This window comes from Nelumbo nucifera, chromosome 7 (assembly GCF_055504915.1).
Source record: "Nelumbo nucifera cultivar China Antique chromosome 7, China Antique-T2T, whole genome shotgun sequence".
Classification (NCBI taxonomy): Eukaryota; Viridiplantae; Streptophyta; class Magnoliopsida; order Proteales; family Nelumbonaceae; genus Nelumbo; species Nelumbo nucifera.
Genome location: NC_142655.1, coordinates 35,242,220 through 35,386,398, shown reverse-complemented (window position 1 = coordinate 35,386,398; position 144,179 = coordinate 35,242,220). Strand labels below are relative to the sequence as shown.

General features: G+C 38.8%; 1 protein-coding gene across 2 annotated transcripts; it reads right to left on the bottom strand.

Moving 5' to 3' along the window:
• Positions 1–38,431: 38,431 nt before the first annotated feature.
• Positions 38,432–118,117, bottom strand: LOC104598332 (metal transporter Nramp1-like). 2 transcript variants are annotated; one of them, XM_010260352.3, is made up of 14 exons: positions 117,588–118,117; positions 117,074–117,228; positions 105,552–105,630; positions 105,418–105,458; positions 94,461–94,539; positions 94,243–94,347; positions 58,960–59,069; positions 58,535–58,716; positions 58,379–58,448; positions 57,518–57,691; positions 57,255–57,359; positions 54,957–55,088; positions 48,011–48,106; positions 38,432–39,044 (listed from the first exon to the last, which is right to left on the bottom strand). In XM_010260352.3, exons 2-14 carry the CDS (start codon positions 117,194–117,196, stop codon positions 38,703–38,705), a joined length of 1,638 nt encoding a protein of 545 aa, XP_010258654.1. In that variant the 5' UTR covers positions 117,197–117,228; positions 117,588–118,117; the 3' UTR covers positions 38,432–38,702. The 2 variants fall into 2 exon arrangements, with proteins under 2 accessions (XP_010258654.1, XP_010258655.1); XM_010260353.3 differs by having other exon boundaries at positions 117,558–117,803.
• Between the last annotated feature and the right edge of the window lie 26,062 nt (positions 118,118–144,179).

Here is a 144,179-nt window from a genome sequence, read left to right as displayed (position 1 = left end):
ACCTTGGGACCTAATGGAGAATAAATTTTAAATATCAGGACATATCAGAAACACCCAATTTAGCTAGCTACAACCATACATTGAGAACATCTCTTGTATTTGCATGTTGAGTCTGAATCTGCTACTCACAGAGCATTCCTCACACCAACCTCACAATCCCTCCAAGCCGCACATCGGGAACATCTCCCATACTTTATATTGTTATTCATAGGGAGATATTTCCAATATACGGAGAGATAGGGCTGTGAGGTCAATGAGAAATGTACTCTATGAGGAACAAATCCTGATTCTTAGATGTTATCATTCATGGAGAGATGTTCAAATATATGACTGTAATGTCATGTGGGTAGGTGTGGGAAGCATTCTTGTAAGTAAGAGATATAAATTATATATTAAGTGCCTTAAATTCCTAATTAAATATCTGTAAAGGCATGTTTTTTCCAAATGCCTCTCACATATAGCGTCTGCCGTCTGATTATTATATACGTTCTAATAGTGTGAAGAGAGGCTACCAAAATAATTGGCATGGATATGATGTTTGAAACGGAACAATCGAACATCGGCATTGAATATTCGTAAGCTGGAATGATTAAGACCCTTAAAAACCTATACTATATATGGATAATTGATGGAAATATTGGGGCTGTCACTTGTCAATCTAAGTTAGTCCACAATAATTTAAGACATTTGATTTAGACCCTTAAAACCCATTATTGGTAGGTTTATACTTTATACAAAACCTTGTACATATCCTTCAAATTAAATCAAATATATATTCTATCAAAGTATCAATCACCTTGTTTAAGTAAGTTCCAATCAAAATGTACATCTATCCAAGTTAAAGCAACAAGAAAGACAAAAAATAACAATAGTAAAAGAAGATGATGAAGAATAGCAAAGAGAAAGCAATAAAATAAATACGTTAACCTTGTGTTGGTAGAGCCGAGAGCCAATAAATAGATAGAGTTTGGTTTACATTGGGATTATAAGAGATAAGAGATAAGAGTTTTACATTGTGCAGCTTAGGTCTAGGAGAGAGCTTATCCTAGATGAGGAGAAGGATTGTCCTAGATAAGAACATTATCTAGGAGAGTCCACAAGATTTGGTTTGTTGAGGGAATTGGGCTTAGAGACAGTCTGTTTAGAACTCGTGCATGGGCCATGCATGGGCCCATGAGCACGTACGCTATCATCCCTCTGCAAGTTGAATGGTGTGACATAAAGCTTGGACCTGAGAAGAGAAAATCTTGAAGATGAAAGTGGCTTGGTGAAGACATCAGCTATCTGATCCACAATGGGTATGTACCGAATGTGAAGTTTCTTTTGAGTGGTGCGGGCATGAAAAATAGGATTTGTTGCCCGATGTGTGGCTCCCATATTTTCACACTAGATGACTGGTGGGGGAGTAGAGTAGCTGATATCCTTGAGTAGAAACTGAATCCATAAGAGTTCTGCGACGGCATTTGCAAGAGCTCGAAACTCGGATTCGGTGCACGGAACGGGCTATTGTTTGTTGTTTCTTAGAACTCCAAGCGATGAGATTTGAGTCAAGGAAAATAGCATAGCCACCAGTCGACTGCTGGTCATCCGGACAAATAGCCCAATTAGAATCAGTGTAAGTGACTACTTGGTGAGATGAAGAAGGCTGAAATAGGAGCCCATGAGAGAGAGTTTCTTTGAGATATCTAAGGATCCTCTTCACTTCCGTCCAGTGTCCATCAATTGGAGAGTGGAGGAATTGGAAAACTTTATTAACAACAAAGAAAATGTTTGGTCAAGTGATGGTAACATACTAGAGAGCTTCGACTATACTTCTATACTTGGTTGGATTAGGCAATGGAGTCCCGGAATCCTTAGAAAGTTGGCTAGAAGTAGCCATGGGCGAGGAGGCCGGTTTGGCTCCTCCCAAGTTGGTGCGATGCAATAACTCCAAGATATATCGCTGCTGAGAGAGAAGTAGACCACTAGGAGAGCGGTTTACTTCAATGCCCAGAAAATAGTGTATAGGGCCTAGATCCTTTAGAGGAAACACCGTAGATAAGGATTGGAGAAATCTGGTAATAGCAGCAAAGGAATTCCCAGTAAGGATGATATCATCAACATAAACAAGTAGCATCATCATGGTTTTACCGGAGGTGAAGACAAATAGAGAAGGATCAGCTGTGGTGTTCTAAAAACCCATTTGTTTGAGGGCTGAACTCAAATGAGAGTACCAAGCCTGAGGTGCTTGTTTAAGCCCATAGAGTGCCTTACGCAATTTGCAGAATTGAGTGGGATGGGATGGATCAACAAAGCCTTGGGATTGATGAACATAAATATCCTCATCGAGTAAACCATGTAGAAAGGCATTGTTAATGTCTAACTGGTAAACCAAACAGTTTTGAGAGATTGTAAGAGAGAGAACAATACAAACGGTGACCGGTTTGACAACCGGGCTAAAAGAATCAAAGTAGTCAAGACCCAGAAATTGATGAAAACCTTGGGCAACGAGCCGGGCTTTCTAATAGTCAATGGAACCATCACCTTTCTTTTTGATCTTGTATATCCACTTAGTTCGACAATATTCACGGATGGATCATATGGAACTAATTGCCAAGTGTTATTATTTATTAACGTCGATCTTCTTTTTGCAGTGCCGCACACCATTGTTCAGGTTTAGCTGCTTGGGAAAAAGATTTTGGTTCCCATTCTTCATTAGAGAGAAGAGTGAGAAGAAAAAAGGGTATGGGGTACCATGTGGCTGAATGAGATCGCAGAAGAGTACCGTCCATAGATCTAGTACGCATAGAATGAGTGTACAGGTAGTGACATAGGTTCGATGTGATCCAACAACTCCTAGATGCTTTGATACCATGGTGGTCGATCAGAAGCTGGTGAGGTATCGGGAATAGACCTAGCGGATGAAGATGAGGAGGTCTGTTCTAGAAGAACTAGAGCCGAACTGGAGCTTACTGCAGGAGGATTAGCAGAGTAGTGTTGTTGTGAGGTTGGCGTCGACTCGGGATGCCGTGTGGTTGTTGCAGAGAAGTACACGCTAGAAGAAGCAGTGGTAAGGCTAGAAGTGGGATTGTCAATTCCCAGAAAATTACTCTCATCAAACATGACATGACGAGCAATGAACATGTGCCCTGTGGGAACATGAAGACACTTGTATCCTTTATGATAACTACTATAACCAATAAAGGTGCAACGTAGAGATCAAAACATGAACTTGTTCCTGTTGTACAACCGCAAGAAAGGATAGCAGACGCATCCAAAACAACGAAGCATGGAATAGTTAGGACTAGTATGAAAGAGCTTCTCATATGGAGACATACCATTGAGAATTGTAGTAGGCAATTGATCAGAAAAATCGCAGTTTCAGCTGCATCAACCCAGAAGGAGAAGGGGAGTTATGAGGTGGCCAATAGAGACAAAGCTGATTCAATAATGTGATGGTGCTTCAGTTCAATAGATCCATTCTGTTCATGAGTGTGGGGGTAGGCCAATCGATGAGTGATTCCTTGAGAGTTAGGATGCTTGGACAAGTGACGATATTCGCAACCCCAATCAGATTAGAAGGCTTTGATCTTAGTATCAAAGAGAACTTCAACATGTCTCTTAAACTTAAGAAATAAATCAAATACATCTGATTTTTGAGCCATAGGATATATCCAACAAAATTTTGAAAAATCATCCATAAAAATAACATAATATGAATATCTATCATTTGACTTAACGGGAGCCAGTGCCCATACATTAGAAAAAATTAAGTCTAAAGGATGCTTGGACTTAGAATTAGAAGAATGCAAAGGCAACCTATGACTCTTACCCATTTGACATGACTCACATGACTGACTAATTGTAGACCTATCAAAAGGAAGATCAAGTTTTGAAACAACTTGCCATACAATGCGTAGAGCTACATCACCAAGTCAAAGGTGCCATCCATGGATAGACGTTCGTTCCCCAACGTGAGCTTCCAGTGTAATGGTGACTGAAGAAGGGAAGCTATATAAGCCATCTCTATTGACCCCTCAAAGCAGGATTCTCCCTGTATCCTTCACATAACAGTAATCACAATGAAACTCAAAAAGTAAATCATTGTCCTTTGTAAATCGACTAACAGATAGAGAGAACATGACAAATATCTTTTAAAGAAAATCTTGTTAATTAAACAACATAGAAGATGATCCGGTATGTCAAATGTGCAAACCTTGACCTTTTCCGACCTTGACTTGATCTGACTCTGTATACTCAGTCCGATTTTGCAGATTATCCAAATCCGGGGTCATATGATGTGCAACTCCTGAATCTGGATACCAGTTGGGGTCGAAGCTGTTTTCACTATAAGAGTTTTGATATTGAGGGGTGCTTACACCTCCATGATACGCAGATGGATCATTTTATGTGTTATCATTGGAAAAAAAGCATATTTTGCTCGACGACATTGAAGAGCACTATGTCCAACTTTGTTACAAATTTGACAAATTATATTGCTCTTACCTCCACGACCTCCAGAAGATTGTTGAGACTGATTTGAAAAATATTGATGATTGTACTAGGGAGATCCACGACCTCGTCCTCTGCCTCTATTATTATTGAATGCCAGAGAAAATTTTTGTGGAGGTTTTTGAGGTTTACCTTTGTTCTTGGAAGTAATACCAGCAAGGTTGGCATTCCGAGGATCTGAGACGTGGGACTGCTCTTCAAGCTAGATCTCATGATTAAGAAGAGCTCCCATAATGTCCGCAATGCCGAGATCAGCTGCATCAGTCCTGTTGGTGAGTGCAGTAACTACAGACTCGTACTCACTTCCTAGTTCGGCAAGAATATAGGAGCAATTTTTTATTTGCGAATAGGTTCAGCAACTATGGATAGGCCATCAACTATGGACTTGGCACATTGGATATAAGCAAAAATAGAAAGTGACCCCTTTTTGAGACTTTGCAGTTGTCATCGCAACAATAAAATTCTAGATCGAGAATGAGTAGAGTAACTACAAGCAAGTGAAGTCCATACTTCGGCTTATGTTGATAAGCCTACCACTTGAGCCATAACACCTTCTGTAAGAGAAGAGTTCAGCCAACTCAAGACGAGTTGGTCTATGTCTGTCCACTTTTTGAATTCTGGGTTGATGATTGTTCCCGTACTGTTTGAATTTGGAATAACTTCAGGCGGTGGTTTCTTCTTCCCTTCGACAAAATCCATGAGATGGTGATATCGCAGAATAGGAAGGAATTGGGCGTGCCATAACGGGTAGTTGTCACTACCAAGTTTGATAGGCAAATAGTGAGTGACATTTTGGATTGAAGGGAGTGAACTGGTTGTTGATGAATGACCATTGTTGGAAAGAGCTATACTATTGCTGTGTATTCCGGCTTCGGTCGACATTGGCTTTGATATCAAGTTAAAGCAATAATTTAACTAAGTTTGTCCATAATAATTTAAGAACATTTGATTTAGACCCTCAAAACCCATTATTGGTGGGTTTATACTTTGTACAAAACCTTGTATACATCCTTGAAATTAAATCAAATATATATTCTATCAAAGTATCAATCACCTTGTTTAAGTAAGTTCCAATCAAAACGTACGTCTATCCAAGTTAAAGCAACACGAAAGACAAAAAATAGCAATAGTAAAAGAAGATGATAAAGAATAGCAAAGAGAAAGCAATAAAATAAATCGGCTAACATTGTGTTGGTAGAACCGAGAGACAATCTATTTATAGATAAAGAGTTTGGTTTACATTGGGATTACAAGAGATAAGAGATAAGAGTTTTACATTATCTAGGTTCGATCTAGGAGAGAGCTTATCCTAGATGAGGAGAAGGATTGTCTCAGATAAGAACATTATCTAGGAGAGTCCACAACATTTGGTTTCTTGAGAGAATTGAGCTTGGAGTCAGTCTGTTTAGAACTCGTGCATGGCCATGCATGGTCCCATGAGCACGTATGCTATCAATCCATCTCCAAGTCGATGTTAATAATTCAATATGTCATCATCAGCCTTCTTTAATCTATAGCGTAACAAGAGAAGGAAACTTTCCAAGATATAACGAACAAGAAATTTGTCAACAATTCACAGCGCGTATACTTGTCAAAAGAAAGAGGAGAGGACTAGTCGTTTATAAATAATACAGGTTCCAAGCCACGGACACGGAGGAAAGATGGCGTGGACATGGTTCAGGCTTCTGGAGGCCTGTTCTTGCTGTGCATGATTGTTGCATCCATTGTTTTCAAAACCGGACCGGATGGTTGGATCGGAAAAATCGGGAACCAGTCACTTGACGGATTTCGTTTTCCCTCAAAATCGTTGATTTTGGTCAGTAAACCACTGAACCGGCTGTTAAGCATTCAAACCGTTTGAATGGTTTTGACCATTTTCTAATATTTTTTATTTTTTAAATTTTTTTTATTTTTTATTTTTGTTAGAATAGGCCAGTTGTTCGGGTCAAATGATTGGACCGTTCGAACCGGTAACCGGACCCCTGACCGATTCAGTCACCGGTTCATTTTTAAAAACTATAGTTGCATCCCTCTCAGTGATATGTATGGTGATATTTGCTTGTGGTCGTAACAATGGTGGTGGTTATTATGATGGTGGAGGTGGTGATGGTGGTTGTGGTGGAGGTGGAGGATGTTGATGAGGCTGAGGCTTCATGAACTAGCACAGAAAGAAAGCTGTCTGTGAGTCACATAAATCAATATTATAGGGTAGGGATTGTCTTGAATAAATTAAGTAGCCATGATTCATGTGGTGGTTTTACACTTTATTATTGCATAAGGATTCCCTTCTGTCTGTTGATATATATTTTGTCCAAAAATGATACTTTTGAAAACGGTTGTTTATAGTACTGTTGGGATTTCTTTGCCTATTAAAAGAATATTATATTACCTGGACTATGTGTACTTGAACACTCCTGAAAATTTGAAAGTAAAAGTGTTCTTTTTGTTTTTCGTTTTTCACTAGAGAATGGGCCAATCCATGCAATTTCTGATAAAATTTCAAATAAATCATCTTGGGGTGATTATTTTTTAAATATAAGTTTAGTATATGTCAATAAACCCCTACTTTTAAGCTTTTAAGCTATTGCTAAGCTTACAATGCTTTTATTCTGCATTCAACTTTCAGTTTCATTTTCATTTTCAATACTTATTTTGACAATTAAGCGGTCCCTAATGCAAGATTTCTTGGGTCTAGGCGTAACAGAAAATGTTATTTTGTTACTCAACCGACCCCATTATCTACACTGGGATCTCCTATGTTATTATGCGCATACACTCGCCAAATTGTTGATGAAATCTTATGCCATTACATGGTTTTTAAAATCAAACCAGAGACTAAATCGGTCAGGGGTCCGGTTATCGGGTCGGCCCGTTTTGACAAAAAATTAAAAATAAAATAAAAATGGTCAAAACCGTTCAAACAATTAACCGCCCGGGTCAGAGGTTTGCTGACCAAAATCAACGGTTTTGAAGAAAATCCGGTTTTGAGGAAAACCGAAACCAATCACCTAACCGATTCCAAATTTTTTCGATCCGACCATCCGGTTCACTCCGATTTTGAAAAGCCCGTGTCATTTTATGTGGTTCAGCCTCTATAGAGATTGTTGTGTCTGTGTTAATCTTAATTTGATTATTTCATCCATTGAGATGGGAGGTATCAACTTCTTGACCTCTAAGATGTTTGATTGTGGCTTAATTGACTTGGGGTTCTCGAGTCCTCTCTTTACCTGGTCAAATCATGGTACTGATCGAGGTCTAATGTTAGGTCCCAATCAGATTCAAGGCAAACCAGAAATAAGACTTTCTTTTGGTGAAAGATGGACCAATTGAGAGAGAATAATTCAGTTTGCTCATTCCAGCTAGAGTGATTACATAAATACTAGTTCACATAACAACTTACTCCTAAATGCTAGCTATAGACCTGGACTCTAGGAAACAGACTCAAAGCAAATCCATGTAACAACTTATTCTTAAATACTAGGTAACTGACCTTGACAAAGTCATGGTAATGCTGACAAATTCAAATCATAACAAATAACAGAACTTCAACAAATAGCTAGCCATTTGCTGAACCGATGCTGACCAAGTCAATCAATAACAGAACTTGGGATTCTTCTTAGGAGCACGCAACAACCTTCTGGGTCTATCAATACTTTCCCCGCCCGGAGGAACCTTGTCCTCAAGGTTCAAAGCAGGAAATTGATTCTGGAGAAGCACCACAGTTTCCCAAGTAGCATCTTCAATGGGCAATCGTTTCCATTTAACTAAATATTCTTGTAAGAACTTAGAGCCCTGCTTTATCCAGCGTACATCTAAAATCTTCTCTGGTTCAATCTAGATAAATCCTTCATCAGAAAGTGGTGGTAACTCAACAGTAGCAGGTAAGGGAGTCCCAACAAATTTCTTTAAGAGTGAAACATGAAAAACAAGGTGTATTTTGGCTTCCGAAGGTAAAGACAGTTTATAAGCCACTTTGCCCAGTTTTTGTTCAATATTAAAAGGGCCATAGAACCGACTGGCAAGCTTTTGATGAGCACGCTTAAACACGGTTTGCTGGCGGTCGGGATGTAATTTTAGTAGCACGAAGTCACCCACCTCGAAGTCCACATTAATAGACCCAGAAGGTCGTTGCATGCTCCTAAGAAGAACCCCAAGTTCTTGGATTGACTTGGTCAGCATCGGTTCAGCAAATGGCTAGCTATTTGTTGAAGTTCTGTTATTTCAGTTTCTGTTATTTGTTATGATTTGAATTTGTCAGCATTACCATGACTTTGTCAAGGTCAATTACCTAGTATTTAGGAATAAGTTGTTACATGGATTTTCTTTGAGTCTGTTTCCTAGAGTCCAAGTCAGTAGCTAGCATTTAGGAGTAAGTTGTTATGTGAACTAGTATTTATGTAATCACTCTAGCTGGAATGAAGAAGCTGTATTATTCTCTCTCAATTGGTCCATCTTTCACCAAAAGAAAGTCTTATTTCTTGTTTGCCTTGAATCTGATTGGGACCTAACATTTCCAACCATTGAATTCCTAAAACCATATCCAACCCAGCCAATGGTAGTGAATAAAATGTAAGTGAAACTGGAATTCCTGGTAAGACTATTGGTACCTTATCAAATCGCCCTTGGCAGAGGAGTCGCTCTCCATTAGCTACATGGACTGGGAATGCCTTGGTTGGGACTACTGGCAGCCGTGAAGAATCAACTATCCTGTCACTTACAAAGTTGTGCGTGGAGCCGTTGTCAATTAATACTATTACCTCTTGCGTCCCAATTGTAGCTGTGATCCGCATAGTCCGTGGTGAGGTTTGAAGGGATGAGAGATCCATCATATGGACGCCCAAATCTTGCGGAATAAGGTGGGCGAATTTCAAAACTTTTTCTCTCCCTTCAACTGAAAATCGCATTCCTTATTAGAAAATAATATTTTCAAGGATCAATCTTGAACCATAAACTAAACCAGATCTGAACAAAAGTAGTAGGAGAGAATTATACGTGATACAGATAAGTAATATCTCCCAATGAAGGTGTTCACGCCCAAGGAATGATCCAAAGACTGCTCCAACTGAAGATGACGCAGTGCAGGATGGAGTAGAATCAACAAAGTTCTTCTCCAAGAACCTAGTCCTTCGCAAGAAATAGTAGAATGGCACGTGAGCACAGCTTCCTATCAGTCCTTTCACAAAAAAAATTGATATCAAGATCAAATCTTGACTTCTCCCTCTGAACTGGAGATCGAACTGGCAAGGTAGAAGGCAAGAAGAAGGAGGCGGCAAGAAATACATCTGTAGGGTTGTTTAGTTCTTTCTTCTGTAATTTTTTAGCACTAAAGAGGATGTGAATATGTCTCTACTAAAGGCTGCCGCCCCTTCCTTCTTTTGTAACACTAAAGGATTAGCTCCTAATTCCATTAGGAGTTGCTGATCCAAATCTTATTTGGATAATACATCGCTTTAGGTGATAAGGATAAACCCTTATCTTATCTGCAGATTAGACCAACCTTCTCCTAATCTCATTAGGAGGTTTCTAGATCTAAATCACATTCAGATCTGGACTCTCTGAGTGGATAGGATTAAGACCCTATCCTATCTGCTAATCCATCTTAGAATTCGCCCCATATTTAACTAATTAAATAGCCTAGTTCGAAGTGGGCTTTAGGCCCATCAAGGTCCAGTGCTCACTTAGCCTTCCTATCTGCTGCCCAGTTGGGCTTCCTTGTATGGTGTGGGATCCAAGCATTGATCTACAAATCAGCCACATGGGTTCAGCCCAGCCTTTGTTACAAGGCCTGGCCGAATACACTGTTATGGACAGTGCACCCCCTGAAACCCATCAAATGGGCTCTATGGGCCCAACACTTACCCTAAGTGGTCCCTGGGCCAAGCCACCTTGTAACACCCAGGGACTGTGGGCAGATGCAAGATTAGCCCATCAGGTATTATCCTCAATGGTCTTACACTCAACCTCTCAGCCCATAATGATCAAACACTACCCGACAAGAGAGGACCTCTCCCTCGGCTACAAGGAACAATGTTGCACTCTCTACTTATATGGATCTCGGGAATTAAAACCTTTGCAAACATTTTAGAAACCATAATATATATATACTTTTATATCTCATATAAAATATATTTTGCAAAACAAATCTCAACGATTAAAATCGACTGCCGGCAGTCTAGGTTTCCATTAGTGAGAGTGCATCCCCGATCATTACCTTTGTCCGACAAAGGGGCTGATCCTATCACTATGATCACCCACTCAGATGAATTCTCAGACTGTCCCAACATACCCAGGTTTTGACCCCCACTAAGGATCTCACTGATTGGTACATCAAAGACAGACCAATCCGACACCTAGTACAATATCATAATCGAGTCTACGAGTCAGGTGTAACTTTCCAGTTTTGCCCATTAATCTCCAAGGTCTAGGGCAATACTGGAAATCTGGTCCAGTTCAAAGATTCAATTGATCCTACACTGCATGTGCCTAGGGTCTCACCCTGGCAGCTGAGACAGGCCACCCCAACCGACTTGGTGGCACATCAGTGTTAGCCTTATTAGGATAGGTCTCCTTAGACCGACCCACTGGCTGTGAACATTCTAAACTAACATGAGTCTCAATAAGTGTCCAGTTTAAGGGTATTACACAGAAACACACCAAGGGAACATGAATCAAATATGTACTTTTATTCGTTTACGATAAACTCATAATGTACATCATTCTGATTGAAGCTAAGGGCATACAAAACTGTCTAACAGCTCCCACTTGCACTTAGGTCCAGTCAGGTACAAGCCGGAGTCCCATGCTTTCCACGTATTTCTCAAACACTTTCTGTGATAGTGGCTTCGTCAATGGATCTGCTACATTTTCCACTGATGCTACCTTCTGAATCAGGACGTCTCCTCTACCATCAATCTCCCGCAGTACGTCATACTTTCTCTCGATGTGCTTTGACTTCAAGTGGGCTTGTGGCTCCTTAGCCTGAGCAATGGCTCCATTGTTGTCTCACAACAACGGGATGGGTGATGTGCTGGACAGAACTACTCCCAACTCGTGAATGAACTTCTTCATCCACACGGCTTCTTTGGCAGCCTCGCTTGCGACAACGTACTCGGCCTCGGTCGTTGAGTCTGCAGTGGACCCCTGTTTGCTGCTTTTCTAGCAAACAACACACGATCCTATCGTGAAAACATATCCAGATGTAGACTTTCTATCATCTGTATCCAACTGGAAATCGGCATCAGTATACCCTTGGATCTGTAGTGAGCTACCATCGAATGCCAGACAAAACTCTTTTGTCCTTCGAAGGTACTTAAGTATATTTTTCACAGCAGTCCAGTGCTCCTGCCCTGGGCTGGCCTGGAATCTGCTTACCACACTCACTGCCTGAGCAATGTCAAGACGAGTGCACAACATGGCATACATGATGCTCCCTACGGCAGAGGCATAGGGAACATCTTTCATGCCCTCAATCTCCTCAGAGGTCTTGGGAGACATCTTCTTGGAGAGAGTGACTCCGTGCCTACAAGGAACATTTCCTTTCTTGGAGTTCTCCATGTTGTATCTTTTGACTATTTTGTCAATGTAAGCAGATTGGGATAATCTTATTATCCGCTTCGATCTATCTCTATAGAGTTGAAGACCCAGTATATAGGAGGCTTCTCCAAGATCTTTCCTGGAGAATTGTTGTGAAAGCCATACTTTCACCGTAGTTAACATTCCTACATCATTCCCAATGAGTAGAATGTCATCTACATACAAAACCAAAAAGGTTACCTTGTCTCCATTGTACTTCCTATAAACACAGGGTTCATCCGGATTCTGCTTGAAGTCAAACGATTTGATAGCAGAGTCAAAACGGATGTTCCAACTCCTAGAAGCTTGCTTAAGTCCATTAATGGATCTATTTAGTTTACATACCATGTGTTCCTAACCAGCAGCAATGAAGCCTTGAGGTTGCTGCATGTAGATATCTTCAATAAGATCTCCATTCAGGAATGAAGTTTTGACATCCATCTACCAAATCTCATAATCATGGTATGCTGCTACAGCTAGCAGGATCCTAATGGATTTAAGCATGGCCACAAGCGAAAAGGTTTCCTCATAATCGATGCCCTCTTTCTAAGTGTACCCTTTCGCCACCAGACGAGTTTTGAAGGTCTCAACCCCACCATCAGGGCCCTTCTTCCTCTTGTAAATCCATTTGTAACCGATTGCTTTTACCCTGAAGGGCAGATCTACTAAAGTCCAGACTCCATTGGTCTTCTTTGAGTCCATCTCAGCTCTCATGGCCTCCACCCACTTCTGGAAATCTATGTCCAACATAGCTTTCGCGTAAGTCACGAGATCCTCCTCACTAGTCAAGGTTTCCACCAGGTAACTATCTTAGTCATAACCATAACGGACCGGTGGCCTGGATGCCCGAGTGGATCTTCTAGGTTGGTCACTACCTAGAACTTGTGGGACATCTCCCACTGCTCCTGAGCTCTCCTCATCAAGAACTACTTCCTGACGATGGGTGTGCAGGATGTAATCTGTTTCCAAGAATTGTGCATTTCGGCTGCAGAACACCTTCTGCTCACTTGGGTCATAGAATAGGTAACCCACAGAGCCTTTTGGGAACCTACAAATAGGAAATGGCTGGTCTTGGATTCCAACTTGTCTACACTCATTCTTTTAACGTGTGCTGGACAACCCCAAATCTTCAAGTGTCTGACACTTGGTTTCTTTCCGGTCCAAAGTTCATATGGAGTATTCGGGACCGAATTGGTTGGAACCCGATTCAGCACGTAAATCGCAGTCTCTAATGTGTAACCCCAAAAGGATGTGGGTAACTCTTAGTGTATGAGAAGTGACCGGACCATATCTAATAAGGTCATATTCCTCCTTTCTAAAACGCCGTTAAGTTGTGGTGTAGCAGGAGGAGCCAATTGTAATATAATCCCATTGTCCTTTAAGTAGTCCCTGAATTCGTCAGAGAGATATTCGCCACCTCGATCTGATCAAAGGGCTTTAATTTCTCTCCCTAACTGCTTATCGACCTCTTGTTTGAACTCTTTGAACTTTCAAAGGATTCAAACTTGTGATTCATTAGGTACACATAACCATATCATGAAAAATCATCTGTAAAGGTGATGAAATACACATCTTGATTCCGTGTCCTAACACTCAAGGGACCACATACATCAGTATGTATAAGGTCAAGTGTAACTGTACATCTTTCAGGCTTACCGTTAAATGGTCGTTTCGTCATCTTACCTTGTAGGCAAAGCTCACAAGTGGGAAGATCTTCTACAGTTAGAAAATCCAAAGGACCATCCTTTACCAATCTTGTGATTCGGTCAACACCGATTTGGCCAAGTCGGTAATGCCACAAGCACGTGGGATTAACTGTATCACGGACTCTTTTCTTGGGGATTTCAGCCGACGTAGTTTCGGTTATGTTAGTTTCTAGAGAAGGATGTAGAACATAGAGATCGTTCTCCAGTTCACCGTATGCGATGAATCTGTTATTTCTTTTAATAGTAATCGTATTACTAAAGAAGACAGAATAACCATCTGCAGTACAATCTTTCAGTACAATAACTCCTTCTCTAAAAATTAACTCCATGGTTCCTATGGCCGCGGCTGCAACAGTTGCAGTAGTCCCCAAGTAGAGCGTAACTTCTCCTTCACTCAGCCTTCTGCTTACCTTGAACCCCTACAGTGAGTTACACGCATGAGTTGAAGCCCTAAAGTCAATACACCAGGACGCAGAAGCTACCAATAAATTGGTTTTTATAACACAAGTTTCGAAATTACCTTTCTTGGATTCCAGGTAGGCAGGACAGTTCCTTTTCCAGTGGCCGGTCTTCTTGCAGAAGTGACAGGCATCTGATGCCTTGTCCTTCCTCTGCTTCTTGGGTTTGGCAGCCTTCTTCTAGGGCTTTCTCTTTGCCTTCATTTTCTTGCCCGATTTGCTAGTTTCAACAAGCATGGCAATGGGTTCATCCTTTTTAATCAATTCTTCGGCCCTCTACAACATATCGTTGAGTTCCTGCAAGCTGACGTTCAATTTGTTCATGTTGTAATTCATGATGAATGGATTAAAGGATAGAGGCAAGGAGTTGAGAATAGCATCGATCTGTGTTACCAGATCTAGCCCGGATCCAAGAGCCTCCAGTTCATTGATATATCCCAGCATCCGAAGACAATGGTTGTGAACTTGTTGGCCCTTGGACATCTGCGCGGTCATGAACTGTTTCAAGACCTTCGGCCGAGTAGAACAATTCTGCTCTTCGTACATTGTCTTGAGACTGTCCAATACGTCCTTAGCAAGTTCGATCTAATCGAACTACCTCTGAATTGGGTTGTCCAAGGAGGCAATGATATAGCAACGGGCAAATGAGTTTTTCTCCTCCCATTCTTGGTATTCTCTTATTCGGTTCTCAGAAGCCCTATCTTCCGGATGATCCGGGGCAGGATTCTTGGCTACCTTATCCAATTTTTCAGAGGTTAAGACCAACATAAGGTTCCTGTACCAGTCGGCATAGTTTGGGCCCTTCAGCTTGTTGTCATCAAGCAGCTTTGCAAATTGTTCGTTTGCCATTTTCTGATAAAAGAGCAAACATCAGTCCACAACCTAATTTGATTCATGTTCATTACATAGATATGGATTTTAATCTACATTCCATTCCCATTTATTCATCTCTGAGATTTTCCTCCCTTATCAGTGACGGAGACTGCGAGTTGTCTCTTGAAATGTGGGAAATCACATAGGGTGCATGGAGCCAACTGTTTCAGCAGCATAACCCCACCACCTTTCTGTGAATGATCATATCCACTCATCATATGAGTTTTCCCTTTGGCCTCTGTCAGATAAGGTTCAGAGCCGTTTTCAGGTAAACCTTTCTGTCCAGTGAGTGCTTACCCATCATATTCGTGAACGCCAAGGTACCGTGAGAGAGTTCCCGTTTTCTGGTGAAGCCCCTCCCACATCGGTCTATGACGCCCCTATCATCTTATGAAACACTCAAACAAGCCCAATAGCAAATGGATAGCCCATTTTCTGGTGTGTTTCCTCATTACTGAATGACCCATCCTCATGCTAATGATGGAAGGCCTTTAGAGAGTTCATCATATGAATCTCCCTATCACATGCACTCATATTAGCTGGAGGGAACAGTAAATTACGCCCTAGTTTGATCTAGGTCAAACCCAAGTGGCTCCCACTGACTTTCATAAAGTCAGATTTCGATGGGCCCAAATCAGCTAGGGTCCCGCACGTAACCTCTCCACGAGGTGTGGGGCCCACCATTGAGGGAGGTCATCCAATGACCAAAAGGGACACCATGGCAATGATGTGCGTTCAGCCATGGTGTGTGCAAGAGCCACTGTCGATTGAGCATGGGCCAAACACTTATGGCCCATGCACGTAGCACATCACACATCCATACATCACATGCAAGGATAAATTGATCCAATCAATAAATTATCTATAAAGCCCATTTGAAGCCCATTTTGAATCCATAATATTAACCATTAATATTATCTAGGTATATGGGCTGAATTAGGGTTTATGGGTTCGGCCCATATAGCTTTATTCGCAGAGTGGGCTTTTAGCAGTTTTAACAATTTAAAATTGGGCCTTTACAGGTTGGGCCGAATTAAGTATTTAATTAAGTATCAATCCTCAGGCCCATTAGTGAGAAAAATTAGGACTGGCATTCAGCCATGATCGAACGCTAGATTCGATCCAAACTATTTGAACCAATCTTGGTTCGAATGAGTCTAGGGTTTGATCTTTAATTCAAGAAAATAATCTGAAATTAAATACTGATAAAAGAAAAACAATAATCAGTCAACCAGGGCTGTTCGCACAAACCATCCTGCAAAACAGAGGTTAGATCACAGTTTGCAGTTTCATAAACTGCAAATCGCAGATTGTAATTCTCCCATCTGCGAAATCTCCTTCTCTGTGAAATCTGCTTCTCTGTGCCGCCATCTTCGATCCAAAATAAAATAAATAGAAACCCTAAATTTGATTAATAATTACATCAGATCGAATACCTATACATTTAATCTAAAAATTAAAAAAAAATTATTTTACAAACCAAATGTAATAAAATGATCCATAAACTGCAAAATTGCAGGTTCCCTGCGCAAATCAAGAATTCGATCTCCTCTTGTACGAACAACCCATAAATCAAGAAAATCATAAAGAACAATTCTAAACAATAATCAGATGTATATAAAATTAATTTCAGATTATTCGCCCATAAATTTTGGGACAATTTCCCAAAACCCTTCATCTGAGCAAATCGGGTAGAACACCTTCTGCCCATTTGCGTAGGTTTAGATCTGAAACAAATTGGTTCAAGAATTGAACCATGGCTCTGATACCACTGAAGGGATGAGAGATCCATCATATGGATGCCCAAATCTTGCGGAATAAGGTGGGCGAATTTCAAAAATTTTTCTCTCCCTTCAACTGGGAATCGCATTCCCTATTTAGAAAATCATATTTTCAATGATCAATCTTGAACCATAAACTGAACCAGATCTGAACAAAAGCAGTAGGAGAGAATTATACCTGATACGGATAAGTAATATCTCCCAATGGAGGTGTTCACGCCCAATAAAGGATCCAAAGACTGCTCCCACTAAAGATGGCACAGTGCAGGATGGAGCAGAATCAACAGAGTTCTTCTCCAAGAACCTAGTCCTTCGCAAAAAATAGCAGGATGGCATGTGAACACAGCTTCCTATCAGTCCTTTCACAAAGAACTGATATCAAGATCAAATCTTGACTTCTCCCTCTGAACTGGAGATCGAACTAGCAAGGTAGGCGGCAAGAAAGACTTCTGTAGGGTTGCTTGATTCTTTCTTCTGTAATTTTTCAGCACTAAAGAGGATGTGAATATGTCTCTACTAAAGGCTGCCGCCCCTTCCTTCTTTTGTAACCCTATCAGCTCCTAATCCCATTAGGAGTTGCTGATCCAAATCTTATTTGGATCATACATCTCTTTAGGTGATAAGGATAAACCCTTATCTTATCTATAGATTAGATCAGCCTTCTCCTAATCTCATTAGGAGGTTTCTAGATCTGAATCACATTCAGATCTGGACTCTTTGAATGGATAGGATTAAGACCCTATCCTATCTACTAATCCATCTCAGAATTCGCCCCATATTTAACTATTAAATAGCCCAGTTCGAAGTGGGCTTTAGGCCCATCAAGGTCCAGTGCTCACTTAGCCTTCCTATCTGTTGCCCAGTTGGGCTTCCTTGTATGGTGTGGGATCCAAGCATTGATCTACACATCAGCCACATGGGTTCAGCCCAGCCTTTGTTACAAGGCCTAGCCGAATACACTGTTATGGACAGTGCACCCCTTGAAATCCATCAAATGGGCTCTATGGGCCCAACACTTACCCTAAGTGGTCATTGGGCCAAGCCACCTTGTAACACCCAGGGACTATGGGTAGATGCAAGACTAGCCCATTAGGTATTATCCTCAATGGTCTTACACTCAACCTCTCAGCCCATAATGATCAAACACTGCCCGACAAGAGAGGAGCTCTCCCTCGGCTACAAGGAACAGTGTTGCACTCTCTACTTATATGGATCCCGGGAATTAAAAGCTTTACAAACATTTTAGAAACCATAATATATATATATACTTTTATATCTCATATAAAATATATTTTGCAAAACAAATCTCAACGATTGAAATCGGCTGCCGGCAGTCTAGGTTTCCATCAGTGAGAGTGCATCCTCGATCATTACCTTTGTCCGACAAAGGGACTGATCCTGTCACTATGATCACCCACTCAGATGAATTCTCAGGCTGTCCCAACATAATCAGGTTTTGACCCCCGCTAAGGATCTCACTGATTGGTACATCAAAGACAGCCCAATCCGACACCTAGTGCAGTATCATAATCGAGTCTAGGGGTCGGGTATAACTTTCCAGTTTTGCCCATTAATCTCCAAGGTCCAGGGCAATACTGGAAATCTGGTCCGGTTCAAAGATTCAATTGATCCTACACTACATGTGCCTAGGGTCTCACCCTGGCAGCTGAGACAGGCCAACCCAACCGACTTGGTGGCACGTCAGTGTCAGCCTTATCAGGATAGGTCTCCCTAGACCGACCCACTGGATGTGAACATTCTAAACTAACACGATTCTCAATAAGTGTCCAGTTTAAGGGTATTACACAGAAACACACCAAGGGAACATGAATCAAATATGTAGTTTTATTCATTTACAATAAACTCATAATGTACATCATTCTGATTGAAGCTAAGGGCATACAAAACTGTCTAACAAGGTCCACCCCGTTATTGCATACATTGATATTTTTGGCTCCTCTTCCCCGATTAGTAGCGATCCGTCACCCCCAGAGCTATCACCATGAGATTGATTGTCGGTGTGGCATTCGAGGAGGAGTTGCGGGCCTTGACATTTATGGCCAGGAGTGAACCTCTCATTGCAACCGAAACAGAGACCTTGAGCTCGTCTCTTTTGCATTTCTTCCCAACTCAAGCATTTAGGGGTCACCGGCAAGGTCCGCGGCGCTTGAGGGGCCTTTGCAGGAGATAGGTACTGGGAAATTGGTCGGCCAAACCTCCGCTGTCGTTCGAGTTGTTCGTCCTTCATCCGTGCCAGCCCGATTGCCTCCTTTAAAGTCTTGGGTTTGAACATGCGAATACCATCGACTATTTCTGGTTTCAGGCCTCCCATGAACATGCCAACAAGAGCTTTTTGAGTCCAGCCTTGTACCCGATTTCCCAATTTCTCAAATTCTCGCTGATAGTCCCGAAGTGACCCAGTTTGCCTTACACGAGAGAGAGCCTCATCAAAGTCTTCTCCATCTGTTGGTCCGAATCGAGCCCAAAGCTCTTCAGAAAACATGGACCACGTCACCGTCTGGTTTTCCTCTTTGTATGTCCGGTTCAGCCATTGCCACCACTGGTTCGCTTCACCCTCCAAGTGAAAAGCCGCCAAGCCCACCTTCTGCTCCTCCGGAGTTCTCTGAAATTCAAAGAACTGAGCTACACAATTGAACCATTCTGTTGGATCATCCCCTAAAAACCGTGGGAACTCAATTTTGGCTCGAAGAGGAAGAACGTTCAGTCAGTAGTTGTTTGCTTCATCCTGTTGGTGCTGGTGTGACTGACCCCGCTCTACTAAGTGCGAAGTTGTAGATGCTTTTGAGGAGAGAACCGCGTCAGAAAGAGCCCTCAAAGACTCCTCAATCCGCTGCATTCGATCGCCCATTCCAAGCCCAAGCCGTTGCACTTCATCCTGTAAGCCTCCCAACCCTTGCTCTAATATTTCAATTCGCTCTTTGTTGGTTGCCATTGTGGCTTTGATACCAATGTTAGGTCCCAATCAGATTCAAGGTAAAACAGAAATAAGACTTTCTTTTGGTGAAAGATTGACCAATTGAGAGAGAATAATTCAGCTTACTCATTCCAGCTAGAGTGATTACATAAATACTAGTTCACGTAACAACTTACTCCTAAATGCTAGCTACTGACCTGAACTCTAGGATACAGACTCAAAGCAAACCCATATAACAACTTATTCCTAAATACTAGCTAACTAACCTTGACAAAGTCATGGTAATGCTGACAAATTCAAATCATAACAAATAAAAGAAACTGAAATAACAAATAGCTAGCCGTTTGCTGAACCGATGCTGACCAAGTCAATTAAGGAACTTTGGGATTCTTTTTAGGAGCACGCAACGACCTTCTGGGTCTATCATCTAATCTCAAGGTTGGATCCGTTTTTGGTCAGATTGGATTCGACTGATGAAGCTTTTCCAACCAATCTTACTGCAAGATGCACCCCTTGTTGAATGAAAATTGATCAATTTGAAGAAGTTTGGACAAGAGAACCAGACTTCCGTACCACTTTTAAATCGTGGTCGAATTCAATCCTCACAAGTCATAAATTAAAATCGAGCGAATATATAAAAACATACAAGTAGGGATATATTCCCAATACACTATTTGCAGGTGGCTGTATGGTATTAACATGATTTTGTGAGGAATCGATCTGAGTTCTTTCAAATCCTTTTGGGTCGACTTAGTAGGATCCTTGCCTAGTAAATTACTATCTATTTATGACTACATAATTCGAGTAACCGGTATTCCACTCGTTTCGGTCATACTAAAAGACACATTGTCGAATTGGAAAATAAATTGTTTCATATCCAATTCACCAAGCATTCTATTGTCAGTCCCCAACAAATGGGCGACCGAATCAGCCCCCAACAAGACTGTCCACCGTAATGTCGTCCCACACCACATCTCTCCCGTGTATTGGAAACATCTCCTGATGATGATATCATTATTCCTGGTATTATCATCGGGAGATGTTCCTAATACATGGCGGGAATATACTGTGAGGTGCAGTCTTTCCACTGCCTCTAATAGGCACAGACGAAATGGCATACATTGTTTAAGAAGAGCGTGGACATGATCATTTTACTTCCTCAAACCCAGATTTGTTAGACGAGATCACATCTCCACTCTACAATACATCTCCACCATGTATTGCGAACATCTCCCAATGATAACATCACTGATTTTGATATTATCATCGGGAGATATTCTCAATACACGGCGGAAATGTGCTGTGGGGCAGCCCCTTGTGCGGAGATGTGAACTCTCATTAGACTCCATGATTCCTGACTTCACTTATCCAGTGCCAAATGCTAAGAATTATGGGTTAATGCACATCCAAGAGGAGTCAGAAATTGCCCATGCTCTCTTTAGTATTGATCCTTGGAAATCTCCTTGGAAATTGCCCATAGGAGAGGGTCTTATTATTGAAACTAAAATCCTTGTACTATAGGGTACTAATGCTGAATACTACAAATGTTCTTGCTGAACATGCTCTTAGGCAACAGTTGGAATTTCTTAACAAAGAAAGCATATTGGCCCCAACAGTCCAAATTGAAATGGGTTGGAGATAGAAATACATTATTTAAATATTTTTATGTTATGGCCTGTTCCGGTCCTAAATGGTTAAATTGCTTGGCTTGACATGTTTCATTAGTCTTAAGGTTTTTGGCATATTGATCAAGTACATAACAAACTGGTATCACAGCATGACTCAATCATCGACTAGGCAATGGAGGGGATCGAGCAACACATGAGTGATATGGGAGTCTATTGATAGGAGGCTAGACGAAATCCTTAACCGGGTAGTCCTCTTAACTCCTCCAACGAATAGCAACCAGAACCTCCCGCAGAACCAAACTCAGGGGAACCCTGATGGAGGGATCTTCCCGGAACAACAACAGCTCGTATAGTCTGTGACGCAGACTAAAGGCTGATCTTCCAAGATTCTCGGGCAACAACTTGGATGGCTGGATGGTTATAGGTCTTGAGGAAAAAGGTCTGCAATGGTATTGTTGGTATAAAGCAACGAACCAAATCCTATCTGGAGGCAGTTTGTAACGATTCTGGATCTTCTGTCCACGAGAATTCTGTCTACATCTACTTACGCACTACCCCTATGAATTGGAAACATCTCCCCCTGCATAATACTATGCAGAGGTTGAGATGTTTTCCATGTGTGACTGCGATAAACGTGGCCAGAGTTTGTGTGGATAGGAAATCCGAACTCATTCATAACGGCAATGGACGAAAGATTCAATGGCCCCCAGTGACCCAATTTATTAGGCCAACTGTCAACGCTGCTGCAGACATCCTCTATTCATCTTTATATCGAGGAACTTCAGAAGCTCTCTACTAAAGTGGAGGGCCTACTAGAGGATCACTTGGTCGGCTATTTTGTAACCAGATTGAAATAAGAGCTCCAAGTGGAATTTTAGAAATTTGAACTAATGACTCCCTCTTGGGTGGTCGTGTTGGAAGACAGGGTTTTCAATTGGACTGGATTTGGTCCAATCCGACCCAGTCCAATGTTAGTCCATTATAAATGGACCAGGTCCAATCCAATCCAATGAATATTTTGGACCATTTTGGATTGGTCCAATTCAATGTCTGGACCATCCAATCTGTTCAAATTCGTGTTGATTTAGATTGGTTTCAATCCAAACGTAGTCCATTGACACCTATATTCTTATCTTATATCAATGGGCCAGATATTGGCTTAATCCAACCCAATCCAATATAAATTTATTACGGACAGATCAGGTCCAATCCAATCTAATAAATATTTTAGACTGAATTAGTCTAATCCAATATGTCTTATTGATCCATCCAATCCGTCCAAATTGATTTTGGACTGAACGGATTCCAATCCAAAGCCGGTCCATTGACACCCTTATTGGAAGAGAAAGAATGAATGCTGGCTAGGTGAAGGGCCAACAACACATGAAGGTTCGAGGTTAACCAAATGAAATAAGTACCAAATTCCCTATCACCCCAAAGTTCTTCTCAACAATTGAATCCATCCCTATTCATAACTTCTAGAAGATACTCAAAATCAATAAACAATCGCCAACAAAGGTAAGGGAACACAAAACCAAGGGGCTCTGTTACAACTGTGATGAGCCCTACCATCCTCAACACTGGTGCAAGCAACAAAATTTGTTCTGGATTAGGAGCCCAAGTGATGAAACGGAAGACAAAGAGGAACAGTTGCAGGATCCTAGTGAAATACTAGGAGACTTAGAAGCTATGCCAAAGATATCGCTCCATGCTATCAAAGGTACTATATCTCCACAAACCATGAAAAATTGTTGGTATGCTCTTCCAACAACCCCTTCTTATTCTGGTTTATAGTGGGTTCACCCATAATTTTTTAGACCCCAAGTAAGAGAAGAAGGTGAATCTATCTCCTGTCTCATATCAGACTTAATGTGATGGTTGCCAATAGTGGTAGAGTCCAAGGGACGGGAAAGTGTAGCCAAGTGCCCATCAAGTCCTAGGGAGTGACTCTAACTACCGATTTTTATCTATTACCCTTGCTAGGATATGGTGTTGTGCTCGACATAGAAGGGTGGCAATGTGAATTGAGGAAAATCAGACCTATCAGAGACTAAGTTGGTTAACCTGAGCCTAGCTCTGAAAGCCCTCTTTAAGGCCCATCAAGCCTTTATTACACATGATTACCGATAATGTTGAAATGGTCCAATCTGAAAGTGAGCAACCGGTCTAGGATATCATTTTTGAATTTTTTTGATATGTTTGGGGAGCCAGTGGGTCTTCTACCTTCCTAGGGATGATCACTCTATTAAATTGGAAGAAGGGACCAAGATAATTAGCGCGAGACCCTATAGATACCCACATTTCCAACAAAAAAATTCAAACACAGTCAAGGAGATGCTGTAGGAGGGAATTATTAGATAGAAAGTCATCCCATATTTGGCTTTGGTTCTGTTGGTGCATAAGAAAGATGGGGGATGGATGCTTTGTGTGGGTTATAGAGCTCTAAATAGTGTAATCATCAAGGACTAATTTCCTATCCCAATAATTGATGAATTACTTGACGAATTACATAAGGCCACCTAGGGATGGCAATTTTTCCCATTTCTTGAGCCCCATGGGAACCCACCCCAAATGGGGCAGGGATAGGGATGATTTCCCCCATGGGAACGAGGATGGGGAAATTTTCATCTGCATTAGCAGGGATAGAGGAGGATAGAGAAAGGGCGGAGACCTCGACCCCCATCCCATGAGAATCCCCGCTAATATATATGTATATATGTATGCATGAGTCTATTTATGTATGTATGTATATATGTATATTAGTATTTTTAAAAATATGGTTGAATATATTTGAATCTTTTTTAATAGGACTATAAATTTTAGTTATTTTATTTTTAATTTTTTAATAAAATAAAAATAAAAATAAAATGGTTGAAATTATAAAAAATCATGAGGAGTGGGGATCCCTATGGGAATGGGGATGGGAATAACCTTGTCCCCACTGGTGGGTATGAGAACGAAAATGGAGATGGGGATTTTTGCAGGGATGAGGATGTGAATGGCTGACTGCCCATCCTCACCCCATCCTATTGCCATTCCTAGGGTCACTGTCTTCTCTAAATTGGACCTATGTTCCGAATACCACCAGATTCAAATCATAGAAGAAGACATCCATAAGACTACATTTCATATACATGAGGGTCACTATGAACTTTTAGTGATGCCCTTCAGGCTCACAAATGGACCTTCAACCTTCCAATCCTTGATGAATGACATCTTTAAGGCTTATTGGGGCCTTGTTGTAGGAAAATTTTCTTATTTGGGCACATTATCTTAGTCCAGGGGGTGGAGGTGGATCCGAAAACGATCAAAAGGATGTTGAACTGGTTTCCTTGGCATGACAAGATATTATCATAAGTTTATTAGAAACTATAATGTAATTGTAGGGCCCCTAACCCAATTATTGAAAAAGGGGGAATAGAGGTGGATAGAAGAAGTTGAGTTGGCTTTTGAAAAGTTGAAGGGAGCAATGACTACAACTCTGATGCTTGCCTTGCCAAATTTCTCAAAACAATTTACAGTTGAAAGTGAGGCATGTGCCATGGGAATTGTAGTCCTCTCTCAAAACAACAAACCCATTATGTATTTTAGTAAGGCTTTGAAGGGGAAGAACTTGGGTCTTTTCAGTTATGACAAAAATTTTCTAACAATTAATTATAATAGCTATACAAAAGTGGAGAAATAATCTTCTTGGCAGGCAGTTTCAAATCTTTACAAATCATAGAAGTGTAAAATTCCTAATACAACAAAGAATCCATACTCCTAATAAACAACGGCTTGTATGGAAACCTTTGGTCTATGATTATGAGATTGGGGTCAAACAAGGAAGAGATAACGTGGTGGCTGATGTGCATTTTAGGAAAAGTGAAGGTGAGGTCCTTGTAATTTCATCTCCAATACCGAGCTAGGTGGAAGAAGTGGGAAAAGTAATGGCCAGGGATCCTGAATTACAAGATATTACCATGGGTCTACAAGAAGGAAGGATAATTCGACTGCCCATTCCCAAATGCATTTAGACTGAGATATCCATCCATGCACTCCATAGAAGGTTTTTCCATGGTTTTTTAAACCGATCCAAAGACCGAACCGGTTAGAGGTTTAGTTACCGGGTCAAATGGTCCGATCGTTTAAACCGAATGATTAGCTCATTCTGACAAAAAAAATTAAAAAAATAAAAACCGGTCATAACTGTCCAAATGGTTCGAACAGTTAACCACCCAGGTCAACAGTTTGTTAATCAAAATCAACGGTTTTTTGAGAAAATCTGATTCTGAAAAAAAACGGAACTGATTCCCGGTTTTTCCAATCCACTCTGGTTTTGAAAACCATGGGTTTTTCTACATCAAACCAATTCTTAGTCATTCTTGTTGCGGTGGACCAACACCAACCATCCAAATATCGACATTTCATGCATTTGACTTATCCATATACAACACGAGGCATTTCACAGGCCTTCATGGATAGAGCGTTTAAGCTCCATGGAAATTCCTATCACCATTGTCAGCAACCATGACTCCACTTTCACAAGTCAGTTATAGGATTCCACCCCCAACCTTCCTTATATACCTAGTTCAGCCAAAAGATGCCACATGGGAGAGGTGGGAGCAGCTCAAGCTACAACACCCTGGTGCCCGTCTTGAGAACAAGATCGGAACTGAGAGTGGGGCAATGTTACACATACTAGAAGAACTGATGACCCAATACATTAAATAGATGAACCAGACATCATCTTAGCACATGAATGACTCTGCCAAGCGGGTATTCCAGCTCATGATTATTGTTCATGTCCAATCCAATAATTGATAGTCCCTGCAAAGGATACATGTAAAGACTGTTAGCCCTGCAAACAATACTGCATTCTGATTTGTTGGCTAATACACTTGGCCTGTTCCTGGTACAAGAGTAGAGAACTGTAGATGACCCAACTTGACATAAGTCCAAGTGATAGTATCTTTGTTGGCTCTCGCATATCACCCTATGCCATTCTGAGGAGGGGATTATATATACCCATTTAGGTTTTTAAGTTAGAGAGTTCCCTCAGGTTATGGAAGGTAGTTAGTAAACTTCCCTTGGACATGTTCAGCTCGTTGGATCAATGGACAAATGTCCAACTAGGTAGGATTTTAAGCCAGGATTTCTAAACTACCTGGTCAAACCTTTGACCATGCCAAGAAGGTTCTCTATTGACATGGCTAAGCTTGTTTCCAATCAAGGGCCTCTGGACACTTGCCAACATCTTCCACTTGGCCATTAAGGCTCGAGAAGAAAAATGGAGTTAGTAACCCTTGTATTATATGGATGTGTAAAACACACTCATAATTTTCTTCTTCAACAGGCTAGTTGTTTGATTTGGTTGTAAGCAACCATTCCATTATGACCTTTTGATCCCACTACCAGGTTTTTTACCCATGGTAGTAACCTTCATGTGAAAAAATAAATTCACCCTATAAGATTACTACCAGGTTTTTTACCCTTGGTAGCTCTTGTGTGTAAAATGAAATTCACCCTGCAAGGTTCTTTTCCCTTTGCATGTTCCATTCAAGTTCCTTGTTGAACTCTATCAGGTTATTTTCCCTTGGTAGAGATTCTATTATGTTGTTGCGGTTCATACTACCATTTTCTTTGGTAGTTTCCTAATAGACATTTGCATTAGATGTTTTCCTTCGGCTTTGATGCTCATTCACCATTTCAACCGGTTTTCTCTTGTGTATCCTTATGAACTCAACAATGAAATCCACAAGACATCAGATATTACAAATAATAAGTTGGATTCATATAGTTTATAACTCAACAACTCAAGGAATACATTCTTTGCAAACTAAAATTATCTAGAAACCATCACAATTATAGGTCAATAACATTGTAGCCTTTCAGGAGCTTACTAACCATAGACCAAATCAACCTGGTACATATGTACAAAGAAAAAGGCTTTCAACTTCCTAGACATAAATTTATTTTCCATTCCTTTTATTTTCAACAAGAAAATGACAACTGTATTGGTTAGTTTAATATCCATAGAAATGGGTATATAACAATGCATTTTATGTACAAAATTTCTAGGAGTTATAATTTCAACAAAGGAAAAAAATGACATAACACATCAATTATTTTCCCATAAAATTCTTTTCAGGAGTTTAACCATTATACAATTTTTTTATTAAGTGGAGATCGACAATGTATATTAAACATTTGAACTCCCACTATTCATTAAAATGAGAATTTTTTTTTTTTTAATTTAATGGATTGAGTCTATGTATGGGTTTCAAATTATCCATTCACTATTAATCTTCTTTCAATAGCTTCAATATGTTATTCTTCATCTCCCATTCTAAACAAAAAACAACAATAATAATAAATTCAAGGAATAATAATCCTTACACATGTTTTCTCTTCTTAGAAAAAGATTCTTTCTATTTCATTGCTTAACCAGAATTGTAATTTGCAAAAAAATTTGATATTTGTTATATGGCTCTTTATATTGGTCAATATTTAAAAAAAAGACTTAATTCTATTAGTTCAACTGAGTGCTTTGTTAGGATCTTAGTCACTAACAGCTTTTCTTCTCATAACCCCCTTCTTTTGTTTTGCTAAAAGAAAAGGTTCATTACAACAGGGTAATTATTTAAGCTCACACAATTTTAGTAAATGATCAAGTACAATAGATGTTTCCTATAAGCATCGTTTACTCATTTTTTTTTTTTTTTGAAAACATAGTATAAAAGGGGCATGTTGCAAGGCTATTTTGGACATTTTCATTGTTTTTTTTTTTTTGAGAATTTGGTGAAGTGATTTATATAATTGAAGAAATGCAACTCCAATTAAATTAGAAATGGTAGTCCTTGGATTTTCCTACATAAGCTCAATACTTAAGAAAGAAGGGGCCAAGTTAAATTTAATAAATAAAAGTACCATAAGTTTTAATTCTCCCAAATCATGAAGACTTACAAGAGTTCATTAACATGATTAAATGACATGAAAGAAAACATTTAACATGGAGATAACTCTTGGGTTTGCTTCTGGTATGAAGTACATAATGGTGATTGGCTTTGATGGGTGTTTCCCCATCCTTGTATCAGCTAGTTATGTACAACAAAGCAATACTAAGCATTATTGGTGATGAAGGAGACTGTGTGATCCACCATATTTACTAGCATCTTAATTAATGGAGACATATTTATGAGGTATACTTAAATAAATCCACCACTAGAACAGGTTAGACTCTTTACTTTGGAAGTCCCAATGGTACTTTCTTAGTCAATAGATTTTGGAAACAATTACAGAATTTTCTATGTCAAGTCAGTCTAGACAACTCTCGTTGGGAGAGGAGAGAACAATTCCCTTAGAAGACAGTTATATATCGTCTTTTTCATGTCAAGTGGTGACTTGTCCATTTTATCAAACAAAATGATTCTCTATATTCTCTCCTAGTGAGGAATTGCCTAGTTTTTTACTTCAATGTTATTTTAATATAAAACATGAGCTGATATATTGCATTGTTAATTTAATAGAAACTTAGAGAAATTTTCTTTAAAAAAAAAAGGAAAGAGAGGTGAAGCTTCAATATAAGTCCTTTGCTTATATATCCATCTCAAGGCTACACAGATATAAGTGTATGACATCTCAAAGTTGATTTCAATTTCTCTTCCTTTTCCTTAAGGGCACTAATTTCTCTATGTATGGTTATGAAATTTCCTGACAAACTCAGCTTTGTTGCAAGTAATCAAACAAAAAATGAGGTAGGTATACCATATTCCCCAAGACTTAACTTCCATCCTTTTTATGTACTAAGTGTTCTTTGGGTTATGATTGAAAAAGTATTAAGTTCAAACCACGTCAACTATTAACCAAGATTAAAATTGATTTTTTTAATCTGCAAAAGACCTCTGAACTACTCACCGTTTATCAATTAACAAAATTACATACCCAAACTCATCCATCATTGTAAGAGTTTAATCTTAGGTTACTTACACTCAAGATCCTCATATAATTCTTCTTTCTATTTCTCTCACTCACAAGATACAAAACCAGACACAACCATGCACATTATCCACCATTTTTTAACAAAATTTCTAAACATAGTTGCATTCCTTTTAGCTATCAAGGAAAAGCACCATCATAACTAAAATTTTCTAGCACAAATAGAAGAAAACAATGCTATGGACGTATCTTCCAATAACTTAGCATCAAGTATTGTATGATGAAATTAGGTAACCATGTCATGTTTTGTATTTCTATTTGGAAACAATGTAGAGATTAGTATCCCTAATGGATCACAACTAATTGTCATATTTTTAATACATTTTTCAAACACCATAGAATTTAACAAGCAAACCACATCTATTACAAATCCAATATGTGATACTTCACATGTTTAGCTCCACCCACTTTAAATCTCTATGGCATTACTAGTATAAACACCAAATCTAATATTATCTTTTGCTTTTCATATGTATAATATCATCGTAGTAGTATCACTAAATTTATATTTTTTTAAATAACAAATAATATGGAAATCAAAAGCAAAGTGGGTACTTAGCTCATTTGGGGCATTTTGCCAAGTATGAACTCAGTGTCCAAATGAAGTAGAGAAGTTAGAGGTACTTAGATCTGTTTTTGGGCCAAATATGGGTTGCTAAGGAGAGGAGTTGAATTTTTTAGTGTTGTTAGTTTCACGCCACTAATAAACAAACTAATGATAGTCTCTCTTGCAGTGCAGCGTTAGGTTCTCACCAGTTCTCATTCAAAGAATGCATGTAGGGTTTCTTCAATCAAAACCTTTGGAGTTTGAGCCGTCAATAGAGTGCAAGAACCAGCGATCAGTTAGCAGCCACTGCGGCAAAGAACTCTAGCTTTTAACAACAATCTGATCTAGCTCGAAGACATAACCAACCCTTGATCGACCTGTGTTAGCTTCAATCTTTGAAGTGGGAACCGTGAGAGATGATGACCGATAGGGTATAACTTGTAGTGTTTGAATTAACATATAGTTTGTACGAAGTAGCTATTGATGAGGGGTAATTTGGTCCTCCCAATCGTATAGCGACATGTGGCTTCCGGATGACATCTTAGTGCTGAGTCAGTAGACCAGCTAGGTAAGTTAGCTTGGAGCACCTCGCTCAGGCCGACCTCCACCTCGATAAGGCCGAGCTAGCAGACCCCATAAGATTATGATGACATATTCTAGGAGTTGGCTGAGCTGAGAGGACCTAAGGCGACCTGTGAGGAAGAGCTCGCTAACCGTCCCCAGCAATTTGCTACCAAAGGTGTCGATAACGCAACCGTTAGAACTGCTCACCGACTTTACTTAGACAGATCGTAACCCCCATGAGGACCCTGTAATTGACACATTAACACACCAGAAAAGAAGGAAATGGCTCCTCAAAGAGCTCAAGTCCATTTCTAAGGAGACCCTGAACACTAAGGCCTATAAAAAGCACTAATTTCTTGAGAGAAGGTATGCACGATTACAAGCTCTCAAGCTCTCTCACTTTCTAAAATACTTTTAAAATACTCTCTAACTTAAGAATCCGAGTACCCTCCCCGGGTAAAGACACCCGAGCACTCTAACTCTGTCTCTCTTGCAGAACAAAGCAGCTCGGCCATCTCCAGCTCAGCCCAGCACAGCTCGGCTAATATTGTTTCCCTACAGGTCTCTCAAAAAATTACACAGCTCTCCGCAAAACAGCTCTCTGTTATATTAGCCATCTCTAGCTCGGCTAATATTGTTTCCCTACAGGTATCTCAGAAAATTACACAGCTCTCTGTTATATAGCTCAGACATCTCTAGCTCGGCCCAGACAAAGGAACCATCCAAATCAACTTCTGAGTCATCAGCCAGTAGGGGAGTTGCCAAATCACGCATCATCAATTGGCACCGTCTGTGCGAACTTGTAACAAAAAGATAAATTCTCTCTTACCTTTCTTGAAAACTGAGTAATGGCATCCTCAAGCAATCAACCCACCAACAACAAAAACAACAATGGCCAGATCCCCACTGTTACCATTTGCCAAATCGACGTCCCCTTGCGCCCAACTAGAGTACTGGAGAATGTGAACGCGCCTCCCCCTACGGTTTAGCCCATAGCGGCTCCTGCAACAATTGATGCATGCCAGTTCTATGATCTGGTACGGTGTGTATAAGGGATGAGTGACCAACTTAAGTCCTGGAAAAGAAAGTTTGCCTCTATGGCGAGGGGCAACAATAGCAACAGTAGCAGCAAGTACCTCTCCAATAGGTACCCTTTCAGTAAGTACCTCAACAGAATGACGGTCATAACCAAGTCAGTCAAATTGAACCGATTCCACCCCATGTTAGCAGTCAGATCTAGGTCTCCAATAGAGCGCTTGGGCACAATGACAACCAGCATCGTGTCAATGACGCGGCCCACAACAACCAACTCCCCATTAAAAACCGAGCTACGACTCCCATTCGGAAAAACACAGCCAGATCGTCCGAGGGATTTAAGAAGAGGTGCAAGAGACATGCACACCGCACCGGGAAGAAAAGCTAACTCGCTCCAATAGAGAGCATAATTCAGAAGGAGGACAGTAAGGCAACAAGCAGGGTAGATGCCCTATCTAAACAACCACGCCTAACTCGGGAGTCCCCGCTGGCAATGGAAATTCTCCAAGCTCCAAGGCCAAAGAACTTCAGGGCACTTGCTGAGACAAGGTATCTAGACAAAGAGAAGCTCGCCTTCGCATTGGTGCTAGCAGCCCGAAAACTAAGGCCCTACTTCCAAGCCCGTACCATCATAGTCCTGACCGATCGACCTCTGAGGCATATTCTACAGAAGCCTGAGGTCTCAGGGAGACTGACGAAGTGGGCAATAGAGCCCAGCGAATACGATAACCACTATGAGCCGCGACCAGTGGTAAAAACGCAGGTTCTAGCAAACATTATTGCCAAGTACACCTTCAGCTCGCCAACCCCTGAAGTAGCCGAGCTTGTGACCACATCGGAGACGTCAACCAATGCGGCACTTCAACCATAAGACAAGGTGTATTTCTAAAGGAACGTAATGCAGCTCGGCTTATAGAAAGGCAAGTAGCTCACTACGTGATAGTAGGCGAGCAACTCTACAGAAGATCCTTCACTCTACCATATCTATGATGCCTGCGCCAAACAGAGGCAGATCGGGTGTTACACGAGATCCACGAAGGGCTTTGTGGAGGACACTTGGGAGGCCGGGCCCTAGCTCAGAAAGCCTTACGACAAGGATACTACTGGCCCACCATGAAAGCAAATGCAATCAAGCTGGTCCTGAGATGTAATAAATGCCAACGACATGCCAACATCCTACACCAGCTAGCACGTGCTCCCTTCTTTCCCCATTTTTGAAATTTGAAAATGAAGTTGTGGTTCACTGAGCTTCAGACCAAGTTATAAAGCGAGCCAAGCAACCTATGAACCAGCCGGACCAATTACCCATACTGAGAGCTACTCCCTTCGTCGAGCTAACGCTAGCTCGAGAGTGGGGGACAATTGATGAGGGGTAATTTGGTCCTCCCGATCGTACAATGACACACGGCTTCCAAATTACATCTCGGCACTGAGTCAAAAGACCAGCTCGGTAAGTTAGCTTGGAATGCCTCGCTCAGGCCGATCTCCACCTCGATAAGGCCAAGCTGGAAGACCTTGTAAAATTACGGTGACCTGTTCTAGGAGCCGGCCAAGCTAAGAGGACCTAAGGCGACCTACGAGGAAGTGCTTGCTAATAGTCCCTAGCAATTCGCTACCAAAGGCGCAGATAGCGCGACCGTTAGAACGGCTGACCGTGTTGCGTGCCTCAACTTTACTTAAACAGATTGTAGCCCCCACGAGGATCTCGCAACTGACACATTAACACGTCAGAAAAGAAGAAAACAACTCCTCAAAGAGCTCAGGCCCGTTTCCAAGGAAACCCTGAACACTGAGGCCTATAAAAGGCACTTATTTCCTGAGAGAAGGTATGCGTGATTACAAGCTCTCAAGCTCTCTCACTTTCTAAAAATACTTTCAAAACACTCTCTGACCTAAGCATCGGAGTGCCCTCCCTGGGTAAAGACACCCGAGCACTCTAACTCTGTCTCTCTTACAGAATCAAAACAGCTCGGCCATCTCCAGCTTGGCCCAGCACAACTCGGCTAATATTGTTTCCCTACAGGTCTCTCAGAAAATTACACAGCTCTCCGCAAAACGGCTTAGCCATCTCCAGCTCGGCCCAGCCTAGCACAACTCGCCTAATATTGTTTCCCTACAGGTCTCTCAGAAAATTACGCAGCTTTCCATTATATAGCTCGAACATCTCTAGGTTGGCCCAAACAAGGGAACCATCCAAATAAGCTTTTGAGTCAGCAACCAGTAGGGGAGCTGTCAGATTGCGCATCATCAGCTATTAAAATCCAAATGAAAGAAGATATCTCATAAGACACTACCTGATGTGATCGACTCTATTATAGATTTGCTTAGATTTGGAGTTGCTTCCACTAACCAATCTGAAGATCTGCCTTCGCATCTATTGTAGTTCGAAGAGCAAGGAGGATTTTTCCTCTGCTTTCTCGTATTGCTTCTTAGCACAGAACGAAAATATGGAACAAAGGAGGCTTAAAAATGGGGCATTGTTATGGTGCGACTGGCCTATGGTAATCTAGTGGAACCTACTCTGATACCACTGATAGCCCCTGCAAAGGATACCTGTAAAGACTATTGGCCCTACAAACAATATTGTATTCTGATCTGGTCGCTAATACACTTGGCTTGTTCCTAGTATAAGACTAGAGAACTGTAGATGACCCAACTTGCAATAAGTCCAAGTGAAAGTATCTTTGTCGGCTCTCGCATATAGGGGTGTCAACGATATTCGAAAATCCAAATTTGAATTCGATATCCGATGTAATCAGTTCGAATTCGAATGATGCAAATAGTCGAATTCAAATATATGCTTTGTATCGATTAAATAATCGAATTGAATTCGAGAACATGTCGATTCGATTCAATAATTATTTGAATTCAATTATTATAATAATATAATATAAAAGAAAGATACGTGTCTTAAAAGTTAGAACCTCGGCCAAGTGTCTTTAACTTTTTATATTATATTTTATTATATACTCCTATTTTAATATGAAAAAAAAAGAAACTGATTGCTTCTACCATGATAAGACCACTTGGTTCAAACTTATTTTCATTAGTTGATAGGTGATAAAAGTGCATTAATTACTTCAACCTGCTTCGTCTCATCTCCCCCCATTTCCCTCCCTTGTATCCCTCATTTTTTCATTCCCCTACATTGACTTCCTCCCCAGCGTCTAGTTTTGTTGATTTTCATGGAAGAGATTTAAAAAAAAATGAATAGCGCATATTGAAAGCAAAGATCATGTATCAATGAAGCAAAATAGAGTGTCACAGTAAATGAATAGAACTGTTGTAGCTATCATCCATTTGTTTTATGGTAAATGAAAAAAATGTTGTAGTCTCTCCCTCTTTTCCTCTTTCTCTCCCTCTCTCTCTCCCTCCATTTCTTGCTTTCTCCTTGTTCTTTGTCCATCTTCTTCATTGTTTGTTCCAGATTTTATTAGGTTTTTTGTTTTTCTTTTCTATTTTTCCCTTGTTCGGTCATCTTCTTTGTTTATAGAAACAATGTGTATCCTTTGTTCATTCAAAAAAAACAAGCTAAGACTTTCTCCATAATTCATTTAAAGGGAACAAGAGGGCTCATTCTTGGATTTCAAGAGTTAGGATGTAATCCATCAACTTTGAATTAATTGAATATTCGATTATTTGATTATCTAGTCAAATTCGAATTCGAATAATCAGTTCTATAATCAAAATCGAATTTGAATACGACATGATTTGATTCGAATTTGCTCCATTTACAAGCCTACTCACATATCACCATATGCCATTTTGAGGAGGGGCTTATATATACCCATTTAGGTTTTTAAGTTAGAGAGTTCCCTCTGATTATGGAGAGCAGTTGGTAACTTTCACTTGAACCTATTCAGCCCATTGGATCAATGGACAAGTTCCAATTAGGTAGGATTTTAAGCCAGAATTTCTCAACTACCTAGCCAAACCTTTGGCCATGCCAAGAAGGTTCTCTACTGACATGGCTAAAGCTTGTTTCCAATCAAGGGCCTCTGGCCACTTATTACCAACATTATAGGCCATTACAATGATTTATATATTGTACTGGCTTACCCTTTTGAGACTTGAACAAACTTCTATTTCTTTCCTTTGACTGAACACTCTTCTAGTCACCAGGAAGAGGTCGGTAACAAACTGATATTAGAGCCTTCTACAAAGTCTCAAGTTCGAATCACAAAAAGGGCTACCTGGGAGAAGGGTTACCTAGAGTAGAGTGAAATCTGTCATAGAAAGGGCTACCTAGAATAGAGTTAAAGCCATCATAGAAAGGGATACCTGGAGCAGATAGAAAGATGCCAATGGGAAAGAGATACCTGCCACTAGAGTGTGAGCTATCATGGAAAGGATTACCTACTGCCAAAGTGAGAACTGTCATGTAGAAGGCTACCTACTACTAGAGTGATGCCATTGAGATGTCGGTTACGGAAGCGTGGTAGTATGTTATGGTCTTAAATGGTTAAAATGCTTGGCTTGACACATTCCATCAGTCTTAAGGCTTTTGGCGTATTAGTCAAGTACACAACGTGACCTCTAATAAAAAGAGCAGGAATCTTATACATTGGTCGAAAAGAAGGGATGATAGCTGGACTTTAAGCCTGCAAGAGATTTCTTCAACTTTGACTTCTTATTTTGAAGATATGTTCACTACTACAAATACTTCACTTGAGGGCCGGGGCTTGCCTTCTATCATTACATATGCAAAAAATGATTCTCTATGTCTCCTACTACTACTAGACTATGATGAGATTCGAATGCTACAATTAATATTGGCGTGCATAAGGCATTAGGCCCAGATAGGGTTCAAAGTTCAAACATTTCTTTACCAACATTCTGATCTGGTAGATTTTATCCAATATTATTTGCCAATCCATCTTCATTTGTTGACATAAATAATACATATCTCTGCTTAATTCCAAGGCGAAAGTAGTGCAGGAACCTAAAGACTTTCGTCTGCATCAAATCATTTGTCCTTACCCAAGAAGTGGTCCACATTATGAAGAAACAAATAAGTATGGTGTCATAATTCCTTTCGAATCTTGATTTGGCTAAAACCTATGACAGGGTTGAATGGACATTTGTATACAAATTTTATGTTTTGGAGACCATTTCTGCTCTCTTATCTACCATTGCATATCTTCTACTACTGTGGTTGTTTTGGTTAATGGTACCCCTGGCAATACTTGCCGCCCAACTCATGGGCTTCACCAAGGTTGTCCACTGTCTCCATATCTTTACATCTTATATATGGAAGTTATCTCTTTCTTTCTGTATACCAATATTGATAATGGTACCTTGGAAAAATTCAGTTTGGCAGGACTGGTTTGAAGGTAAACCGCTTATTCCTTTCAGACGATATGCTCTTGTTTGGGAACTGCAACTCTCAGGAGATTGCGTGTCTTTGGGATGTATTCTCCCAATTCAATGGTTGGTCTAGACAGGTTATCAATTTTGAGAAATCAACCATTTGTTTTAGTAACAATACTCATTGACAAGTTATGAATGTGATTTCCACCTCTCTTATTTGTTTAATGCAGCTTAATGAAAAATCCCTTGGAGGTCCACTGTTTTTTGGGTGTTCCAAATGCACCAGTTGGGCTGAATTGATTGAATGAGTGAAAGATATATTGGATGGATGGAAGATGAGTTTACTGTCTCAGGTTGGGAGACACACCCTCTTTATTCATTTCTTGAATCAATGCCCACGTGTCATATGCAATTTTTATGTATTTCCTAAAACTATATGTCACCAATTAGATACCATATGTGGGGATTTATGGTGGGGAAATGAGGGTTCTAGGAAAAACTCCATTTCTTATCTTGGAACCATATGGTGAAATTGAAAGGTGAAAGGTGCCTAGGTTTCTGCAATGTTGAAACAAGGAACCTTTCTCTCAGCCTCTCATTTCAAATCTTTTATGGCATTTTCTTACTCAGAAAAATGCCTTATGGGTTCAAATTCTTGAAGTTGAAAGGTACTAAACTACTAATGTCTGGCAATATAAAAGCAAACCTGGGACTTGAAGTTGTGCTGGCATGATAAAGTGTTGAGAGGTGCTCAAAAAGGGTGTCTTTTGTTACTGGGTAATGGCTGGAGCATCAACTTTAAACATGATCCACGGCGTTGGAGATATTTTCTTAGATCAACTTCTTGATTTGCAAAACCATTTTGGTAAGATTACTCATTTTATCGACCACGCCACTATGACATGGCAGTTTTATAAGTTGGACTCCAACATTATGCACTTAATCCAGCAAGTTGCTTTACCATAGCCTCATTCCTTTTGGAAGATAGATTGGTATAATAGTATTATACACGTGGCCAATTTTCTACTTCTTCAGCCCATAAATTCTTAATGGACGGTCTTCCTAGTGGCTCTACTAGAGTCTTATTACACGAGAATGTGCAGTGGTGACATCTATGGTGCTTGGCATTTCTAACACCCCCTTTAAAGCTATTTATCTGGAAGTGCACTTACAATATTGTTCCTACAAAAGTCCGACTTGAACATCATTTACAATTGGACACTTCACGCCCATTGTTTGAAGTGGCAGATGAGTTACTACTTCATATTATATTTCTCTACCTTGTTATTCAAATCTGGTTTGGCTCTGATTTGCATTTTCACCCTAATGCTCTACCTAACTTTGATGTCAGAGACCATATTTTGCTTTGGTGGCACAATGACATATTGACATGTATGGAGGTAGAGGTGCGGATGGGTTTTCTTTTACATGGTACTGTTATTATGAGACTGATCTGGCAGGCCAGAAATGCACATATTTTGAAGATACTTCTTTTGAACCTAGGTATGGGTGGTCTGGCAGGCAAGCAGCTGTTCTCAATCCCAAGAAAGACCATTTCTTTTATCGTATAGAACTTAATGACTTATTAACTCTTGTGTAAACATTACATTGCTATTGTCTCGTTCCTAGATGTGGGCGTTTACCTTTGTACTTATTGCAAATTTGCAATCAAGGAACAGTGAAAATTGTACAAAATGCTGGTCTATGAGAAGTAGACGGATATCTGCCATCCATAAAAGAGATTAGAAGTGGTCCGTAGGCCTCTTGGAGTTGAAGCATCAAAGTTCAACAAGTCATGCCTATGTTCAGAGACCAAGAGCATCAGTTAGTTGACACCAGCCGGTATCCTTCTTTGGGGCAATTGCATGCTTACTATATCTTCTCTGGGGAGGCTATATAAGATTTCATTGTCACAATTGCTATTTCTCGGCAGGTTTACTGACTCCTCCAATGGCAGCAAGTGTGTTACTTCTTTATTCTTCCGGATGACCAAGTACAAAATTCCGGCCAAATACACCAACATACCTGAGAACCCAAACAAACCAGCAAACACAATTGCCACGACTTCTAGCCCAGAATTCAGAAGCAGCTTTACAAAACCTGTTGCAAGATAGTATATGTTGATTGCCATGATAAGAGATCCTATGATCCAGGTAATTACTGAAATCTGCAACAAGAGCAAAACAATAAGATACTGTCAAATAAATGAATATAGAGGGTAGGATGATCTTATCTACATGGTCACTAATGCAACAAATTGAGATGATTGGATAACAGGCACACGAGATTGATGGTCAAGGTCATCTGACCGGTCAAATTTTCCTTTAGGATAGCTTGTAAGTGGGGAAGTCAATGTGTGTTTTGACCATCCTATAAATGTTCCAAAACGAATCTGCATTTCTAACATGGAGGTAGGGGGAGCAATCGTGACATATTGACCCAACAAATGTGCATAGGGGGTATAACTTGGGTGGATTGGGTTTAAGTTGAGAGTCAACCCAAGCCCAATTCTAGGGCTTAGACCTTAGGCTCAGGCTTACCACAACCGATGTCAAGCCTGACTTTACCAACCCAAGCTCATTCTCAGCTTAACCCAACACAACTTGGGCCAAGCTTGGGCTTCTTGGTCAGGCTCGAGCAGGCTTGGTCAGATCTGTGCGGGAGGATTTTTGAATATGTTTTGCACATCCACCTTTTATTGGGATTTATAGCCCAAATAATAGATAAAAATGTGCATATATGCTATTAATAAATGTCTATATACAAACATATTTTATACATATATTCATGCATGTATATTAATTAGAAATTGATGATTTTGTATAAATAACAAGCATAACAGTATTTGTGCACATTTGTTCGTGGGTGTTAGTTTAGGTTAATCATGTACATATTGTAAATAATTAAATATACCCTAGGGTGTATATGATAGTACAAATATCGAATAAATCATAAATGTACAATGGATATATCTACATAGGTGAGTATATTATATGATGTTGGGTAGGCTCAGGTTAGGTCAGTCTAGGCTTAGGCTACCTGAGGTTTCAACCCAAACCCAACTAGAGTTTAGGCCAGGCTCAAGTTTTCTAGTGCAGGTCCAGCCTGAAGCCCAAAAACTTTGCATGGGTTATATGAGCAGGCTTGGGTTATGCCTGCCAAGTTGCAGCCCTAGGTGAGGATTTGATTTTAAAACCTAAGAACAACTACTTTGAACAAGAAAATACTTAAGGCTAGGTCCATATCGTCCAATGTTGAGCAGAAACCACTCTAATATTATATGAAAGTATTTACACATATTCTAACATGTTATTTTCTTCCTCTTTGTAACCCCATTTTGTTATGGGGTTCTAGGATAAAATCTATAATGAATAGTACCCTAAGCAACTAGGAATCTATTTAGGTCTCCTTTGAAGTACTCCTTAGCATTGTCGGATTGTAAAGTCTGTATCTCAACAAGGAACCATGTGAAAATCATATGCTGAAAATTCTGAGCATTCTGGCAAATCTCCTCTTAAGACTGTAACAAAATGAAAATATATTGTGCATAATCATCAATGAAATTGATAAAATATCTACATCCTCCTTCAACAGCAATAGAAGTAGGGCACCACACATCAGATTGCACAATATGAAATGGATAGGTTGATCTTTTATCAGTTAAGGGAAAGAGGTTCAAAAATCTTTTCCCAGCTGACAAGATTGACATTCAAGAGAGAAAAATGGAACACATCTAAACAATTTAGGAAGTAAAACCTTAATGAAGAAAAAGATAAATGGCCTAATCAATGATTCCATAGGTAGATTTGATTCATATCGCAAGCATCCCCAAACTGACTCACATAACTAGTGGACTAAACTATCTTTTGAAATGTCACATGCTTCAATGTGTCCTCCTTGGAGAAAATCCTAAAAACATGAGATTCAAGTAGAACATTACACTACAATCCTTAGATTTAGGGATACTACTAACAGAAAAATGGTTAATGGGCAATTTAGGGACATGGAGAACAAGAGACAAGTTAAGCTATTTGAAAGACACACAATTCCTTGAGCAACAATGGAGGAAGAGGAACCATTTGCAAGTCTGACTTTGTGATGTAGCAAGGTCAAAACCCAAAGTATGCAATTTGAAAATGATCGGATATGGTGTAGATTGCTGATATCATGCTGGGAGCATCCTTTTAGTGTATATCATATGTATACTATCATGTTCTTTTTTCTTTTTATCTTCTTGTACTTGAGAAGGAATATCTGTCTTTTCTGTGTTTTGTGACTCAGCAATATATATTACTGTTGATGCTTAGAATGGGCTGAGGAAACTCTGTAGCTTCGCTTCCCGGATGAGCTAGAAGATGGAAGAGTCCAAGGGGGGCTGAGGTCGTGTCCGGTGGAGTCCGAGGAGGGCCGAGGCCGAGGCCAAGGATCAAATGGGTCCGAGGAGTGCCAAGGCCAAGGACCAATGGGGTCCAAGGAGTACCGAGGCCGAGGACCTATGGAGCCTGAGGAGGGCCAAGGCTGAGGACTTGCGAAGAAGAAGATGTCAAAGGCCCCGGGCGCTAGCCCGAGGCGGGGACTTCGACGGTCAAGTTAGTAGGAGTGTGGCAAAGAGGGTGAATGGGGCCCTGAGCTGAGGAGCTCAGACGAGATCACCAAGAAGTTGGAGAGCTTGGAGTAGCGGGTTTCCAACCCAGGTTTTAGATGATTACATTGAGGGGGATAGTGCCTATTTATACTTGAGACCGCCTGGAGGTAGACGGATGCAAACGGTGGAAATATTGTATAAATTACAATATTGTAAAAATATAGGACATATGTCGGAAATGTCAGAAGTGTCGAGGGGAAATATTGTAAAAATTAGAGACATTGTGGAAATATTATGAAATATGTGGAAATATGCAAAGATATTTTGTAAAATGATAAAAGAAGCATTAATACATATTTCTAGACTATTATCTTATTCCCAACCATTATATAAAGCTAAGAAACTAAGATCAATAACAAATTAGTAAATGACGATTTACTGATTTATTATGCATTTTGATGCTTTTACAAGGTTATCTGATATTTTCTTTTCTTATTTTTAGTTCTGATTTATTATAAACTCTAATATATTTATTTCACACTAGTAAATAGAAATACATTTATTCTGATTTTTAAATATTAAAGTTATAATACATTATGTTTTATTATAAATTTAATAAACTGATTCTCCTTTTTGTAGTAAGATTATGATAAATTCTGATTTCTGAATCTATTATGATTTTTAATACTAAATTTATAATAAATTATGATTTACTATAAAATTTATTAAATTTATTCTGACTTTTTATATTAAATGTAGAATATGGTTTTTTATAAAATTTAATAAACATTTTCTGATTTTAATAAATATTTTAAAAAATACTAACTAGTTAATATTTTATTACTTGAAAAATATCTTATGTTTTATATTAAAAAGTAATTAATATATTCTTTTTTTTATATTTTGTTAATTCTTTTTATAAATATTTTATTTGAAATATTAAATAGAAATATTAATGGAATAATCTATATTAATATAATATACTAATATATTATATTTTTAATGTACATTAGTCGACATCCTGTCGACATAATAGGAAAAACTGTATTTTTTTTAGTTATTTGGATCGATTTGGTCGACATTTCCGAAATATAGGAAATGTCAACTGACATAATGTAATTTTTATATTACCATCCATTTTCATGTCGGTGAGCCTCAACATCGACATATGTCGGGCGACATTAGCGACATTTGGCGACATTTGAAACCATGGTTAGGATGTGATCCGGCCCTAGGGGCACAACCATCCGAGGTCGTTGCGTGTGGCCGCATCATTGGCCCCGCGTTGCGCACCATCCTCAGCCACGTGTCAGCGTGCTACTAGCCTGCCTAAGGCGCCTACATAATTTAACCCCCACTCTCGAGGTCGCAGTGGAGGTCTTGGCTGAGGACCTCGATTTCGGCCGAAGAGAGTGTGTCATCCTAGCTGGGAGGTGCCAATTGGTTTTCTATGGCGAGGGCCTCGGCTATGGCCGAGCTGGTGAGAGCGGTCTTCTGGCGTAGAGGTGCTAGCCTCGATTTCAAAGGGCTGCTGAGGACAATGACCTGTGGAGTCCGAGGACTGTTGAGGCCGAGGACCTGTGAAGCCAAGAGCTATTGAGGCTGAGGACCTATGAAGCCTAAGTGCTATTGAGGCTGAGGACCTATGGAGTCCAAGGACTGTTGAGGCCGAGGACCTGTGGAGTCCGAGGATTGCTGAGATCGAGGACATGTGGAGTCCAAGGACTGCTGAGGCCGAGGACTTGTGGAGCCTTAGGGCTGCTGAGGCTGAGGACCTGTAAAGCCTGAGGGCTGTTGAGGCTGAGGACTTGTGAAACCTAAGGGCTATTAAGGCCGAGGACCTGTGAAGCCTGAGGGTTGTTGAGGCCGAGGACCTGCGAAGCCTAAGGACTTTTGAGGTCGAGGACCTATGAAGCCTGAGGGCTGTTGAGGCTGAGGACCTGTGGAGTCCGAGGATTGTTGAGGCCAAGGACCTGTAGAGTCCGAGGACCTGTGGAGACTGAGGGCTGTTGAGGCCGAGGACCTATGAAGCTGAGGACTGTTGAGGTTGAGGACCTGTGAAGCCTGAGGGCTATTGAGGCCAATGACATGTGGAGCCCGAGGCCAATGCCTTGGGCGTGTAGAACAAGTTTAAAAGGACTATGTTAAAGGCAAACCCTTCAAATTTGTCTTGGTTATCATGGTATCAGAGAAAATATTCTATATCAGCTTTTGATTCAAGTTTAAAAGGACTATGTTAAAGCATTCTAGCTCTGTTATTGAAAACCAATTTAAAGATTGTTTAGAGGTTGATTTAATCGACACAAGCTCAGTCCTGTTCTTCTGGAATCTCACCATTCAGTTGAATTTTTCTATTGTTCTCTATACTGCTTGATCTAATCACTGTGTACTATTTTTTCGATCGCCCTAGGCTCTTGCATCTATCTATTCCTTTGGAGAGAAGTTCGGACTGGTTTTGAAGGGTTTCAATCGCTTTCTTCTCTTTGGTAGGCCTGCAACATGCCTTTTCTGGACTGGTACATATTACAAGTGATATTTTGAAGGTCTTGATCCTTTATTGCCCTAGTCTATATTTTCTTCCTATATCATTGGTTTGGGGATTGAATCAGTTTTTGGAGGATATTGATTCGATCTTTCTGGCTTTTGATTCTGTTAATTTTATTTTTTTTTGGACTGCTTCTTGACTCCTTGACACTCTAGGCATCTTTTTTCCTTGGTGAAGATTATTGTCTTTGCTGCTGGACCCTCCTGCTACCTGTTATTCATTTTATAGGAACTGTTTCTGATTGGTTTACAAAAAGTTTTATTCTTGTTACCTTATATAGTACTTACTTTGATGCTTTGGAAGAAAGGTTCAAAGTATCAATATGAGATGCCCAATCGCATTGGTAGGGTTCCAATACACCTGTTTAAAGGTGTTTTCAAGAACCTATTTATTATACTTATTAAATAATATAATAATATTTATAAAAAACAAATTTTGAAAAGAAAACCAAAAAAATAAAAAGTACATTGTTTAAAGCACTGATACACCCTTGACGATGCACAAAGGTGTATCAATACTTTGAACCATGTTTGGAAATAGTCTTCTTGGTGTTTTCTTTGCTGAAATGGCCTCAGACAGGAAAGACATTCTTGCAGAAAGGTTTGATGGGTGTAATTATTCAATTGTGGAAATTCCACTTCCAATTTTATGTTGAAGGGTAGGGTCTTTGGGTTCATATTGACGATTCATCACCAGACCATAGTTCAAAGTATCAATACACTACCATTTTGTCATTCCACCCATATTTCTAAGCCTCCTGACCATTACGGTTTTTATTCACCCCATAGCTCCTCTTCCATTTTGTCATCTACAAATATTGCTAACACTCACTAGCAAGCTATGGCTGTTCTGCATTGGAAAGAAGCTATGGATGTTTAGATCCAGGCTCTCCTTGAGAATGATACATGGGATTTGGTTCCTACTCCTCCAAATGCTTCTATTGTTGGTAGTAGATGGGTTTCTCAATGGAGTTGACCAGATAGGAGTCTTGACAGATATAAATCTCGTCTAGTTGCTCATGGGTATAAGCAGGAATATGGAGTTGACTATAAGGAGACTTTTGCCCCTATTAAAAAGATGTCTACTATTCATCTTGTGCTTTCAACCTCAGTTGTTAAACAATGGGAAATTCATCATATGGATGTCAAGAATACCTTTCTATGGATCCACTTGAAGGAGACAATGTTTATTAAATCTGATCTGGTTACTATGATCATATAACTATAGTCTATCATCTGAAGAGATCTCATTAGGTACATCAGGGGTACTTTGTCTCATGGCTTGTTCTTCTCATCATCCTCATCTCTTGATTTAGTTGCTTATGCTGATGCTAATTGGGTAGGATGCCTAGACACAAGGTGGTCCACAACTAGGTGATGTGTTTTCTTGGGAGATTCTCTTGTTTCATGGAATTGTGAGAAGCATCAAGCAATCACAAAATCTTCCACTAAACTAGAGTATCAAGTCATGTCTTTTCTGTACAGAGATTATATGGCTAAGAGACCTTCTTCATGGCTTACATATTCTTCAAATCCTATCTTTCATGAGATTGATTGCCACTTTATCCAAGACCAATTTTTGGCCGGCAACATCTCCCTTCCACACATTTCCTCTAGCATTCAACTAGCCAACATCTTCACCAAGGCTATGACTCGCCCTTGGCACAAATTCCTAATAGACAAATTGACACTTCTTCATCAACATAAGTTTGAGGGGGGTGTAGAGAACCACAGGCTGATATCTTGTTCAGAGCATCCTTTATTATGCATGTAACATATGTATAGTATCATGTTCTTTATTCTTTTTATCTTCTTGCATTTGAGAAGGGCTTCTGTCTTTTCTCTCTTTTGTAACTCAGCAATATATGATACAATCTTTCTTGGGCGTCTAGAACAAGACACACCCTTCAAATCTGTCTTCTCTCCCTTTGTACAAACCCTAGTTATCATATGTTATAGGATTTTGGGAAAGCGAGTAGTGGGCTGAGTCACACAACCTTGAATTAAGGTCTAGCATCTCACCTTAGATCTCGAATTCTAGATTGTAGTCACACTGTAGTCACACCTCAGAAAATTATGGAGTTTGATCAGAGGCACAAAGTGCTCAAAGAAAATGCTCAATTCACCCACTGCTGAAAACCAATTAGTGCATCCCTCTGTATAGGCAAACCTATCTTGCTAGTGAAGAAGACTGGCACTAAAACTTAACTACTACTTTCTACCTAATTCTCCTAGAAAATTACAGCTCTAACTTCCCATACATTTCTTCATGACTAAAAACTTCCCAATTTTCACGATGACTGTTGACATTTTCCATGCTTTCATTAATTCCAAGAAACCCCAACACCAAGGTTCATTTAGCTTGCATTATTTCTAAAGTCATGTTTCAATTTAGTGGGTTGGTTAGCCATGGAATGGGCTTAAATATGGGTTTGGTCTTGGCTGTGGGATTGGGCATTGATATGTGTTTGAGTTTGTTTTCTTCCTTCAGCTATGAACTTTCAGCCTGTCAAATGCATTGGCATCATTCCAACTGATGCAGCCAGGTCAAACCCCAAATATGCTTGAAAATGATTGGATATTGGATATGTTATAGGATTTTGGGAGAGTATTGGCTGAATCGAACAGCCTTGAATTGAAGTCTTTGGAGCCTCACCTTGGAACTCTAATTTTAGATTGGATTCACACCAATTAGTTAGAGAAGTAACATTTCAGAGAAAAATATGGACTCTCATAACCAAGGTGCAAAGTGCTCAAAGAAAATGCTTAATTCATACACTGTTGAAAACAGATTAAGATTAGTGCATCCCTTTATATGGGCAAGCTATCTTGCTAGTGAAGAAAACTAGCATTAGAAAATAATTACTACTTTCTAATTAATTATCCTAGAAAACTGTATCTTTAACCTCCATAAATTTCTGACTAAGACTTCTCAATCTTGATGATGATTGCTGGCATTCTCCATACTTTCTTTTATTCCAAGAAACTCCGAAACCAAGGCTCATTGAACTTGCATTAATTATAAATTCATGTTTCAATTTAATAGGTTGGTTGGCTATGGATCTGCATTTTGGGTGTGGGCAATAGACATGGGTTTGGATATAGGTATGGACCTAAATATAAGTTTGGTCTTTTATGGGCTTGGGTTTCGGTATGTGTTTGAGTTTCTTTTCTTCTTGCAGCTATAAATTTTCAGCCCATCAAATGCTTCAGCATCACTTTGTCTCTTCCAGACAACAATTGATATGAAGTAGACTTACTGATTATGTGGATGGATGCTATTTTGACCTGAAATAGTATAAGAAAGAGAAAGAAAAGGAAAGAGAAAGAAGAGAACAGTAGAAGAAAAATAAAAAGCAAGGAGAGAGAGAAAGGGGAGAACAGCAAGAAGTTGAAAGATATACAAGTGTCAATGATGTTTTAAGGGTATCAGGGGAAGCTGTGATGTTTTTAAGGGTAACTTCAAAGACTGATTGAAAATCCCAGCTCGCTGAATATGTGGAGTTGGTGGAAAGGAGCCCTTATCTTTTTTTTTTTAGTGTAATGCATTTACCATAAAATGCAAGATCTATTTTCCAAATAATCAAAAGAAGAATTAAAAACCTATGTTTTCTTTCTGTAATACTGCTTAACATATTTCTTTCTTATTCTTTTATTTACATATGACATGTAGATAATCATGTGCCATGTAAAACTAGAACCAATAGGATTAGATAAGAACTTATTTGAAAGAAGCTGGGAGCAGCTACAGTAAGTAATAAAATGAGGGTAAGTAGATCAAGATGGTTGGGCACATGCAGAGAATACCATCTACAGCACCAGTATTTTCTTTGTTCTTTGTAGAACTTATACTTTTCTTCCATAAACTTGTAGCATTAACCAAGTGAATCTTAATAGTTGGCCAGTCATTTTTATAATAAATCTTTCAGAAATTTAAATATCTTCATAAACCATCGATTCAGAAGAGACAATAATAATATAAAATATTTATGGAATAGTTTTACCATAGTTGAGTTAGCATGTGAACCCATCTTGGTCTTGCTGCTGGTAAACTTGAGAAGAGGGATGAGAGCAAATGGGAGTTCAAATGATAGGATCATCTGCAAAAAGAATATCATTATTAGATTGATGACAATGAACAGAAAAAAAAAAAAAAAAAGAAAAACAGATTTTAAGTAATTTAGGTCACTTCCAAAAGGATCTATGGTTTAAATTTTGAAATTTAGATTACAAAATAATAAGATCTGAGGCCACTTATCAAGTGGAAACATCGCAGACAAAAGAAATGCACAGAAAAAGGTCATAAGGGAAGAAGAATCTAGTATATAACAGTGATATATATACACTGTAACAATGACAATCTGATAATTCTTTTAAATTTTAGTGAAGCCTATTTTGTCGAGTAGCATACCATAATATAGCTGAACAAATATTCCTATGTTAGTGTACAAAACAATGAAGGATAAAATCTTGCATCTTTTTATTCTTGGTGCAAAATATCATCCCAGAGAAGAGACTGCTAGACCTACTTTGTCTACAGATGAGCTATATCTATAATTGTGACTGATTTTCACCATCCTTTAGCTCTAGCCAGTGCATATCCATGCAAATATTTAGCCATTTGCAAGTATTCTTTCATATTTGATAATCTGCATGAACACCACATGAGAAAACTATTTAATTGTGGTTATTATCTTGTGAATACCTGCAAATGGTTATTCCATTACCCTTCCTTCTTTTCTCTCAGTTATTCCATTATCTTGTGAACAATCAACCTATAATCACAAGTCAGTATCAGAGCAGGGTACTCTACTACAGAATATCATTGCCAGCTCATAATTACCAACAGTTGATGTCAACAGTCTGTACAGTCAACTGGTACTCCGGACTGAGATGATGACAGCCCTGATACACTGTCATTTTATTAGAATTTCTATGTAGTTTTCAAAGTGATAGGAAGCCTTTTTTGGAATTAGCTTGTTTTGGGCCGGGAAGTGATAGTTATCCTGCTGTACTGGATCTATTGGTGTTATATGCAGTTATTGGGGATTATGGCTGCAATGTTGACATTTTTAATGACCTAAAATGTGAATAAAACAAATACAACCAAAGACATGTAAGAAAATAGAAAATGGAAACTGCTAGGATAAAGGAAATTAAGAAGAGATTTAAACTAGAACATTCAGAATGACAAAATTTATGAGATACGTAGCATGCAGAACACCTCCCCAAAACTTGTGTGGTATTATATTCATCTGATAAAGAAGACCTTGAGTTTCCTCCATCAAATATCGGTTCTTCCACTCTTAAATTCCACTCTATTTAGAGGAATATGCACATTAACCTTGATATAACACCTCTATCATTTTTTTATCAGTATAACACCTCTATCATGGAGAAAAGAACTTAGACTACCTTTAACCCAGCATTGTCTAAGATAAATCTGTTTTACAAACCATCCATTTGATGGAACTGTTGAACAATTTTAGGAACTTTCATTTCTTGTCTTTATAAGATGTAGCAATGTAAAAAAATGTATGGGTAAATTGCAGATTAGTAGCCTGTACTTTGGGGCTAGTCTCACTTTAGTACCCAAATTTCAAAGCATGCCAATGCAGTACCTAAACTTCTGAAAACTCTCACATTGGGCCCTACCTTTAGCACTCTGTCAGTTATCTGATGCACATGATATCACATGCATTTAAAACATTTCAAAATCCCAAAATTACCCTTCAAAAAAAGACACTGTTCATCGTCTTCTTGCAATGGCTAAACCCACAGTGATTCTTCCATTGCGGGTTCAATAACCTTTTATGTGTCTCATTTTTAGTAGCAGTCTTGGTATCGCTGCCATCTTCTGCAGCTGAACCCTTTTATTACACATCTTTCGCTTCTCCAAATAGTCATTGACCTCCCCATTTTCAATCTACAAAAATACACAAAAACAGAAAACTGTGCCTAGTCGGCCCAGAAGACTTACAAAGAGGGGAAAATGTCAATGTTTTCGTGTTTTTTTGAACAAGCACACATTGTGGTTTTTCTGCTCAGAAAACGATAGGGAAGGTTTATAACTACGAAAGGAGTCTGAATCCATTGATATGGATAAGGGGTTCAAATTTGAAATAAAGGAGTTTCAGTAGGCTGGGTGAGGAAATAATTGGAGTTGATATTGGTAATGGAGGTTTTTCCAGTACCCAAGGTTTAAAATTTGAATACAGGCCGATATGCCAGTAGGGGCGCATCGGCATGTATCGTGGCTCACTTCCCCTTTTTTTTAGTTTTTTTTTTTCAATCTGGTTCAGAGGGGTTGGTTTAAGGTCCCTCTACCACCTAAACCAGGGTCTGACCCGAAACACACACTGTAGGGGCATATCAGGAAGCCACCGATACGGTACGTATCATATTGACCGATACGGCTCAATACGTATCAAAATTTTGAACCTTGCCAGTACCAGCCACTTTTCCGCTGTAAAATGGTTCTATGCTTGGGAGAAAAAACTTTACCAGAAGGTCAAGAATGCTGAGACTAATAAGATAGAGAACAATAAGAGGGTGGCCCAGCTTAGGAAGCAAGAGGTGAAAGGGAAAAACTGTGTGAAGATCGAAAGGAGCAAGAAAGGCATTGAGAATTTGGAGTCAAGAATAGTTGTGGCTTCTCAGGCCATAGAGCTATGTCTGCTGAAATTGCCAGATTGATGGTGACAACACTCTATCGGCAATTCCTTGAACTAGTGATAGGATTGATGTGCATGTGGAGAAGTATGTATGAATGCCAGAATCCCAAACTCACATAGTTCAGCAGTCGAAGTTCCTTAATACTCCCACTTCAACTACATATGCCACCTATGAGATTCTTCGTCAATCAACTCTCCAACTTGAGCTTGAGGTTCAGCAGTGGCACTCAGACTTCTGCGAACCTCATCCAAACCTAAAGAGGTAGCATCCATTCCCTCACAGGATGGCTCCGTCTCAGCCTCTTCCAATTCAATAGAAACTTTCTAACCAAAACTGAACAAAACTCAGAAATCTACTCCGTCTCAGCCTCACAGGTTCAACGATGGCATTTGAAGGGATAAAAAGCCTCTTTAACAGTAATTCATGTAGTTGTGGCTCAACACGCAGAAGAATAGAGAAAAGAAGTTAGGATAAGGTGAGTTCAATAAATGGTTGGTTCGTAAAGAAAATTGATGACACCCGAAGGGAATTTGTGTCCTTTCACATGTCACTTAATGTCGGTTAACAATTTTGGACTAAACTGACAGTTTTCAGGAGTTCAGGTACTGCATTGGCACATTTTGAAACTCGGGCACTAAAGTGAGACTAGCCCCAAAGTACAGGGTACTAATCTGCAATTTACCCAAAAAGTAGTAAAGTATCACATGCCAGCAAATGCAACCACGAGAATAGGGCCACGCACTTCAAACAGAATATAATAGTCATCTGCTTCAATTGGACTTCCAAACTGGAGTTTCTGATATTCTCAGTTGATGATTCCATTTCTTGTGACAAATACCAATCACCTTTGTGCACCTAAAGGGGAAACAATACTCTGGGGTCAGTGGTATAGGCAATCCTACCTATAGCTTACTGAGTTGTTAAGCTCCTGGTTTAGACCTTGGGGTTTTGAAGACTGATGAGACTCTTACTAAGCCCTGCCTAACTGGATCTGTAGATTCTGTACATGAGTATCAAAATGAGTTTGAGAAATTAGCTTCCTGAGTTAATGGGTGACCAGAGAAATTGTAAGGTGTTTTATTGGGGACCTATGGGAGGACATTTGGATCAAGGTCAAGGCTTTAAAAACTATGAGTCTATGATCATAGCAAAAGTAGCTTGACTAGCCAAACTTCATGAAGATAGACTGAACCAACTAAGGAAAATTAACAGACCTCTTGGCCCTATATTGAAGACTCCCCCTCCTAGGTTTGAATCTGGCACAGGTAAAATCCCAGGTCCTACCCACTGTCTACCCTTGAAGAAGCTAACATGGGTGGAAATGCTGGACCACAAAGAACTTGGTACCCTACATTTACAAAATCAAGGGAGGCATCAAAAGCCTTTTTCCATAATAAGATTTGCACTAACTCACATTTGCACCTGTAATTCACACTTCTAGAATGGTAATCACAGCACAAATCAGAGAGATTCATCACTTGGCATAATAATTTTCACTAAAAGATCAAAATAGCCAACACCAGAAATTATAATTTTCATCAAGGATTGAATCTGTTAGCACTAGAAATCATTATCCTCATCAAAAAATTTAACCAATCAACACCAGAGTCTTCTCACTTCAGATTTTAAGAGCAGTTCAACATGACAAGCACCTTAACCCCTTTTTGTACTTGAACAAATAGAGGGAATCACATCACCTTGTCAGATCACTCACAAAAAAGGACAGAAGAAAAGGGAAGGGGTAACCAGATCTTAGTCCCTCTTGATATTTCCAAATAGAGAGTAGAGAAGAAAATTGCAAAAAAAAAATAATAATAACAGGGTGCTAGGATACTATTCAGAACAATGAACCTGCTACGATACCATATAAATGCTTCATTATAGGTATTAGAAGCAGAAGAAAGAAGGGAATAAATAAAGAACTCACATTGGGAGTAAAAACATGACTAACTACTGAATGGTGTTGAAGATTAATCAGTTTTATGAAGTTTTTCTGAGTAGATGTTTTATGTTAGTTGTTAGATAGGAGGTGGGGACCACAGTAGTTACGTGAGTCCAAATTTTATTATGCTTTGAGTGTTATATATGCTGTTTTATGTTTTGCCACCCTATAAGGGCATAGTTGTCTTTGTACTGCTCTATTATTTTTAGTATAAATAATAAGTGAAGGGGGCGGCCAGATCATTGCTCTCTTTTCTTTTCAACTTCTCTTCTTCTCTTCTTCTCCTTCTCTATTCTCTCTTCAAGAAACTACTTTTCTATCATATTTTTAATTCAGCAGATTTCTACTTGGTATCAGAACATAGCGTCATGGAGTGATACAATGGGGTGCTTGGCTAGAGGCTTTCTAGATGTTTCTTGAGGCTTCTAGTCAATTCTGCATGTTTATGGGGTGTTTTGGAACGTTCTAGGGTGTTCTGGAGTGTTCTCCATGTGTCTAGAAGGGTCTAGATGTTGGTGGAACTCTCTAGAACCTTGTGGAACAATCTGGGTTTGTGTGGAACAACCTAGAGGGGTTGGGAGCAATCTAGACTTCCTCTAGAGTGTTCTTGTATCTTATGGAGAAGGCATCCCCTAGAAGAGTGTAGAAGGTAGGATGTTCTAGAGGTACTTCTAGATGATGCTAAGTGTACATAGTTCTAGAGAAATCCTTAAAGGAGGTGGAGGTGCCTATAAAAGGGGGCCCCCTCCCTCATTTGCATCAAGTAAGGAAGTAGAGAAGCAAGAAGCAAGAAAGCAATCAAGCATTGTATCCATCTCTTGAGTAATACAAAGATTTCTTTGAGTTCTCCATCTCACTCTTTCCTTGTGTGCTTTGTGCATTGTTGCCTAAGTATGCCACACTTTGTAGTAGGCTAGATGTTTTCTGTGCAGCTGGGATGGTCAATAGAATCCAAAATAACCTGGGAACACAACATTGGACTGAAGTAAAAAATATCCTTAGGTACTAGAGAAGAACTAAGAACTATACAATGTCATACAATGGAGAGGATTTCGTGGCAACAAGATATATACTATATAGATTCACACTTTTAATCAGATCAATACTCACAAAAATCCACTTCAAGGTATATCCTCACCCTAGGTGGTGGGCCATTAGTTGAAGTAGTATTAAGTAATAGTGTATCAAATATTCCACCTAATGAAGCAAAGTATGTTGCAGCACTTGAGGCAACTAATGAAAAAGTCTAGATGAGAAATTCCTCTAGAGAATAGGGGTTGGTAGTACTTGTTAGTATGTTACTAATGATGAACTTCTATGATAACAATGGTACAATAGAGTAGAGAAAGGAACTCAGGTGTCACAAGTGGGACAAAATATTGAATAGAAGTATCATTTAGTCTGTGAGATTGTACAAAGAGGAGATTTGATGGTAACAAAAAATACAACTGTAGAGAAGATTGTGGACCTAATGACCCAGCCTTGACTAAAGTGTTTGATCAAATGTAGATGCCATGGAGCTCTGGTTAATCAATTTTTGGCCTTAAAAGATCAAGTAAGAGAATGTCGGAAATGATTTTTCCATCATAATTGACACCTAGGCAAGCACCTAGGCGACAAGGCACCCATGGTCAATCCAAATTTAAAAAAAAAGGAGTGCAAACCGAGACAAACTTAGGATTGGAGACCAAGAGATAACTAAATGTACCATTTTCTGTTACCTTGGTTCAATAATTCTAACAAAGAAGATATTGAGGAGGATGCGACCCATAGAATTGGAACAGGATGGGGAAAATGGAGGGGTGCATCTGGAGTCTTATATGACAATTGAATGCCACTTTGGATAAAAGGAAAATTCTATAAAACAGTTGTAAGGCCAGTTATGTTGTATGGAGAAGAGTGTTGGAAAGTTAAGAAACATGTCCAAAAAATGACTCGGGTAGAAATGCAAATGCTTAAATGGATGAGTGATAAAACTAGTAAGGATGGGGTTAAAAATGAAGTCATACAAAAGAACCTAGGATTAGCTCCACTAAGTGATAAAATGACAAAAAGTTGATTGAGATGGTTCAGACATGTGCATAGAAGACCATCTAAGCACCTATTAGGAAAAGTGACCTGTTACAAGTTGAAGGGACTAGAAGAGCTAAGGGCAGACTGAAAAAGGACTTGGGTGGAAAGTAATAAGAAATGATTTAAGTGCCCATAATTTAACAATGGATATGGCACTGAACAGAACAACTATACAATTCAGAACAACTAAGAATACAAATCATGGACCTAAGAGAAAATGAGAAACAAAAACCAATAATCCAAGATAATAAGTAACTCACTGATGCAATAATAATTAACTTGCCAGCCCCTGCTGAGCCACCAATGATTGCAACTGTTAGACTTGGGACTATTGCCAAGCATCTTGTTAAGAAGTTCCGTATCCATGGTGTGATTCGCAAATCAAGAAAACCCTACAAAACAAATATCAGAAGATGAAAATTAGCTGACCTTCATGATTCATGGCCACGATAGGAGAAAATATTAAGACAAACACCATATATTCTTTGCCTATATTTTTTCATATTTAAACCACTCAAACAAATGAATATTATTGATACCATCATTTGGCAATTACTGCAGAAAGACACATTTTGACAAACCCATATTAGTATTGATCAATAGCAAAGATAAAAAACATGAATATAAATCCATGCACATAACAAAACCAAATTAGCTGGCAGAGAAATGTAGGATGGTGAGACCCCAAAAAGTGATCCTATTTAGTTGGTAGAGGTTGACAACAGTATCGTCTCCCTCCCTCCCTCATGGGATCCACAGCACTAAGGGCCTGTGCAGACCCTTAAATTTCCAGCCATTTGTCAAAAGAAAAAGCACATGTTTCTTTGCTATTGATCAAAACATAAATTTCCAGTAGGAAAAGAAAAAGACAAAGAAACATGGTGTTCCAAGAGGTGAGGGAGATGCCTGTGGTAGAAGGCACCAGAATTTTCTTATTCTCAGGTTTAACATATCAGCTTCAAAAATGCTAGTACCATTGAGATACATACAGATAATGGAAGGTGAGAAGCAGATGCTGGAAAAACTTTGGAAGGGAGAATCTGTGTCTAAAGGAAACTTAAGGAGGAAGGGGTTTCTACTAAAGAAAGTTATAAACTATGAAGGGGTGGCAAAGATAAAGCCCAAAGGAAAGTGCAAAGAAATAAACTGAAGAAACACAGAGGTTTGATGAAAAAGGAAACTGTCCACACAAAGGGAAGCAATCAGGGCTGACAGGAAAAGGAAACTGGATAGCAACAGATCTCACAAACTGGAGAAGCCAAAGAAGATTGGAGTTAGCCTGAGACCAACTGATAGTGGCTCAATTGATGGGATCTATAATAGCTGTTTGTAGTGGAGACTCAGGATAAAATCCCACTGCCAGCAAGGTTGGGGGATTAAGGGTATGGGGATGGGCTACCCTGCGTTGTGTAGCCCAATCAGAGAGAGAAAGAAAGAGAAAGAGAGAGAGAGAGAGAAGCCAGAGATGGTAGGTTTGACATTTCCAAGTATGCACTTAATGAGAGATAAAGGTAAAGCTTTGATGAAGGTACAATTCCCAAACTCTGAACTACACTTCATATTTAGAACTTGATTGCATTTTTATCTGATCCTTAGTGCTGCTTTCCTTTGTATGGGATGGACATTCATGGACTCTGGTTTATTCCCAATGATAACCGGTTGGCAAAGATAATAATCATCTAAAAAGGCCATTACCCAATGTTGGTCCCAGGTTCCCAGCTATCTGAGGTCATGGGAGGGCCAGACTGGATGAGGTCATAACCTTTGATGTTTTCTTTTGGCACAAAGGCCATTACCCAATGTTGGTCCCAAACTCAAAGCTATTTGGTACAGTTACTTGTACCAAATTTCAAATTTGAAAATGCATATGCTTCAATGGATGAGTGGAAAAACTAGAAAAAATAGGATCAGAAATAAAGTCATCCGCAGGAACTTAGTAGTAGCTACAATAGGTGATAAAATGAGAGAAAGTAGACTTAGATGCTTTGGTCATGTGCTATCGAACTCGAACATGTGAGTGTTTGAGTCGAGTTGAATTCAAGATCATGGTTCTAGCTCAAATCGAGCTCAAGCTGAACTCAAACCACATAACTTTTTTTCTGAGACAAGCTCAAAAAGCTAAATATTCAGTCTAACACGGATCAAATAGACCCCTAGTTACATGCTTCTTATTCTTACATCACCAACATTTCCATTGACACCAAATTTTAGTGCAATAGGTCTAAAACCAACAGAAATGACAACCTGCATCTTAATTTATTGCTTCGTTTTGGTAACAATTCATTATTTATCTATGTCAAATCAATGGAATACAAGAGATTAAAAAAGAAAATCAATGGAATGCAAGAACTAAAAGAAGTTATGATATCCCTTAAAGGTCAAAACAGTTGTTCTTAAATTTTGATGACGTGACTCTTGTATTTCTCCCCCCCCCCACTAGTTATCCAGTTCCATCTGCATTTTTCTTATAAACTGTCCCATTCTATGATCAAGACAGTGTCCACTAAGAAGAAAACAAAGCACAAGATCTAAACTCAATGATCCAATTAGTACAATACCTGCATGACATATTGTCCTGCATAAGTTCCTGTAATTGTAGAACTCTGACCTGATGCCAATAACGCAATTGCAAAAAGTTTTGAACTCCAACTACCTAGAACATTCTGTCATAAAAGGAAAAAAATAAATAAATAAATAAATACTAGAATAAGTATCACAATAAACTTCAGTTGAAAATGCAGAACTCTAATACAAAATTATATGTACAGCAGAAAAACAATCATAATATTAACACAGTTTGAAGAGACAACAAATTACATACTCTTAGCAAAAAGGAGGCTTTGTTCAAATCCAAGTCATTGCAGCTTGTCTGATCCTCCGGACTCAAATTTGAGGAATTACAGACAGAACCACTTACAGAAATAACAGATACATTAATCAGAAAGGCCACCAGCAAAGCAAAGGCACTTTCTATGGTATAAAATCGGCATGCCTCCTGCAACAAATATGTATTCATTCAGAAGATATCAGAATTTTGAAAAATAAATGCCACACCAAATAAAAGCTAGGACATCTGAACATGAGCCTTGGAACCAGCACGACATATCCGTGCTAAGCTAGTGACTTTCTTTTTTTTTTCTCCATTTGATCAGTTGGTATTTCCTGATTTTCAATGCATCTCCTTTATTTATCTCAAAGCAGAATTGCATAAAATATATCTTATGTATGTAACCAATGTTGATGATTTTCAGAAACCTCTGAATGATGTTGCCTTTTGGATTTTCAAGAAGGGAAGGACTCTGAAAGCAAAAAAAATCCAGATTATCCATAATAATGTACATAAGGTCTACTACCCATACATTCATCGGTTCATCAAATATATTATGGTAGGAAATCCACCCATCACGCTTTACCCACTCAAACAGGATCTCAATCCATCCTATTCAACAGTTGGGTCACCTCTTGGATGTATTACAAATTAGAAATTAGGTACATTCTAATTATTCAACCTTAATAGCTACTTTTCTGGAGTCTAGACCCTTAATCCTCTATATTTTAGCCAATAGTAACTGTTCATCCAAGAGGTGACCCATTGACTAGGCATTAATTATTGATAAATAATTAGAAAGAGCTAGAGCCATGGCAAACTGAAAATAGAACTTATACAAATAAAGAGGTTAACTTTGATTCCATGAATAGATCTTGGAATTCTTCGGGAAAGCACCAAAGCTGAATGGAGGAAGAGGTTGTGCCTATAGAAAATGCACAAAACAAACAAAATATGAGAAAAAATTATGAAATGAAGAGACGAGTAAGTATAACTGCAAAAGAAGCTTACGGCATAACCATAGCACCAAGGAGTGAAATTGCAAGGCCAGTAGCTCCATTTCCCTTAAGTTGGGGAATAAAAAGCCCCTTTATAACTTCGGAAGAATTGGGTTTTGCATATCCAAGCTCCGCAAAGAAGCATGCAGCAATTGTAAGTACTAGAAATGCAATCAAGAACTCAAGTTTCCTCACCTGTAAATTGAGAAATAATATGAAAAGCTTAATGTCTTTATGTTAACTATGATCTTTAACAATGACTACATTAATAACAATGCATCAAATGAGGAAGAAATATGCTAACAATATAATCATTCTGTAAACTTAACTTAATTGTATATTTTGAAACTGTGTTTGGTTTGAAAGACAAGGTAAGGAAACCTATACAAGGCAGAAAAAGTAAATTAGTGTATATATGGCGTGAAGGCACATCCATACCCCATATTGTTGCAATGCTAGAAGAACCAAAGTACTAAACCCTGTAAGCAGAACACCACACCATACAGGAATATTGAAGAGCATATTCAGTGCAAAGGCTGTCCCAATCACTGGAGAATAGAAAAATCCAATATTTAAAATCATGAAAAATATAATTAGAAGCAAAAAATATATAAGCACAGTTAAGAGTCTGCTATAGTAAAAATATAACAAGAATGCAATGCAATAATTTTCTAAACTTCAAAGTAGAAAGTTCAGAATTTGGATAAATTTAATATTGCACTAGAAGAACTAAGCCTCAAAACCATTAAAGAAATATGAGAGCTTATAAGAGGAACCAAATCATGGACAGAATACTGTTTGTGACAATTTGACAAATACATGGAAAATAGCCAGGTCACCCTTTTACAGTATGGCAGTATTTTTCATGTTATTCTTGATCTAATATATGCTGTACAGGGAAGTGGAAGCAAAGAGAGAAAGAGAAAGAAAAACACTACAAAATGGAAAGAGAAATAGGAGAAAATGTGGGAGAGAAAAAGAACTCTCCCCACTAAGTGGATGGAATTTATACATGTTGTAATGGGTGATTAAGTGTGTCAGCCAATTCTTATATTTATGTTATTTTATTGATAAGTTGGGTCAGATGTTATTGGGCCCAGATTAGTTGTTTTTTATTTAAGCTTGTGTGTGCCTTCACTAATCAGGGGCATACTTGTCCATTCACATATTATTGGCCTCTTAATACAAAAGTCTCTATGGCTGGCTGAGAATACTTTTGCCACCCATTCATTCTCTCTTCTCTACTGTTTTCTCTTTTCTTCTTGCTTTCTACTCTTGCAGGTCAGCAAACATGGTATCAGAGCTCTAATCGACCTGATTGCTGATTGTTTTAATCCTCTTTCTCCTTTTTTATCTTCTATATTCTTTTTATTTTCTGGTTACCTGGGAAGAAGCTCTAGGTCTGATCATAGCATACCAAGGGGTCTGTATATGGGGTTTCTCTTTGGGTGTAGGAACCAAACAGGAGTTTTTCCAGCACAGTGTATGTCCTACTAGAGATTGTTCACAGCCAACAGTCATTCAGCTACTACAGAGAATCTGTTCAGATTTCAGAAGCGTATGAGCCTGAGTTTTGGGTGACAGCAGTTGCAGTGTTATTGATAGAGGAGAACCACGTGGAAAACCTCAGGGGAGGACACTTCTAAGGACAACCAAACTGTTAGGAGAGCCTCAAACCTTGATAACTCAAACTTGCACGGTTAAGGACAACCAAACTGTTGGATAAGCATAATTTCAGAGAATGATCAGTTTCAACCAAGTTGTTCATTACTTCCCTCCGGTATGCCATGGGCTATAACAATGGAAAGAAGAAAGAACCTAGGAAGGAAGATGCTGAATACTCGACTTTGTGCAGATAAAATGCATTTCTTATATGTTGGATACTTGCTTCAAGGACTCCAAGGGTTGCAAGGACTGTCCAGCACTTTCCCGCAGCCTTCAAGATTTGGGAATAAGTCTTAAGGCCTATACAGTGGAAGAACAATGCAACAATTTACAGATTGACACAGGATATTGCTGTCCTAAAGCAAGGAGACATGTCTTTAGCAACATACTTTGCTACTTTGGAGGGGTTGTGGATTGGTGGAGTTAGACCATCACCTTGTGATTGACTAGGAAAATACGAAGGGAAGCATGATAAACAAACAGAAGAAGGCAGAGCTTTTAAGTTAGCTGGCTTGGACCCAATATATGAAGGTATAAGATCTCAAATATTGGGACAAGATGAACTTCCAAATTTATAGCATGTTTATTATCTTGTACAAAACGAAGAATTAAGATGAAAGGAAATGCAAGTGGATACCTAGGTGCATCCCATTGAGCATTTTAGCTTTGGTTTCCTCCAATTGAAAAGGGGGAAAGGGTTCTGACAAGAAGCATCTTAAGTGCACACATTGTGGGGGTGAAAAACACAAAGAGAACTGTTGGGTTCTTTATCCTCATTTGAAACTATAAAGAGACTGGGGCCGAATGGGCCCTAACAGCCTCTCTTGTAGTATCTTTTATTTTATGTTGATGGGCCACACTTAATGGGCCTGTTATTTATTCTTGTTTATTTTCTTTATGTAACTGCCAAGCTGGCCGCCCACTTAAGGGCATTCTTGTCATCATTAAATTTTTAGATCTTAATAAAATAGGGTTAGAGGAGAATGGAAAATTATTCAACTCCTTCTCTTACCTCTTCTCTTCGCCATCTTCTTCTCTTAAACAGTTATTAAGACCTGTTTTATTCTGCTAATCACTAAGTTTAAACTTGATATTAGAGGACTGATTCACATCTTGGTACCAGAGCAGGTTTAGTTCCTCTTCCTTCTTCTTCTTCGTTCCTATACACTCTAAAATCAAGAGTGTATGGAGAGATAGGTTCTCTATAGTATAGAGAATCACTTGCCTAGTTGGTCAAAGGGTTTGGAGAGTTTAGTTCTAGCTAGATTTTGCCAAGAAGTGTTGATGTTTTGTTGCTGCCCGAAACCCTAGCCGACTAGAGATTTTCAAGGTTACTAGGAAAGGTGAAGCTCGGGTGTGGCGCTCTGTGCTTGGAATGTGTCTTCTGACTGCTAAAGGAGGGCGGCTCAGGTTTGGAAGTGTTCGGGTTAGTCTGGTAGGTGCGGCAGCATCTTCTCTCTTCCTTCCATCTGCTGGACGGAGCAAAACCCTAGTTTTTCAAGCACCCAAGTTCTGGATTGGCTTCAAGTAAGTTTACAAAGTCAAAATTTCTGTTCTTTGATTTCCGTTTGATTAATGGAGATGTACGAAAGTGAGTTCAAGCAGGTGTCGGTTTCTGGACTTGCCACAGTAGATTCCGTTTTGACAGGTGTCACCACAATTAAGCTAGATGGGACGAACTATCTTTCTTGGGCACAGTCTATAAAAATTTATGCTTGTAGTAGAGGAAAACTCGGGTATCTCACAGGCAGTAAGGTGAAACCCGAAGAGACAGACCCTGAATTTGAAAAATGGATGCAAGAGAACTACACTGTTATAGGATGGTTAGTTAACTCTATGCAACCCCATATAAGCCAGCACTATCTCTGGATGTCTTCGGCTAAGGAGATATGGGACAGTGTAACTGAGACCTACTCACAGAAACTGAATGTAGCTAGAGCATATAAATTGAAAAGTGATGTGAAAAACCTGAGACAGGGGGAGAATAGTGTAGCAATCTACTACTCTATACTAAAATCCCTATGGCAGGAAATTGATGTTATGGAGACAGTGGTATGGGAGAGTAAAAAGGATGCTGAAATGTATAGAAAGCTGGTGGAGAGAAATAGGGTGTTTGAGTTTCTCACTGGACTCAACCCTGAGTTTGATATTACTAGACAGAATATTTTGGCCAGGGATGAGGTTACTCTTTCACAGGCAGATGCTATGATAAGTAGTGAGGAGAGTAGGCAGCAGGTTTAGTTACAGAGTCCACCTACAGAACATTTCGCACATGTGGGAATGAAACCAAAGGGCCCTATTGAGAAGAGAGAGCAGGTGTGTGCATATTGCAAGAAACCACAGCATACAAAGGACACCTGTTGGAAGCTTCATCCTGGACTTCTTCCTGATAGGTTTAAGACCAATAATAACCCTAAGAAGGGCAGTCAAGTGGGAAAACCCAAGACTGCTAATGTTGCTATAGTACCTGAAGGGGGAAGTAAGGAGAGTGAAGAGGAATCCACCATTGAACAGTTGGCTGCAATGAAGCTGGATTTTGAGAAGTATGGGAAGCTCCTAAATCACCTGGAAGCTACAGTTTCTTCATCTCACCCTTCCAACAGTACATCATCTTCATCAGCTTTTGCTCACTCAGGTACTTGTGCTTCTACAAATCATGCTTCAGCTTTAGGTAATCATAAAATCCCTTGGATTATTGATTCTGGTGCATCAGACCATATGACCAGTCTATCTAACCTTTTTTGCTCATATCACCTTCTCTCTGGGAAAGAGAAAATATCCCCTGCCAATGGGTCCCTTGCCCCCATCTCTGGTAAAGGTGATATAAAGACCTCTGACACCCTGTTCTTATCTTCTGTTCTTCATGTCCCTATGCTTAACACAAACCTCTTATATGTCACTAGCTTAACAAAGTCCATGAATTGCAACATAACTTTCTTTCCCACTCATTGTGTTTTTCAGGACCTGCAGTCTCAGAGGATGATTGGGAGTGGCCATGAGGCGAACGGAATATACTTGCTGGACACACCGAATCAAGCTTTGGGACCACCTCATGGAGTTGCCTTAGAGTCAGTCGTATCAGAGTCTGTTAACAAAATTTTATTATGTCATTTTCGATTTGGTCACTTGTCTTTTTCTGCTTTGAGTCATCTGTTCCCAGATATGTTTAAAGGAGTGTCTTTATCGAGTCTTCATTGTGAATCATGTGAGCTGGCAAAGCATTGTAGACATTCCTATTCAATTAGCAATAAAAGATCACTTTCTCCCTTCCATATTGTTCACTCTGATGTGTGGGGGCCATATCACAAGCCAACCATGGGGGGTACAAGTACTTTATCCTTCTTTATCCTTTTTATTGATGATTATTCACGTCACCTTTGTCGAGTTGACTCCCTTCTTTAGTATTCCTCCTGAGGGGGAGAAATCTGATGAGCCCTTTGATGTGTCTCCAGCCATTCCTCTTCCCATCCCTTGTGAGTCCAATCATGGGGTGTCCACCTCTTCCACTAGACCCACCTCTAATATCCTTGCTCCTCCTCCTCCTTCTACTCCTGCTCTCCAAAGGTGGTACAAAAGGCAGAGATTCAGGCATGTGCAAGTTGTTTCCATTCCTTCAGAAGAGCATCTGGCCACTCCCATCATTCCTGAGGAATCAGGTCAACCCTCTACTGACCCATCTCCGACTGTCCCAGACCTTGACCTTCCTATTGCTCTTCGCAAGGGCAAGCGGAAGTGTACAGCCCATTGTATCTTCAAACACTTATCTTATAGCCTTCTCTCCCCTTCCTACTACTCCTTTCTTGCCTCTGTGTCTTCCCATGTGATACCCAGGTCTGTACCGGAAGCATTATCTCAAGCTGAATGGAGGGATGCTATGATGACTGAACTTGATGCATTGCATAAGAACCATACCTGGGAAATCGTGGACTTGCCGGAAGGGAAGGAACCAGTGGATTGTAAATGGGTGTTTACCATTAAGTATCACTCTGATGGCTGTGTTGAGAGGTTTAAGGCTCGGTTGGTTGCTAAGGGTTACACCCAAATGTATGGCATTGACTATCTTGAGACATTTGCTCCTGTTGCTAAGATGACTTCAGTCAGGGTTTTACTTTCTCTAGCAGCTACTTTTGACTGGCCCCTTCACCAGTTTGATGTTAAAAATGCCTTCCTGAATGGAGACCTGCATGAAGACGTCTATATGTCTCTACCTCTAGGAGTGTATAGGAAAGAAATGAAAGGAAAAGTGTGTAAACTACACAAATCTATTTATGGTCTCAAACAATCTCCTCGGGCTTGGTTTGAGAGGTTTCGGGCTGCTCTTGTCTCTTTTGGCTACATTCAAACACAATCTGATCATACACTATTCTTGAAGAAAAATGGCTCCCTAGTGACCTTCTTGATTGTTTATGTTGATGACATTGTGGTCATGGGTAATGACATTGAAGAGGCCAGCAAACTAAAAGACTTACTCAACTCTGAATTTGAAATCAAAGACTTGGGAGATCTTCGGTATTTCTTAGGCATTGAAGTTGCTCGATCTAAGGATAGTATCTTCATATCTCAGCGCAAATATGTCCTTGATCTTCTTGCTGAAACCGGTAAACTTGGAGCTAAACCCATCTCCACTCCCATTGATCCTAATCATTAGCTTTCTGCCACAGATGGTGAACCTTTGTCTGATAAGGGAGTGTTTCAGAGACTGCTTGGGAAGTTGTTATACCTTTGCATGACTCGGCCAGATATTTCCTATGCAGTAAGTGTTATTAGTCAGTTTATGCATTCTCCCAGAGATACTCATCTTGCTGCTGTAGAAAGGGTTCTGTGCTACCTGAAAGGTACTCCTGGGAAAGGTATTCTGTTTGCTAAGCATGGTCACATGAAGTTGGAAGCCTTTACTGATGCAGATTGGGCAGGATGTATTCATGACAGAAGGTCCACCTTTGGTTATTGTGCTCTGGTTGCTAGGAATATTGTGTCTTGGAGGAGTAAGAAATAATCAATAGTTGCTAGATCCTTAGCTGAAGCAGAATACAGGGCAATGGCTCATGGTGTGTCAGAATTACTATGGCTACGATCCCTTCTAGAGGAATTGGGGGTGGACTACGAGAAACCAATGATGCTCTATTGTGACAACCAAGCTGCTATCAACATTGCACATAATCCTGTTCAACATGACAGAACTAAGCACATTGAGGTTGATAGGCATTTCATAAGAGAAAGAGTCTCTTTAGGAGAAGTTTGTTTACCATTCTTCACATCAGAAGAGTAACTGGCTAATATCTTGACCAAGGGAGTTCCAAGGGGGAAATTGACACACTATATAAGCAAGCTGGGCATGATTGACATCTATGCTCAGCTTGAGGGGGAGTGTAAAGAGACTGGGCCGAATGGGCCCTAACAGCCTCTCTTGTAGTATCTTTTATTTTATGTTGATGGGCCACACTTAATGGGCCTGTTATTTATTCTTGTTTATTTTCTTTATGTAACTGCCAAGCTGGCCACCCACTTAAGGGCATTCTTGTCATCATTAAATTTTTAGATCTTAATAAAATAGGGTTAGAGGAGAATGGAGAATTATTCGACTCCTCTTACCTCTTCTCTTCACCATCTTCTTCTCTTACACAGTTATTCAGACCTGTTTTATTCTTCTAATCACTAAGTTTAAACTTGATATTAGAGGACTGATTCACATCTGAAACCAACCATGTTGATGAAGGATAAGAAGCCTTAGAAAAATCAAATGGCAAGTGGAAATGTAGTCATGAGTAATAATGCAGAAAATCAAAAGAACACCTCCACAATTACTCTTCTAATGGGCCAAATTAGTTCCTTCACATCAAGATCTCTCTTCTAGACTTTACAGTTAGTGAAGTAGAAATCCTTAGTTGAGCTATGTCTCAGTTGACAAACAACCCCCCCCCCCCGGATCCTCTTCTCTTGATAAACTAGGTACTGTGTCTGCCCACACTGTTACTAGTCCTTTACATTCCAACTCTTGGATTATTGATTCTAGAGCTACTGACCATATGACCATATGAAAATCATCTCATGTCAGGTCTTACTAAGAATCTGAGTTGTAGCATAACCTCTGTTCCTACTCACTATGTTTCTCAAGACATTGATGAGGAGAATGATTGGGAGCAGTCATGAGGCGGTCTTTACTACCTTGATGAAGATATCAGTTCAACCCTAAATTCATCTACTATCAGTAGTTGGGATAACAAGGAGTCGGTAGCAAGGTTGCATTTTTGGCATGCTAGGCAAGGTCGAATGTCATTGTCATTGATGAAAGAGTTGTTTCCTTAATTGTTTCAATTTTCGTCAAGTCAAAGTTTAGTTTGTGAAGTTTGTCAAATATCCAAACAACATAGAAACTTTTATCCAATTTCAAGTAATGAAATTCATGCTCCTATTGCTTTGGTTCATTTTGATGTTTGTTTCACCCCTTGCTTCTATAGATGGATACTGATACTTTATCAACTTTATAGATCACTATTCCAAGTGTACGTGGATTTATCTGTTGAAAATTCGTGTTGAAGTACCACGAACAACTATGTTATTTTATAAAATGATTGAGACCCAGTTTGGGAAAAAGATTAAACAAGGGAGCATTCAGTGGAGTTATTTGTATTTTCCCCAACTATTCCCCTTCCCATTCCTATTGAGTCCTCGATTGAGTCACCAGCTCCTGTTGCGTCTCCTCCTATTAAGTCCTCTTCACATATTACCGCTCCTCCTACTTATCCTCATACTTTTATCTTTTTAAAACTATTAATATTTGATGCATTATTGGCTGCAAGGGTATTGTGGTCTTTTTACCTTTAATATTTGATGCATAATAGAAAGTTGGTGCCGCCAGCCCAGATTTTTTGCCTCTCCAATCTCAATCTCTATCTTCCTCTCTTCTCCTCTCTCTTCTCTCTTACTTCCCTTCTTTTTTGTTTTTTCTTTATTTCTATCAAGACAAAATATCTCTTATCCCTTTGTTCAATGGTGGTATCAAAGACAATGACTCAGGCACGAGCAAGTTGTTTCCACACCTTCAACTGAGCCTTCACTTCCGATTACTAATGAGATGACAGGTCAGCCATCTTCCTAGAGCCTCCTTTCTTCGACCTACTATTCCTTCTTAGCCTTTGTTTCTACACAAGCAATCCCTAAATCTATCCCAAAAGCAGTCTCTAAACCAGAATGGAGGGATGTTATGATGACTGAGATAGATGCTTTGCATAAGAACAATACCTAGGAAATTGTGGGTATAAGGGGAAGGAACCGGTTGGTTGTAAATGGGTATTTAATGTTAAGTATCATGATAGTGGTACCATTTATAGGCTTAAGGCATGTTTGGTTGCTAAAGGTTACACTCAAATGTATGGTGTTGATTACTTGGAGACCTTTGCTCCCGTGGCTAAAATGACATTAATTCGGGTTCCCCTATCCTTGGTTGCTAGTTTTGATGTCAAAAATGCCTTCTTAAATGGAGATTTGCATGAGGAGGTTTATATGTCCTTGCCTCCAGGAGTGTATAGGGGAGCAATGCAAGGGAAGGTTTGTAAATTGAAGAAGTCCCTTTATGGCCTCAAGCAGTCTCCTAGAGCTTGATTAGAGAGATTCCTGGCTGCTATTGTTACCTTTGGATACACACAGACTTAGTCTAACCATACCCTCTTTGTTAAGAGAAGAGCTTCCTTGGTGACCTTTCTCATTGTTATGTGGATGACATTGTAGTTACCGATGATGATACATAGGAAGTTCTTAGCCTCAAAAAGTTTCTCAACACCAAGTTTAAAATCAAAGAGTTGGGGGAACTTAGATATTTTCTAGGAATAGAAGTTGCTCGGTCTAAGGAAGGTATATTCATTTCTCAACGCAAGTATGTCTTTGATCTTCTTGTCGAGACTAGCAAACTTCGTGCTAAACCTGCTTCTACACCTATAAACTTAAATCACAAGCTCTTAGCCACTAATGGTGAATTGTTGGATAATAGAGGGTTGTTCCAAAGACTACTTGGGAAGTTATTGTAAATAAAGGGTTGTTCCAAAGACTACTTGGGAAGTTAAGAGAGGGTTATTCCTATGTGTGGCTGTCATTGGTCAATTCATGCATTCTCCCAAAGGCACCCATATGGCAGCCGTTGAGAGGGTCTTGTGTTACCTGAAGGTTACTCTAGGGAAAGGCATTCTTTTTTCTAAACATAGGCATATGAAACTAAAGGTATATACGGACGCAGACTAGGTTGGATGTATTGATGATAGGAGATCTACCTCGGGCTACTTCTATGGTGGCTAAATCTTCTACTAAGGCAGAGTACAGAGTGATGACCCATAGAGTTTCTGAGTTATTGTCGCTTAAATCACTTTTGGAGGAACTGGTATTGATTATGAGAAGCCAATGATGTTATAATGTGACAACCAAGAAGCCACCAATATTCCACATAATCCTGTCCAGCGTGACAGAACAAAGCACATTGAGGTTGATAAACATTTAAATAGCAGAGTGTTGCCTCAGGGAAAGTTTGCTTTCCATTTATTGTTTCTGAAGAACAGTTAGCTGATGTCTTGATGAAGGGAGTTCCAAAACAAAAGTTGCTACATTATATAAGCAAGTTAGGCACGATTGACATCTATGCTCAACTTGAAGGGTAGTGTAGAGAGACTGGGCCAAATGGGTCCTAGTGCTCTTTTATTTCTTATCTTGTTTTACTAGTTATGTTTATGTTAATGGGCCTTTCCATATGGACTTCTCAACCTTTTTATTGCTTTTTTTATCAGCAACCTTTTTTATTTCTTTTATGTTATGTTAATGAGCCAACTGGCCCATTAAGGGAATTAGTCTAATTACGTCCATGGTGATTAAGTTAATAAAAAAGTAATTGGGAGAATGGAGAGAAGATAGATCTCTCTTCTCCTTCTCCCTTCTTCTCTCATCTCCTTCTTCTTCCTCTTCTGATTTATCTTATTTCTTTTCTATTTTCTTCCCAAATTCAGTTATCATTTTCTTATTGAACTGATTCACATTTCTTTGAAGACTCTTTGAATGTGTTTATGGAGGACATAGGTGTGTTGCATTAATCATATTGTGCCAGTACTCCTCAACAAAATGGAGTTGTTGAACTCAAGAACAAACAATCATTGGAGATTGCTCAAGCTCTGCTATTTCAACACTAGGTACCCAAGGGTTATTGGTCTCAAGAAGTTCTTATAGCTTCATACTTGATAAATCAGATGTCATCTAGGGTGTTGGGTATGAAAACTCCTTGTTCTATCCTCCTAGTTCGTGGTGTCTTCCCTTGATCCTCTTAGTTCTAACTGTCCAGGTGAACCTGGTCAAACTCCTATTGGCCCTACTAGTACTACTATTACTGAAGTAAGTTGTAAGGCTGATGTTGGTGATATGACCATCAAAAGGAACTAAGAATCTTTTACAGGAAAAGGAAGAAGGATCCTCTAGCCTATGACAACAAACAGCCGGACTCTAATCTATTTGATGATCCAATGGATCCAAGTAATTCTAACTCTGATGCTCCTACACCTATTTCTAACTTGGATCTGCCTATTGCTCTCGTAAACCTGTCTACTATTATGCTATTCGAAATCCCATTGCTAAGTATGTGTCTTATTCCTATTTTTCTCCTAGTTGTTACTCCTTTGTTTATGCCCTTTCTTCTGTCCATGTTCCCACCAAGGCGGATCGCACAGTAGAAAGAATTGCCAGGGCTCCCCATGCAATCACAGTTTCCAGATAATGGTGAACGGTGGTTGCTGATTATATCGAATAAAGGCAAAGATATGGCAGTGGTGAGCAGTGGTGAACAGTGTTTTAGGTCAGCAGCGACAGCATGGCTAGAACCGATGCCAATTACAACGAGAGGTGTGTCTATTAGGGATGGACACAAGGTAGAAGAAAGATTGGAGTTTCTACATAGGTGTCTAGTAAGTAGATTTGTTCATAAAGATACTGACATCAGAGATGTGGAAAAATGGGCAAGCTAGGAGTGGAGAAACCTATGTTTCTCCTGTGTTCAAAGGATGGGTGCTTCTCTATTCCTGTTCAGCTTTAGGTAGAAAGAAGATATGAAAGAAGCTCCATCAAGGAAATGGAATGGGAAAAAACCCTGAAATCTTCTTCAGTCATTGGACACCTTGCCTTGGAATGGATGTAGAGAAAATGAGATATGTTTGGATCTAAGACTATGGAATACCACTGCATGCCTGGAGTACAGAGGATTTTAGGGCTACTGGGAATGTTTTGGGAAGCTTTAAAATATTTGATTTCAGAAACAGAAGATGGGAGAATACACAGTTTGCACGAATCTTAGTTGAGACTGAGGATGTGAGTTCGATTCCAACACATCTGGATCTGTTCTATTTTGAAGTGGTCTTCAAACTCAGGATTGTGATAGCTAGTGAAGACCCGTTGTTTCGCTGGAAAGACTAGAAGGCAGCAAGAGAGTCTTTCAAAGCAAATAACCTGAAGAAGTCACATTTGGATCATTTCACTCTAGGAGAGATGCAGAAACAGGGAAAATTTGATGGTGGTCAGGGGCCCGCATTGTAAATTTGAAAATTTCTAAACCCTTTGATCGAAAAGATAAGAAAGTTCTTAATTTAGGCTCAACTGGGACTGGTCTAAAAGATTTATGGTGGGGCCAAGCAGGGTTGTTCCAATGGCTGGTTCGAACCAACAGCGTCCCAGCTCTTTTTCTTTTTTGAACAGCTACCTCTGTTACAAGAAAGGACTCGGAAGTCTCAGGGGGTGCAGAAAAAGCTTCGAAGCGTCTCTTGGGGAAGACTACTAAGGCTTTTGGAAGGGGAGAGTACAAATGCTTCGTGATGAAATATTCTTATGCTAGTGGTGAGTGTTCTGACAACCGAATTTCAACCCAATAAAAGTCACTAGAGCCTAAGGAGGTTTAGGAGCTGCTTCAATGTCGCCTCGTCCAAATAACTTGGAGGAAGAATAGACGTCATTCTTAGGAATGGAGAAAGAGTTCCTTGATGACATTTCCTTCAGCCACAGTACTTTGGAACACAAATGTTGACAGTGGAGGTAGGCTATGTCAACCCTTTTCTATTCTCTGAGTTCGATGAGTGGAAGAAGACTAAGAACACACAGCGAAAGAAGGGGAGAAGGATATTGCTACAATTATGGACACGAGGCAGCTCACATGTCTGAATCCTGATGGTAATGAGGGAAGAATATAGAGGATCCAAGCTCTAGTGTGGCTTTTGTTACCTAATCTGGAGGGGAAGAGCTCAGAGGATGGGGGGGGACCAAAGATAACTTCCAATTTGGTGTGAAACTGAAAGTGTATAACAGGAAAAGAACTTAGAGAACAAAACCACAATCTGAGAATGATAGTAATAAGCGTTTGGATGATTTCTCCTCCTCAGATAAGGATGGAAACCTAAGGAGAGTAATGAAGAAGTTAGATGAAACGCACCAATTAGATAGGACTGTTGACTGAACTTCCAAAATTGTGGTAAGGCAGTGGGTGTCAGCAGAGCTTTGGGCCTGGTGGTTTTGGGAGGTGAGTCTCGCACAAGACAAATGTTCCAAGAGCTGGAGGAGAATTACAAGTTACCTACAAAGTGAGTTACTTCTTCTACAGTATTAGGAAAAAAGAAAAAAAGGAAAAAAGAGAAAATAAATACAAGAAAAAAAGAGAAAACAAAAAGAAAAGAAAAAGAAAGGAAAAAAAGGATTTCTCTTGAAGTTTTGTTATAGTTTCAGCATTATCATTATGTTGAGAGCGGTCTCCTGGAATGTTAGGGGCTTGAGGGATTTTAGAAGAAGAGAGGTGGTTAGGAACTTGGTGAGGGAGTTTAGTTTGGATCTCTTGATAATTCAAGAGTTGAAACTAGAAAAGGTGGATAGAGCCCTTATTGCAGAGTTATGGGGGGCTCCAAATTTTGGGTGGGCTGATTGTGAAGCTGAGGATTTATCTGGGGCCTTAGTGGTAATTTGGGATTTTGATGTGTGGGCAAAGGTGGGTTTGTTCTCTGTTTCAGTGGTTCTGGTCCATGTGGGCCTGAATTGTAGGGTATCGGTGTCAAATGTTTATAGCCCAACAGGCAAATCCCCTTGGCTGTTGAGGATGACTTCAATGTTTGTTTAAACCTAAGTGAGAGAAAAGTCATAAGGCATAACAGGGTTACCAGGGCTATGAGGAGTTTCAGGGAGTTTGTAAGAAGGAATGGGTTGATTGATTGTAACAAGCCTGGGTCAGGCTACACAAGGTCAAATGACCAAGATCCACCTATTTTGAGGAGACTAGATAGATTTCTTTTTAATGGTGAGTGGAAGGAATTTTTCTCATGCTTGGTTCAGGAAACTCTGACTTCTTTATCAGATCATAAGTAGATCCTCTTGAGAAAAATGCTCAAGCTTGATGAGCCAAAACCTTTTAGATTTGAAAATTGGCTTAAACACCCTCTTTTTGTGGCCATTGTGGAAGAGAAATGGAGTTATTACTTTGAAGGAAGGGCAGGCTTCATTTTGATGAGGAAGTTGATGGCTCTAAGGGAGGATTTAAATGTCCGGAACAAGGACTTCAGGAACATTTCAATCAAAAAAAGTTGAATTGCTCAGAAAAATGGCAAGTTTGGAGAGATTAGAGGAAAGGGATGTCTTATCTAGGGAAGGCAAAAGGGAGAAAGAGTGTGTGAGAGGGGAATTATTGAAGGCAATTCATATGGAACAAGTTAGGTGGACAGAAATCAAGAGTACTTTTGCTAAAAGAGGGAGATAAGAATATTGCCTTTTCCATTCTCAAACAAGGGGTCGGAGGAGAAAAAATTTAATCTCTAGATTGGAGGAAAATAGAATGATTGATGATCCAAAAGAAGTGATGGAGGAAATTAGAAATTTCTATATCAATTTGTACAAGCTACCCCAAGTAGAAAGGTTTTCTAGGTGATATAGAACTAGGAAGGATTGGGGAGGGTTTAAGGGACTAGTCGGATAGGGAGTTTGATGAGAGGGAAGTATGGGAAGCAGTAAATATTATGAAGGGTGACAAGGCTCCAGGTCCAGATGGTTTCAATATCTCTTTCTACAAAAGTTGTTGGCATGTGCTAAAAGAGGATGTATTGAGGATGATGAATGAATTTTGGCAGGAAAAGATCATTGGGAGGAGTGCAAATGCAACTTGTATATCTCTAATTCCGAAAGTGAAAGGGGCATATAGAGTGAAGGACTTTAGACCAATAAGCTTGATCACAAGTCCCTACAAAGTCATTACTAAAGTGCTCCCTAGAAGATTAAGATCTGCCTTGCATCATGTTGTGGGTCCAACCCAAAAGGCTTTTGTGGAAGGTAGGCAAATTCTTGATGGGATGATGATTGCAAGTGAATGTGTTGACTCAAGACTGAGAAGTGGACAACAAGGTTTAGTTTACAAGTTTGACATTGAGAAAGCTCATGATCATGTGGAATGGGGTTTTTTTGAAGATATCTTGGCAAGGATGGGGTTTGGGAAAGGTGGAGAAGCTGGATTTTGTGCATATTTCTTTGGTCTCTTTCTCAGTTCTTGTCAATGCTATATCCACACTTTTTTTCAAGCCCAAAGGAGCTTGAGATAGGGAGATCCATTGTCACCTTTGTTGTTTTAGTGGCAGAAGTTACGATCTTTGAAGGGTTTAAAGCAGGAAGAAATGGAGTTTCCATTACCCATCTTCATTTTGCAGCTGACACATTGATTTTCCTGGATAAATCAAGGGCCCATTTGGCAAGTCTTTTTGAGAAAATCTTCTCATTGCTCTGACAGTCAATAGACGCATTGAGCTTTTGACATAAGATCTGGGTAGCCCAAAGACCGTTTGGCTTATGCGCGTCTTTCCGTGCATTGTTTTGGGTCTTTCCACGCGAGATTAAAATGCGAAAAACCCGAGAAGATTCATTTGGAGCTTCCCGATATCAGCCCAAAATGGGTTTCGTGCATCTTTTCGGCACCGCGTCTTTTGGCAGCTAGATCTTCCATGTGCCAAACAGGAATAGACCAATTTTCGGTCTTCCCGGCTTGTAAACAGCCGAAAGACCGCGCAAAAAGAAGTGCCAAACGGCACCCAACTGTGCAAGTCCTGAATTCAAGAGTGATTCTTAGATTTTATGAAACATTGCCATGACAACAAATCAATCTGAAGAAGAGTTTGATGATAAGGGTGGGTGATATCCTGGAATCTCTTTTTGGAAGATTGAGCAACAACCTTGGGTTGCTTGGTTGGAGATTCCCCTTTCACTTATTTGGGTTCTCCCTACTGGGGCAAAAGCTCCAATCTCCTCAACTTGGCAACCGGTTCTTGATAGGATAGATCAAAAACTGGCAGGTAGGAACGGATGGTATCTATCTCTTCATGGAAGGATTACTCTTATTAAGAGTGTGCTATCCAATCTCCTGGCATATTACCTTTCACTTTTAAAAGCTTCGGCTTCTTTGATCAGTTCAATTGAAAATTGCAAAAGGAGTTCTTATGGGGAGATAAAGGGATTCAGGAGAAATTCCACGTTGTTAAGTAGGATAAGGTTTGCAAGGAAAAGAAAGATGGGAGTTGGGGATAATAAGATTGAAGGTTTTCAATAAATCTCTTTTAGGAAAAAGGTTGTTCAAATTTGCGTTGGGGAGGTACTTTGGAGAGGGGTGTTGGCTTGCAAGTATGGGGTTATTGGATTCAGGTGGGATTCTAGAGAAGTGAAGACATCTTATGGAGTAAGTGTGTAGAAAGGGATTGGGTGTTTCCAGTCATATTTTCTCAATCTTGTGTCCTTCGGAGTTGGTGATAGTTTAACAATCAAATTTTGGAAAGATGATTGGCTGATTATTAGAAAGTTGTGTGATTTTTTCCCTCGTTTGCATAGGTTAGGTATGAAAAATAGCTCCATTGTAGAGAATTTTGAGATCAATCAAGGCAGAGCAATATGGTGTCCAAAATTTAGGAGATCTCTCTTTGATTAGGAAATTCAAAGTGTGTGGATCTTCTGGAAAAACTCCAATCAGCTGAAACTCAGGTTGAAAGGAAGAATTTAAGATGGTGGAAAGAATCTAAAAATGGCCTATTCTCAACCAAATCCTTCTACAAGACTTTGTTAATGTCAAGTGGAGAAAGTTCAGAATCTAAAGGGATCTAGGGAAACCCTGTCCTCCGAAGGATGGAAGCTTTTTCTTGGCTAGTGGTGTTGGATAGCATTTTGACATTAAACCATCTTCAAAACAGAGGTTTTCACCTAGCTAGTAGATGCTATCTTTGTGAGAATGCAGAGGAGAATGTCTATCATTTGTTTGTTCAGTGCCTTTTCTCCAAGTTCATTTAGGACTTCTTCTTTAGGCTCTTCAAGTCTGGTGGGTTGTCTCCTAATTCTGTAGAGGAGATATTTTCTCCAAGTGGCCAAAGGTAAAGGAAAATGTTAAGGCAAAGATCGCCCGAGGCTGCATTCCTTTTGCTGTTTGTTGGCAACTTTGGAAAGAAAGAAATAGAAGAATATTTGAAGAGAAGGCTCGAACAAGGGAGCATATTACATTACTATGCAACAAAAGAATTATGGACTGGATTCTCATTCCCCTAGAGTTTGAATCACAAAAGAAGACCTTGGATCGGGTTTTTGGAACATTCTGGAGTTGGCTTAATAGCTTTTCTTTTATTTGGTTTATGTATTTCACCTTTTTTCTTCTCAATACATCCTTTATATTTCTTCGCTCTCCTTTGTAGCTTTGTTTTCCAGTGATATCTCAACACTATCAGATGTACTTATTTCTTATATTAATAAATTGTCTTTTTTATTTACTACCAAAAAAAAAGGTTTATACAAAAGGAAGGCATTGATTACAAGGAAACATTTGCACTAGTGGCAAAATGTAACTCTATTCTAGTTTTATTATCCTTAGTAGCAAATTTCTTATGGGAATTGCACCAATTAGATGTAAAGAATGCTTTTCTTAATGGAGACTTACATGAGGAAGTGCTTATGAACCCTCTTCCAGGCTACAATTGCTAAGGGAAGGTGTGTAAAGTAAAGAAATCCTCGCATGAGCTGAAGCAATCACCTAAAGCCTACTTTGAAAGGTTATGTGGGGCTATGAAGAGAGTGGGGTATACTCAAAGTGAGGTTGGTCATACACTGTCCACAAGGAGGAAAGTGGATAAGCTCACAGCCCTTATAGTGTATGTGGATGATATGGTCATCACAGGGAGTGACCAAGAGATGATAAGATTAAAGAAGTTCCTAGTGTGCTGAACATTCCAGCACAACAACAAAATTAGTATGTGCACAATTCAGGGATGAATATTCTAGAACAAAATGTTAAACATGGAAATAATAATAATAATAATAATAATAGAAAATTCTAGGAAGGGATTTAATCACATGTTTTAAATGTGTAAAAAGCACATTTCAGAATGAGAGGGTAGAATGGGAAAAGCATAACAGCTTAGGAAACTTCAGGAATGTGCACCCAAAAACCATAAATAGAGGTTTCCCATCCAGCTTAGGAGACTTTTGGAATTCATCATCCATCCCTGAACCACCATTACCATTCTCCATCTCCCATGCATCTATCAGCTGCTCTTCAAGTCATTGCCGGAATTCCAACTCCAACAAACTACATTGGCCTGATCCCTCATCGAAGGGTATGTAGGCAACCCCTTTGGGGGTCCGGCCACTTTCTTTTCTTCCCATCCTTTCCCCTTTAAGTTCTGCAACTCGAACCAGTCCTTCAGACTTCAGAGTACAAACCATCACATCCACCAACCTTACACCTGGCTTCAAAATTTGAGATCAAAGATCTAGGTAATCTAAGATAAGAAGATTAAAGTACATGGCATCAGATTTTGAGATCAAAGATCTAAGTAATCTAAGATACCTTCACCTGTGCTTCTTTCTTTGTGTCCTTACCCAACCTAGTAATAGTCAGGGCCATCTTTTTCCAATTAATGAGGTTTGGAGTAAACCCATCCCACCTAGGATTGGTGGTTTGCTGGGAAGTGCTTCTTGGTAGGGTTAATACATGTGATTTGCTCCAAAGGAAAAGACCTAACAGGTGTGTTATGCAGGAGAGAAGAATGAAAGAAGAGAGAAAAGAGAGAGAAGAAGAGAGAAGAGAGAACTGAGAGCTCAAAGATACTGCTGGCTGTGCAGCTTTTTAATATATATACTAGGGCGACAGCAACTAAAATAAAAAAGGAGCAAGAGTACAATAGTACCCCTGCGGTACTATACATGGGAAAACATAACAGCTGTTAACACTCCCCCTCAAGTTGGGACATAGATGTCAATCATGCCCAACTTGTCACATAAATCATGATGTCTTGAGTGGTGTTGTCCTTTTGTAAAGATGTCTGCAAGTTGATCCTCAGAGCTGACATAGGGAGTACACACTTCCCCTGTGATAACTTTCTCTCTGATAAAATGCTTGTCGACTTCAATGTGTTTAGTTCTATCATGTAGCACAGGGTTAGCAGCAATGTTTATGGCTGCTTTGTTATCACAGAATAGGGTCATAGGTCTGTCCACTGGAAAACCCAACTCACTCAACAGATTCTTTATCCACATAATTTCAGCCACTCCATGAGCCATTGCTCGATATTCAGCTTCAGCACTGATTCTAGCCACCACACTTTGTTTTTTGCTTCTCCAAATAACTAGATTTCCTCCTATGAAGGTGCAATAGCCACTAGTTGACTTTCTGTCATTTAGGGATCCTGCCCAATCTGCATCAGTATACACTTCAACTTTCAAATGTCCATGCCTTTGAAACAACAAGCCAGCACCTGGAAACCTTTTAAGATATTGGAGGATTTTTTCTGTTGCTTCAAGAAGAGTGGTCATAGGGGCATTCATGAACTGGCTAAGGACACCAACTGCATAAGCAATGTCTGGGCGGGTCATAGAAAGATATAACAATCTCCCTATAAGTCTCTGAAACTGTTTCACATCCTTGATAGGTTCACCTTGGTTGTCACCTAATTTATGGTTAGGATCAATGGGGGAATCAGCTGGCTTCACTCCCATTTTTCATGTATCCTGGAGTAAATCTACGACATACTTCCTTTGGGAAATGAAGATACCCCTTTTTGAGCGGGCAACTTCAATTCCTAGGAAGTATCTTAGAGAATCAAGATCCTTTACTTCAAACTGTGTGGCAAGAAAACTCTTCAACTTTTGGATTTCATCCTTCCAATCGCCAGTGATAATTATATCATCAACATATACTATCAAAGCAGCAATTTTACCTTCTCCTCTTTTCACAAACAGTTTGTGATCAGATTGACATTGCTTGTATCCTTTCTGCTGAACCGCTGCATAGAATCTGTTGAACCAGGCTGTCGTTGATTGTTTCAGCCCGTATAAAGACTTCTTCAACCTGCATACCTTTTGTTCATTGCCTTGAGCCTGAAAACCAGGGGGTTGTATCATGTAAACTTCCTCTTCAAGGTCACCATTCAAGAATGCATTCTTGATATCAAGCTGATGTAGATTCCAATCAAGATTAGCAGCGAGAGAATAGAACTCTAATGGAGTTCATCTTGGCAACGGGTGCAAAAGTCTCTGCATAATCAACTCCGTACACTTGTGTAAACCCCTTTGCCACTAAACGAGCTTTATACCTCTCCACCATGCCATCGGCCCTATGTTTGACTGTGAACACCCATTTACATCCAACTGGATCATTTCCCTTAGGAAGATCTACAAGTTCCCATGTGCCATTTTTATAAAGGGCATTAATTTCTTCCTTCATAGCTGTCAATGGATGTGAGAAAGGCTCGAAAAGAAGGTGAAATGTTTTCATAGGAAACAAAGTGGGAAATGGGGTGTTCAGTGGTGCATGATCTAACACCTTTCCTGTGAGCAATAGGAATGTCAAGGCCATTAGCAATAGAGGTATCAACTACAATGGGGTCAGGAACATCAATGGGAACCAAGATACCTGAGTGGGTATGATCCGTCCCTGAAGAGTTTAGTGGCACTAGAGGTACAGCTTCTAGATTCTCCACAGCTCTTGAAATTAGTTGGCCTTTGTGACGATGGAAGAAGGCACGGAAAGGAGAAGGATCAGGAAGAGGAAGAAGCTGAACTAGTTTCTCCTCATTCCTACTCTCCCCTTGAGGAGAAACAGGGAAAAAATGCTCACTCTCAAAGAAAGGGAGATCCATGGAAATATAGAATTTCCGAGAAACAGGATCAAAACAACGGTATCCCTTCTGAGTGAAGGAGTACCCCAGGAATATGCAAGGAATAGCACGAGGATCCAATTTCCCACGAGTGGGGGACAAATTTTGGACAAAGCAATGACAACCAAACACATGAGGAATGGGAAGAAGGGGAGCCTTAGGAAAGAGAAGTTGATGTGGGGCTTTGCACTCTAACCAACGAGAGGGCATACGGTTAATGAGGTAGGTAGCACAAAGGACAGCCTCAAGCCAAAAGCGTTTTGGGACATTCATATGGAGTAGTAAACCCCGGGCCACTTCAAGGAGGTGTCGGTTCTTTCTTTCAGCAACACCATTTTGTTGTGGTGTTCGGGCACAAGAGCTACGGTGAAGTGAGCCATGTGACGCAAAAAATTCCGTGAGATCACTATGAAAGCCATTGTTGCAACACACAAGAGGTACTAGTCACTTTCTGACCCACAGTTCACCATAAAAGTTGTTGTTGCAGCACAGAAAAAAAGGTCCTCACGACCTACAGTTTCTCAGGGATCAGTTGACCCCACAAAAAAGGAAAGAAAGAGGTGTTGATCACCTCACATCCAATCAGCAGACCTAGTACAGGTTCTGCCCTGGCACACGACCAGAAAAAAAGGTAAGAGAGAGAGAGAAAGGTTACCTCAATGTGTGAGATCTTCAATCAGCCGAACAGTAGATGAGGGCGGCAGATCTGGAAATCTGGTGCGAAGAAGAAAAAGGATTGTTCGCCGACTTCTCCTTTTAGATCTGGTAGTCCAGCTCTGATGCCATGTTATGTAGGAGAGAAGAATGAAAGAAGAGAGAACTGAGAGCTCAAAGATACTGCTGGCAGCGCAGCTTTTTAATATATATACTAGGGCGACAGCAACTAAAATAAAAAAGGAGCAAAAGTACAATAGTACCCCTGCGGTACTATACATAGGAAAAAATAACAGCTGTTAACAAGGTGCTTATCTCCTCACTGGTGTATTCTAGACCTAACGGGTGCATATCTCCTCACTGTTGTATTCTCTGTTAGGCTAATGGTGAGTCTTCGCATCACTTATTAATCTCTGTTGAGCAGGAAACCAAGAAGAAGAAGAAAAGAAGAAGGAGAAAAGAAGAAGAAAAGAAGAAGGAGAAGAGGAAGAAGAATAAGAGGCAACTGAGTTAAGGCCTCAACAAAACTTAGCTTCAGTCGAGTGAAGCTTTCTATTTATACTATTCTGGCCATACATAACAATATGTCTACAGAATTACAAAAATACCCCTACGGGTACTAAGCCTGTGTACAGTACATATAATACACCTGTTAACACTCCCCCTCAAGTTGGGGCATAGATATCAATCATGCCCAACTTGTCACAGAGACCTTGATGTCTGGAATGGTTTAGCCCTTTTGTAAATAAGTCTGCAAGTTGGTCTTCAGAGTTGATGTATGGAGTGCATACTTCGCCTGTGATGATTCTCTCTGATAAAATGCTTGTCAATTTCAATGTGCTTTGTTCTATCATGTAGTACCGGGTTGGCAGCGATACTAATAGCTGCCTTGTTGTCACAGAGTAGAGTCATGGGTTTACCAACTAGAAAACCCAACTCTCCCAATAGATTCTTTATCCACATACCTTCGGCTACTCCGTGTGCCATTGCACGGTACTCAGCTTCAGCACTGGATCTAGCTACCACGGTTTGCTTCTTACTCCTCCAAGTAACAAGGTTCCCTCCTACAAAGGTGCAGTAACCACTAGTAGACCTTCTGTCACTTTGAGATCCAGCCCAATCGCACCTATGTAAATTTCAACCCTCAAGTGTCCATGTTTCTGGAATAACAAACCAGCACCCGGGAACTTCTTAAGATACCGAAGTACTCTCTCCGCTGCTTCAAGATGGGTGGACCTAGGTGCATGCATGAACTGACTGAAGACACCAACAGCATATGCTATGTCTGGACGAGTCATAGAGAGGTACAACAATCTCCCTACAAGCCTCTGAAATTGCTTCACATCCTTAAGTGGTTCACCTTGACTGTCACTTAACTTATGCTTGGGATCAATGGGAGAGTCGGCTGGTTTAACCCCAATCTTTCCCGTGTCCTTGAGCAAATCTAGGACATATTTCCTTTGGGAGATGAAGATACCCCTTTTTGATCGGGCAACCTCAATCCCAAGGAAGTATTTGGCGGGTCCTAGATCTTTCACCTCGAACTGAGTGGCAAGGAAGCCCTTCAAACTTTGAATTTCATCCTTCCAGTCACCAGTAACAATTATGTCATCCACGTATACTATTAGGGCAGCCATTTTACCTTCTACTCTTTTTACAAACAGTGTGTGATCTAGCTGACATTGCTTGTATCCCCTCTCCTGAACTGCAGTATGAAATCTGCTGAACGAAGCCCTTGGTTATTGCTTCAGCCCATATAAAGACTTCTTCAACTTACACACCTTTTGTTCACTTCCTTGAGCCAAAAAACCGGGGGGTTGAACCATATAAACTTCCTCTTCAAGGTCACCATTCAAGAAGGCATTCTTGATGTCGAGCTGATGTAGATCCCAATTCAGATTGGCAGCAAGAGAGACTCTAATAGAGTTCATTTTGGCAACAGGAGCAAAGGTTTCTGCATAATCAACCCCATATACTTGAGTGAAACCCTTTGCCACTAAACGAGCTTTACACCTCTCCACGGTTCCATCAGCCCCATGCTTAACAGTGAACACCCATTTACATCCAACTGGATCCTTTCCCTTAGGGAGATCAACAAGTTCCCATGTGTCATTCTTATGAAGAGCATCAATCTCTTCCTTCATGGTCTTCATCCATTCTGGAACTGAGAGAGCTTCTGCCACATTCTTGGGAATAGGGATACTGTCAATGGAGGTAAGAAAAGCACGAAATGAAGGTGAGATGTTCTCATAGGAAACAAAGTTGGAAATGGGGTGTTTGGTGGTGCACGACCTAACCCCTTTCCTGTGGGCAATGGGAAGGTCAAGATCATTAGCAACAGGGAGGTTAGGAGTCAAGTTACCTGAGTGAGTATGATCTTCTCCCAAGGAATTTGATGGCATTTGAGGTACGGCTTTTGGATTCTCCTCAGCTCTTGAACCTGATTGGCCTTTACAACGACGAGAAAAAACACGAAAAGGTGGAGGATCAGAGGGAGAAAGGGGAGAAGGAGAAGGAGGAGTAGGGAGAGGAGGAAGTTGAACTAGTTTCTCCTCATACCTACACTCCCCCTGAGGAGAAACAGGAAAGAAGGGCTCATCCTCAAAGAAGGTAACATCCATGGAGACATAGAATTTCCGTGAAACAGGATCAAAGCAACAATACCCTTTCTGAGAGAATGAGTAGCCAAGAAATATGCACGGGATAGCACGAGAGTCCAATTTTCCCCGGGTGGGGGATAGGTTTTGGAAAAAGCACCGACAACCAAAAACACGAGGAGGAATAGAAAGAAGAGGGGCCTTAGGAAAGAGAAGCTGATGTGGAGCTTTGTACTCTAACCAACGAGAGGGCATTCGATTAATGAGGTATGTAGAACAAATGATGGCCTCAAGCCAAAAACGTTTGGGAACATTCATGTGGAGTAGTAAACCCCGTGCCACTTCAAGAAGGTGACGGTTCTTCCGTTCAGCCACACCATTTTGTTGTGGCGTGCGGGCACAAGAGCTCCGGTGAAGTGAGCCATGTGAAGCAAAGAACTCCGTGAGGTCACTATGAAAAAATTCTTTTGCATTGTCTGATTGAAATATTTGAATTTCGGTCTAAAATTGGGCGAAGACCATCCGCTAAAAATCTTGGATAATTTTTGGTACTTCCTCACGAGTTCGCATTGGATATACCCAAGTGTATCTGGAATAATCGTCAATGAAGGTAATAAAGTACTTGTAGCCACTCTCAGAAGGTAAAGTAACAGGGCCCCACACATCCGAATGCACAATGTGAAAAGGAAACTCAGATTTACTATTTCTTTGAGGAAATTGAGTTCTACAATGCTTGCTTAACTGACACGTTTGACAAGAAAAATTGGAAACAGACACGGACTTAAACAGTTCTGGGAAAACAACTTTCAACGACTCAAAAGACAAGTGACCCAAACGACAATGCCATAAATACGTTTTACTCTTTCTGAACTGACTCATAGACTCTGTAACAAGAAGGCCAGCCGTATTCTCCAGCATATAGAGTCCAACCATACGACCCCTACCAATCGTCCTCCCCGAGGCCAGATCCTGAATCACACAATAGGAAGGGAAAAAAGTCACAGAACAGTTTAAGGAATTTGTAACACTACTGACTGAAAACAAATTCATAGGAAATTTTAGAACATGAAGAACATTAGAAAGAGTAAGGCCAAGGGGAAGAGAGAGAGATCCTTGACCAGCTATGGGAGAGTATAATCTATCAGCTAGTCTCACTTTATCTCTTCCGGAAAGAGGGTGATAAGTTTGGAAGAAAGAGGACATACCAGTCATGTGTTTTGACGCTCCAGAATCAATGATCCATGGAGAGTCAAGGTCGTGAGAAGCAACATGGAAAGCTGTGGCAGGATTACCTGATGTGGATGCAAAAGAGGTGGTGGGAGGAGCATCCATCTGGCGAATTGTTCTACCATAAAGCTCCAAATGGTCATAGAAGGAGTTGACAATATCCTCCCTTGGGTCGGATCCAGAGTAGTTATGTTGGCCATGTGGTGGTTGAGTCACAGTGGAGGTGGAGGGCTGATTCTCCCGAGTAACCATATTGGCCATGTGGTGTTTCTTGGTACCTTGCTGCCCGGGTCTTCTAATACCATCTGAGCCTTGCTTCTTAGGTAAATCCTGAGCCCACTTCGGTTTCCCATGGAGATCCCAACAAGTATCTTTGGTGTGTCGGGGCTTCTGACAATTAGTGCACCACAATTTTTCCTTATCTTCTGCTTTCTTCTGGAGATCCCCTCTCTTGAAAGAAGGTCCACCACTAGTAGAGGGACCCCCCTTTGCCGCCAATACAATTGCATCCCCTCCGGTGCTGTTCATTAAGTTCCTTCTGCTCTCTTCAGACTAGACAAGTGCATAGACCTCATGAATTGAAGGAAGATCCTTAGAACTTAGAATTTGTACTCTGATGGGTTCATAGATAGGATTGAGACCATGTAAAAAGGAAAACACCCTTTGCTGTGAGACAAGTTTCTTATACAATTTTGCATCTTCCTCACACTTCCGCTCAATATTCTGGTAATGGTCCAGCTCCTTCCAAACAGTTGTCAGGTCAAGAGTAATAAATTGATAAACTCCTCTCCCCCTGTTTACAAGTAGATGAAGCTGCTTGCAGTTGATAAATTTTGGCATAGTGTCGAAGTTCAGAATATGTGGACTTTGCCTGATCCCAGATCTCATTTGCAGTTTCAGCCCACATGAAGTTCTTCCTTATTTGCGATTGCATGGAGATCAAAAGCCATGACATAACCATACTGTTCTCCTGATCCCATCTATCATGCTCTGCATTTCCAGAAGGTGGTTCTTTGATTCTTCCATTATGTAGCCTACTTTTCCCCTTGCAGTTATGTATAGCTTGATCCCCCTTGACCACTCTAGGTAGTTTAACCCGTCAAGAGGAACAACAGCCATAGGGAAGGATAGGTCACTATTCCCACTCATTCCATTCAGCATTGTAGAGATTTCGGATGTAGCTGAATCTTTACTACTCATGATTCTCAGTTTAGAAATACACAAAACCAAAGCACAGTCTTACAGAGCTGCAACAGTCCACAACTAGACACTTGCTGATTTTCGGCCTCACAGAGAACCAAGCACAAACACTGCAGCTGCAGTACTAGGGTTTATGACCTACACTGTGTAGGAGTCCACAGAATAATATACGAACTGCACAAACCAGGTCTGAATGACCTACAGTTCACAACTTTGATACAGCTTCTCAGCCCCAAAAAAAACACAGTAGGAACAGCAATACAAGTGGTGATTCACCACACCTAATCGGCTGATATCCACTTTCCAGGGCAGCCGAACAGTCACTCAAGTTCTAGGGTTCATCAACAGCCCCTTAGAGAGCAGACTAGGGCAACATACAATCGGAGGAAGGGGAACAGTCCCTACTCAGATTCTAGGACATTAACAGTCGTGCAAGAAGCCATAAACAGGGAAAAAAAAAAGGTTCAGTACCAGCAATAGGCAGTACAGTCATGAACTCGAACTTCCCTTCAGGTCAGAGCCTTCCTTCGAACATCTGGGATGGATTTCTACAGTCCTCTTAGCCGAAGCAACCCAGTTACCAGAAAAAAATACATGTAGCCGAACCCTTTTTCTATGCTAGGAACTTGAACAGTCAGCATACTTGTAGCAGAGCCCTACTCGGCAGTGGAGACTAACCGCAGCACTAGAAAAGCTTCCTCTTCCTTGTCTTCAAGCATCAGTACTATAGCTCCTTCACAGCAGTAGAGAGAGACCTCAGCTAGTTGTTTTCTAGGCCTGGACGGACCTGCTCTGATACCATGTTGAGCAAGAGACCAAGAAGAAGAAGAAAAGAAGAAGGAGAAAAGAAGGAAAGAAGAAGGAGAAGAGGAAGAAGAATAAGAGGCAACTGAGTTAAGGCCTCAACAAAACTTAGCTTCAGTCGAGTGAAGCTTTCTATTTATACTATTCTGGCCGTACATAACAATGTCTACAGAATTACGAAAATACCCCTGCGGGTACTAAGCCTGTGTACAGTACATATAATACACCTGTTAACAATCCCCTATCCTTTTGTTTTTCCGATTTAGAATTGGTTTCTCTCTTTATTTGGGTGCAGGTGGAATGCCCCACCAAACGTACAAAGTTTGTTTCATCCTACCTTTGTTAGTTGGCAGAAAAGAAGGGGCAGAATTGTATGGAGGAGTACGAGAGCTGAAATGTGCTGGACAATATGGGAAGAAAGAAATCAAAGACTTTTTGCTGATCAAGAAAGAGGTAGGGATGCTCTGATTGAAATGATTACAACCATGGTGATCCATTGGGTGAATGGTGACTTCGAAAAATTTTGAAGGAGTATCTACTGCTGATCTGATGAGTAAGTGGAGTGAAGTGGTTGTCTCTGCTCCCTTAGAAGCTGTTATAAGACCGTCCTGGACCCCTCCAACTAATGGTTTTACCAAACTGAACTTTGATGGTAGTAGTGAAGGTAATCTTGGACCCTCAAGAATTGGAGGTGCCTTCAGAGATGAGGATGGCATAATTAGACCTTTTATCTCAGGCCCTATTGGAGAGGATGATTCGTGAGAGCAAAAATCCATGCTACGATGGAAGGAATTAAGAAAGCTAAGGAATTAAATATTTCTAAGCTGATAATTGAAGGAGACTCAAAGCTTCTCATTGGTTGGCTTTAAAGGGATGAGGAGATGGGATGGTGGGATGGTGGGACTACTTTAATGAAAAAAGGAAGTTCAGGTTTCTGACTCAAGGAGTGGAAATTCAGCTACATTGGATTAAGAGAGATTCTAATTGCTTGGCCGAAGCTTTGACAAAGCATGAGGTGGGAAGAAGTAATCTTTTTGGGTTATGTTGCAATTTTTTCTTCCTTATTGGTGGAGCTAAGAGAGTTTATCTCCCCTCTCATCTTTGTAATACCTCTTTATGTTAATGAAATCCATTCTGTTATTGATAAAAAATAAGAATGGACTTAGAGTCTTGGAAGCAGATAGGAAAATGCCACTAAGGGGAAGTTAATGGGACTTAGTTGGGAATAGAATGAGATTGGATCCCCCTCACAGAGGGTGGTTTCCCTTATTATAGAAGTGAAGAAAAGGGTTACGTTGCAAGAAGAAAGAATTTGGAATATTTGCCAGCTCAAGCAGTGTTTGGGAACAGATTCTATCTATTCCTCCCCTTAGTACACATGTCCCTCAAAACCACAAGGTCATTGGAGTACGATCTTAAGCTTTCTCCAAAGGTGGCATACGTGTCACTATGGTATTTAGGTACAACTGGTCATGGCTTCCCTAAAGCACTCTGATCACGCATCGGGCACCCTTAAAGCCATCTTCGCACTCTATACCCCTGATCTAGTGAGGCATGATGGGAAGTAGACTTCTCGATACTCCTATGAAACAAAATCATGGACTACAGGAGTATGTTGGTGAAGATTATACAAACAAGGAAAAATATCAGAGATTGGTGGGAAAATTGATCTACTTGTCTCCTACCCAACCAGATATAGTTTATGCAGTTCACATGGTGAGTTAGTTTATACATGCTCCCAAGATACCTCACATGAGAGTGGTTGAGAAAATCCTCATATATCTAAAGAGTTGTCCAAGAAAAGGAATCTTGTTCAAAAAACATGACAAACTTGAGATAGAGGACCATACTGATGCAGACTAGGAAAGGTCCATTGGAGACAGAATGCATACATATATTTGTTGGTGGGAACTTGGTCACCTGGAGAAGAAGCAGAATGTAGTTGCTAGATCTAGTGCAGAGGCTAACTATAGAGCTTATAGCACATGGTGTTGCTAAACTGTTGTGGCTCAGAGCTCTCCTTGGTGAGTTAGGAATGAAGGAAAATTGTCCCCTCAAGTTGTATTGCAACAAGGCTGCAATTAATATTGCAAAGAATCCCGTACAGCATGACAAAATCAAGCATATTGAGGTTGACAAACATTGTAAGGGAGAAGATCATCTTTGGTGAACTTTGTATTCCCTACACACCTTCAAAGAAGCAACTTACAAATGCTCTAACCATGATTAACAATATCAACAATATTTTGTGAAATATCCCTGATATATCTCATCTTGCTAAGTGGCAATACAAAATTCTCTGGGAATATTTTTTCTCCAAATATCCCCAACATTTTGCAAATGTTTTGGCGATATTTTAGATTTCAATAATAGAATATATATTTAACGTTTAAAATGTAAGAACATTACTAAAAACTTTTTGATATTTCATTAAAATCATCATAATTTTTTAAAAGTATATTTCTAAAAGAACTAGGGGAGAATTGGTGAGTGGATTTGGCTTATTATTTTCATATGACTGACTTACTAAGTCACAATAGTTCAAAAGAAAAAGAAAAATGCATATAACAACAAAAGAGTATTCTCAATCTAATCAAAGCATATAGTAACAAAAAAAGACAAAAGTCAAAATGGAAAGTAATACATATTTGATTAAGAGAAGATAACTAAAAGGCTAAAAGAGAGATAGAGAAAGATATCTATTTAAGGTGGTGTTCAATAAATTTGAAGCCCAAAGTCTGAAAAGCAAAAAAAAAAAAAAAAAAAAAAAAAACTCTGAAAAAGCTTTGAAAGTAATACATGTTTAGTAACCTGAATATTGTGACGTCTAAGCAGTTTGCATTTTACAAATTTACCCCTCAAAGTCATTATTTAAATAAAAGTAAATGACAATGATTAGAGTAGTAACATATTATTAAAAAATTACAAAAATAATACAAAATATAAAATATGATAAAATCAAAAAATAATATCAATAATAAAAAGTAATATAAAAATGATAAAATAGTAAAAAATATTATCAACATAACCAAATGTAGAAAAATAAAAAATAATGGTAATAAAAATTAAATATATAAAATAGATCATTTAACAATAAAAAATAATATAAAAATTGTAGGAATTATTTAAAGAGAAGGATAACTAATAAAATAATGTAAAAAGAGATAAAATAGTAAAAAAATAATAAAATAGTAAAATTTGTCATAAAATTAATAAATAGTAAAAATCATATAAAATAAAAAATGCAAAAGAGATAAATTAGTGAAAAAAGTTATTATAATTATAATAAAAAAGTAAAAATAAAAAAAATGCATTATATAATAAAAAATTAAAAAAAATAAATCATATCATATTATTAAAAAATAATATAAAATGAAAATAAAATATACTAAATATAATTATAAATATTAAAAACTATAAAAAGGTAAAACAATAAAAATAAATAAAAATATAATAAAAATGTAAAAAATATAAGAGGTTTATAAAATAGAGAAATAAACCACCTCTAGTTTTTTCAAGCTTGAACACTGACAACGTTCGCTAATCGCCATTACATTCGGTAATGGAAGAACAATGGTAAAATGCCAAAAAGGCTTTTATGGTTGGGTTGAGAGTACACAGGGGTAATTTTGAATTTCTTGAACTTTGAAAGGGACAATACAATAAAAAGTATTTCGTGTGCTACCTTTGAACACGCTCAGAGGTGGCTCACTATCTGAAGAATTCAGAGTTACATTCAGTGTTTGGTGGTAGCATTCGAAGGTACAACCAAATGACCACTGAGTTATGAAAAAGCAAGTTTTTCAACATTCGGTGGTTGGTTCGGCACTACCGAATACCACCCAAGTCTCTTAATTTTCTCCTATTTGAGCCTTGAGCGTGCAATTATATTTCTTCTAAAGATTCCTTGAAGGTTTATTAACTAATTCCATGTTTCTAGAAAACTTAACTAATTTTTTGGATTTTCCAAATATCTTAGCGAAATTACCGAATTATCTCCAAGATATCTTCATCTCTACATGATGAAATGTCCATTAGTATTGAAATCAAAATTACAAACCATGGCTCTATCCAAAAGCCCCCCTTCAGTAAGGTTCTTTGCTATGGTTTTTTGAGCCTTGAGTGTGCAATTATATTTCTTCTAATGATTCCTCGAAGGTTTATTAACTAATTCCATGTTTCTGGAAAACTTTACTAATTTTTTAGATTTTCCAAATATCTTAATGAAATTACCGAATTATCTCCAAGATATCTCCATCTCTACATGATGAAATGTCCATTAGTATTGAAATCAAAATTACGAACCATGGCTCTATCCAAAAGCCCCTCTTCAGTAAGGTTCTATGGTCTTCTAGGCAAGCTAGGCATGATGGACATCCATGCTCAACTTAAGGAGTGTTGTAATGAATGATTAAGTGTGTGGGCCAATTCTTATGTTTATGTTATTTATATTATTGTTAAGTTGGGCATAAAGTTATCGGGCCCAGATTGGTTGCTTTTTTATTTAAGTGTCCCTTCACTAATCAAGAGTATACTTGTCCATTCATGTATTATTCTTTAGGGCTGGCTGAGAACACTTTTGCCACTCACTCATTCTCTCTTCTCTACTGTTTTCTCTTCTCTTCCAGCCCTTCTACTCTTGCAGGTCAGGAAACAATATAGACTCTTTGAGTAGAAGAAAATGTCAGTTTAACTCTTATGAAGTGGAACAAAATTTAAGTAATGCAAATAAAGTAAAATAAGAATCAGCGTTTTAAAAGCACAAGGTACAAAAAAGGTGCAAGGGCCAATTTGCACCCGAAGGAAGAGGTGCAAGGTGAGGCATGCGCCTTTTTGAAGCAAGGCGTAAAAATACCAAAAATTTGCTTAAAAATAAAAAAACAATGTCAAAAAATTCAAAAAATACATAAACATAACATATAAAGCATATTCAAATGAAAATTTAAAATTAAATCAAACATATAAAACATTTTCTAGCATGTAAAGCCCACAATCTCCTTTATTTCTCAATTGCATTACTTCAAGTAACTAATGTGATGTAAAACAATATTACATTCCTGATTCTGCGAGTCACCTTTGTGCCATGCCCCTCGAGGCAAATCCCAAACAAGTCCATGTTTGGGTCTTAAATTCTTAATTCTCACACAAAAAGTAATGATTGCTAATTTTAATTGCCTTTTAAGAAGATATTTTATTAAGATGAATGAATGAACAACATTAGCAAATAAGGGGTTCTCGGAGCTTCAGTGAGTGAGCGATTTGCTGATGTTGTTCATTCATTCATCTTAATAAAATATTTTCTTAAAAGGCAATTAAAATTATAAAATCGTTATTTTTTGTGTGAGAATTAAGAATTTAAGACTCAAACATGGACTTGTTTGGGCTTGCCTTGAGAGGCATGGTCGGGGGTCCAGGTCTGCCCTCAGCCCAACCGTTAGGATCAAAAAAAGCAAAAAAAAAAACACATACAATTTTCAAAAGGCGCATGCTTGGGCCAAGGCGCTAGGCGCATCAGGCACACACCTAGGCGGACCAAGCATGCGCCTTTTGAAACTGCTGTGTCTAGGACCTGGGCGAGGCGCCTACCCTAAAATGTGCCTTGCCTGTGCGCCTAGGCATGCCTTTTAAATCACTGATAAGAATATAAAGACCCACGTACCCCTCACCTCACCCACTAATAGCCTATCAGTGTTCATCCACAAGCTGGAGCACAAATATCAAATAGCCCCAGCTTATTATAGATTCTAGTTTATTATCAGTTATTACTTATTGAAGATATGATTCTCTCTAACCAGACTCAAAACTTTTGGTAAACAAGTTTGCCCACTGACTTTCAAACTTCACAAAGTTGGTAGAATAACTCCACCAAACACCTTTTCTCTCACAAATAGTAACTTCAATATATTTCGCCTATGTGGTGGGCCTACATACTCCAATGAATATATCCAGGGTTTTCAGCCTATGCCAGCTGTATAAAATTCAAGGATAAGCCTCTTCGAATCGAGGGGACTAATGGAGACGCTGCAGTGTTCAAGTATGAAGAGGCATGTGACAAGTCTGAACTATGAAGAGATGAAGAAAGGGAAGCAGCAATGCTTCTGATTTAACTATCTAATTGTTTTTTCTGTTAACTTTGATGATTTCTAGTTGTTTCTCAGTTAATTATAACATTTTTGTTGATTTGTTGTTATTAGAAGGACTCTGAATTTGTTATCAAGGTTTACTAGCAATAAAATAGGTTATTTTAGTGATTTTTTGACAGGGGTACACTTGTACTTTTATTTTAAGCTATTAAGATACTATTGTACTTTCATTTTAAGTTGTTGTTGTCCTACTTTATAAGGCATCCACCCAGCATATAATAAGATTAGATCTGAATATATTTTACCCAGAAATCCAGCAGCAGCTTGCTTGCTTGCTTTATTTCCATCTTTTCCAGTTCAATTTTATACTTGGTTTTGATGATTTCTGCTGTAAAAATAAATAGAACATATTTGTTCTGTGCATCATTAGAAGTGATGATGTATTGAGAGATAAGTGACCACATGCAGTATAGTCTTTGCTTGTAAAGTTTGAGATAAAACAAATAGGGGCAACAAACCAGCATGACCCATTATTCTTTCTCCTGTCAATCTGCTCTCTCTTTTTTCTCCCTTCTAGCTAATTTCTTCTACTTATTATTGTTTCTATTGATTTCTATACACATATGTAGCTTGTTGATATTGGCATATTGCCATAAAAAGCTTTGTGCGGCTGTAATCAGCTTTATTTTCATAGTTTAGATAGGCCTGGGTTAAGCTTTGAAAGCTATCTAGATAAGATGGATGGGGCTGCACCCAACTGCATGTAGGTTCAGGCCTTTATTTGCTCACCCAAAAGGTAACCCCAAGTCTAACCCAAAAATGAGCCCCCAGCATTCCCAGTTTTAGAAAGCAGGGAGAGCCCTACATCAAAAAGATATTTCATGTTTTTTTCTCTTTTAAAGATTTTTCTTCGTTCAGTTGCTTGTTGTGCAAGTTAAGAACCCTAGTCACACCCTATAAGAGGCACAACCTATCTTGTTTTCATTCAAATAAATGAACTTAAACTTTTATCCACAACTTTGTTTTTCCATGAGAAAGGACTTGTCTTAGGGTAGTGAGGCACAATATTTACTTTCTTGGTGAGACTCACCCAAAGGAATTGGAATTAAGATAGCAAGACATTTTCCATATCCCCAGATCTTATCTGTCCTTTACATCTCTCCTTTTTTCTTATCATAGTTCCATGTCAAAAACACATTAAACATCTTCAGGTGTGCACAGTGTAGTACACCGTTCTTTATGGGGTTATCTTGCATCAGCTGGTAAATGATGGCTTGGATTAGAGCAGTAACAATGTTTCCAAAACCAGACCGGACCAGACGGTTGGACCCAAGAACCGGGAACTGGTCACCTGACCGGTTCCATTTCAGCCCAGAACTGCTTTTTGGCCAAAAACAGTTGATTTTGTCAGCGAACCACTGACCCAGGCGGTCGAACCATCGACCCGTTGACCCAGACAACAGTTTTTGGCCAATTTTTACTTTTTTTTATTTTTTTATTATTTTTATTTTTTGTTAGAATGGGTCATCCGTTCGGTTCGAACAGTCGGACCATTCGACCCAGGAACCGGACCCCAGAATGGGTCCCTGTCCCGTTCGGTTTTAAAGACCTTGAGCAGTAAGACTTTATCCATACTCCCCCATCTTCTCATATCATCCATCTCTTCTTTTTCTCCTTTCTTATTCTATGAAATATTTTCAAGTTTGTACAAGATTTGTAGGGTCATTCTATTTTTGGGTTATCCTGCATCATTTAGTAAATATTTATACCTCAGTCACAAAACCTGGTATACATGATAATCCTGTCTTACCATGAACAAATATTTTAGTAGGCTGCATTTGAAAAGTGTGTAAATGCTGAACCGAAGTGAATTTGCATTCCAATTCAATTATACAAGCATTTGGTAAGAATACATAAAATACTTTTTTGTACTGAAAAGGAAAGTAAATTTGTTTTGCTTCCAAAAAATGGAAGCAAACTTTCACACTCAAAGTTAGTCAGTCAAAAAGGTAGATTCTAGTCATGAAATTCATGTTTTAACCCATCACAGCCAAACACAATACAAAATTTATCAATGCAAAACCAAACCAAGATTGCATTTTCATGGACCGAACATATTTGCATTTGCACTCTTACCAAATGCAGCCTAAGAGGAGGGTAAAAGAAGCTCATCCATCTGATGGCCATAGCATTATAGTGAAGATGGACCCGTGGGGTTTTTCTTTAAATTTATTTCCATGCCCCAGTTTTATTTTCAGAAAAATAACACCAGAAACAACACATGAGATTAATGATTTTCAATTCAATCATCTGAGGAAGAAGTAATACCTTCAGGAATGTCACATGCAACTATGGCAATTTCAGCAAGCAGCCATAGGATGAAGTTTGGAACCTTTGGGTATTCAGCTCTACAGTGCTCCGCTAAATGTTTTCCTGCATGAAGTACAGATTCAACATACATGCAGATTAGAGACAATAAGACTGCTAACACTGATTCATTAATAATGGGGCATTGCATAAAATATCAACAGAAAGATATTTGACACCTGTGACAACTCCTAGGTTAGCTGCAAGGGATTGAATGATGAGTGCAGCACATGATGCCACTAGGATGATCCAGAGTAACTGTCCAACAAAATAAAGGATTATTCTAGGGAAAATTACAGGTGAAGAGATTTCCTAATATTCACAATACATGATTGTAAAAACTAAGAACCCAGTATGTTAAGTTTAGTGACACCCTTTTTGTGATGAATAACTATTAGTCATTTTGTTACCATAAAAGAATGAGTCAAAGCATATACCAAGCGTAAAAGAAAGCACCTTAACAGCTTTAGAATCAAGTTTGGAATGGTGTGAACCCAATACGAGAATGTAGGGGTGTCAATAGACCAGTTGTGGGTTGGACCCCATCCAAATCAAAATCAATTTGAATGGATTGGACAGACCAATAAGGCATTGAATTTGACCAGTTCAGAATTAATAGTCCAAAGTATATATTGGATTGGATTGCACCTGATCCATCCGTAATGGATTTATATTGGATTGGGTTAGATTGAATCAGTATCTGGTCCATTGATAGAATATACGAATACAGGTGTCATAGACCAGATTTGGGTTAGAATCAATCTAAATTAAAACCATTTTGAACAGATTGGTCGGTCCAGAATAGAATTGGACTGGACTGATCCAAAATGGTCCAGAGTATTCAACGGATTGGATTAGACCTAATCTGTAATGGACTCATATTGGACCAAATCTGGTCCAATTTGACACCCCTACACAATGAAACACACAACCGAACACAAAGAGGAATAAAAATTAAAAGGGAGATTGATGAAGGAAACGGAGAGAAAGGGAAGACTGCAAGTAAAGGCATAAGATAGAATTCGGTTAATGAAATAAACTGAAACCAACACTCCTTTAGCCCAAAAACAATGAGGCGCATGCATACTATATAATAGTCTTCAAGTTACTTCCATTAAATGTCTATTCCTCCTTTCTGCAACCTCATTTTGTTGTGGGGTATAGTTGTGAGAGCTCTGAAGAGTAACCTCCTTCTTAACCATGAGCATATTCAGACTTTTTTCAAATAAATACCATTGTTAATAAGTAGCTGATTTCCTATTTCTTGTTGTTCCTTTTCTTTTTATTTTTCTTCTATTCTTTATGTGAGTTTGTAAGGAAAGGGGTACTAATATTCTTTAAATGTTATAACTTAAGTGAAGGTAGTTTAGTCATATCGCTTATTTTTTACTAATCAGGGTTATTATTGTACATTACCCAACTTAATGACAAATTAATTAATATAAATATATGCTGACCGATTGGGCTAATATTTTTTCGACCTAATCAGAAGCCAGGATTTCTCCTATTCTTGGATTCACACTAGGTTTCCTCTTCTCTTTTGCTTTCCATTGATCAGATCTGCTACCAGGTATGTTTTGTACATGGTATCAAAGCCACTGTTCTTCTTTTCTAGTCTTCTTTCTGCTCTCTTCCACCTATTTTTTTGTTTTTCCTTCACATGGGAACTGAAAGGCACCTTTTCAGCTTTTCTACTGATCAGTGAAAAGTTAAGTGAATGAGCCCTCTAACTGGAAAAACAGAGACGGAGTGATCAAATGTGTTTGTACAGTCCAGAAAAGTTAAAGGAGTGATGAAATTTTGAGTGAGGTGATTGGTGAGTGCTGTACCATCATGTGCATTGAAGATAGCAAGCAATCAGGTGACTCAAGATAGTGATTTAGTGAAAACAGCTGCTGTTCAAGTGAGTATTGATGTTCTATTGAGTTGAAATAGGGTTGTGATCTAGGACAGGTAGGGGTCCTACCAACTTAGGATCTGATTGTGGGCTTTGTGGGGATGAATGAGGGTGGTGAATGATTAGGGATGAAGAATATGGGTGGTAAAGCAAGTAGAATGCTTGCTGTCATCAAAGAATGAGGAAGAAATTAGAAGAAAGGGAATAACTTTCTGTTCAGGTAAACAGAAAAGAGATAGATCACTTTTTTTGTTTTGAAATAGATCACTTAAAAGAAGAAATAATAGAGAGAGGGGGGAAAGAGAAAAAACTTCTGATAGCAACCAGAATTCACAAAACCAATCTTTATTTCATCAAATCCCTCTTCTTGAACTCCAATTCCAATGACTCTATGTATAGACTCAACTTACCAATTCGAATGTCCCTTTTCAGATTCCAGTTACATAACTAACCCATTAGGACACTTAAATAAGGAGTCCAACTCCTAAACAACTTTAACACCACCTTCCTAATCCAACTAAAACTAACTTAATTTAAAGACACCAGAAATTACTAAAAATTGCCATTACGAGAATTACTATATCTGGAAGTTTCAAAATAACAAAAACCAAGTAGAACCCACTTTTAGTTTTCACCAATTCTTCTCCCATAAATTTCCTTCAAGACGAGAATGAGGCCAAGAGTCTTTTTCAGACCATTTCTTCCTTCTCTTCAAATCTGTTAGCTTCTTTTTGGGCTTCCGAAGAGTCTCAAACTAATCTAACCATGTGCATGCTGCTGCATCAGGTTGTTTTTCTTGTTACAAGGGTGAAAGATACTGCTGTAAGTGGAAATCGGATTGGTGAGCTATCCTAAATAAAATAAAGTAATTAAATGGAGTTAAAGGGGGCTGCCGTAGTGTCAAAAAACATGCTACCTGTCCAAATGAAACCAATTAACCTCACGGGTAGAGAAAATTATGCCATTTGGATAAAATCAGTAAGCCTTTTTGACTGGGAAAGGAAAACTGAAGTATTTGGCTGAAAATAAACCTGAATCAAGTACTTCGAAGTATGCTGAATGGGTGCAGGAAAATTCACAAAATAAAACATGGTTGTGGAATTCTATGGACTCTAAAACCAGCAATGGATTAATTTTCCTAGATACAACTAAATTAATATGAGAGCAAGTAAGGAAGATGTGTTCAGGCAGTAATAACATCACTTGGATATATCACTTATCATTCTGAAATGGTTCAATCGTGTGAGGACCAAGGAGCTTAATCCATATTATCCACCCATTGGTTTTGATGTCTTAGTGATGTAGAAGCAAAGAAATGACTTCTATATGGCTAAATCTCTATCTGGGGTTAAGCCAGAATATGAGACAGTGAGGTCATAGATCTTAGGACAGCCCCACATTACCAATTATTGAGGATGTGTTCTCCAGACCACATAGAGCTAGCTTGGATGAGCAAACCATGGTCTCCAACAAATCTGCCCAAGTTGTTTCTGGTTGTAATAACTATGGAAGTGAGAGGTAACTAGAATGGCCGTGGAGGCTGTGGTCCAGGAGGTAGAGGAGGAAGTGAAGCTAATCGTGATTGTAGGGCAGACATCTCGGTATGCTAGTCAGACAACTACACATGGTGATAGGTCATCTTCGTAAGCTAGTACTATAGTAGGGCAGACATCCATACTGATTGTACCAACAAATGGTGAGACCATCACACTTACTAGGGAGTACATGATGTTGACCTGTTGTCAATTCCATGTGTTTTGATGATAACAAATTCACCACCATGTTTGTGCTAATGGCATGAATTAAGTCTTGCAGCCTCTAGTGTTTTTAGTTGTGTGTGTTGAACGGACTGTTAACATCAATATATTGGCCGAACCAGCTAAGGTTTATTGTCCAAATTTCAAAAATTTTTTAGTCCACACCTGAGAATCAGATTCTCAGAATTTGGAGAATCGAATTCTCCTAGGATTGATCTAGCATTGGATCGAAACAGATTTGATTTCAAAATAAATTGAGAGTACCTCATATGGAGACCATAGAGCACAGCTCCCAAAGTGGTAGCTCATACCCAAAATTCAAGCTCAAATCGCCCTCCCAACTGAAGATAGTGCAGTTGATGCAAAGAGGTCAATCTTGCAACTAGTTTCAGTTGATTCCCCTTTCCAACTAGCTTGGATATTTGCAACTATAAACCACTTCAATTTTCTGATGTTTTGCAGAATAAAACACAGCAAAAACAAAGAGAAAGCAAACTTCCCAAGGCTAGGTCGAACTAAGTTTTTGGGTAGCTAGAGAGTAGAGGAGAAATGTGCAAGAATAAGTAGTAGTGGTTGATCTCTACATCTTGTATATTATATATAGACCCCAATTATAATGTAATTAGGACTATCCAAATCTGATTTGGTTAGGCCTCTAATTACATTAGATAATATGGAGATCCATACTCATATTCGATCCATTGCACACGTCATGTGACTAGGCTAACTAGTTAATGAGCTAAGACCCATTACTTAATGGTTCAATAACACAACTATTGCAAGCCTTATTGGGCTTGAATAATATATGGCATGGGACCCACAAAGATCTTATATCAGTCCATATGGGTTCAGCCAATGCAAGAAATCACATGGGCCGAATCCACTTATCAAACTCAATGAACCCCTAAGTCAATCAAATTGGGTTCAATATGGGCCCAACACATAAGTTTAAGTGATCCTTGGTTTCAGCCACCCTATGAAGCCTAAGGATAATGGATTAACAAAAGACAAAGCCCATTAGATTTCAGCCTTATAATGGTCTTTTGCTCTTGTTAGCGGTGTTAGTGAAGGGGCATTTTAGTCTTTGTACTTGTTGAGAATGTTGATGTGTATTGTTATGTTAGTTCGAGTGTCTCTTACTTAAAGAAGGGCACTTAGGTCTTTTCCAATAAGTTAATAATATAATAACAGGTCTGGCCGAATCTAGGGATAACTTTTTTCTCTAATTCGAACCAGCCTTTCTCTCTTTTCTCTCTTTTCTCTCTTCTTCTTTCCTCTCCTACTTCTTGCTGTTTACTTTACTTTACAGTCAACGAACAAGACAGAATTCTAGGGCAGGTCAAACTTCAACATGGTATCAGAGCAAGGCTCAACAAATCAGACTTGCTAGAATTCTGTCTTCTGCGCATTCGAATTAGGGTTTCTCTTGGGTTTCTCAGCTGTGAGTTGGAGACTGGAAAAAGGGCTGAAAAGGAGTGATCGCCCTCTTCCCTAGGAGGTTCCTATGCCTCCGATTGTGTCGTTGGTGATTGATTGTTGTGGTTTCTAAGCCCTAGTTAGGGCTAGTACGTGTGGTGCAGTGGTGTCTCAGCCCTTCGTGTGGTTGGCCTTCAGGCGATGAGGTAAAGTTTTTTTTCTTATGCATATTTTCTGTTATGGAATACATGAGAGGTGTAGTACAGTTCGCATGATGGGTTTTCAGATTGCAGTATGCTAGGGTTTATTTTGGTTTGTGTGTGATTCGAAGGGCAATAGTGTCTACTTAATGGTGAAACTTTCTGTAGTTGTGGATTAATGTTGGTGGTGTTACAAGTGTGGTTTTCAGCATTTGATATCGCTGAAATCAGTGTGTAGTCTTCGGCGAGTAGGGGTTGTGGTGTTGCAGTTTTCAGCATTTAATACTGCTGAAATCAGTGTGCAGATTTCGGTGAGTAGGGTTTGTGGTGTTGCAGTTCTCAGCATTTATTATTGTTGAGATCAGTGTGCATATTTCGGTGAAGTGTCTGTGTGTAGTGTGTAGTGTGTGGTGCTCATAATTCAGTGATAAGGGAGTTCGGCAATGGCAGATAACAGTGATAGTAAACCTAGTGTCATGATATCTACTGACTACCTGAATGTCCAATTGACCTCCATTAAACTGAATGGAGAGAATTATGTCCCTTGGGCCAAGTCTGTAGAGGTTTTTCTAAAGGCGAAGAAGAAAGTGAAGCATATAAGAGAGGAGAAACCCCCCGCTAACTCTTAGGAGTATGAAGATTGGGAACAGGAAGATGCACAAATCATTACATGGTTGTGGAACAGTATGGAACCCAAAATCAGTGTGAACTTCATGTTTCTTGACACAGCCAAAGAGGTGTGGGATCATGCTAAGAAACTGTATTCAGGTCAGGATAATACCACTAGGGTATATCAACTGTATCAGGAATACTTCAATCTGCAATAGGGAAATCAGAGCCTTGAGGAGTACTATGCCAGTGTGAGGAATATCCGTAATGAGTTAAATGTCTATCATCCTCTCACTTCTGATGTCAAAGTTCAACAGCAACAGCGAGAGCAGCTTGATGTGACACGGTTTCTGGTGGGGCTGAAGTCCGAGTATGAACCAGTACGAGCCCAGATACTAGGGGGATCTGCTCTTCCATCTTTAGAGGAGGTGTTTGCTCGTCTTCGGAGGGCTTCCATTGGACCTATGGATTCTAATGTCTCCGATAAATCAGCATTTGCAGTGTCGAGAGGCCGAGGTGGCAGAAGTGGGGCTCGAGGAGCCCAGCCTAGCAGGAGTGGTAGTGGTGGATCTACACATATCCGTGGTGGTGGTCGTACTGGAGGCAGAGATTCAGGGGGAGCTCGTGGTAGAGGACGTGGTTCGGGTCCACGAAAGTGTACTCATTGTGGTTTGGATGGACATACCATTAACTACTGCTATGACTTACATGCCATGACTAGTGACACCAGTTTCAGCTCTAGACAGGAGAACCGGTCAATTGACCCGATGCCTTCTACTCCCTCAGATGGTCCAGGCAAGGAGATGGTGAGTGTTCCTCGGGATGAGTATGAGAGGTTTGTTCAATCCAAGTCGCAGCAGAACACAGCTTCCTTTGCACACTCAGGTATGGCTTGTTTGGCATCCACACCCAATCCCTGGATTATTGACTCTGGAGCCTCCGATCACATGACGGGAACGCCAGGTGTGTTTTCATCTCTCACTCATTGCTCAACATCACAATCTGTTACCCTTGCTAATGGCTCCACATCATCTATCTGTGGTGTTGGTAATGTTGACCTAGACCCTGTATCCCTATCCTCTGTTTTATATGTACCTAAGCTTCCATTTAATCTTATGTCTGTTAGTAAGTTGACCAAGTCCCTTAAGTGCTCCTTCACATTTTACCCTTCCATGTGTGTTTTTCAGGATCTCAAGACGGGGATGAAGATTGGTGGAGGGCATGAAGCCGGTGGACTGTATTATCTTGATGGTGGTGGACGAACGTCAACGGCCCTTCAGTCATCCATTTCTCCTCTCCAGTGGCATTGTAGATTTGGTCATCCTTCGTTGAAAGTGTTGCAGTCCTTAGTCCCTTCATTGAGTCAACTTTCTATTTTAGATTGTGAGTCATGTCAATTTGGGAAACACCATCGTGTTCCCTTTCGTTCTAGGGTTGATAACCGTGTGTCGAGTCTTTTTTCTTTAATTCATTCAGATGTTTGGGATCCTTATAAAGTGATGTCATATAATGGATACCGATATTTTGTTATTTTTGTTGATGACTGTTCAAGAATGGTGTGGCTCTATTTAATGAAAGAAAGAAGTGAATTATTTGTCATCTTCCAGAAATTTTATGCTGAGATCCGCAATCAATTTGGCGTTCACATCAAAATTTTCCGTTCTGATAATGGTCGTGAATACTTGTCTTCATCTTTTCAAGAATACTTGGACCAACATGGCATTATACACCAAACTTCATGTACCTACACTCCGCAACAAAATGGGGTTGCTGAGAGAAAGAACCGCCATCTTGTAGAAACGACTCGCTCCCTCATGCACCACATGAATGTTCCCAAAACCTTTTGGAGCAATGCAATGCTCACCTCTTATTTCTTAATTAATCGGATGCCCACGTCTATCCTTGATGGTCGTTCTCCTTTTAGTGTCTTATTCCCCAACATGTCTCCATTTCCGCTTTCTCCTCGGGTATTTGGGTGTGTTTGCTTCATTCATAATCTGGGTCCCGGGACTGACAAGTTAGATGCACGTTCCTTGAAATGTATCTTCCTTGGCTATTCCCGAACTCAAAAAGGGTACAAGTGTTATCATCCCAGTTCTCGTCGTTCCTTGGTATGTGTTGATGTTACATTCTTCGAGTCTACTCTGTTCTTCGTGGAGTCTGGTGCTGCTGCTTCCTCCACATCACCACCTCCTCTTCCTCTCCCTGTGGCTGATCCACCTCCTCTGGTTCCGGTCATGCCTACGTCCTTGCCTCCGGTGCCACCGTCGGTTGACCGTCCACCCATCCGTCACGTGTATACACATCGCCCGCGTGTACCAACTGCAGCTCCTCCAGCTTCATCACCGTTGACAGATCCAGCTCCAGCCTCCGACACCAGCCTCCGACCTGGATCTTCCTATTGCCTTCTGGAAAAGTAAACGTACTTGCACCCTTCACCCTATTTCCAATTTTGTTTCACTTACCCACCTCTCCGCCTCCCATCGCCAGTTCATCTCTTTGTTGTCCTCCGTGGTTGTTCCTAAGGATGTCCAGGAAGCCCTTGCCTCTCCAGAGTGGTGTCGTGCTATGTAAGAAGAGCTCTCTGCTCTGCATCATAATCACACTTGGGATCTCACCGCTCTTCCTCCTGGGAAGCAGGCTGTCGGCTGTAAGTGGGTGTATAGTGTTAAGTATTTGCCAGATGGTCGTGTTGAGCGCCTGAAGACGCGGCTGGTTGCCAAAGGGTACTCCCAAACCTATGGCATTGACTACACAGAGACATTCTCCCCGGTTGCTAAGATAGGGTCAGTTCACGTCGTCATCTCCCTTGCAGCTATGTATGATTGGCCTCTCCATCAGCTAGATATCAAAAATGCCTTTTTGCATGGTGATTTGCTCGTGGAGGTCTACATGGAGCAACCACCAGGGTTTGTTGCTTAGGGGGAGGATGGTAAGGTATGCAGACTTAAGAAGGCTATTTATGGACTTAAACAGTCCCCTCGAGCATGGTTTGGTAGGTTCAGTGAGGTGGTCAAGAAGTTTGGTATGAAACAGTGCCAAGTTGATCACTCTGTCTTCAGTTTTGACTCTTCGGCAGGCAAAATAATATTGGTGGTGTATGTGGACGATATCGTTGTGACTGGGAATGATAAAATGGGCATTGACAGATTGAAGGCATTCCTACAGGACCACTTTCAGACAAAGGACCTTGGCAAGTTGAAATACTTTTTGGGCATAGAGGTAGCAAGATCTAAGCATGGCATTAATTTATGTCAGAGGAAATATGTGCTTGATTTACTGGAAGAAACAGGGTTGTTAGGTACTAAACCGGCTGAGACACCTATGGAAACAAATACAAGGCTGAGCAGTGATATAGGTGAAGTATTTGAAGACCCTGGCAGATACCGACGACTTGTAGGCAAACTAAACTATCTAACCATTACTCGGCCAGATATTTCATTTGCCGTTAGTGTGGTGAGTCAGTTCATGCAGAAACCTTTGGTCCCACATTGGAATGTAGTGCTAAGGATTGTGAGGTATCTGAAAGGAGCTCCTGGTCGTGGTTTGCTGTATAGGAGTGGTGGAAAACTGGTAGTAGAAGGATACACCGATGCTGATTGGGCAGGTTCTATGTCTGATAGATGATCTACCACAGGCTATTGCACCTTTCTGGGGGGTAACCTGGTAACGTGGAAAAGTAAGAAGCAAACAGTTGTGGCAAGAAGCAGTGCGGAAGTAGAATATAGGGCCATGGCGCATACTGCTTGTGAATTAGTGTGGCTGAGGAACCTTCTACAGGAGATAGGATATGACATCAGTACTCCAATGAAGCTCTATTGTGACAATCAGGCAGTGGTTCATATCTCTTCCAATCCGGTGATTCATGAAAGAACCAAGCACATCGAAGTTGTCTGTCATTTTGTGAGAGAGAAGGTGCTGAATGGGGTGATAGAAACTGCATATGTTAGTACGGGAAACCAGTGGGCAGACTTGTTTACAAAAGGCTTGAGTCGGGGGAGAGTGGACTACATATGTAACAAGCTGGGATTATATGATATATACTCACCAGCTTGAGGGGGAGTGTTAGCGGTGTTAGTGAAGGGGTATTTCAGTTTTTGTACTTGTTGAGAATGTTGATGTGTATTGTTATGTTAGTTCGAGTGTCTCTTACTTAAAGAAGGGCACTTAGGTCTTTTCCAATAAGTTAATAATATAATAACAGGTCTAGCCGAATCTAGGGATAACTTTTTTCTCTAATTCGAACCAGCCTTTCTCTCTTTTCTCTCTTTTCTCTCTTTTTCTTTCCTCTCCTACTTCTTGCTGTTTACATTACTTTACAGTCAACGAACAAGACAGAATTCTAGGGCAGGTCAAACTTCGACAGCTCTTAAACTCTCAGCCCTAAAAGATCAAAACTACTCATAGGGAAGGACCTCTTCCCTGATTGCTAAATACAGCATCACACGCTCTACTCAGATGGATCTCGGGATTAAAACCTTTTGTAAAACTTTTTCATAAAATAATATATTATAAATATAAATTCATTTTGCAAAGAGATTTCACCCACTTGGGTTCTTCATCTGGGAAACACATTAGACTTGTTACACCTTCACAAGGCTCCACTTCTGCTGCTACTTTGGCCCAATCAGGTACTAGCTAATCCTACTTTTTCTCCATTAGGCTCAGTTTGGGTAGAGTGCAAAACTATGTATATGGTATTTCTAAACCATGTATGCACTGTACATATTTATATTCGTACTCTTTCCAAACAGAACCTTAGCTTTCGTTGGGTCATTGACACGGGAGCCTCCAATCATATGATAGGTATCTAAACTACTTTTACCCAGTTTCATTCTATTTCTTCCAAGTATGTTCTATCATTTCTGCCACCAATCCAGCACCACCTTATGCTTCACAATCTGATAATCCCATAACCAAACAGTTGGGAGTTCTACACCAACATCAATGAGCTGTTACACTAAAAAAAGAACTGATCCTTGGTCCCATGGTCAAGAAAGAAATGAGAGAACCTTTGCCTTGTACAATTAGATCAAAAAGATAATTTTTGTGCTCTCAATCTATGGAAAATATTCTATGATAGCATGTTGTCTGCCATAGAAAAGAGTTAGAAAGGAGATAGAAGTTAAAAAGAGAAAAAGTTGAAGAGAGAACCATAAGTGGTAGCACCCACTCTGTTATTAGAGTGAACATAAAATAACATGATACTCTTGCGCCTAAAAGTACATATGTCATACATATTTCAACATACACATACCTCATACTTGTACTGTGCTCCTGATTGAAGATCCGTTTCAACTAAAGTAACACAAACAATATAAAATATGTTCAGAAACAGAAAATGCAGATAAATGATAAAAGAAGAGAGAGAATTAAGAATGAAAAGCTTACAATTCCCAGGATCAATATATGCAATAGAAACAAGAAATCCAGGACCCATGTATGAAAATAAGTTCTTCCAACTTTTTCTCTGCAAAGGTCAAATAAACAGTCCCATAAACTGACTATATCTCAATCAAATTTACAGCATTGGCTCCCATAATAATTACTAAATAAATTGAGAAATACTAAGGATACAAGTCTCTTTTCCCTGTACCACTTCTTTTGGTTGGTAGCAGTATAGTTTTATTATGATAAAGAATATTATGTTTAACAAGATTGCTTTTTTGCTAAGCTGGATAACACCTAGCCCCTCTCTTACATTCCAAATTCACATATAATTCTTCACTAGTTACCCCCAAAACAATTGTTCCCAATTTACCCTGTTGAAATTGTCTCTATTCTTTAAGTGTTTGGACAGATGGACAGATAAGTCTTTGAGTTTTGTTACAAGGACACTCTAGTCCTAAAATTATTGTAAACAGGGGCATAATTGTAAACACAATTTTACTAAAGTAAATAGTGAGGTCAACAGGCTAGGTATTTGACTTTTCTTTTTCTATTCCTGGACCTGTTTGACTCTCTCCTCTCTTTTGTATCTGTCTTTCTCTTTTATTTTCTCCTATAACTGAACCTATTCACATGGTATCAGAGCAAGCTTAAGGAAGATTTAAGAGTGCAATTAAGGCTATAGACATGACCACTTGATCTCTTGTTTTTCTTCTCTTATATTTCTTGAATTTCAGCAGGTAAGGCTTTTCTCCCAGTATTGGTTTCATTTGTTTATCGCCACATCTTGTGGTGTGGGGGTGGTGTGTTTGTGATTGAACACCATTTATCTCCAAACCCATAATTTCTTATCACTTCCACTATGATTGCACCAGTCATGGGCCTTCTCCAGATCAAGCTTACAAACTTTGCCCTTTTTACCAATTCTTTTCAACTCCTCGACACACTCATTAGCAATTAAAATCTGATCAATGATCTGCCTATATTTAACAAATGTCCCTTGATTTAGGGAGACAATGGAAGGAAGCACAAATCAGATCCTCCAAGAAAGCACCTTTGCAATTATTTTGTAAAGGTTGTTAACCAAGTTGATGGGTCTAAACTCTCTTGAGTGACTTGCATCCAATTTTTTATGGAAGAAAGCAATGAAAGTGGAATTCAACCTTGGATTTATCACCCCTCTCCCAAAAAAAAAACTCATTAAACACCCTCAAGATACCATCTTTTAGAATTTCCCAACAATCTTGATAAAAATCCATTGTAAATATACCCGGACATGGTGCTTTAGCTCTATCCATTAAAAAAACCACTTCCTTTATTTCCTCCAATTCAAAGCTCCTTTTTAACCATTCTTTGTGGTCTCCCGATAATCATTTCCAATCCAACCCTTCTAATCTTACACTTTCTTGCAGGGGACTTCTAAAAATATATTTGAAATGTTCCACAAAAGCTCCAACTAACTCATTTTTCTGGGTAATTGTTACACCCTCCAACAGTCCAACCTTAATGCCGCACTACTCTTTTGTATTGAGCTACCCTACAAGTGGCGAGCTGCCTATGGCGAGCTTCCTAGGGGGGAGCTATGCCGAGTTGCTTGTGGCAGGCTCTGCCGAGCTGCCTGTGGCGAGCTATGCCGAGTTGCCCAAGCTGCCCAGTTGTCAAGAGGCTGTACTTGGTTTGCATGAGGTGCTAGGTGTCACAATTTCACTGGAGGGCCAAATCCTCCCTCATCAGATCCCAATTGGAGCTAAGCGGAAAGCGGAACAAAACAAGTATTTCCCATCCCTTAAAACATAAGAATTATAATTTATAAATTGTTAAGCATAGGATTTTTTTTAATGAAATTTGAAAACTAGATAAAAGTACACAAAAAAAGAGCGTAGGGGTATTTCTGTCTTTATACTTGTATTAAAGTTGCTGATCTGTAATACTATGTTAGAACCAGTGCTCCTTACTTAAATAAGGGCACATATGTCTTTTCCATTATTTTAATAATAAAAGCACATGTCTGGCCGAATGGGAGTTAGGTTTTTTGACTTCCAGTTCGAACCAAACTTTCTCCTTTTCTCTCTCTCTTTCTTCCACCTTTCTACCTCTCTCTACGTGACTGATCTCAGACAAATAGAACTCCAAGGCAGGCCGAATCATAACATGGTATCAGAGCAACTCGAATCTGCCTAGATTTTTGTTTGCCTAGATTTCTATTCTCTACGCACCCAATCTAGGGTTTCTCTTGATTTTTCTGCATTCAACTGGAGATAAGGGAAAGGGCTGAAAAGGAGTGATCCCCCTCTCCCCTTGGAGGTTTCTATGCCTCCAGTCGTGTTTTGTGTGGTCAGTTGTTGTGGTTTCTAAGAAGCCCTCCCCTAATCGATGAAGAGAAGAGGGCCGATCTGTGTGGTGCGGTGGCTGTCTTGTGTGGGCTGATTTTCTGCTTGTGCGGTTGTTCCTTCAGTGATAAGGTAAGAGAATTCTATGCATGATTTCCGTTATGGATCAAATAGGAAGTATGTTTCAGATCATATGCTGGGGTTTCAGACAGTAGTGTGCTAGGGTTTATGCTGTTTTTGTGTATTTCGAAGGAAGAGTTGTGATCATATAGTGGTGAGATTTCAGGTAGCCGTAGGAGTAGGGTTTGTGGTGTAAAGAGTACAATTTTCAGCAACAACAAGTGCTGCAATCAGTGTGACGAGTGTGATCTAGTCGTGTGCAGTGTGCAGAATTCAGTGATAATAGAATTCAGCAAGTGTGTAGAATTAGTGATTACAGAATGGGAGATAACAGTGATTGTAAACCTAATGTGATGGTGCCTAAAGACTACCTGAATGTTCAGATGACCTTCATTAAACTAAATGGAGAGAATTATGTGCCTTGGGCTAAATCCGTCGAAGTCTTTCTGAAGGCAAAGAAGAAGGTAAAACACATAAGAAAGGAAAAACCCTCCACTGACTCTCACGAGTATGAAGACTGGGAGCAAGAGGATGCTCAGATCATCACATGGTTATGGAATAGTATGGACCCAGGATTAGTGTAAATTTCATGTTTCTTGACACTACCAAAGATGTGTGGGACCATGCGAAGAAATTGTATTCGGGTCAGGACAATACAACCAGAGTGTATCAGCTGTATCAGGAGTACTTTAATCTGCAATAGGGTAATCAGAGTCTTGAGGAATACTATGCCAGTATGAGAAACATACGTAATGAGTTGAATGTCTATCACCCTCTCACTTCTGATGTCAAAATTCAGCAACAACAAAGAGAACAGCTTGATGTGACTCGATTTTTGGTGGGATTGAAATCTGAATATGAACCAATACGGGCTCAGATACTAGGAGGATCAGCTCTCCCTTCTTTAGAAGAGGTATTTGCTCGACTCCGAAGGACTTCTATCGGATCTACTGAGAATTCTAATATCTCAGATAGATCTGCCTTTGCTGTGTCAAGAGGCCATGGTGCTAGAGGTGGAGCTAGGGGAGCTCAGTCTGGCCGTGGTGGTAGTAGTGGTTCGGTGTATGGCCGAAGTGGCAATGGTGGGCCTACTTATAATCGTGGTGGTGGTCGTACTGGGGGCAGAGATTCAGGGGGAGCCCGTGGTAGAGGATGTGGCTCAGGCCCGAGGAGGTAAACTCATTGTGGTATGGATGGACATACGATTAATTATGATCTACATGGTCCACCCTCAACCTGAGCCAATCATGTTGTGACTAGTGACACCAGTTCCAGTTTTAGACAGGAGAATCGTTCATCTGATCAGATACCTCCTACATCCACAGATGGTCTCGTGAAGGAGATGGTGTGTTCCCCGTGATGAATATGAGAGGTATATCCAATCCACATCACAGCAGAACACGGCTACTTTCGCTCACTCAGGTATGGCTTGTTTGGCATCCACACCTAATCCCTGGATCATTGACTCTGGAGCCTCCGATCACATGACTGGAACTCCAAGTGTGTTTTCTTTCCTATCTCATTGCTCAACATCACAATCTGTCACCCTTGCTAATGGTTCCACATCCTCAATTTGTGGTGTTGGTAATGTTGACCAGACCCTGTATCCCTATCCTCAGTTTTATATGTTCCTAAATTGCCTTTTAATCTTATGTCTGTTAGTAAGCTGACCAAATCACTTAATTGCTCCATCACTTTTTATCCTTCTATGTGTGTTTTTCAGGATCTCAAGACGGGGATGAAGATTGGAGGGCATGAAGCTGGTGGACTATATTACCTTGACGGTGGTGGAAAAACTTCAACAGCTCTCCAGTCATCCCTTTCTCCTCTCCAGTGGCAGTGTCGATTTGGTCATCCGTCGCTGAAAGTTTTGAAGTCTTTGGTTCCACCTTTGAGTCGACTTTCTGTTTTGGATTGTGAGTCGTGTCAGTTTGGGAAACACCATCGTGTTCCCTTTAGTTCTAGGGTTGATAACCGTGTGTTGAGTCCTTTTTCTTTGATTCACTCCGATGTTTGGGATCCTTATAAAGTGATGTCATATAATGGATATAGATATTTTGTCATTTTTGTAGATGATTTTTCAATGATGACGTGGCTCTATCTAATGAAAGAAAGAAGTGAATTGTTTACCATTTTTCAGAAATTTTATGCTGAGATCCGTAATCAATTTGGTATTCACTTTAAAGTTTTCCATTCTGATAATGGCCGTGAATATTTATCCTCATTATTTCAAGAATACCTGGACCAACACGGCATTATACATCAGACCTCGCGTACCTATACCCCACAACAAAATGGGGTGGCTGAGAGAAAGAATCGCCATCTCTTGGAAACAGCACGATCCCTCATGCATCACATGAATGTTCCCAAACCCTTTTGGAGTGATGTGGTGCTTACCTCTTGCTTTCTGATTAATCGGATGCCCACGTCCATCCTTGATGGTCATTCTCCGTTTACGATCTTGTTTCCCGCCTTGTCTTCGTTTCCCCTTACTCCTGGAGTATTTGGGTGCGTCCGCTTTGTCCATAACCTGGGTCCCGGGAACGACAACTTCGATGCCCGTTCTCTCAAGTGCATCTTCCTAGGCTATTCTCGGACCCAGAAAGGGTATAAGTGTTACCATCCAAGTTCTCGATGGTCCTTTGTGTGTGCTGATGTCACCATCTTTGAGTCTACTCCGTTCTTTTTGGGGTCCGGTGATGCTTTTTCCTCCTCGTCACCTCCTCCCATTCCACTTCTCGTTGCCGACCCTCTTCCCCTTGTTTCAGTCGTGACCAAATCCTTGCCTCCAGTGCCACCACCTGTTGAACACCCACCTCTCTATCACGTGTATACACATCGCCCATGTGTACCAGCTCCTACTCCTCCAGCTACATCACCGTCGACAGATCCGGCTCCAGACCCGAACCCAGCATCTGAGCTTGATCTTCCCATTGCCTTGTGGAAAGGTAAACGCACTTGCACCCTTCATCCTATTTCTAATTATGTTTCACTTACCCACCTTTCCGCCTCCCATCGCCAGTTTGTCACCTTGTTATCATCAGTTGTTGTCCCTAAGGATGTCCAGGAAGCCCTTGCCTCTCCAGGGTGGTGTCGTGCGATGGAAGAACTTTCAGCCCTTCATCATAATCATACCTAGGACGTCACCGTTCTTCCTCCTGGGAAGCAAGTTGTTGGTTGCAAATGGGTTTATACAGTTAAGTATCTGCTTGATGGTAGTGTTGAATGCCTGAAAGCGCGATTGGTTGCAAAAGGGTACTCCCAAACCTATGGTATTGACTACACAGAGACCTTCTCACCAATTGCTAAGATAGGGTCAGTTCGTGTTGTGATCTCTCTTGCAGCTATGTATGAGTGGCCGCTATATCAGCTTGATATCAAGAATGCCTTTTTGCATGGTGACTTACTCGAGGAGGTCTACATGGAGCAACCTCTAGGGTTTGTTGCTCAGGGGGAGGATGGTAAGGTGTGCAGACTAAGGAAGGCTATATATGGACTTAAACAATCTCCTCGAGCATGGTTTGGTAGGTTCAGTGAGGTGGTAAAGAAGTTTGGTATGAAACAGTGCCAAGTTGATCATTCTATATTCAGTCATGACTCTCCGGGAGGAAAAATACTATTGGTGGTATATGTAGATGATATTGTTGTTACCGGGAATGATAAGATGGGTATTGACAGGCTGAAGACTTATCTACAGGATCATTTTCAGACAAAGGATCTTGGTAAATTGAAATGTTTCTTGGGGATAGAGGTAGTGAGATCTAAGTATGGTATTAATCTGTGCTAGAGGAAATATGTGCTTGATATGCTGGAAGAAACAGGCTTGTTGGGTGCTAAACCAACTGAAACACCTATGGACACAAATACTAGGCTAAGCAGTGATATGGGTGAAGTGTTTGAAGACCCTGGCAGATACAGACGACTTGTAGGTAAACTGAACTACCTAACCATTACTAGGCCAGACATCTCATTTTTGGTTAGTGTGGTAAGTCAGTTCATGCAAAAACCTCTGATTCCTCATTCGAATGCAGTTCTGAGAATTGTGAGGTATTTAAAAGGGGCTCCGGGTCGCGGTTTGATATACAAAAGTGGCAGAAAACTTGAAATAGATGGGTATTCTGATGCTGACTGGGCCGATTCTATGTCTGATAGGCGGTCTACCACAGGCTATTGCACTTTCCTGGGGGTAACCTGGTGACATGAAAAAGTAAGAAGCAGACAGTCGTAGCCAGAAGTAGTGCAAAAGCAAAATATAGGGCTATGGTGCATACTGCTTATGAATTAATGTGGCTAAGGAACCTTCTACAGGAAGTAGGGTACAACATCAAAACTCCAATGAAGCTCTATTGTGACAATCAGGCTGCAGTTCATATTTCTTCTAATCCGGTGTTTCATGAAAGAACCAAGCACATTGAGGTTGATTGTCACTTTGTGAGGGATAAGGTGCTGAATGGAGAGCTAGTCGGGGAAGAGTGGACTACATATGTAACAAGCTGGGATTATATGATATATACTCACCAGCTTGAGGGGGAGTGTTAGCGCAGGGGTATTTCTGTCTTTATACTTATATTAAGGTTGTTGATCTGTAATACTATGTTAGAACCAGTGATCCTTACTTAAATAAGGTTGTTGATCTGTCTTTATACTTATATTAAGGTTGTTAATCTGTAATACTATGTTAGAACCAGTGCTCCTTACTTAAATAAGGGCACATATGTCTTTTCCATTATTTTAATAATAAAAGCACATGTCTGGCCGAATGGGAGTTAGGTTTTTTTACTTCCAGTTCGAACCAGACTTTCTCCTTTTCTCTCTCTCTTTCTTCCACCTTTCTACCTCTCTCTACGTGACTGATCTCAGACAAATAGAACTCCAAGGCAAGCCGAATCATAACACTATATAATATGATGATACAATTTTATAATTTCTATTTAATTAAGAAACAAAAATTGATATATCCATAAACCCATACAATTTTATGTCAAAATTTTAATTTTTATTTTTTAAAATAAAAATAAATAGAAAATAACCATTTGAATACCAAAAGACTTATCAATTTCATTCTTATTAATGATTTCTATTTTAGGGAGAGCTCGATGATTAAATTCTTTCATTGTAGCCTCTTAGAAGCAAGAAATATGAATTTAAATGTGAACTATGAGGTGTGAATATGATAGTTAGATACTTGGATAAATTTGAATGTGTTCCTATATATTGATTATGATGTATTTCTTGATAAAGCCCACTAGAATATATTATTCTTATGTATGTATACCTCATTGAGGCCTTCTATTTAGTGTCATCGATGTATTTTTATGATTTATTGAAGTATCTATATTGTTTCCATTTGTATCCACATGTCTCTTGATTTTTCTCTGATACGCATGTGTATCCAAGGCATATCCTGATACGCTGCTTAAAATTGCCTTTCCAATACACTTTGTGTTTCCAGTACTTCGAACCTTGCCTAAAAGAAGATTGATTTGGAAAGAATACTGATTGAGGTCAATGAAGTATTCAAAATACCTTCCAAGATTGAATTGTTTTTTTGGAGAGACTTATAATTTAAGAATTGTAGTGGAGGGAGAGGACCAGATGTTTCTCAAAGCATCATTTCCATCAAAGATGAAAGAGGGCAGATCTGGTAAATTGAGGAGGAAAGGGTTAGAGAAAGATAGAGGAGTTCAGATGCAAATTGGAAGATGAACAGTCGAGAGACCAGTAAGAATATGAGTTGTCATTAAGCAGGGGTGAAATGGTAATTTTTTACCAAGGTGATGGATGCCATTTTAGTAGCATATGAATATGGAGCTTGTGAGTGGGATCCACTTTCAAAAGAGAAAGGGGAAACATGATAAAAGTTGTTTCCTCGAAGGTGTTGAGAGTTAATTTAAGAAGGGTTAAAAGTGGAAAAGAATTTAAGAAGCTTAAGAAGATAAGAGGTCAATTTAAAAAATCAGGCGAGAAGGATGATTGGGTTTGGGTAGTCACCAAGTTGAAGAAAACAAATGAGAAGCCTGATCCAGACACTCAGGTTGAGAAGATCTGGAAAGGGGTTGAAGACCATTCTGATTTATGTGAAGGAGTTTTTGTTTCTCTTGAGCCTTCAGGGAGGAGGGGCCCAAGGGATAAGGGCAGAAAGGTAACTCTCAGCCAAGTGAATGAGGGGGACGGCATAGTGGTAGGGGAAGTAGATGGGGCATTCGAGAGGTCGACAAACAGAGAAGTTGAGTTCTTCTCAGGGAGGGCAAGACAGGTGGAAAAGGGGAAGTCAGGATCTCAATCAATGGTTTATTTGCTAAAAGCGGTTCTACGATGGTTGTGGAGGACAAAGAGGGGATGGAGGATTGGGAGAGGCTGCTGGAAGTGTAGATGTGGAGGATGAAGAGTTTGTTTCAACTAAGAAGATTGGGGTGGTGGAAAACTTAAAAGTGGAAGCTACTGTTGGCATCTGTAACCACTGAATTCCAAGCACAACATCTGCACCTGAGATGGGAAGGAGATGGAGATCAACATCAAAACAAAAACCTTGAATCAATAGAGGAATCGTCGTGCACTTGCCATTACAACGGAGTTGTTCACCATTACCTACAGTTACTGGAAAAAATGGCGATGGAGTGACAGGAAGATGAAGATGTTTAGCTACCCATGAATGCAGAAAATTATGGGTGTTGCCTGTGTCAATGAGAATAGAAACTGAGTGGCCATGAATGGTAGCAAGCAATCGCAGAGTTCGGGGTGAATCACTGCCGTGAAGTGCATGAAAAGAAATCTCCGGTGAGGGAACTGAAGAGTCATCCGTCGGGGTGCCATCTGATGGTCCATAATCAGGAGGGCCATCGTCATCGTCAGTCAGCAATAGGAGTAATTGGGGTTTTTGGAACCAATGGCCAGCACGGAATTTTTCGTCACAATTAAAGCACAATCCCTGGGCACATCGTACCTGCTGTTCTGCCAGAGTTAAGCGGTGGATATTGGGTCATAATTTCAGTGCTGGGGGAGGGAGGGAGAGCAGAGGTGGTTTAGGGCTAGAAGGTGGTAAGAGGATGATCAAAGGAGGTGGAGGGAAAGGAATGGTGGTGGTGGGGCGGATGGTTTGATGTCTGAAAGAGGAGGGAGTGCAGTCAATGGCAAGTTTATCCTCCACAAGCTTGGCTAGGCTGATGGCAGAGGAAATGGTCGATGGTTTCATGATGGCTAGTTCACGTTGGAGGTTAGGTTTGAGGCCCAAAATGAAACAATTAAGGATGGTTTCAGGGCTGAGGCTGTCAATGCGATTGCATATCGTTTCGAATTGCGATTGATAATTGGTGACAGAAGAGGTTTGTTGCAATTTGAACAGGGTGGCTTGGTGGTTAACGAAGGAGGAGGGTCCAAACCTTTCTTTGATGGCAGAGGTGAGGTGTGTCAAAGAAGACAATTGCAGGTTCCAATGCATCCACTGGAACCAGCTCAATGCTTGTCCAGTCATGTAGAAGGAGGCTATATCTAGTCGTTGCTCATCAGGTGTGCGGTGAAAATTGAAATACCGCTCAGCCTGGAATTTCCAATCATGTGGACTTGTGCCGTCAAAATGGGAGATCTCACAGCAAAGGGGACAAACAGTGATGGTCGGAGATGAAGACGAAGCGGCTGGTGAGGACGAAAGTGGTGAAGCGACATCAATGGTTGTCTTATCTGAGTAGAGGAGGGTCATTTGACGGACCAGCTCACTAAGGGTGGATTGAATGTTGTCTAGCTTGGTCTGATGTGCATCATGTGAAGCACGAAGATCATCAATGGCTTCCTCTAGTCTGGTTTGGTGGCAGGTGTGAACTCCGGTGGTGATGTGGTCGGCCATGGGGAGGAATGAGAAGGCAATGAAAGCACCAAAATGATAGGATCAACATGTACTCCACTGCGAGCATGAAGAGAGCTCCAGAAAAATTGAGAGAGAGAGAAGAGAGATTGGGTGAATTTCTTCTTGTTTTCATCCTTCCCCAGCACCGTCTACTTACAACAGAGCCTCAACCAGATTCGGTTACAACTAACAAAAAAGGACAGAAGATAACAAACTCCTAACAGACTATAACAGACCACTAAGAGATTATTCTCTGAATAGTGCGGTTTGATGATTGCTCTCTTGGGTCGTTGCAATATTGACTGACCAGCCCCTGAATTCTTATCACTTACTTTCCATATTAACATGACTTCCATCCACCTCTATGAAGATGACAACATCCCTTGTTCCATAAAAACCTTTAGTGCCCATTCACCACCCTTAACTCCACCACCCATCTCCCTCAAACTACTCCATAGTCCAAACGCGCCTACTCTCTCAAAAAATACTTGTTAGTCTCTCTAGATGGGATTTTAGAACTTTTACTTCTTTCTTTCTTCTCTGGTCCCAAGAACATTTTAATATAATATTCTTCCCCTCTTACAAAGAATAATGTCAATTTCTTGCTAACCTCAACTTCTCTTTCAACCACCCTGTTTAAATTTGATACCCCATCAATCTTAAAAATTCCATCAACTGTAATATATCTTCTCCATCCTCATTCTCCACTACTTCCTCAGCACTTTTCAGATCTTCTTCATACTCACTAGCCAGAACATCCAACTTTTTTTTGTAATTGGTCGCACTCTATACCTACACTTAGAGATAATCTTCCATCACAAAAATCTGAACCTTATTCTCAGGAATTTCTGTAAAATATGTGGAATCAGCAATTACCTATTCTTGCTTGTAAGTCATAACTAATTATTCCCCCCTTCAGCAAAATCATCATCTTGTTATCAGCCACTATCAAACCAAAACCACAACTGCTGCCATTTTGTGATAAGGAAAACTGAGTTACCATCAGCATCATGCTCAGCTGAGACAAAAATTTTAGATTCCGAGTATACATGACCAATTTACCCAAGTCTAGATCAACTACCAATTTCCGGAATGCTGATAAAAAAAACTACCAATTTCTGGAAACATTATGGCCATTCTAAATCCATAAAAAAAGAGTCATCTATTATAAATACATTGAAACAACCAATCAAGAATCTATATGTAAGGAATCTGGCGAGATAAACTATACTTACATCTGGGACAATGATCTGATTAGTTTCCTCATTCTCAATCAGGGGTGCATTTGAAAAACTCTGGTTTCCTGTGCTTGTGATAAACTGAGCTTGACCAGATCTTGTTGACCCGGTGGCAGCCATCTCTACTTCTAATTTCGTCAAACAGAACTCTTCTGAGATTATGGTGAACAAAATGGAGTCAGAGAAGAAACCAAAAATAGAGAAACCCTTCCCCTTCAAGCTCTAATTAACTGAAAAGAAAATTCATGAAAGAAATTGAAAGAAACTCAACAATTGAACCAAAGAAAGCACAAAATATGCAATTGATGAAGAAACAACAAAAATTCCAGAATCAGAAACCAAAAACAGAATAACAACCTAAAACCACAACATTAAGAAAAACAAGAAAAGCAAAACGTTCATCTCATTACAACAGACTCGAACGAATGCGCGTCCAACCAAATCAAACCACCCATTTCATTAAAGAGATTACAGAGCCCACCAGTCCGTGAAAAAGGTTCGCGAAATTGACCTCAAACTAACGAGAATTCTCCATTACTGTGTCTCGTCGCTGCCCTTTACCAACCTCACCGAGAACTCCAGAACAGTGGCAGAAGTTCAGATAAGATCTTGGGTTCCGGACAAGCTTGTTTTACTTTATGCTATTTCTTCATTTTGCTTTCTCGATAGCAATGTGGTCTCTGCTCTGTCTCTGACTCAGAGTGGGGAGAAGCAGGAGAGGCCGAGAGGGAGAGGATGAGCCAGTCAAGCCGCCTTTATAGTTTACAATTTTACATGCACCGAATCAACACATGTGAGTGATGTGACATGTGGTAAGCATGATTCAGCCGATTGCATGCGCAACGGGATTAAAATAATGCGGCTCACAAATAAAATGACATTTTCATTTTTGAATAAATCCAGATAGCACGACAACAAGCGGGGTAGTGCGCCCCCAATAGTCACTAAACAAATAGAGGAAAGAGAAGGGGAAGGAAAGATAAAGTAAAAAGATATGAACTCCGAAGTAGCAATCTGGGCTTCGCGAGCAATTCTGCGGTCTGGTTTGTAGATGTAAAGGTGTTTTTCATCCTCATGCAGTTCTCGATTGTAATTTTCATCTTCTAAGGGGGCTTCTTCGTCTTCTAGTTTAAGTACGAAATTATCAATTTTGAATCTCCTTCAATAATGATTGAAAATTGACAGAACTTTAATATCATCTTAATGGCCTCCCAGGTTGTTCATGCTTCAGTTTGATTGATTGTACAACATCCAATCTTGACAGCTTTGGTATCTAAGACACGATCAAAATGGTCATGGGCAATACAAGTTGATTTTAATGCTGTCTTGGGGTGGAGCAGTGCAAACGATGGGCTTCCACAACTTGGGAGGGGGATCAATGTCTACACCTTTTTCACCTTCCAAGAATTCCAAAAACGAATGCAAGGCACGATCAAGAGTTACTTGAGATGGGCTCACAATGTTATCAAAAATTTTTTATTTTGATTTTTCCAAATAGCCCACAAAATGAAGGCTATTTTTTCTTTAATAATGACCTTTTTGTTATTTTTGTTTGACAGTCTGACCCACCAGTCAAGAAGGTTTGGTCGCAATCTAACGGACCTCCTAACGGGTCACAGAGGATAGACCAGATTTGGTAGGAGAAAGGACAATGCTTGAAAATATGATCTAAGTTCTCTTCCTCACCGCAGAAACTATTCAAAGCCTCTTTTCCTTAAAAGCATCTTAGAATGAAGCTTATTTTGGAAGAGAAGAAAAAGAAAGGTTTTTATTTTTAGGGGCACTTTATGTTCCAAATGATGGTCAAGCCATTTTATTGAGTTATTAACCCTAAGGATTGATGAGCATTTCAACAAATAGGCTAATTTGATAGAAAAATCTCCTCAAGAATTCCCTTCCCAAATAATTTTATCTTCAAACTCTGTGTTCATCCCAACACTCACCATCTAAGTTAATCAAATTGATACCATAATATTTTTATTTTCATCATTTTTAATAGAAATTATTTCTGATAAAGGTTTATTAATAACTCATTTGTCGTGCAAAAAACTATTGTTCAACCATTACCAACTTGGTACCCAATACCTTTTTTCAATACATCTTTGGAGTGGAGAATGCCTTTCCATGCCCACGAGGATTCATTTTTTGGTTTAATATCCCAAAAAGAAACACTTTTCATATATTTGTTTTTAATGAGTTTAACCCAAAGATTATTTTCTTCATTTAATATTTTTCATCCTAATTTTGCAAGGTTTACTTCATTTACCCATTGGAGATTTCTAACTCCTAAGCCTCCCCATCTTTTGGGAGTACAAATGCATCTCCATTTCATTAAATGCAAGGGATTCTTCCCTTCATTCTTTTTCTATAAAAATTCTCTTTCAGCTCTTTCCAATTCCCCTAGAGCATTATTTGGTATTTTAAAAGACTTCATGATATATTGGGGCATCATGTTTGTAGTGGAGTTAATCAATGTATGAGTCTCCCCACTAAAGAAAAGAGTTTTTTTTTCCAATTTGCAAGTTTTTGGATCATTTTCTCCTTGGAAAAGGCAAAAGTATTCTTTGTAACTCTTTTGTTGATTAAAGGTGCACCAAGATGATTCTTTGGCTCCAACTCCTTAGGAATAATTCTAAACATCCCTGAAATCATTTTTTGAAGTTTTGGGTGAATATTCCTTGAAATAAGAACTGAAGATTGGTTGAAGTTTGGGATTTGTCATGATGCTTTCTCATAATTTGAGAGAATTTCCTTAATTTCCATGCATGCAGGAACTAAAGTATTTGCAAAAATAAAATAATCATTAGCAAATTGCATAATGGGGATCTTTGGACCCCTTCTAGAGATTCTGCACCCGATATCTTTGGCATCAGAATCTGCTTCTTTTTCTAGATTCATTGCAAGAGCCTCCGCACAGAGCACAAAAATGTAAGGAGATAGAGGATCCCCCTACCTAATACCCCTACTAGGAATGAATTCAGCCGAAGGAGTCCCATTAATTAAAATTCTGTAAGAAAATGATTTGATGCATTCCATAACCCACGCGATCCACTTTTCATGGAAACCATACTTTTGAAGAACATTTTCAATATAATTCCATTCCAATTTGTCATAGGCTTTCTCCATATCAATCTTGCAAGCCATAATTCCTAACTTACCATTCTTTTTTCTCATAGAATGAATCAATTCATGAACAATAAGCACATTATCATTAATCTACCTATTGAGAATAAAAGAACTTTGAAATGGAGAGATAATGTTGTCAAGAAATGGTATAATTCTATTGACCAGGATCTTCATAATAATTTTGTAAATGACATTACATTGGCTGATTGGCCTATAATCATTCCCACTATTTGGGTTCTTTTTCTTTGGGATCAAAGTAATGAAGGTTTGGTTTAAAATTCTACACATTTTTCCTCTACGGAAGAAAGCTTTAATAACACCACATGCAGATTCTCCAATGGCATTGCATTTAGCCCATTTGGACGTGGAGCCTTAAGATCTCCCATAGAGTCGAGGGCATCACAAATTTCCTCATTTGAGACATTCTTAATAATCAAATTATTTTGATCCTCCGTGATGCAATTATTTAAGGCATTTAAAAATTCATCTGCACCACTGATTCATTCGGACTTAAGTCTACATTTAAAATTCTCCTTTGTTTTTTCTAATGGTCGGCATAGTGTGAAAGAATCTATTGCTTTTGTTCCCCAGTTTAATCTAGTCAATATTAGCACGTTGCACCCAGTAGATCTCTTCGCGTTCCATAATTTTATTCAATTGTTTTTGGAGTGCATTTTCAAGATTAATGAGGTTAGGGTTATTCAAATCTTCACTGATATTCTTCTATACAATATTTAATCTCTCCAATAGGAAATTTTTCTTTTTAAATACATATTTAACAAGGTTATTTCTTTTTTTCTTTTTTATGAATTGGATGGCTTTGGAGCCATTTGCTTCGATACTCCATCCCTTATTAATAACATCCATAATACTAGGATCGAACAATAAAATGACATTTTGATCGGTCAAAGGTATTCCGATACCATGTATTTCCGACATCCTGACTTCAAACATTTTTGTCAGCTTTAAATTTTCTATTTCATTTGTGTAATTAATTATAAAAATAATTCTTAATTTATAACACTTATCTTTATGATAAATTTATAATATTTGAGATGTTTTAGTATTTTCTATATTTTTTGTTTTATTTTTTAATTTTTATTATTTAATTATCACATCATTTGTAAACCTGTTTTACCACTATTAAAGGTTGAATTCAAGTGGGTTGTCTTGGGTTTAAATAAATAATTCTTATTTATAACACTTATTTTGATCCATCCAATCCGAGCCCGACATGCACTGAAATTAATACATTTAGGTTGGGCTCAGGCTTATGGTGAGCTAAGGTTAATCAATCAACGTACACTTAAATTTGACAAAAATGTATGCATATATGTATACATTATTCAAATATGTATGTATGTATGCATGTATGTATGTATGTATGTATGTATGTATGTATGTGTTTATATATCAATGTATATGTATGGTTGTGTTAGGTTTAACTACCTAAGAGCTAGGTTTAAGCTAGCCTGAAAAATAGAAAAGCCTAAACCCTTAGGCCCAAGACCAACCCAAGGAAAGAAAATCCAAGCTTAATCTATTTAATATTACAGGTTGGGTATGTCCAAGGTTGTATACCCACCCAAGTTGCAGCCCTATGGATAGTTCACCGGGACTTAAATGCATAGTTTTCCATCATTAATAAATTATTTACTACATTTTTTTTATTAATATGATAAATATATAATTTTAGAGATCGATGTATCCAAGTGTTTTCTACACAATTTTCTTAATTTTTATGTCCATCTTTTTTAACATTCTTATTATTTATTATGACAACAGAGGTTGACCTATTTGACTTAAAAGGTTGAACCATTGACTCATCACTTGAATGAACAGTAAAACGGTTTTATTTTCTATGTTAGTTTTAAATTTTGTATTTCGTTTCCATTATTAATAAAAATACTTCCTATAATACTTCATATTTTATCATATTTTTTTGTTTAATATGATAATATAATATTAAAGATATACCCAAATTTTTTCACAATTTCTTTTAATATTTTATCTTTTATTTATATTTTAAATTTTTATTATTTAAATGTGACACCATAAGTTCACCCATTTGACGTTAATAGTTGAACTACTTAATTTCTACCTAGACAAAATAATAGTTTCGTTTCATGTTAGTTTTAAACACACAGGTTTTATATTGTTAAAATTTTTGGATATAGATTTAATTGGTAGAAGTTATTGATGAAAAACAGAAACACCTTAAATAAATAATCTAACGAGAGTGAATGAGAGTTAATACCTTCAATATAGGACTTAATGAGAGGAAATTGAGTGAACGTAAAAGTAGTATTTCAAATTATATTTTCTTCCCTCACAATCAAAGAGGTATCAAATTCAAAATAAGGGTGTTTAAGTGAAGAAAATGTCCACATAACACATTTATTTAATATATCCTAAATATAGGATTTAATGAGAGGGAATAGGGAGTTAATACCTTAAGTATAGGACTTCATGAGAGGGATTGAAATAAGTAATTCAAATTACATGTTTACCCTCGTAATAAAGAGAGACCAAATTCTAAAATACAGTATTTTTAGTTAAGAAAAGATTTAGAATCTAGGCCTTTTTAGAGTTCAGTCCCCCTCAAAATTATTTTATTGGTTTCCCAAATGTATTAATGCCCACAACCCCCTATAAACACCATCCACGCAAAATCGGGAATCTTTACCCTTTATCATTGACCCGAAGAACTGTGCAATCGCATGAGGAATTCTGAGGGGGACTAAACTCAAATTACCCATAGAATCTAAACCTCATTCCAGCAACAAATGAAATGGGTGTGAGATAAAGTCAAGGTAGAGACATTTGAACTTCCAAAGCATCTCCCACCCACATATGCCATTAAATCTTATAGAAAAAACATTAAAAATACTCTTCTACAAATGTTTTAAACCCTTGGACTCCCATGCATGTCTTCTCTTTTTTTTCCTTTGTGCTGAAACATATGCAATCTAGCATCTCCTCCAAGAACATCTTTCAATCAGGTTTGTTTCATTTTCTTTTTCTCTTGAAACTTTGATTTCTTTCGAACTCTCATTTTCCCATCGGTTTTCTATTTCTTTTCAGGTCTAACTTTACTTGAGCATACACGATTTAGCTTGAAAGAAGCATCTCAGCATTATTTTGCATTTTCCAATTTACTTGTTCAAACCAAGTACGTATTAAGTTTTTTTTTTCTTTTGTGCTTAAAAGATGTTGAGAATGATTGAAGTTGATTGGCCATGTAAAATGAATAAAAAGGCACACTATAATGGAACACAATGATGAAATGTTGAAAAATAACAAATTTTATTTCTCCTTCATTTCTCTACTTTTCTTTACAAAATGCTAAAAAATAACCAAAAACAAGGAAAATCAACTCAATAATAACAAAAAAAAAAGAGAAACAACAAAAAGAAACAATAGAAAATGAAAAAAAAACAATCGGGTCATTGCAGGACCCATTTCAACGTTTGGGCGAAGAAGGCAACGAAAATGGGTTATTGCGACCCGTTTTCGATTGTTTGTCGGGTTCACCCGAACCCAAACCGTGCTAAACACAGATCTTACAACAGAAATTACATTTATTAAATATAATTAAATTTTGGACAGTCCATGTCATCTTGTTTCTCCTTTGAGAGAAGTTATTTATCTTTTTTTTCCATTTTTTGCAATGTTCTATTTTTTTTTGTTTAAAAATAAAAAAAGTAATCATAATCATCAATAAAAGTTGTACACTATTATCATGTCACCAATAAAGCTTTACACTATATGTTATATTATTAGAGAGAGAGAGAGAAATATTATATTATTAAAGAGAGAGAGAGAATTAAAAGTGTGTTAATAAGAAATAGAAAGAGAGAGAGAGAGAATTAAGAGTGTGTTAATGAGAGAGAAAGAAGGAGAGACACATGGGGTATTTTAGGTCTCCTATGGAATGAAATTCTCATTCAATAGAGCAATAATGCAATATGTTATTAAAGAGAGAGAGAGAGAGGAGAGAGAGGGAAAGAGAGAGAAAGAAAGAGAAAGAGAGGGAGAAATATTATATTATTAAAGAGAGGGAGAGAATTAAGAGTGTGTTAACGAGAGAGAGAGATATTATATTATTAGAGAGAGAGAAAGAGAATTAAAAGTGTGTTAATGAGAGAGAGAGAAATATTATATTATTAAAGAGAGAGAGAATTAAAACTGTGTTAAGAGGAAGAGAGAGAGAAAGAGAGATATTACATTATTAAAGAGAGAGAATTAAGAGTGTGTTAATGAGAGAGAGATGGGGTATTTTAGGTCCCCTAAGAAAAGAAACTCTCATTCAAAAGAGCAATAATGCAATATGTTATTAAAGAGAAAGAGAGAGAGAGAGATTATATTAGTAGAGAGAGAGAGAGAAATACTACATTATTAGAGAGAAAGAAAGAGAAACGTTGGGTATTTTAGGTCCCATAGGGAATGAAATCCTCATACAAGAGAGCAATAATGCAATATGTTATTAGAGAGAGAGAGTGGGGGGGACGTTTGGGTATTTTAGGCCCCTCTAGAGAATGAAATTCCCATTCCAGTCTCGGTTTCTCTTGTATAGCATAATGATCCAACAACCCTTTTTCAGCTTTGATCTACTTATCTTCCATAAACCTTTGAAGCCTAGATGAGCAGTATTGTGAAGAACCTAAACCTGCAAAAATTAGAATTATTGAACTATTAGAAATTACCTAGAACCTTTGGCTAGAACCCATAAACTACAGCCTCCTTGGAAAGATCACTTAGCTAGAACCCAAGTTGCTTAGGCTAGTTACCTAATTGTTCTACCAAGGCTAGAACCCTTGAACCTAGGGCGAATCACATTTAGGCTGTAAAATTAGTGAAGAAAGGCCGTTGAAGTTGACTGCCTATTGACGGTGAAGTGGAAGGATAAGATGAGCAAACTGTTTAGGTCAGGATCTAAAAGTGAAAATAGTATTGAGGAATGTAGTGCAAGTTCTTCCCTTACTAAGTCTATGTTAATAAAGAATATGGAAGAAGTAAATTATGCAAATAAAGAAAAATCTCTCCAGAATTGGACCATTCCAAAAGTAGCACCATCTGAGATATACAAAAAAAATGAATATTCAATCTAAAAACAAACTTTAACATAAGAATTGTAAAGAGAACAATCGCCTTAGGCAACGAGTCAAAAGATTTCTACCTTATAGACAGAAAGACGATAGAAACCTATGAGAGAAAACTTGATTGCAATTTAGTCCAGTTTGGCTTAATACAGATAGCCATACAATCCTTAACAAGATTAGGTCTTCAGACAACAGCTTTAGCCTATTTAAGAGACTAGGCATAATAGATTTAGTGACTCCTTAATAGGAGTAATAGAAGGAAGCCTCCATCAAGGTCCCATATACTTTAATCATACCTTCCTTAATTTTATAGTTTCTATAACTGATCTAGGGTTGCACGAAGCCCTAACCTTAAGGCTGCACACCCAAGGTTCCAATATGAAACCAAGATCCAAAAATGTAGCGTTAGTTTACAAGGTCTATTACAAGACCATGAATACCACTTGTCCTTATACTAGGATTACTATAATAAAGGGAATGCACACATTATTCCAAACCAACGCTAGGAATAATGTTACTATTCCTAGGCAAATCATATGGAAAGACATAAAGTCGCCAGATAGTTGGTTGATACCTTATGCAAAATCCCCTAGACTAGTAGAGTCCACTGAATTAGCATTTGTATTTAGAGAAATGATGGATCTGTTGAACTTAGGTTCAAGAGAGCGTCAACTTCATACAGGCTAGCGTATGCTAAACCATTGGAAGTAGGATCTTATTTTAAAAGATCGATGGATTTATCAACATCACCTCTTCCTCGTGACATTATTTACGCTACATATGAAACACCAATAGCCAATATACCACCAATGGATTATCACACAACCCAAATGGATACTCCCTCAGTAAATCTTATGAGCCAACTGAGGCAAATTTCGAAATAAATGTTTTAGAAATCAAAGAAGAATTCTATATAGACAAAGACCTTATTAAGTTAGGTTTTAACTCACAAAAAATAAGAAAAAAATGTTTTTTTGAGAATTTCTCTAAAAATGAGAGAAATCATACTAAAGAACTCTAGTACAAAGATATGATGAAATTAAAACAAAATATTCCTTTTTGGGACTGGTTTGTGAAACAAAAACAGTTCAGAAATATAAAAACCCCTAGAAGTAGAAGAGCTAGATCTTTGTGTCACTTGTGGCCCGTGTGTCGGCATTGCCTAGCCCGCGGCACAGCACGGCCCGCGGGGCCCATAGGGGGCCGAGCGCGGCTGGCCCGGAACATAAATGTTATAATATATATATATATATATATATATATATATATATATATATATATATATATATATATATATTAAAATTGGTCTGTCCACGTCAGCATGTATTTCCTTTGAGAGAAGCTATTTATCTATTTTTTCCATTTTTTCCATTTTTACTTATTTTCTTTTGTTTTAAAAAATATAAAACAATAATCATTTTTTATCTTGATTAGATTAAAAAAGTTACACACGATTAGAGAGAGACCATTGGGTTTTCCAAGGCCTTTGATTTTAATGCATGTTATTGTTACATTTACAAAAGGCATTTAAGAGAGAGAGAGAGAGGGAGAGTTCTTTGGGTTTTCAAAGGCCTCTCATTTTAATGCATGTTATTATTACATTTAAGAGAGAGAGGGAGAGAGAGAGAGAGAGAGAGAATAGTAACAATATAAAACAAGGTTTTTAAAACCGAACTGGACAATGAACTTGTCAAAGGTTCGATTTCTGGGTCAAACGGTCCGCCCGTTTGAACCGAATGAATGGCCCGTTCTAACAAAAAAAAAATAAAAAATGAATGAAACTATTGGACAGTTCAAACAGTTAGACCGCCAGGGTTAGCAGTTTGCTAACCAAATCAACGGTTTTTGGCAAAATAACGGTGATGGGGTAAAACAGCAAGACCAGTTCCCGATTTTTCTGATCCAGTCTGGTTCTAAAAACCATGATATAAATCAAACAAAATAAATAGGTTGAGGTTAATCAATCAAAAAATTATTAATTTAAAAATCCACTAAACTTTCACTAAAAATAAATATTAGAAAAACTTAGTAAATAATAAAAATGTGTTTCAATTCCATTTAAAAATCCAACTTAATAAACAACAAAAAAATAAGAAATTTAAAAATAAAAATATTAATTGATAGTTTTAATTATATTATTAGATAACTTATGAGTTGAGACCTTAGTAAATGTTAATAAAAAAATTAATTGATAGTTTTGACATACAAACAATTAATTAAAAATCTAAAAAGTTTTGAAAAACCTAAACATAATTAAAATACTAAAAATAGTTAAAATATTGAAAATTAGCAATATTTAATATTACTAAGGGTATTTAATAAAAGTAATTAAAAGGTAAAATTAATAGTATTTTATTATTAAAAATACCAAAAATAACTAAAAATACCAAAGCCAGAAATTATTGAAAAATATTAAAAATCATCTGTATTTTTTATTAACTTTGGTATTTATTTAGTTATTTAATTTATTTTTACTGAAAGCAAATGCAATTTAATTTTGTAGTGACTAATATGCAAAAATAAATGATGAAAAATACTGAAATTTATTGAAAATACTCATATGCAAAAATTATTGAATAATAATGAAAAAACATCAAAAGTTAATTAAAAATACAAAAATTCTGAAAAACCTAAAGATTAAATAAAACACTAAAAATAATTAAAAATTAAATTAATTGTATTTTATTGCAAGAAATACTGAATAATAATGAAAAAGTAATGTATTTTAATTATTGATAGTAATATAATTAACAACAATTATTTTTAAACTATAATTAACAGTAAATATAATTTAAGCTATAAATAGTAGAAAATTACATTTAATTACCAAAAAGTTATATTTAATTATGAGAAACTACATTTAATTAGTTTTAGCCAAGAAATTAGAAATATTTAAATACAATTACATTTAATTGTATTTAAGTAAATACATAAATTTACTAACTACAATATTTTAATAAGGGTTCGACTATGATATGGAAAAGAAATGATATCTAAAAAACAACTTACCAATAAAATGGAAACATAAACGTGGTAGCGAATCAGATGTTATTTATTAAAATTCATGGGTGGGTTTTGATTGGTCAAAACTTTTTCTATACCATATCTTTCTCGCATCATAGATTTTCCCTTTTAATAATTATTAATAAAAAGTAAGAAATTGTCTATAACTTAACCTAACCTTATTAGATCTATAAATTTGCAGGACTAAGCAACTATTTTCTTTTGAGTTAGGTCTAGCTGAGACATGCACCATGCCCACACATTATTAGGGATAATTATATCCGAAGTCTAATTGGGTATCAAACTTTTGGAGTCCAATGGTGGCTTTAGCGGATAGGGCCAAGCTAAACAACTCCTAATAAGCTCAACTTGGAAGTTATATACATATATGGATATAATATTTAAATAACAAATTTTATATTCATATATATATATATATATAAATGTTATATATATTTTTTTATACTAGATTAGAGTTAAATAAAAAATTTAAATTGTAAAAAATCATAGTTTTATAATTAAAACGAGCCTCTTTATCAACAGAAAATGTTCAAGCCCAAGCCCGAGCCCGGTCCAACCATTGGGCCTAGATCTTGAGCTTGAGCCCAACCCTTATATAAAGCCTGAAGCCCGATTTGTACACAAAATGTCTTATTTTCAATATACTTTTATAAATCAATATTATATTAATTTAATGAGTTAATAAACTAATTTATATTTCCTAATAGTAAATTGATATTATATATATATATATATATATTATTTATTATATATAACATAAGTACTTATATATGTAATAGTATCAGGCCAGGCTTATTTGAGAAAGCCCATGCTTGAGCCCATGAGCCTAAAATTTTGTCCAAACCTTAAAAATAACAGGTCAAGCCGGGTCGGGCCGTTGGGCTACCTGGCCCATGAATAGGTCTAATTGTATATATAAATAATTGTATACATCAAAAATCATATGAAATAAAAATTTAAACATCTTTTTCATTTTTTCTCTAAAACTGGACCTCTCATAGCTTGGCCCGGTCCGCGGCCTAGCCTGGCCCAAAGCTCAGCCCAACATGACCCAATTTACACCTCTACTTGAACCCGCTCAATACTAGGGACAGGGCGGGGAAATTCGAGGATTCCTTATCCTTGACGATGAGTGGGATGCCTTGCCCCTGAACTCGCTCGACATCGAGGAGTGGTTGCCTTGCCTTGAACCCACCTGACACTAGGAACGGGGCGGGGATGGGGTAGAGTGTCTTGACTATGGAGCAAGGACAGGGATGGGGTGTCCTGCCCTGAACCCACCTGACACTGGGGACAAGGTGGAGATGGGGTAGAGTGTCTTGACTATGGGGCAAGGAAAGGGATGGGGTGCCCCACCTTGAACCCACCCTGTTGTCATTCATATATAATTGTTAATTATTTGTGAAATTAATAAAAACGTTAGCTTTTGTAATTATTTTTGTTTATTTAAAGTTAATCAAAATTTTATTTAAAAATAATAAAAATTATTAAAACTACTATAAGTTATTAATAAAACTAAATTTATTAGAAAATATTTGTTCATATTAAATTAACAATAATTATTTTCTGTAAATCAACATTAAGTGAAAATACAATTATTAAAATTTTAGATATTAATAATAACTTTGAATACTTTTAGTTAATTAACAACAAATTTTTATTATTAATTAATAGTAAATAAAATTATTAAATCTTTCAGATTTTCCAGTGCATCGCACGAGTCCCCACTAGTACATGTCATGCTTAAATCACACGTTTGTTACCCACAAATTATTCACACATTCCTACCCAAAAACACCACCACCATGTATTGGAAGATATCCTCATGAATAATAATGAAACATTCCCATTTCCCAATACTAGTTGTGATCTCCCGTGGGTAGAAATTAACGTATGAACAACTCATGGGTATGGATCCGAGCCACTCTTTTGGGGACCATCAGTGACAACTCTGCGATAGTAAAATAAATGGCTTGCCTCACATAGGTTTCCTGCGTCATTCCTCACAAAATCGTCTTACAGATTGTGCATTGGAAATATCTTCCCATAAATAAAAACAAAGATATTGGCAACTGCCCTTTAAAGTATGCATTCAAAATATGTTCCCATAAATATAAGGGGTTTTTATAATTCAGTCCTCCGCCGGGTAGAGCTAAAATTTCTAGAGGTAAACTAAATAGTCCACTTTTCCTTAAGTATACAAATACTAAGTATGAAAATAATAGCACACCAGCCCTGCAAGATGTGTTCACAACTTCACTAAGTGGGACCCGTTTAAGATTTCAGTGGAACATGAAAGCATGCGCTGAGCATACGCGTGGAATAGAATAAATCCTCGTACGCGTTTGCGAATTGCGACTAGGAAGAAAAGACACGCGCGTACGAGAGTGACCTTTTGGAAAGTGTAAATCCGGATTCCCTAATGGATGGAGCATGGAGAGGGACGTGTGTCTGCTGACCGAGTTTTATTTGAGTGGATGGGAGGAAGTGGGCAACCAACGGTCCTTATTGCACTGCCGTGCATGATAAAAAAGATTAAAGAATGTTTCATTTTGATATGGTGCCCAACTTTTTTTCATAAGGGGTTAATTTCGAATCTATAGAGATATGGTAAAAGTTCTTTTTTGTTTCCCTACTTTCATTTGATAATAAACTATAGAGATTTGTTAAAAAGCATGCAGTATTCTCATATATCCATAAGATGCCACTTGTCCCAAGTTGAAGCCCTCTGGTCTGAGGGTTTACTTTAATATATCCATAAACCTATAATAAACGAAAGAGTTCCACGCCCTCTATATGTACAAATTTCCATTCCATCCTTCTAATTTGTTAATCCGTTGATAGGTCAAATTTTATATCTTTAAAATGATGCCCTTGTTCTTTATCTAATTTTTATTCAATATATCTTTTGTTTACTTCCCAATTAGTTAGGACTTTCGTGTATCCATAATACCCTTCTATTTACTAATTTTTCATGTTATCCTTATAACCTATTAATTCATTAATAGGTTTGTGTTTAAACCTTTATATTTTTACAACATATTTCCTTTATTTATATAATTTCTTATTTTATCCTTGTTTCTTGTTTTGGTCCCAATTCTAAACTTTTATACATTTAAAATACCCTTATTATTTGCATAATTTCTTAATTCTATCCTTAACTCTTATTCCTTTGTAAGTAATAACATTAGTCAATGATCAAACTACCACCCAACATTTTGATCCATTTATTTTCCTTTCTCCATTATCTCCTCTTATACATACAGATGCATGTGCTACTCTCTCTTTTTTTGCATGTGCCGAGCAACTAGTATAAAAGAGAGAGTCCCATGAAGTTGTTCCACTAATACTAGGGGTGCTCATAAAAAGCCAAACCGAACTGAGAAAACCAAACCAAAAAGTTTAGTTAACCAAATCGAATGATATATGTATTTATATGATTATTATATATATATTTAATATATACGACATATTATCTACATATTCTATATATATATATATATTTATATTTATAATATAATATACATATTTATAATATGTTGAAACCTGTGGTATCGGTTTGGTTCGATTTGTGGATATGGAAAAATCGGTAGGACTGGTCCTGTTTCAAAGAAACCCTTATTGTTTGGTGATGCAGAACGGAAACGAAACACATGGAAAAGCCTTCAAAGAAAAGAGCAAAAGTCAAATTTTAGGAAGAATAATTCTTCACTAAATAATTGAGAGAAAATTGATAACAAGAGAACTACCTTAGCCTTCCCCTAGCTACTCTTTATATAGGCATACACCCTTATGTCTCCTAATCCTAATCTGAAAATACTCCATAATAGAATCCAACTAAAACTCTTTAAAAATAAAATCCAAATCTAAGAAAACATTCCAAAATAGAGTCCTACAAAAATCTTTCAAAAGGAAAGTCCTAATTGAATATAAATTCAAAATAATGCTATCTTGGTAAAAATGAACTAAGATGGAAACTCTGAGATGGCGCCAACATGATAAAGCCGTACAAAGATAGAATTCCTGTGATGATGCTATATCGGTAAATATTTACTAAAATGGGCCGATGATGTCATTTATGTTTCTTATGTGTCTTGGAATGGTCCCAACTTGCATAGAACTTATCAGCCTTCTCCTGTACTTTATCATCCTCCCCGAGTTGGGGAGAATCCCTCCTCGGATTCAAATCATCATCTGACTGAACACCAACATAAGGTACCAAGTGTTTGACAATGAAAACATCATGGGTACGTGTATGGCTGGGTAGCTTTAGTCTATATGCATTCTCATTGATGACTTTGACTATCTCGCATGGTCCAACCTTCCTTGGCGCTAGCTTTCCACGTTGCCCAATCGGTAGGTGGTCATCTATTAAAATGGCCCAAACATAGTCTCCCGTATCAAATACTACTTTCCTCCTTTTTCCATCAACATATTGTTTGTACTTAGCATTGGCTACCTCTAGCTTGTTGTGGACTTCTTCTTGGAGGTTCTTAAGCTTCTGTACCATATCATCAGCCTTGTCATGAATTAAGCATGCCCAACTAGTAGCAAGGTCAAGGACGCTACGAGGGTTTTTGGAGGATACGATCATAAGACCTTAAGAAAGTTCTTAACAGGGAAGATTTGGAGATAGTGTAGTAAAAAAAGGATAAAAATAAAGACGAATCATAAAACCAAGATTTTTTTAAGAGAACAAACTTTCATAAATCTTTAAACCTTAAACTCACATAAAAATCACGTACCCCATGCAAAACATAACTAACCTCTAAGTAGACCCAAGGGCATTTTTGAATTTTAAAAAATTTTGGACCTCTAGGATCCGATACCATAGGTACGTACAACCCAAAATTCCAGAACCGGTAACACCAAGATCACCTTAACCCGACAACATCCACCCCTTCATCTTAAGACCCAAAGCAAGAATCGATTTCAATCCTCCAATCAAGACATTTCAATCCGGAATCTCATTTCATGTCAGGTTATAAATCCAACACCATAAGCACGTAGAGCCCAAAACTCCAGATTCGACAACACCAAGATCACCAAAATCCGACACCATTTACCCCTTCATCTTAAGACTCAAAGCCATAATTGATTTCGATCGTCCAATTGAGATTATTTCAATCCTGAACCTCATCTTACATCAAATTAGAAATCCAACACCATAAGTACCTTGAGCCCAAAATTCCAAACCCGATGAACCAAGATCACCCAAATTCGACATCGTTTATGCCATCTTAAGACCCGAAGCTGAAACCAATTCTGGTTGTCCGATTGGGACATTTCGGTTCTAAACCCCATCTCACATCAAGTAAGAAATCCAACACCTTAGGCGTATAGAGCCCAAAATTCTGGATCCGATGACACTAATATCACCCAAATCTGACACCATTTACCCCTTCATCTTAAGTTCCAAAGTCAAAATTAATTTTAATTGTCTAGTTGGGATCATTTCAATCGTAAACCTCATTTGACATCAAGTAAGAATCCCAACACCATAGGCATGTAAATCCCAAAATTCCAAATCCAACGACACCAATATCACCCAAAACCGACACCATTTACCCCTTCATCGTAAGACCCAAAGCCAGAACCAATTCTTATCGTCCCAAATAGGGATGTCAACAGTATTCGAAAATCCGATTCCGAATATTTAATAGAAGTCAAATTCGAATATTAATTTCCAATATTTAATAGAAGTCGAATTCGAATTCGAATATTTAATAGAAGTCGAATTCGAATATTTAATAGAAGTCAAAAATTCGAATATTAATTTCCAATATCAAATATCAAATCAAATTCGGATATTGTCTGATTCAAACCGAATTCGATCTATTTACACCCCTAGTCCTAGAATCATTTCGATCATGAATGTCATCTCACATCAAGTCAAAAATCCAACACCATAGACACCTTGAGCCCAAAATTCCAAATCCGATGACACTAAGATCACCCAAACTCAACACGGTCTACCCTTTCATCTTAGGACCCAAATCTAGAACCAATTCTGATCATCCAATTTGAACCATTTTGATCCAAAAGCTTATCTCACTTCAAAATAGAAATCAAACACTATAGCTATATAGACCCAAAATTACAAATCCGATGACACCAAGATCACCAAAATCCAACATTGTTTACCCATTCACCTAAGACCCAAAGATAAAACTGATTATAATCAGGACCACGTTTTATCCTAAACCATATCCAATAGAAAATAAAAAAAAATCCAGCCCTATAGATGCATAGAGCTCAAAATTCCAAGTCCAACGATATCTAGATTGTCCAATTTTGACACTATTAACCCCACCATCTTGAGACCAAAAGTTAAACTCGATTCAAACCCTTCGTTTGGAATCCTCTTTACTACACCTTTGAACCTAAGGACCCACACAACTAGATATTTCTCCCAGCCTCTACAACTATCTTAAGATTTAAAATTTAGCCAACTAAGGAGTCTCTAGTTGATCAAGCCAATCATCTAAACTTGGAATGTTCAATTTAGGCAAATTTGTAAAACATTCCTCTTATTGTCTTGACTGATTGAGAAAATCTCTCACAAAAATGTCATGCAATCCCGTTCTCACCTTTAATCTCCCTCCAAAAACATTGTATAAATACCCAAACTCAAATCTCAATCCTCTATTCCCTTCTAGAATCCTCCCTGAAACTCTATAAATAATCATGCTCTCTCACAAATAAGGACACACATTCTAACCTAAAGGTAAAAAACTCTACACCTATTAGGCTAGACAACACCCCCCTTCATGTCCAACACATGCTCCATCCTCCTCCTATGCCCTAGATTAGAGATAGTGTGTGTTTGGTTCCATGGGTATTTATTAAAAAACTGTTGCCACATCTACGCCAGCTAGGCGTGGGTGTTTATTGAGGGTTGAACCATGGTTTAGTTCACCATTTTATTGAAAAAATGATAAGAAACTAAAATGCATAGATTTGTGTGCCTAGAGCCTTTGGGGTAGCAACAAATTCTCGCTTCCCCCAACGGCATGGCCTTTCCTGAAACCTCTTGCTGATGTGGCACTAATGTGGATGCTGACATGGTGGTTCGAGTAAGTTGATCCCATGCATCCCATGCGAAGAGAACCTCGAGACCTACCGCCATTGTTTGAGAATTGCCACCGCTTTCATGACATCTGGAGAGACCTACTACCATCGTTTTGTCATCAATAAGACCACCGTCAACCTGAAACCTTGTACTATTTCGTTGTCGCCGATATTCATGTTTTATTATTGTTTTCACAAATCTATTACCTTCACGCAAGTCTCCTCCATGAGCAGACCTTCTAGGCTCTTATTGTTTTCGTACCTAACTCGAAGGTACATTTGCTAATTGGAGGTTACCCACCAGTTGTGTTTTTTTTATTATGAAAATACATTTTCATTTGCCAATTGGATGTTGATTCATTTTCTCTTTTTTCCAAATCACTGTTTAGAGTTCTCTTTTTTCCAAATCCATGTTTAGAGTTCCTTTTTTTCCAAATCTAGTGTTGGATGCATTTTTTTCCAGATCTCTATTTACTTTTTGCTTTACTTTCTTCATGTTTGAAGAAAATCTTACCTTTTTTTTGGTTTGAGAACTGGTGTGAAAATGGAGATGAGTGAATGGGATGTCAATTGTCCATTTCATTATGATCAACAAGTTGATCTTTGCAACTATTAGACCACTCAGTTCTTTTTTTTTTATGTATAAAAACTCAATTTAACATTTGGATTTGGTCATAACTCATACCAATGCACAACTATTTTTATCAAACAAAATTTTAAAGCTTGACTATTTAATTTATTCCCCATTCAACTATTTCACTTCCACATCTAAGTTTCTTTTATTTCCTATCCTATGACAGATGACACAATGGTTGTGGTTTATACATACAAAATTACCATTAGGGGATTCAATGCAAGATTTCTACATACAAAACAAACAAGCTAAAAAATACCTTTTTTTTTCACATGGATAAAATGGATTACAAAAATCATTGGGAAACATGAGAAGCAGCAATAGATGAAGGAAAGGGAGAAAGTAAGGAATTATATGCAAGAGTTAAATAGAGAAGAAACAACCTGTTATTAGCAAACAAAAGGCTAATCATACAAAAAATAAAAAGTTAGTTTTCTTTCTAGAACATTGTACAACAAAAGCTTCCAATAGGAGACGGGTCAAGAAATAAAACAACACACCTAATGGTATGGATACTGGAAGAGTTGACAAGGCATTTTGGTTAAATGCTAGAAGCATTAGAGTCATACTGATATCAACTATCATAGCGAGATAACAAGCATAAAGTCATAAACTGTCATGAAATCATACATCTCTACTCTGCCAACCAGCACACTAGAAGATTAACCCTCTTCCTGGGAGTGAAACTTCCTAGTTCCTAACATCTAAACCCCTCTTAGTCATTCCTTTATATGGTGTGATATTGCTTAGGCCTGAATGTGCTCTTTACCTTCTTAATGGGCTTCAACAGCAAACCATAGTTGATATTCTAGAACCATTTATTAGGTACCCTTTGGGAACAGTGAAACCTGTTATTATTGTCTCAATCCTCAAATCAGATCCGTTTTGGCCTTTCCTATTGTTCTTTAGGCTATGATTAGTGGGTGCACTCAAATATTTTGGTTTTTAATCCTTAATATCCCTTGGACAATGGAAGATCAATTCAACTTCCTTGCAACAGTCAAGACAACAAGTGAAGTGTGCCTACAAAGAACAACTTGTAACAAACCAAAGGTCAGTATTGACTTAGGGTAGGAAGAAGGAGAATTGAATAAGATCAACCCACTGATTTGATACTCATGTTTTTGTGTTGATTTCTTCACTAAAAAAAAAAAAACTTGCATACCAAGATTTCCTCACAACAGATTGGCGGAGAGGAGTCTAAAAGTGGGGTGGATAGCGCAGCATGGATAGAGAATGAAGAGGAAACCTTTATAAGGTTGATGGTTGAAATGGTGCCGGCCGATAACAAGTCCACAGGGACTTTCAGCAACGAAGGTTGGAATTCCATTGGCACTAAATTTAATGAGTTGCACAAGAAGAACTATAATCACCATCAATTTAAGAACAAGTTTCATGCTCTGCAGAAGAGACGAAATGAGTACTTGTCCCTTATTAACCATGTTGGCTTTGCGATTGACCCACTTAAAATGATGTCTACTGCTAGTGAAGAAGTTTGGGAAGAGTTTGCAATGTAAGTTGCCATTTGAGTTGATTTGTTTCATATGTAAGTGTTGTTGTAAATATTGATTCGTTTGCATATATGTGGAAGAAAAGATGTCTAAAAAGTTCCGCACGAAGGTTTGTCGTAATTGGGATGATTTGCATTACATATATGAGGGAACACATGCAACTAGTGATCATGGGTATGTCAATGATGAAGATCCAAACATTGTAGTTGAGCAATCATAACGAGTGTATTCTTCACCTGTATAATGACCAAGATACACCATACACAAGTGAGTCTCAAGCTAGTCCAAATATTGTAGATGTAGGTGGCAATGTCACACCAACCCAAGTTCTTGAGAGACACAAATGGCTCCATCATCCATGAGGAAAGGAAAGAAGATCTGCCTTCTGCCAAGCATTGAGAAGGCACTTGCTAATTGGACAGAGGTTAGTAAGGTGAAGTATGAGATGCAAAAGCAACACATGGAGAGGGAGCATGTAGAAGTTTTCTCTACAAGCTTGGTGTAATGCATTCAAATTCTTAATGACATATACCAAGTGTAGGACCTTCCTCCAACTTGCTATCATAAGGAAAAAAAGTTGTTTCAATAGGACATTTGGAGACATTCCTTCATTATAATTGTTCCAGATTTAAGGGTTATAAGGCTTCATGCCTTAGTCGATGATGATCCCTAACATCACTAATTAGTAATTCAGTAGTTGACTTGTCTTTTTTGTGTTTTTTTAGACATGAAATTTTACTGCCTTCTCTTTAGTTAGGCTTGATGCACTAGTAGTTTTTATGAATCTTTTGATGAACTGTTTTGGTGGATATATGTTCGATGCACTTGTGAGTTCTGTTTCTTACACTTATCATTTATTGCTTTATGGATCTTTGATGCATTTGTGATGCATGTTTATGGTTTGTTGTATGGATAGTTTGTGTATATTGTTGAATTTTTTCTGTAGCTTATGTTTGTTTGATGTACACCTATATTTCTCTTATATAAAAGGTTTACTGAGTAAGGTTTATGATCCTAAATAGTGGACTATCCACTATAGCAATGCCTCTCATAGTGGTCATGAAATTAGGGACAAGACTGGTTTATCCTCGGAGGAGGATGAATTGATAGTCAATATCATTGTAATTCCATTATTGTTAGACACATGCACCTCGAATAACTAAGCAACTCTGCCACACCTCCTCTTTGATTGGCACAATTGCATGTGGGAAGAACTACTAAACGACTTTGAAAACCCAAATAAGTGTTGTGAACAATTTAGGATGGAGCACCATGTATTTAAAAACTTTGCTAATCTTCTTAGAGATAGGGGTCTACTCAAAAATACAAGCACCACGATTGAGGAGGCTCTTGTAATTTTTCTGCTCACCATATGCCAAAACGATAGAAATCGTGCATTGGTTGAGCAACTCTAACACTCAACGTGAAACATTAACACCCATATAAAGAAAGTGGTCAGAGCAATATGCAAGTTAAGGAAGGATCTCATTACTTCACCATCATTTATAGAAGTACCAACACACATCAAAAGACCTGACAGATATTTTCCTATGTTTAAGGTACTTAAAATATATATATACAAGTGGATTAAGGTAGTAATGGTCTAACTCTCTAGGATTGTGGGGGGGCAATAGATGGAACTCAAGTATCAACTTGTGTACCATGTGATAAGCAAATCCCCTTTAAAGATAGGAAGAAGGTTTGCACTTCAAATGTGTTGGCACCGGATGAGAGGGTTTGGCTCATGATTCTAGGATCCTTGAAGAAGCCATTTCTAGGACAAACATCCACTTCCTAGCATCCCCTCAAAGTGAGAATTATCAAATCACCATGTTTACTACATTAACTCCTAAACTTCATTGCCATGGTTGATTCTCGTCATTGATACATCTAGGGAAATACTACTTTGTTGATTCCAATTTTTCCAATACATCTAGCTATCTCACACCATACTTAGAGATGTAAATTGGGTCGTGCTGCCTACGACCCAACACGACCCGACATGAATTTGGACTGGCCCGGCCCGACACGGCACAACAGCCCGTGGGCCGTGCTAGGCTCAACATGATGGTTTGTGTCGTGTTGGCCAGGGGATCGTAATCCATGGACCGGTACAACTGTGTGCGTCGTGCCGACCGTGGCCTACGGGCCGGCATGGCCCACAAGGCCCATAGTGGGTTGTGCTCAGCCCGTCCAAAAACTAGTCGTCTAGTGCCCCCTCCCCCAATGGCTAGTTTCAGCTTTTTTGGGGTTTTTTTACATAAATACCCCCTAACAACTATAAATAGCTATATAGGGGGGTATTTATGTATTTTGCTTATGGAGAGGAAAATGACACAAATACCCTCCAATAGCTATATAACAACTAGTTTAGGGAGTCTTTTTGGGTAAATTTATAAATAACTTTACAATGACCAAAATACCCCTCCCAACAACTAAAAACAACTAGTTTTTAGGGTATTTTGGGTAATGGAATATTTTCAATCCCAATAAATAGCCCTATCCTCCACCATTCTTTCCATCACACCAATTCAACATTCAACAATTCTCTTGATCTCTTCTCTCTCTCTCTCTCATACATTCTTTACAATTTGAGTGAGAAAAAAAAGAAGACTTGCTACCTTGCTCAACCAACTCAAGTATCTCAAGTTAGTAATTTGGGAGGCTTGGACATTGAAAGGCTTTAACCGTTAGGGCTGTTCATAAGAATGTCCAACCTGACCAAACCGACCAACCCTGACCGACCCAACCCGAGTCGGCCGGGTTTTCATCAGTACCGGTCAATTTCGGGTTGGGCAAATATATAAACCGATATATCGGGTCAATTTCGATTTTCTTGTGTGAATTGAAACCAACCTGACCCAAACCGAACTAGTCTTCTACTAGTTCGGCAGTTCCTAGTTTGAGTAGTTTCCTACTTAACTATAACTAGTCTTCTACTAGAACTAGAAGGCCCATTAGGCAATTACAATTATAATAGGCAATCTATCCTAGTTCCTAACTTTCTATAATCTTCTACACCAAATAAGCAACCCATTAGGAAATTACAATTAGAATTCAATTAGGTGTCCTTTTGTACAAGAGCAAAACTGAAACCAACCCAACCCGACTCAAACCGACCAGGTCGGTTTGGCCTACCAGTGGGTCGGTTTCGGTTTCCACCTCAGGTAACCCGACCAGGTCGGGTCGGTTGGGAAAACCCCAATAAATCGACCCAACCCGACCCGTGAACATCCCTATTAACTATTGAAATCAAGTTGGGATTCTGAACCAGCAATCCGAGTAAGTCCAATTAAATTAATTTTATTTTTTTAGAATTTAAAAAAATGGCGGACTATTCCCAAAACCAATTCCCCAAGTTTAGTAGCCCGGTTTGGAAAATATTTAGAATAGAGGATGTTGAGGGGAAGGGGAAAAGAGCAGTTTGGCAAAAATGTAGAAAAGACTTTAGCTATTGTAGCAAGGGTGGTACTGGCCATTTGAGCAAACATTTTCTCACACATGAGGAGGAAGAAATAATCCACAATTTAAATGAATTGTTGAAATAATGGAAAATAAATTTAAAAAATATTGGGAGAACATTTCTCCCCTTTATTGCTCAGCTACAATATTAGATCCTAGGATTAGGAAAAATGGTTTAGATATTTTACTTGAAACATATTGTGAAAATATGAATATTGAAATTGGAAATAAAAAAAGAAGAAATTAATAATTTATTATTTGAAATGTATAGTTTATATGAATCTGATTATTTGAAGCAGTAGGAAATAATCCTACAACTTGTACAACATCTAACATCTTCAGATTTTCTACTTCTGATCTTGAGCCCAGTAGTAGAAGAGAAAAACTTTTTTATTTAATAAGTAGAAGGCAGAAATCTACTACTTCTACAACAAGTTCATTTACTAGACTTAATTTTTATTTACAAGCAAATTTTTCTAGTTTAGGTGAGGGAACAAATAATTTTGATATTTTAGCATGGTGGAGTGAACATTCAAAAAATCATTCAGTTCTTGCCGCCATGGCACGTGATCAACTAAGCCCTCCGGTGTCTACAGTTCCATCGGAGTGTTGTTTTAATGCAGGTACCAGGGTGTTGGACAACAAGAGAAGTTGCATGAATGATGAAAGTATAGAAATGTGCATCTGCTTTAAGGATTGGCTAGATGCAGAAGATAGATTACAAGACAAAGGAGGGCATGATACTACATAAACTAGATATTTCACCTCAAGTAGATGATGAAATTCATGGTTCATGAACAATAGTTGACTAGTTGTATAAAATTTTTTATTTTTTTACAAATTATTGTAAATTTTGTTTTAATTTTAATTAGTTTATTTGTTATTTGTTAGCAATGTAATTTTGTATTTTCAATTTATAACTATAATTTATTTTTTATATTTTATTAATTAATTCCATTTTCACATTTCATTCATCCAAGTATCCAACCATTGTATGCTTTGTAATTTGTATCAATCAAATTTAAATGAAATAAAATTCATATTTTACTTTCAATTTGTTGTTCCATCATTCTTGATTCTTATCTGGTTAAGCATTTTTTTTTCATTTATGTGTTAGATTTCTCATTTCTTAATTTTTCAAATAGTTTCCAAAGGCCAAAGCTCAAAGGAAAGTTAAATATTTTAGTTTTACACTTTTACTTAGAAAAAAATCAAAAATTTTCAAAAAGAAAAACCAAAAAAGTCAAAAAATCAGTCTAGCCCAGTTCGGCCCAGGCCCAAGGCCCACCCTATGGCCCAGCCTGACCCGGCCAGGCCTGCGGCATGGTACGGCACAACACGGACCCGCACGGGCCTGGACCGTGCCGGGCTGACCCCCAAATTTTTCACCGAGGAAGGTGGCACGGCTCGTGATGGCCCGCGAGCCCACACGACATGACCCACACTTTGCACGGGCTGGCCGCTTTTACACCTCTAACCATACTCTGGTTGACCATACCACTTAAGTGAATTCCATAGACAGCGGGGTAGGTTTAGAACCAACGAAGACCTATTCAACTATACGCAGCAATGCTTTGGTGTAGTAAAGGGCAAATTTCCAATATTTAAGAACATGTCATGCTATGATTTGTCCTTGCAGCGGTTCATTGTCCTGGCATACTTCATTACTTAAAACTTTATCAAGAGAGAGGTATGTGAGGATGCACATCTAAACCTATGGCTCGATGAACAAATGGTGGGCGAAGAGGATGTTGAAGTGAATGTTCTCAAAGGTGGGGATGATGGTGCAAATGCTTCGAGTAGAAACTCACAACATAATACAATATGGGATCAGATTGCCAATGAACTGTAGGAGAGATACCAGATGACACAGTAGGTTTAAATGTAGTTTAGGGTGAATTGTGTTCAATCCACTATACTCTAATGCATTTACTATGCACTTGAATGGTTTGATAAAATGAATTAAGTTTATGGTGGAAGACATACATTTTGTGATGATTCACCCATGTTTTAATTTACTATTCAAATTAGTTATAATACTTATTTTTACAATTGTCGTCAAAACCTATTTGCAGAAACTGGTGGCAGAGGGTTTTAAAGGGAGAAATAACACTACACATGGCTAGGACCAAAAATAACTATGGAGGATGGTTTTTCTGTTGTCTAATGAGAGGGTACCACATGGGATCTTTCATATGGGTAGATCAGTACCATGGGGGATACCCAACACCCAATGGGGCTACCCCAAAATAACACCGTTCATCATCAATTGTGCAACCACAATCAACTAATAGTAACAGTGCTTTGTTACCTTGTTGTGGTTGTAATGTCCTGTGCTTTATATTTTGGGCATGGGTATGCATGATTATTCTGTTATTGAAGATTATGAAGTAGAATGATAGCAGTGTAGACTCGTTAGAATGTGGCTATGTATGGAAACTTATTTGATGACATAGTGATATAGGCTTATATATGAAAACTTATCAGACTTGTTAATATGTAACTAGCAGTGTAGACTTGTTAGTATGGAACATATACTAGTGATGTTTAGTAGTATTAAATCATATAAGCCTTTTCAATTATTCCATTAAATCATAAAATGGTTGTTTGACATCCTTCTTAAGCTTCCCCCCTGTGATTTTATTTTTTAATTTTCTTGAATGCAGATGGGACAGACAAATGAGTTGTTGATGAATATTAGTTTTATATAATTTAGATAATTTATTGAATTACAAAAATGGTTAAAATGTATTCAATTAAAAAAATAACTTGAAGAACTGAACAAGTATATTTCCAAATGTAGATGAAATAAAATGCATAATTATTTTATTCATGATAATTTGTGTATGTGAAACTTTTCAAGAGTGTCATGGCTGCACCAAGGGAAAGCTTTAGCAATGGAAAGGACATGGTTTACACATTACAGCTGAACTCTGGGGAGCCAATTCTGATGGGAGCTCTCTTGGAAGTATGGGACTGACAACATTGGTGGAATGTCCTCAAAGCCTAACGGATGTGGATTTGATGAACCTTATTTAGTGTTGCAGATTCCACCAAAAACAAGAGAGCAAGATTTGCTCAGTTAGCAGTTCATGGGGATATGACTAATTCTAGAAGATGAAGCTTAAAGTTGGGAAGAGAACCATAGGATTTGGAACACTATCCTAAATCTT

What these genes read in the sequence shown, in the direction of transcription:
- LOC104598332 (XM_010260352.3), bottom strand. Translation starts at nt 117,196, where the DNA reads ATGGCTGCCACCGGGTCAACAAGATCTGGTCAAGCTCAGTTTATCACA. An exon ending in TGCATGTGACATTCCTGAAG is followed by an intron (nt 59,070 to 94,242) that starts GTATTACTTCTT and finishes TCTATTCTCCAG; the next exon opens with TGATTGGGACAGCCTTTGCA. An exon ending in CTTGGTGCTATGGTTATGCC is followed by an intron (nt 58,449 to 58,534) that starts GTAAGCTTCTTT and finishes CATTTTCTATAG; the next exon opens with GCACAACCTCTTCCTCCATT.